At 44.2% G+C, this 144179-nt stretch overlaps 2 protein-coding genes across 2 annotated transcripts; both read left to right on the forward strand.

Moving 5' to 3' along the window:
- Positions 1–2489: 2489 nt before the first annotated feature.
- Positions 2490–74300, forward strand: WDR35 (WD repeat domain 35). Its single transcript, XM_063442126.1, has 28 exons — positions 2490–2614; positions 11018–11135; positions 12536–12607; positions 13752–13844; positions 14338–14466; positions 15306–15439; positions 21565–21730; positions 22775–22920; positions 23579–23704; positions 25683–25868; positions 26076–26108; positions 27706–27766; positions 32710–32854; positions 32996–33065; positions 35518–35571; positions 36912–37021; positions 37262–37472; positions 56739–56819; positions 56916–57052; positions 58323–58526; positions 59052–59198; positions 59512–59644; positions 61211–61321; positions 63406–63570; positions 68641–68781; positions 70361–70517; positions 71119–71359; positions 72982–74300. Exons 1-28 carry the CDS (start codon positions 2591–2593, stop codon positions 73130–73132), a joined length of 3546 nt encoding a protein of 1181 aa, XP_063298196.1. The 5' UTR covers positions 2490–2590; the 3' UTR covers positions 73133–74300.
- An 8119-nt stretch (positions 74301–82419) lies between these two features.
- Positions 82420–99074, forward strand: TTC32 (tetratricopeptide repeat domain 32). Its single transcript, XM_063440866.1, has 3 exons — positions 82420–82552; positions 97356–97522; positions 98520–99074. The coding sequence occupies exons 1-3, from the start codon at positions 82446–82448 to the stop codon at positions 98651–98653; spliced, it is 408 nt and encodes a 135-aa protein (XP_063296936.1). The 5' UTR covers positions 82420–82445; the 3' UTR covers positions 98654–99074.
- The last annotated feature ends 45105 nt before the right edge of the window (positions 99075–144179 follow it).

The following is a 144179-nucleotide window of genomic DNA, read 5'->3' on the forward strand; positions in this document are numbered from 1 at the left end:
CTGCCTCCGGTTAACGAGAATCGGCTGAAGGTTAGTTGAAACCCGGGAGCAACAGCGACATGCGTCTGCTCCCTTCAGCGGTCAGGCCCCGCCCCCCTTTTCTGTGTTTTTATTATATGGTATCAATACCTTAAAGGAACACTATAGTCACCTAAATTACTTTAGCTAAATAAAGCCGTTTTAGTGTATAGATCATTCCCCTGCAATTTCACTGCTCAATTCACTGTCATTTAGGAGTTAAATCACTTTGTTTCTGTTTATGCAGCCCTAACCACACCTCCCCCTGGCTATGATTGACAGAGCCTGCATGAAAAAAAAACTGGTTTCACTTTCAAACAGATGTAATTTACCTTAAATAATTGTATCTCAATCTCTAAATTGAACTTTAATCACATACAGTAGGCTCTTGCAGGGTCTAGCAAGCTATTAACATAGCAGGGTATAAGAAAATCTTAATTAAACAGAACTTGCAATAAAGAAAGCCTAAATAGGGCTCTCTTTACAGGAAGTGTTTATGGAAGGCTGTGCAAGTCACATGCAGGGAGGTGTGACTAGGGTTCATAAACAAAGGGATTCAACTCCTAAATTGCAGAGGATTGAGCAGTGAGGCTGCAGGGGCATGTTCTATACACCAAAACTGCTTCATTAAGCTAAAGTTGTTCAGGTGACTATAGTGTCCCTTTAAAGGATAAAATAAAATAATTTTGATTTATGATTATTTGTGTAGCTTTTCACACGTAGCTTCATTCCAGCCATTTGATGATATAACTTACAATATGTATAGCACAATTGAATAATATGTAAATGTCTATCAATTGATGCAAATAATTACTAATTCGTATTTAAATGATGCAATGTCTGTACAGTAGGCATAAAATACCACAATTTTGTTATTGACTATTCCAGACAGTAAATAAAACACTCATATCAACAGGTATTTGTAAATGTGCATGAATCTTTAATTAAAGGGATTTTATAGTGTTAGGAATATAATTCTGTATTCCCAACACTATAGTGCCCTCTGGTCCCCCCTCCCTAATGACGCCCCCCCCCTCACATAAAGGAATAAGAAATCCTTTAGTCACTTACCCGATTTGGTGCTCCACCTCCTCCAATATAATCTGAGGGGGGACCTAGTGCGCATGCACAGCGAGCGCCTTAGGTCCTCCCCATTGGAAAGCATTGCCTCAATTTTACTGGCACTGGATGCAGAGCGTAAGGACGCCCAGCATCGTTTTAGGGACTCAGAGTCCGTTAGAATCCCGGAAGAGCCTCTAGTGGCTGTATGATAAAAAAAAAAAAAAGCTGCAATGTTTTACATTGCAGGACTAAGTGGGATTGTAACATTGCACTTAGACCACTTATTATTTATTTATTTATAAAATATTTTACCAGGAAAGATTCATTGAGATTTCTCTCGTTTTCAAGTATGTCCTGGGTCCACAAATCATTGCATTGTTACAGTTAGTGTACAATAAAATACAAAAACAATATTAATACACAATATATACAAAATTGAACATAGAACAGGTAGGAAATATATAATCAACCATGACACGTGCATTCTGTTTTGAGGTATTTAGAGAGGGATCTCTTAAAGGACTTTAAGCTTGGGGAAGATTTTAAATTGTGCGGGAGGTCGTTCCATAATTGCGGTGCTCTGTAGGAGAAGGAGGATCGGGCTGCTTTCTTTTTATATTGAGGTAGACTAAATAAAGTGCTGAACAGGATCGGAGGTTATAGGGGGTGGGAACAGACAGGGAGAGCATTCTGCTCAGGTAGGGTGAGAGTTTCCCTGAAAAGCTCTTAAACACAAGGCTGGAAAGATGAAGGGTGCGTCTGGATTTCAGCGACAGCCAGTTTAGCTCTTTTAGCATGTCACAATGGTGGGTAAAGTAATTACAATGAGATGAAGTGGTCTTGGTGTCTTGGTGACCATTTACATAATATTAAGCACTTGGTCACTGAATATTATGGTATCTAATATTCCCATTCAGATGAATTAAATAAGTAGAGTTGAGCACAAATTTCAGCGGATACAAACAAATTAAATTAATTTTAATCTACGCTCGAATGTGTCAATCGTCCCGGATTTACCGGTGGAGTCATATTCATTGACAAATCGATTAGTTTGGGAATAGAATAAAAGGCATTCGAGTTGTTCGTACCAGCTAAAGAGAGTTGGTGCACAAGGCTAGAAATTAGCATTGAAAGGTTCCTGGACTTTCTAAACTTATATTGCACATAATTAATTTGTTGGCATCTACCAGTTACCATTACTGTTTTAATTTGCGTTAGGCTAGTGGTTGCATTACAAAAAAAAACAAAACAACAACATGGAGTTATTGTTATTATTTTTTAGCTTGTATTTAGCCATTTCTTTATTGGAGAGCTGGCGTTTGCCAGGAACAAAGATGGCCGCCGCAGACAGTTCGGCTACTTCCTGTAACTCCTGCCACGGGGAGTCACTTCCTGTGTGCTTGGTTACCTAGTGACAGGACAACTCCACATCTTGGAGTATCTCAGAGCGTTCACCTGCTCCCGGGGGTCTGCCAGTATCGGTAATTAGCGGAGCCCACCCGCCGCCGCCATGTTTATTTACCTGAGCAAGAAGGTAGGTGGCAGTGGGTACCCAGTGTGTGGGTAATGGGAGATCCTGGGCTGGGGAAGGTAGGTGGCAGTTGGCACCCAGTGTGTGGGTAATGGGAGATCCTGCGCTGGGGAAGGTAGGTGGCAGTGGGTACCCAGTGTGTGGGTAATGGGAGATCCTGCGCTGGGGAAGGTAGGTGGCAGTGGGTACCCAGTGTGTGGGTAATGGGAGATCCTGGGCTGGGGAAGGTAGGTGGCAGCGGGTACCCAGGGTGTGGGTAATGGGAGATCATGCGCTGGGGAAGGTAGGTGGCAGTGGGTGCCCAGTGTGTGGGTAATGGGAGATCCTGGGCTGGGGAAGGTAGGTGGCAGTGGGTACCCAGTGTGTGGGTAATGGGAGATCATGCGCTGGGGAAGGTAGGTGGCAGTGGGTACCCAGTGTGTGGGTAATGGGAGATCCTGGGCTGGGGAAGGTAGGTGGCAGTGGGTACCCAGTGTGTGGGTAATGGGAGATCCTGGGCTGGGGAAGGTAGGTGGCAGCGGGTACCCAGTGTGTGGGTAATGGGAGATCCTGGGCTGGGGAAGGTAGGTGGCAGCGGGTACCCAGTGTGTGGGTAATGGGAGATCATGCGCTGGGGAAGGTAGGTGGCAGTGGGTACCCAGTGTGTGGGTAATGGGAGATCCTGGGCTGGGGAAGATAGGTGGCAGTGGGTACCCTGTGTGTGGGTAATGTGAGATCATGCGCTGGGGAAGGTAGGTGGCAGTGGGTACCCAGGGTGTGGGTAGTGGGAGATCCTAGGCTGGGGAAGGTAGGTGGCAGCGGGTACCCAGTGTGCGGGTAATGGGAGATCCTGCACTGGGGAAGGTAGGTGGCAGTGGGTACCCAGTGTGTGGGTAATGGGAGATCCTGCGCTGGGGAAGGTAGGTGGCAGTGGGTGCCCAGTGTGTGGGTAATGGGAGATCCCGGGCTGGGGAAGGTAGGTGGCAGTGGGCACCCAGTGTGTGGGTAATGGGAGATCCTGCGCTGGGGAAGGTAGGTGGCAGTGAGCACCCAGTGTGTGGGTAATGGGCGATCCTGGGCTGGGGAAGGTAGGTGGCAGTCGGCACCCAGTGTGTGGGTAATGGGAGATCCTGGGTTGGGGAAGGTAGGTGGCAGTGGGTGCCCAGTGTGTGGGTAATGGGAGATCCTGCGCTGGGGAAGGTAGGTGGCAGTGGGTACCCAGTGTGTGGGTAATGGGAGATCCTGCGCTGGGGAAGGTAGGTGGCAGTGGGTACCCAGTGTGTGGGTAATGGGAGATCCTGGGCTGGGGAAGGTAGGTGGCAGTGGGTACCCAGTGTGTGGGTAATGGGAGATCCTGGGCTGGGGAAGGTAGGTGGCAGTGGGTACCCAGTGTGTGGGTAATGGGAGATCATGCGCTGGGGAAGGTAGGTGGCAGTGGGTACCCAGTGTGTGGGTAATGGGAGATCCTGCGCTGGGGAAGGTAGGTGGCAGTGGGTACCCAGGGTGTGGGTAATGGGAGATCCTGGGCTGGGGAAGGTAGGTGGCAGTGGGTACCCAGTGTGTGGGTAATGGGAGATCCTGGGCTGGGGAAGGTAGGTGGCAGTGGGTACCCAGTGTGTGGGTAATGGGAGATCATGCGCTGGGGAAGGTAGGTGGCAGTGGGTACCCAGTGTGTGGGTAATGGGAGATCCTGGGCTGGGGAAGGTAGGTGGCAGCGGGTACCCAGTGTGTGGGTAATGGGAGATCCTGGGCTGGGGAAGGTAGGTGGCAGCGGGTACCCAGTGTGTGGGTAATGGGAGATCCTGGGCTGGGGAAGGTAGGTGGCAGCGGGTACCCAGTGTGTGGGTAATGGGAGATCATGCGCTGGGGAAGGTAGGTGGCAGTGGGTACCCAGTGTGTGGGTAATGGGAGATCCTGGGCTGGGGAAGATAGGTGGCAGTGGGTACCCAGTGTGTGGGTAATGTGAGATCATGCGCTGGGGAAGGTAGGTGGCAGTGGGTACCCAGGGTGTGGGTAGTGGGAGATCCTAGGCTGGGGAAGGTAGGTGGCAGCGGGTACCCAGTGTGCGGGTAATGGGAGATCCTGCACTGGGGAAGGTAGGTGGCAGTGGGTACCCAGTGTGTGGGTAATGGGAGATCCTGCGCTGGGGAAGGTAGGTGGCAGTGGGTGCCCAGTGTGTGGGTAATGGGAGATCCCGGGCTGGGGAAGGTAGGTGGCAGTGGGCACCCAGTGTGTGGGTAATGGGAGATCCTGCGCTGGGGAAGGTAGGTGGCAGTGAGCACCCAGTGTGTGGGTAATGGGCGATCCTGGGCTGGGGAAGGTAGGTGGCAGTCGGCACCCAGTGTGTGGGTAATGGGAGATCCTGGGCTGGGGAAGGTAGGTGGCAGCGGGTACCCAGTGTGTGAGTAATGAGAGATCCTGCGCTGGGGAAGGTAGGTGGCAGTGAGTGTCCAGTGTGTGGGTAATGGGAGATCCCGGGCTGGGGAAGGTAGGTGGCAGTGGGTGTCCAGTGTGTGGGTAATGGGAGATCCCGGGCTGGGGAAGGTAGGTGGCGGTGGGTACCCAGTGTGTGGGTAATGGGAGATCCTGCGCTGGGGTAGGTAGGTGGCAGTGGGTACCCAGTGTGTGGGTAATGGGAGATCATGCGCTGGGGAAGGTAGGTGGCAGTGGGTACCCAGGGTGTGGGTAATGGGAGATCATGCGCTGGGGAAGGTAGGTGGCAGTGGGTACCCAGGGTGTGGGTAATGGGAGATCCTGCACTGGGGAAGGTAGGTGGCAGTGGGTACCCAGTGTGTGGGTAATGGGAGATCCTGGGCTGGGGAAGGTAGGTGGCAGCGGGTACCCAGTGTGTGGGTAATGGGAGATCCTGGGCTGGGGAAGGTAGGTGGCAGCGGGTACCCAGTGTGTGGGTAATGGGAGATCATGCGCTGGGGAAGGTAGGTGGCAGTGGGTACCCAGTGTGTGGGTAATGGGAGATCCTGGGCTGGGGAAGATAGGTGGCAGTGGGTACCCAGTGTGTGGGTAATGTGAGATCATGCGCTGGGGAAGGTAGGTGGCAGTGGGTACCCAGGGTGTGGGTAGTGGGAGATCCTAGGCTGGGGAAGGTAGGTGGCAGCGGGTACCCAGTGTGCGGGTAATGGGAGATCCTGCACTGGGGAAGGTAGGTGGCAGTGGGTACCTAGTGTGTGGGTAATGGGAGATCCTGCGCTGGGGAAGGTAGGTGGCAGTGGGTGCCCAGTGTGTGGGTAATGGGAGATCCCGGGCTGGGGAAGGTAGGTGGCAGTGGGCACCCAGTGTGTGGGTAATGGGAGATCCTGCGCTGGGGAAGGTAGGTGGCAGTGAGCACCCAGTGTGTGGGTAATGGGCGATCCTGGGCTGGGGAAGGTAGGTGGCAGTCGGCACCCAGTGTGTGGGTAATGGGAGATCCTGGGCTGGGGAAGGTAGGTGGCAGCGGGTACCCAGTGTGTGAGTAATGAGAGATCCTGCGCTGGGGAAGGTAGGTGGCAGTGAGTGTCCAGTGTGTGGGTAATGGGAGATCCCGGGCTGGGGAAGGTAGGTGGCAGTGGGTGTCCAGTGTGTGGGTAATGGGAGATCCCGGGCTGGGGAAGGTAGGTGGCGGTGGGTACCCAGTGTGTGGGTAATGGGAGATCCTGCGCTGGGGTAGGTAGGTGGCAGTGGGTACCCAGTGTGTGGGTAATGGGAGATCATGCGCTGGGGAAGGTAGGTGGCAGTGGGTACCCAGGGTGTGGGTAATGGGAGATCATGCGCTGGGGAAGGTAGGTGGCAGTGGGTACCCAGGGTGTGGGTAATGGGAGATCCTGGGCTGGGGAAGGTAGGTGGCAGCGGGTACCCAGTGTGTGGGTAATGGGAGATCCTGCACTGGGGAAGGTAGGTGGCAGTGGGTACCCAGTGTGTGGGTAATGGGAGATTCTGGGCTGGGGAAGGTAGGTGGCGGTGGGGAAGGTAGGTGGCAGTGGGTACCCACTGTGTGGGTAATGGGAGATCCTGTGCTGGGGATGGTAGGTGGCAGTGGGTGCCCAGTGTGTGGGTATTGGGAGATCCTGCGCTGGGGAAGGTAGGTGGCAGTGGGCACCCAGTGTGTGGGTAATGGGAGATACTGCGCTGGGGAAGGTAGGTGGTAGTGGGTAATGGGAGATCCTGCGCTGGGGAAGGTAGGTGGCAGTGGGTACCCAGGGTGTGGGTAATGGGAGATCCTGGGTTGGGGAAGGTAGGTGGCAGTGGGTGCCCAGTGTGTGGGTAATGGGAGATCCTGCGCTGGGGAAGGTAGGTGGCAGTGGGTGCCCAGTGTGTGGGTAATGGGAGATCCTGCGCTGGGGAAGGTAGGTGGCAGTGGGTACCCAGTGTGTGGGTAATGGGAGATCCTGCGCTGGGGAAGGTAGGTGGCAGTGGGTACCCAGGGTGTGGGTAATGGGAGATCCTGGGCTGGGGAAGGTAGGTGGCAGTGGGTGCCCAGTGTGTGGGTAATGAAAGATCCTGCACTGGGGAAGGTAGGTGGCAGTGGGCGCCCAGTGTGTGGGTAATGAGAGATCCTGCACTGGGGAAGGTAGGTGGCAGTGGCCGCCCAGTGTGTGGGTAATGAGAGATCCTGCACTGGGGAAGGTAGGTGGCAGTGGGCACCCAGTGTGTGGGTAATGGGAGATACTGCGCTGGGTGCCATTCACACTGGCATGTCTGGTGGGCATCATCAGTGAAAAGCCTCATTCTCCCCATACTCTGATTATTAATTATTATTATTACGTTATTTCTGGGCACCTCTGATGTTTCTGAACTCAAATGTTCATCAGCCTTAAGGAGAAAAAAAAACATCTATCTATCAATTAATTATCTATCTGTCATCTATCTATGTATCAATTATCAATCAATCTATATCTATCAATCAATCTATTAATTATCTATCAATCTATATCTATCAGCTATCATTCATCTATCATTCATCTATATATCAATTATCTATCTATCCATCCATCCATATATCAATTATCTATCAATCTATTAATTATCTATCATCTAATATCTATGAATTATCTATCAATCTATATCTATCTATCTAATCGCTATCATTCATCTATATATCAATTATCTATCGATCTATAGAAATATAGATTTTATGTTTGTTACAGCACTGGGACAAACTCCTCACTGCAGCCCAAAAGTCTCTTTTTCCAAATAGATGCTTCTCATAGAGGGGCATTGTAGACTCACGTTACATGTGTGACAATCTCCGAAATCCTCCAGTCCGATACTTTGCATGGTGATGCCGGAAGTAAAATCGATTCATTAACTAAATTTATTTGTGTTGGAAGAGTCCTAGTCTAGTGGTTGTGTGTCTGACTGTCACTGGAAGATGTGGAAAATATAAAATGTAGAAAAAGTGATGTTTCAGAAACAAACAAGTGATGTTAATGCAGCATACAGCTGTTGCAAACAGCAATAAATAAAATGGCATGGGAGATAGGGTGCAAATATCATTATTGTTTAATTTATGGATATTCAGAAAAATATAATTACATTCTGCAGGAAAGCAAGCTTCATTATTCTCAGTTGTCCAGTTTTCCTCGTGATAGACAGTTTTGCTAGTGGCATTGTTTTGCCCTTTCCAGAGAATGGCCACTGGTAACATGTCATACCTGTTCATCGAGCAAGACATTCTCCGATAATCCAAGGCGCTCTTTCCCAATCCAGCGATTCCCACACCAGACGATGACGTCTTAACTTGTTCCAACCTCATCAACGACGCTTGTGTGGGTGCACTGCCAGTACCACTTGTCCACACAATGTGGGTTCTGTTTATTTTGGTGTCACATGAGATGCAGGCCAATCAGAGGCAACAGCTCTTTTGTCCTCTATTCATTGCCCTATCCTTGTTCTCATGTACTATACTTTCTATATACGTTAAGCCTGGTCAAGTGCAAAAATACGTCTTTTCTGGGTATAGGGTTCTACATGCCTCACTGTTTGTGTTAGTGTTTGTCCTTGACAGAACATACTTGATGCATGGCTACCAGTGATAATGTTATTGTGCATGCATTCATTGGAGCAAGGCACTTGTTGCTTAAGGTTGGCAAGTTAACAATCCTTGTTTTACCCAAGAATGGCATCTTTCATTTTTGTCCTGTTTCTCCAATGCAATAATTGCCTCCATTAATTCCCTTAGCGGAATTTTAAAACGGTCTACCAGGAATGTGCTTGCACCTCAAACTCTGTTCCTGTAATTTGTAAAGTGGTAGGCAAACTTTGGCACTCCAAATGTTGTGGACTACATCTCCAATAATTCTCTTAGCCTGTTCTCCCATCATTCTCTTAAAGGGGCTCTCCAGTGCCAGGAAAGCAATCAGTTTTCCTGGCACTGCAGGTCCCCTCTCCCTCCCACCACCCATCCCCGGTTTCTGAAGGGGTGAAAACCCCTTCAGTGACTTACCTGAGACCCCTGCCGATGTCCCTCGGCGGTGGTTTCGGTTCACCACCGCTCCTCCCCTTCCTCATGTCAGCCGGCGGGGGAGACTGATCTCGCCCACCGGCTGAGGAGACCTAATGCGCATGCGCGGCAATTTTCTCTGAAACTGCTATGTTTACAGCAGAAAGGGTTAATCCTAGATGGACCTGGTACCCAGACCACTTCATTAAGCTGAAGTGGTCTGGGTGCCTATAGTGGTCCTTTAAACTGGGAGGAAAAGTAAAATAAACCTGCCCACTGGGCCATTTTCTGCCAATACAGTGCCAATTTGTATTTGTTAGCAGCTTAGTTGCACACTTTGTTTAGAAACACTTCTTCATCACATTAAGCATTTATGGTTTAACTTTGAATCCTCAGAATTGTGGCTAATGCAGCTAAGCTGCTACGTAATAGTTATAGAAAATGGCAGGGTAAACCCTTTCACTGGATGGCAGCTGACTGCAGAATATGGACAATGTAGGGGCAGAATAAAAAATATGTATGTTCAGCTAGGAGTAGACATTATGAATTTGAGATGATTAACCAGTGCCATGTCAGAAGGTGTGAAAAGTTCTTGCCCCAATGACACTAAACTGAGCTGCTCCGGGCGAGAATAGAACCTTCCATTTCCTGTTCACTCGCAGACAGAAGAGGAGCGGGAATGTCTGTACTCGCAAGGCACCTTCAAGTACACTCGCGGGAATGTCTGTACTCGCGAGTGTACTTAAAGTGAATGTATGTAAAGCGGGGCATGCCTGTACATCCTTCCTATTCTTCTGTTAGAATGCTTTGTCCTATCATGATGCTTGTTCGAGCAGCTGATGGTGGTACAGTAACCCTGGTTGCTAGACAATCGCTTAACCCTAAACACTAATTGCAATATCTTACCATAGTCTCCAGTGATCAATTACCCCCTATTTATGATATATTATAAAGATAAAGCATTAAAAAAAATAAACAAAAAAGATACACATCTGTTTAGCTTCCCTCTGTTCACTGCAGAAGTTTGTGAGTAGTAGTTTCCCCAGACGTAATTTCACTCGTCACTTTGGAACTGGAACTGCTCAGTAAACTGGAAAGACATACTGCAGTTGCTATTCACATAGCACACTTCACTGTTTAGTGAATCGGCCATGTTAAGCTCTTAGGAGAGCTGTTAGAGGAGTCAATGATCAGCAATCAGTGATCAAATAAGAATTCTTAAAATCGTAGTGTTCCTCTTTGTGCTTAGGTTGCTGGACACTCTGTTAACAATAATATTAACAGCGCCATCCCGATCTTGACCGTACAGCCTCAACTCCAATTCTGCGATCATCCTGATGGATGTTCTTGGGCCAATCCGATGCTTCTCTTAGAGAAGCATATAGTGGTAATAGTGCTTGGGAGTGTTCCTTTGCTTACTTTGTATTGCCTTGACCGGTTTTGTGCTTTCTGTAGCACTGGCTTGACTTTCATTAGCCATTGCAAGCTCATTAATAAACAGAAATGGACCCAAAACAGATCCCGGAGTGGACTCAATTTACCACATTTGTACAACTTGAAAAATTTCCATTAACAACTACTCTTTGCAAGCGGTCTTTAAATCATTGTGTGATCCAAATACATACATATCCAGTGCTTTACCAAAATCCAAAAATATCACATTCACTGACATACTTCTTCTGACATCTTCAAAGAATGAAAGGGACACCGTAGGCACCAACAGTTCCGGATCCTGCATCATACACTCAAGTTTAACCTTGGAAAAAGTCAGTGTTTATAATGATTCCCATGATATTTGAAACTCTCGGAAGTGCAATGTTCATTGGGTGCTTTCATCAAAAACTTTGGGCATCTTGGGTTTCGATGATGCAAATACAGCTGTGAGGGGTCCAAGGACAAGCTCAAATTTGTTTGAGGGAATTATATAATTGTTAATAGCATGTAAAATCAAGATTTGGAAATACAATTTATTTTTTGTTTTGTTTTTTTAGATTGCCATCCCTAATAATATCCGGCTAAAATGCATATCCTGGAACAAGGACCAAGGCTACATCGCTTGTGGAGGGGAATCAGGGCTGCTCAAAGTTCTAAAACTGGAAATGCAAACTGGTAAATAAAAATATATTGACATTTTAGTTGTATTTTTGGACCTCTCTGTATTTACTGATTTTAGGAAAACTGATAACTGCTTGTTTTGGGACATACTCAGTAATTTTGGAATACAAACAAGGCTAAGCAGTGAGTCCTAGATCCTGCACTTGATTATATATAGCTTTTTCCGTGAATGCTGATTATTATCCAGAAGTGAAAGGAAGAAAAGTCAAACCTGTATATTAGAACGTAGCTAGCATGCGAAAAGTCAATATTTTCTATTCATCATTTCCTGATTTAGGATTCTGTACATTCTGTGCTGCCAGTTAGCTCTGTTCAGGCTCCTCAGGAGCAGAAGGTGCTGACCACAATTCATTGAGCTCTGTATGTATATATTTTAATGTGTCCTGTCATGTATTGTTGAACTACAGTTCCCAGAATTCTCTACCAACCACTTCTTTGTTTGGAGATTATCTCCAGTTCCTTAATTTCCAATTTTTCAATGAGTGGCAGTGTTTATGACTATATAAAGATCATTCACAGTCCTGAATTTCTTTACATATTTCTCTGTCTAATCACTCTCTTCTGCCTTCTTCAGCACCTAATTACTATGAACACTGCACACTTTCAAGCATTAAAGGGACACTGTAGGCACTATTACCATTTAATCTCATTGACTTGGTTATAGTGCCCTGGAGTTCTGTCACTTTGCCTCCATTCAGTGTTAAACCGTTTTTGAGCAATAATTTAGCACTGAATGAGGATCCATGTCTTCCCATAGCCCCACCCGTGGAGGTATGGCTAAGGCCAGGATTAAACACTTCCTTTTACCCATACCAATTCATACCAGCAATAGCATTGTGATGAGCCCAATCCGCACAGCGGGGATGAATTGCTGGGTAATCATGTTTAGCATTAAAATATTAAAACCGGTTTAATGCTGAATGGAAGGTCAGCCTAAGCGTACACCTGTAGACACATATACATTAATCCACAGAACATCCCATTTGCAAATTATCATACTTCCGTCAGTAAAAAATAAACAAACGTTTTGCAAATATTTAGGTATAGGGCCTGACCTTTCCAGTTTTCTGTCTTTCTTAGTCTAGGACAGCTCATGCTCTAGTTTAATAATTAGCTTTATGGTACGGTTTTTATGTAGATTTTACTGTAAACCATTTCCCCATAGTACTCCCATGTTTAACCTAACAATGGAATTCCAGACATGTCTTGTTATAGAGGGGGTTTGCCTAAACACTGGTCCTTTAAGGAATTACTTAAAAACTCTGCTCAGCTACCATAGGTTGCACTATCCGAAAACCATAGCAAATACAATTATACATTAATGTTTTATAGATTCAAAAACCTTTACAATTGTTAATATGGCTTTATTTTCTGTTTTGTTCATTTTTTTTCAGATGATGCAAAGTTAAAAGGACTTGCAGCTCCAAGTAATCTTTCCATGAATCAGGCTCTAGAAGGACATACAAGTAAGTTATTTGTAAAAACAAAAACACCAAAAACTATGGAATGCTTAATTCAAATGAGAAGACCTTTATTGGAAGAGCAACTATCACCTTTTAGTTGACTTCACTCTCAATAAACTATGTTGACGAATGTGTTGGTTGATTTGTGCGACAGAAGTAAATATAGAACATACTTTCTTCCTCTGCTCTTCTGGGTGACTAGTGCTGCCATTAGAATGATCACATATTCTGGGGTGTGGGGGACACTGTCACTGAACCAACCATTTAGCTAAAGCGAGAGGCCTTGATTTAATCTGTTTAAATACGATTTATAAATGATTACAATCTGTTAGACTTCTGTAGATAAGTCATTTAAAAAAAAAATTCCAACAGCTTGTGAACATTTGAAAAGCTTATCCAAACGAATCTAATCAAAGCCAGAGTGGGTGTTTAATTTATCATTAGTCTCTTATAAACAACATGTGCTGCAATAAATTAAATCGTGGTAACTCCGCTGTCAAGCTCCCCCAACATAAGTGCTTGACAAGCCGCAAACACCATCTTTAGTTGTGTGGCACTCGGGATTGGCCTGTTTTTATTTTATAATTCTTTATTTTTGTAGTGCATTGTTATTCGATCTCATGGGAGTAAAAACATGTCATTGTATAACATTATAACATTAAAAATTGTAAGTAGATTGATTGGCCTGTTTTTAAAGGAACACACCAAGCACTATAAACACTACACTGTGTGATAATGATTATGGTACCCAGACTGCCCAGGTGCCTCCCCCATGTAAGTGGTCAAAGCATTTGCTAGCAGTTTGACAATTTATCTGGGGTCTCCCTGGCACAGCTCACTTTCTCCCTTGAGAGCCAGAAACTCCTTTATGCAGCTTACCTTGGCTCTGCTGTGCTGAGTTAACGCAATGCTTGAGAGTGTCACCTGATCGATCTCCGTCAATGAGTTGCGCTTCTGGCTCTCAATGGAGGAGATGCCAGGTGGATAAATTGTCAACCTGTTTGTAGACTGTTGGACTACTTACACTGGGGGACACTCCTTGCACGATACCCACTACAGTGGTATGGTGCTTGGGAGTTCTTTTAAATATTTGTTGACTAATTTTTATGTGATTAACACTTTCTGTGTTTATGATTTGGATCTGCAGGCTCTGTTCAGGTGGTGACATGGAATGAACATTTTCAAAAATTAACTACAAGTGATCAGAGTGGTTTAATCATTGTGTGGATGCTGTACAAAGGTAAATATAGATCAACACTATTCATATCCATGATATAAATTACTGTTGTGCATCATCTATATATAATAAAAATTTTCCTTTGCTCATCAGCTACATACCTCAAACTTCTTCTGTAATTGATCCAGAATTCCCGGTTTGCCATGCAAATGAGACAGGCTTTGATTTTTAGACTTCATATTGGAATTCTGCAGTAACCCTTAACAATGGGTTGTAAGCCACAAGGACCAATGATCAGAAAACAACCATGGACTGTACATTGCTTTTAAGCATTAATGTCTCTAAAACAGAAGCAGTGTCCTGTGCACCACTGCTAGAACGCATTAAAACTAATTATCCTCATCTTTAAAAGGCTTCTTATAAAATAATACATTAAAAAAAATAAATGCATATAGCAAGTCTTTTTATCTCAAACTTGAGAAGGACATAAGACATAGATCTTAAGACATCACCCATTCATTTCAGTTTGTGACTAAAGTCAGTGTCATTTCTCTAGGGTCCTGGTATGAAGAGATGATTAATAACAGAAATAAATCAGTTGTACGTGGAATGAGTTGGAATGCTGATGGACAGAAGATCTGTATTGTATATGAAGATGGAGCAGTCATTGTAGGCTCTGTGGAAGGTACGTATTCTGTGTTGGGATTTCTTTAGTTTTTTTTTTTTTAATTTCCATTTTTAAATCCTATTATTAGTGACATTTGCTCAAAAGTAAAATTTTTATGTAATATTGTCTACTACTGGTAAGTAAATAAAAAAAGAGGACATTTTTTAATATCAAGTAAATGTACACAGCAGCCACTCTAGAAGGTGCTAATTCTTATATAAAAGCTCAAAAACCTGGTAGCTACAATGACAAAGTTTATCGTAATGCACCTTTATCTTCTTATATTATGATTGCGTTTGTGATGAAGCTTGCCAACTGCTGAATAATCAGTTGTAGATTGGCTCTTCATCTTTGGAAACTTGGTTCAGAAATTGAATTTAGCGATCACTAGGCTGGCTTTATATGTGGCTATTGCAAACCACATTTGAAAAAGTTATGAAGATCCACCAATAGCTAAGAATCAGGGATCACCCAATTCTTTACCAATAACATTAACATTCATTCTCTATTCAAATATTACATACAATATTTCTAATCAATATTTACATTGGTCATGAGGGCTACTGATAGTTCAACATTCACGGATTAGACAATTCTTTCTATTTTTGGTCTGCTTTGAGAATTAAAAGCCTTGTATGACAGTAAATTGCTTTATAATCAGACTAATACATATACCGTAATATCTATATTTCTGCAGTAGCCCTTAAGATATAAATGCTAAACAGCGTCATTTTCCTTAGTAATATTGTGACATTTATATATATTTCTTCCAGGTTTTGGAAATACATTATTTTTTATACTGTAATATACGTTTTTCATTATATAAATCCTGTAACTATTTGTATCTGTGCCGACAGGCAATCGCATTTGGGGTAAAGAACTGAAAGGAATCCAGTTGTGCCATGTTGTATGGTCACCTGACAGCAAAATCCTCCTCTTTGGGATGGCGAATGGGGAAATCCACATATATGACAACCAGGGAAATTTTATTGTAAGTTGTGTAATGTCGGGTCGAATAAAAATAACTTTTGTACTCACAATTGTGTGTAACCATAAAATATAATAATCACAACAAAAGGTTGTCGAGTTTGAAGTGTCGGCATCACTGAGCTGTTTTCTGATTTCCTGCATGACGAGCAGTGCTGTGTCCGTATAGGTTAAATATGGTGACATTTTTAAAGGGACACTATAGTCACCTGAACAACTTTAGCCTAATGAAGCAGTTTTGGTGTATAGAACATGCTCACTGCTCAATCCTCTGCCATTTAGGAGTTAAATTCCTTTTTTATGAACCCTAGTCACACCTCCCTGCATGTGACTTGCACAGCCTTCTATAAACACTTCCTGTAAAGAGAGACCTATTTAGGCTTTCTTTATTGCAAGTTCTGTTTAATTAAGATGTTCTTATCCCCTGCTATGTTAATAGCTTGCTAGACCCTACAAGAGCCTCCTGTATGTGATTAAAGTTCAATTTAGAGATTGAGATACAATTATTTAAGGTAAATTACATCTGTTTGAAAGTGAAACCAGTTTTTTTTTTTTTCATGCAGGCTCTGTCAATCATAGCCAGGGGAGGTGTGGCTAGGGCTGCATAAACAGAAACAAAGTGATTTAACTCCTAAATGATAGTGAATTGAGCAGTGAAATTGCAGGGGAATGATCTATACACGAAAACTGCTTTATTTATCTAAAGTAATTCAGGTGACTATAGGTATATAGTGTTGCTGTTGCTGTTAGAGGTAGGTGACAATTATGCCGCGCATTTAATTAAAATCGCTGTGAGAAAGGTGTATAGTGTTATTACACACATCACACAGTTAATCCACTGATCACTAATCAGTGAGGACATACAGGTAGTGATTCATTAGGATGTCATGTTCTTTATTGGGTATCTGTATATTTAGAATAATCTTCAGGCTCTGTAATGTATTGTATTAACATTGATTTTTCTGTCATATGGTGGCAGTCACATATGGGTTTTGCTCCTCCCTGTGGACAAGACTTTTAACAAGCTTATTAAAAAGGATCCTCCCCCTTTGGGTATAAAGGCTCAGACCGCAAAACCTACCCCAGTCTTCTTTCTTGTCCCGATAGGGATGGACAGGACTTCGTCGTTGGTGAGACACACAGGTTGCTGTCTGGGGGATCCGGTCCGAGAGCTGCCCGGGTGGTAAGCTGAGTGGCCCATGCTCCGTTTTCTTAATCGTTACGGAGCATACTGAGGTCTGTAATTTATGCCGAGAAAGTTTCCGGCAAATACTTCCGGGAGGCGGAGCTCGCTCTGAGCAAGCGCACAGCGGTGGAACGCACGCCCGGGTGGTGTTTGCGTTCCACCTAAGCTTCCGGGTGCGCAAAGACGCATGCGCAAACGGAAGCTTAAAGAGATATTGCAAAAAAAAAAAAAAAAAAAAAACGCGAACATTTGAATTTAAAAGCTGTGCTAGTACCCACTGACAGCATGATGCAGATCAGAAGAGGTACGCCGTGTCACCTGCCCCCCCACACGGCTCAGAGGTATTTTGAGGTAAGATTTACAGAAAATAGATCTTTACTTTGAAATACTTTCTGAAGGAGATAATACTTTCTAAGGAGTATCCGTTTAAATTTTTCAGATATGTCTAGTCCACCTGAGATGGATAAAGAGAAACTAACTCCCACGCCTAGAAAGGCTACAGTGAAGTCCAAACATATTGTTTGCAGCGAATGTGCAACTCCCCTCCCAGACGGGTCTAGGAAGAAAATATGCAGTCTGTGTACTGCAAACTCGTTGGAAAGAGAGAAGCAAAAGGATATGCAATCTTTCCTATCCTGGTTCCAGGAGAGTTTGTCCCAGACCTTGGACACGATTAAGGATTCTAAGAGGGTAGAAGCCCCCAGTCAACGAAAGATCAATAAAAGAAAAAGAGATTCCTCATCTGGATCATCTTCAGGGGAATGTTCTTCTTCTGTCGAATCAGAAGATTCGGGTTCCTCATCCAGTGAACCAGTGGGTTTTCCATCAGAGGCAATCCGTAAATTTGTTAAAGAAGTGAATCTGACCATCCTACCTCAGGGAGCAGAAAATCCTAAGAGAGGTTTTTTTGTACAACAGAGCCTAGTTGATTCTATTTTTAGGGAATGGAAAAACCCGGAAAAACGTGCCTTTATTTCCAGACACTTCAAGGACATCTTTAAGCTGGCTAGCGACGTTATGTGGGAAGATCTCCCAAAAGTTGATGTTCAGGTGGCACAGATTGCCAAGAGAACCACGATCCCTATTGGAGAAACTGCAGCATTAAAAAATCCCATGGATAAGAGAGCCGAAACCTCGTGTAGGCGAGCTTATCAGACAGCCGGTTTCCAATGTAAAGCCCTGCTGGCAGGGGCAGCAGCAGCCAGAGCGAATTAAGTTTGGCTAAATCTAGTACAAGAAAATTTTTCATCTGGCCAGGTCGTTGATCTTAGTCACATGTTTCAGAACATGCATTTAGCGAATGAATTCCTTTTGGATATGTCAGTGGAAGTGATAAAATTGGCCTCCAGGATCATGGGTTTGACTTCGGTGGCAAGACGTGCCCTATGGTTGAGGTCTTGGTCGGCAGATACGGCGTCCAAGGCAGTCCTTTGTGAACTTCCTCTGGAAAAGGCTAAATTGTTCGGCGCTCCCTTAGAGGAAATCATACGTCAGATGTCTGAAACCAAGAAGGCACTTCCTCAGGATCGAAAAATTTCCTGGAGAGCAGGCTACAGGAATTATCAATCCAGGGGTAGACGACCCTTTCAGGAAAGACCACACTATTTTCAAAGAAAAGAGAAAAACCGAAAATTTGAACAGAGTAACGAAGTCAAGAGAAGCTTCAGAGTCAAAGGGAAGCGTTTTTGACGCCAGAGGTGTAGGAGGACGACTCCAATATTTTTTACCGACATGGGAACAGACCACAAAGGATCCTTGGGTTCTAAGGATTATCCGAAAGGGACACAAGATTGTTTTTCTGGAAAAGCCAAGATCAAGGTTTCTACTTTCATCCTACCAGTCCAGAAAGAAATCTCGAGCTCTAGATTGTCAGACCAGGATGCTTCTTCACAAAAGGGTAATAGAAAGAGTGCCACAGAAACGGGAATTTCGAGGAGTCTATTCAAGACTGTTTCTCGTTCCAAAACCAGACCACTCATTTCGGCCCATTCTGGATCTGAAGAGGATAAATCAGTTTATCCCTTATCACAGATTCCGTATGGAATCAATCGCATCAATTTTTTCCCCTATTGCAAAACGGAGACGTTATGGTAAAAATCGACTTAAAGGATGCCTATCTACATGTTCCGATAGCCACTACTTCAAGGAAATATCTAAGATTTGCAATAAGAAGAAGAAGTCACACCGTTCATTTCCAGTTCAGGGCTCTACCTTTTGGTCTGTCCTCCGCTCCAAGAATCTTTACCAAAATCCTGTCTCCTCTAACTGCTCATTTAAGGGAAAAGGGTGTTTCTATTGTCCCATATTTAGACGACTGGCTACTGGTGGCACATACCGAAGATCAACTGCACGAGGATCTGCGGATCACTATAAAGTTTCTTCAGGACCATGGTTGGATTTTGAATCTAAAAAAATCAGTTTGCATTCCAACAAGAGTAATAGAGTTTCTCGGGTTCAAGATCGATTCAACCACCATGTCTATTTTTCTGCCCAGACGGAAGAGAATAAAGATCCGAAGATCGATTTCCAACCTCCAGAGAATGAAAAGTTGTTCATTCAGAGAGGCCATGAGTGTGTTAGGGCTTCTTACGGCCACTTTTCCCGCAGTCAAATGGGCAAGATCAAAGGTCAGATCTTTACAGTGGAACATCCTGACGTCTTGGTCAAAGAAGGAGGAAGATCTAGACGAAAGATTCCTACTGTCCCCTCAGGTGAAAAAGCAGCTAGATTGGTGGATAACCTCAGAGTGCCTGTTAAAAGGCTTGTCCTTTCTACCAAAGGTCTGGCTGATAGTCACCACAGACGCTTCAAACTCAGGTTGGGGAGCCCACTTGGGTTCCACCATGTTCCAAGGAAAATGGTCTTCCAAAGAAGCAGAGGAATCCACAAATTTCAAAGAATTGTTGGCGGTTCTGTATGCTCTTCATCACCTCAGACCTTGGTTACTTCAAAGAGCGGTCAAGATACAGTCAGACAATCGTACGGTAGTCTCTTATATCAATCGACAGGGAGGAACCAGAGCGAGAAGGCTTTACAGTCTTTGTACAGCCGTTATGGAATGGGCGCAGAGAAATCTGGAAGACATTACGGCGGTCTACATAAGAGGCAGCGACAATGTTATAGCCGACGATTTGAGCAGGGGAAAGTGGGACCAAAAGGAATGGTCGCTAAACCCGGACGTATTCAGAATCCTAACTGTGAAATTCGACGTACCAGAAGTAGATTTGATGGCAAGAAGATCAAACAAGAAGGTTTACCACTTCGCCTCCCTATTCAGAACGGATCGACCCAGTTGGATAGACGCTCTATCAATAAGGTGGGATTTTCAGCTGGCTTACATCTTCCCACCTCTGCCCCTGATCCCAAAGGTTCTCCTCAAGATACGAACAGACAGGGCAAGGATATTGGCAATAATTCCTTATTGGCCAAACAGAGCCTGGTTTGCCGCCCTAAAAGAGATGACCATCAGCTATTGGGAACTTCCAGTGTCAGCTCATCTCATTGTGAACAGGAACCTACCCTTGAAGGTACTAGAGATGTTCAGATTGACGGCTTGGCTACTGCAAGGCTGATCCTTCGAAACAAGGGATTACAGGATGAGAGAATAGCTGTCTTACTCCGCGCCACTAGAGTATCGACTTCTAGGATATACTTTAGAATTTGGTCCAAGTTTCTGCACTGGTGTAGGGATCACCGGTTTCCGATCTTACAACCATCAATTGATAACATTCTTCAGTTTTTACAAGAAGGCTTTGACGCTGGCCTGGGAGTCTCAACTCTCAAGGTCCAAATATCTGCTTTGAATTTTTTTCTTCTAAAGGATCTGGCAGCAAATGTTTTTATCAGAAGGTTTTTTAGGTCTATCAGCCTCAGGAGGCCTCCTAAACGATCAGTGTTTCCATCATGGGACTTAGCCCTAGTCCTTCAAGCCCTTAGTGCTACCCCGTTTGAACCTTTGGAGGAAGTTCCTTTAAAAATTTTATCTCTTAAGGTTTTGTTTCTGGTGGCCATCACCTCAGCCAAAAGAGTGGGAGAACTTCACGCCCTATCCTCCTCAGACGAATTCACTATTTTCCATGAGGACAAGGTGGTTCTTTACCCGAGACCATCTTTTCTTCCTAAGGTTTTATCTTCAAAGAATGTGAATCAACCTATTATTTTACCTTCCTTTTTTAGTGCGCCCTCATCCCTTCAAGAACACAGATGGCAAAAGTTGGACGTAAGAAGAGCGTTACGTATATATTTAAACAGAACAAAGGAATTCAGAGTGTCGGATCACCTGTTTGTTAATTTTCAGGGTCACTTAAAGGGTAAGGTATCTTCCCGTGGTACTTTATCTCGTTGGCTTATTCAGGCTATCGATTTGGCATATTCTTCCTCAGGTCTTCAGTCGCCTGCTGCTATCAAGGCCCATTCTACTCGAGCTATGGCTACCTCATGGGCAGAAAGAGCACTTGCATCTCCAGAAATCATTTGCAAGGCAGCATGCTGGTCATCTTACAACACCTTTATCAAGCACTACCGGCTAGACATTTTCTCTGCCTCTGAAGCTGCCTTTGGGCGTAAGGTGTTACAAGCCGTCGTGGCATAGGTCCCGCCCAGAGGGATTCTTGCTATATCCCATATGTGACTGCCACCATATGACAGAAAAAACAGAAATTTTTACTTACCGTAAATTCTTTTTTTCTTAATATGGTGGCAGTATTATAACCCTCCCTCTTTATTAAAGTAATTTTGCATTGGATATTGGATTTGTCTGATTTCTTTACTTGTCACGTACTGGGCTAGGTTTTGCGGTCTGAGCCTTTATACCCAAAGGGGGAGGATCCTTTTTAATAAGCTTGTTAAAAGTCTTGTCCACAGGGAGGAGCAAAACCCATATGTGACTGCCACCATATTAAGAAAAAAAGAATTTACGGTAAGTAAAAATTTCTGTTTTCTAGGTGAAAATGGTCTTAAGCTGTTTAGTGAATGTGACTGGTGCTCTCAGCATTGCTGGCATGGATTGGTACCCAGGAACCAAGGGTTATGTGGAGCCAGATTGCCCCTGCCTTGCAATCTGTTTTGACAATGGGAGATGCCAAATAATGAGACATGAAAACGATGAAAGTAAGTAAAGTTTTTCTCCCTGCAATATGTTGGAATGAGACACATCTTTTAGGTTACACATGTTATAAGCAATTGGGAAAGTAAGAAATCAGAGACTCCTGGGAGTTGGACAAAGCCTCTAGAAGTCAAACCAAATGTATAGGAACAAAATATACACTTTGTAGCAAATGTGCAAACCAAAATAAAGCAAGAAAAAAAGTACATCATAAACTTTTATAAACTTCCTAGAAACTTGGTCAGATTACATTGTTGGGTAGACCTCTCAGCTAGGTCCCGACCAGTCTACTAATGACAGAAACAGGACGTGATTGTGTAGTAGCAATAAGCTCATCATTCGCCCTGACACAGCAGGGATATAGAAACCCCACAACCGGACACTGCTCTGCATGATTCACTCTTCTCCCACTATCAGGAGGTTGCAAGGTGAAGAGATCTTCCAATTGCATGTACGTAAATCTGTCATGCATGCCCAGTGCACTTTTTTTTTTTATCATTCCTAGTGATAGAACTCTGATTGGTTAGATCAGTGCCCCCTTCGGTGGTTGTGGAAAGCATAAGAAAGGATAAACATAAATCATATTTACCTGTTTTGTTTCAGCTTGCAGAGTGAGAGGCACATATTCAGCAGGGGTTTCAATATCTGTGGGAGAAATGTGCTTCTCAACTGAGTTACCACAAGCCATTGAACCAGGCCTTCTTGGTTCACATAGGCAGGGATCTGTAGGTGGTTTATCAATTTATACCCATTACACACACACGATAAAGGGCAGCTTTTCATTCTGGCAGGGCTAGGATGAACAGTTATCATTTGGACTTAAAAATGAGGAATGTTGCAATTATTTAAATGCAATTGTGAATATCCATTTCTTTGCACGTCCAATTCATTAATAGTGATGATTCCAATATCAGCCTTACCAGAGTGCTATTGCATTATTAGTGGGTTACACTAAGCAGCTTTATTATGCCACACTGTTAACTTATCAAATAATACAGCTTTTTTTTTTTTCCCCTAAAACCAATATTTTTTTTCTGTTAAACGTGTAGACCCAGTTCTGATTGACACTGGGATGTGTGTGGTCGGCATCCAGTGGAATCACTGCGGCAGTGTGCTGGCTGTGGCCGGGTCCCAGAAAGCTGCAAACCAGGATAAGGATGTGAATATTGTGCAGTTCTATACTCCATTTGGCGAGGTAATGTATTATAGTATGGGCTAATTCTACTTGTGTTTGGCTCATGGGAACTGTAGTTCATGACAGCTGGAATATCACTTGTCCTATTTCAGCATGAAATGCTCTATTCTTTCAGTACCAGCAGGTGTCTGCAGGGCTCTTTCTTTGTAAACAGTGAGAATTTTGTATACTGGTTATAAAATATTGTGGTGACTGCATGTAATCTTCTTTAGATTGTTAAAACGAAATTGTTAAAATAAATCCTTCTGTATGTAACATTAGGGAAACCATCCCTAACTGTTATTCACATCAGGTATACTGACAGCAGGCTCTCACTTCTCACTGGGTGGCAACCGGACATGTATGCAGTTATGTAACTGCAATCCCTCCCGAGGGTTAGAGCGTATTGCATGTCTATCAGATGGTATTATTATTTTATTATTTATATAGCGCCATGGGATTTTATAACCATTGTTACAATTTATGAACCTGATTGCAATGTATATATAATGCTGTATACCCTGTGTCTGTATGTTTCGTGTCTGAATTTGAAAAAAAATTAAAAATTTAACTATCTGCACATTACATTTTCAAGTTACACATTGTGGCATTTGCATTTATTATTTCTACATGTGCTTGTTCACTTATTCAGTTACTCTTTTTCCGTTTGCTTCCCCAGCACTTGCGTACTTTGAATGTCCCTGGAAAGCAGATTGCAGCAGTGTCATGGGAAGGTGGAGGACTAAGAATTGGGCTGGCTGTGGATTCATTCATTTACTTTGCCAACATTCGGCCAGATTATAAGGTCAGAAGATCCTTCAATGTGTTTAGGAAATGGATGCAGGAACCTAACAAAGACTGGTGGTCATTTTAATATTTTAATAAATTAGCTCTTTTGTCAAGTGTTTTGAAAGGAATAAAATAGTATAAGCTACACCGTATTACTGGACTCCTAGTCCTTACTTTCGTCTGATAGCTGTTGTACATATGTGTGTCCAGTCAGCTACTCAAAATATTATTTGATTAGTCAACAAAAATGTTAATTCTTTAAATGGACATCTGTGTTAAAAAACACAATAGCATCAGGAATACAAACCCCTTTTAACACTTCCCTTATTCCAGTGCTGAGGTCTGACGTCATCGCGAGGGGGAACCTAATGCACACGTGTGGCAAGCACCATGCGCACGTTAGGCCTCCCCTTAGGAAAGGGGATTTAGAAGACACTGGGCATCCTCATTCAAAGTGTGAGGACGTCCAGCGTCGTTCCATGTCGTTAAACTCGGTGAAACAGTATGAACTGCCTCTAGTGTCTGTCTGGTAGACGCCCACAAGAGGCAGTCTGAGGAAGGCTAGACGCCGAAACGTTAGGGTTGTATTATCTCCTGGTCTAGGTCAGTATGCCTGCATTGTTATGGGTTTCAACTTTGAGGACTTACTATTGTATCTATAGTGGTTCTGGGTTTGTTATCTACTGTTTACATGCCTGTACTGTTGTCCGCACTTTCTTTGTATAACTTATGTTTATCTCAAATTTACTCTGGTGTGCTTTGGGTTATTCTCTACTAGTTAAACCCTGTGAAAAGCATGCACTGCCTCTAGTGGCTGTCTGGTTAGACGCCCACAAGAGGCAGTCTTAATTCTGCAATGAAAACAGTGCAGTTTCTCTAAAATTGCAATTTAAGGGGGACAGGGACACTGCACCCAGACCACTTCAATCATATGATGTGGTCTGGGTGCCTATAGTGTTGCTATGGTCTATGGTGAAGGAGTTATGTTTTGCCTTTTTGTGGAATATTGGCTTAGTAAGTGTCATGATTCTGCGCAGGTCAGACAGGAGACTTATGCCAGGGTTTCCTTCAGGTCGTTTTTTTGCTTTTTCAGGCATGGTTCAGACAAAGGTAACAATATGAAATAATAAGTTAAACAGAGTAAAGGAATAATAAAGATAAAGGGGGAAAACAGAATTACAGGGGAGTAGGTAGAATGTTAAATAATAGAGGTTTAGGCAAAATGCCCCAAAACAGGCATACAGGAAATAGAAAAGCAATTAGTAAAAAACGAAACCGGAATATAAAGGGATAAAGTATAACAGGTTGAAGCAAAGTAATGGAGGTGATCAGCCTCTTTGGATTATAAACAAAACTGTAGATTTAAGGTGTTTGAGGATACTTGCAAATGATAATGCCCATAATATCCAGGCAGGTTGGGAGGAAAACAATATGAACCCAAAGTCCAGTTTAGAAATCGGATGAAGCAAGATGGGATGAATCAGACTGCTTGTAGATAAGTAGAGGTGGAGGAGGCTGTCAGGATTCAGGAACAGGTCTTTCTCAGCATCACGTTATAAATAAATCTCAGTATGAGCCAGGAGCAGAGCACAGCTTCTCTCTCTCAATGTAAAGGCCCTGCTGTGAGCAGGGTGGAACCTTATGAAGCCTCTTCATTAGTCCAGGCGGGTGAGGATGATAAGGTGGCTAGTGGCTAGGGAGGCCACAAACAAGTATTGCATGAAATAATAAGAATAATGACTTGGTTGTCAGGATAGGATCATGACAGTAAGCTCGTGTTCCTTTTTATGGGTTAGTGGGTTTACATTTTAATGAACAATTTGCCATCCTTTTGTTTTTATATTCCAGCCTCTGCCCACTATAAGGGAGACCTCAATATGCTTTGATATGATATTTAAAGTGAGATATGCCATGGAGGACTGTAGCATGTGCACCCAAAAAGTATTTGTTTTCCTTTATTTATGCATTAAATGTTTGGTATTTGTTTTATGCAGTGGGGGTATTGTTCCAATACTGTGATATACGCCTACACAAGACCTGATCGGCCAGAATACTGCGTTGTCTTCTGGGACACGAAAAACAATGAAAAGTATGTGAAATACGTCAAGAGTCTGATTTCTGTTTCTACGTGTGGAGATTTCTGCATTTTAGCTACCAAAGTGGATGAAAATCATCAACAGGTTTGTATTTTGTTTATCTAAACTTAATAAAACAATGCGTTATGACCATATACTAAGAATCTCTGCCTGTATCTCGTACTTGCGAGTTTTGTCTTTCCCTTGCATTATATAAAGCCATAGGTGGGTATACCACTAGTAATGTATGTGTGCAGAAATACATTAATTTATGTAAGAATACATTTTGTATTTGTTTGTTTCTTCTTACAGGAAGAAAATGAGACTGAGCCAAATGGAGCAACGGTAAATCCCTTTGTATTATTAATCTGGTATTCGTTTTAACATGCCCCATTTTGTAAACTACCCTTTGAGGATTGACAATTTTCTATCTGAAAAGAGATGCATACAATACATTTAATATTGGGTGCATGGTGGGTATGAGGTAAATGTTTTTTTGTGAAGAGATAGCAGAGCTTTAACAGCCACATTTTTGCTGCTACATTGTGTAGGTGAAAGCCAGTGTGAGTCATATTAATTTTTATCCTATTAGATGCAAATCTGCTTTAAAGGGACACTATAGCTACCCGGACCCACTTTAGCTCATTGAAGTAATCTGGGTGCAAAGTTCCAGGTCCCTTAACCCAGCAAAGGTAATTATTGCAGTTTTTAATAAACTGCAATAATTACCTTTCAGAGTTAACGCCACCTCTAACTAGAGGGATTTTTGGTCGCCTAACTGACGCTATGCATGTGGACGTCCAGCATCACCCAAAACCCCATAGGAAAGCATTGCATAATGTTTTCCTATGTGGAAATCCTAATGCAAAAATGGCCATTGTTTTTAACCCCTTCTGCACTACAGGGCGGTGGGGAGAGAGCAGGGAGGTGAGCTATAGTGCCAGGAAAACAAGTTTGTTTTCTTGGCACTATAGTTTCCCTTTAAGTTCCCAGCCAGGCAACTACCCATTCAGTAACTAGTTTGGAAAGTCTGCCAACAAGAGAATTTCAATAAGTTTTGCATTAAACTCCACAAAGGCTATTCAGTAATCTGAATTATTTCTCTATATTGGCTTGAGAAAACTCAAGAACTATGTTCAGGCTAACTTGGCAATTAAATGAACACTATAGCATTAGGAATAGAAACGTGTATTCCTAACTCTATGGTGTCCTAACTATTTAGACTGTTGGACCCCTCTTTAATGGTTAAAATATGCAATTTGCTTATCTTATATCCCCCAGCGCACTGTTCTCACCATGGCCACCTGCTCTCCTTTGCTGAGGTCATCAATCTTGATGATCTCAGCCAATCCAATGAGAGAAACATTTTGAGGCTACTGCGCATGAGCTGCAAATATCTGTGCTGCACCACTCCTAGAGCGGTATTTGATTGAGGTCCGATTTTGATCCAGTTCTCAACACAGAAACACCTGGTGACTGTCAGGAACTACAGAGAACTATTTAAGCCAAAAGCAGCAAAATGTATTAAAGTTGGGTTGGTGCCTGGAATGTCCCTTTAAATATTTGCCAAATCAAACTCGCCTTTGCTCTTACCATATTTAAAAATTGAGTTTAGAGAATTTTCAAAGAAGAGACACTGATATTTTCAAATGCATTATAGACTTAAATAAAATAATAGGTGGAAACATTTTGTATTGAAAGTTATGTACTAGAACCAGATGGCGTAATTATTTGCTCTAGTATAGCACAGAACATTTTTGAAGAAGTTGTATGATTTGAGTGTGACTACTGTCTGATGTTCTACAAACATAATTTACTGATCTACTTTCTAAATTAAGCCAAATGTGACAATAATTCTTTATTGTGACAGAGTAAGTAGAACCAGGCAGGATAATCTCTCGGGAAACGTTTGTCTTACTATCTTTTTATTTTTTTTATTTAGTATGTTTTGGTTTTGTGCAATTCTATCGGAACACCACTGGATTCAAAATACATTGACATAGGTAAGATAAAGCAAGGGAAATGATCACTGAATGTTGTTGATTAAGTGTAATTTGTTGTAAATAGATAAAAAATAATGCTAACTAAAAAAATAGCTAAAAAAAAGAATTATTGTATTGCTTATTATTGAATCATTACTGAAATGTTCCATAACAAACCGTATATTTTTTTTTGTATGTTTACAACCCCCTGATTAAAGGTGATACAGCTCATTGTATACAGACGGAATTTCATGCTAATTAAAGTTTACACTGCATATTGCATACTGAAGAATGACATGTTTAACCCCTTAAGGACGCATGACAGAAATTTTCCGTCATTGCAGCACTCCCCTTAACCCCTTAATGACACAACTTCTGGAATAAAAGGGAATCATGACGGAATATATCTGTCGTCTGTCCTTAATTAAGGACGCATGACGGAAAATTTCCGTCATAAATGAAAATTAACCCCTGATTGCCACAATCGCGGCAATCGTGGGGTTAATCTTCCTGTAGTGTGTCTCCCTATCGGAGGCACACTACCATGGGCAGTTTCACTTTCACAGCCCATGTGATCGCTCTGACCGGGAGTCAGAGTGATCACACATGCTGCAGTGAAACCCGATCTGTTTCCCTGCAGCTCCGTGTGAGCTGTGAACAGCAGAGAGACAGATCGGTGCTGATCTGTCTCTGGCTGTAAAAAAAAAAGTGTTTGTAGCAAAATCCCCCCCCCTCCCCCTCACCTCTTTCAAATAAAATTTAACCCCTTCCCTGCCCTTTGATCACTGCCTGCAGTGATCAAAATACAGATCACAGTATTTCACTGTGATCTGATTTTTTTCTTTTAACCCCTGAGGGTTAACTTTTATTTTTTTTAATCCTCAGGGGTTAAATGTATTTAATTCTTTTAAATATTTAAAAATATTTATTTATTTAGCTAAGGTGGGTAGAAGTTAGTGGGGAAATTTGGGGATTTACGGTTAGGCTAGTTAGGGGTTAAAAGTAAAAAAAAAAAACAATAAAAAGTTAAAAAAACTTTTGAAAAGTTTAAACAAAGTTTTAAAATAGTAAAATAAGTTGTTAAAGGCTAAATAAAACTTTTAAAAAGTTAAAAAAATGTTTAAAAAGGGGGAAAATGCGTATTACCGCTACATTTGGTACAGGCTAGCGAAAAAATGATACCACGGTAAGGTTTCAAATATGCCTTTTGAAACACCCTGGGGTGTCTTCTTTAGGAAATGGTATGCCTTTATGGGGTAGCTGGAATAATTAACCTACAAACAAACCTCCAAAGTGGACACAGCGTAAAAATGTAACGTTTGAAAAAACTTAAATGGTTGTGTCTCAAATGTGCCCCTTCAATGTCCGCATATACCTGGCAAAGGTACATATGGGGGTATTGCTGTGCTCAGATGACACACCTGAGCAAGATAGGAAGTATTATATAGCTGTAGCACACATAAGGTTTGCAAAATACACAGTACAAACTCACAGTGTGTGTCAAAAAAGCAGAAAAAATGCTTATTACCACTACACTTGGTACAAGCTAGCAGAAAAATGATCCCCCACTAAGGTTCAAATTATGCCTTTTGAAATACCCTGGGATGTCTTCTTTAAGAAATAGTATGCTTTTATGGGATAGTTGGAATATATAGCCTGCTAAAAAAACTTCAAAGTGGGGTAACAACACAGCGTAAAAATTCAAAGTTTGACAAAACCTGCAATGGCTGTGTCTGAAATGTGCCCCTTCAACGTCCCCATATAACTGGCAAAGGTACATACGGGGGTATTGCTGTACTCAGACAACATAGCTGAGCAACATATAAGGTATTATAAAGCCGTAGCACACAGGTTTGCAAAATATACAGTACAAACTCACTGTGTGTCAAAAAGGCAGAAAAAAATGCTTTTTACCACTGCACTTGATACAAGCGAACGGAAAAATTATCCCACGCTAAGGTTCAAAATTTGCCATTTGAAATACCCTTGGGCGTCTTCTTTAAGAAATAGTATGCCTTTTTGGGGTAATTGGAAAAAGCAGCCTGCTAACATATTTAAAAATAGAATACGGACCCATTAAAACTCTCCATGTAAATTCACTCTTAAAAACCTGAACTTATCACATCTCTTTCACAGCACTGTAACTTCACAAAATAGTGTCTGGGTCATACATTGGGCATATTGTTTTACTCAGAAGAGGTAACTGAGCATACTTAGGGGGAATTTATTACAGGCACCTATCAAATGTAAGAAATACCCAGCGAAAATGCAACATGTATGTAAAAAAATTAAAAAAAAATTTCTCACCACAAAATTTGAAATAAATTGGTGAAAACATGGTGGCAAGTTAAGGTATAATATATGCCTAATAACATACCCTTGGGTGTCTGCTTTCTCAAATGGAAGGCCTTTATGGGGTTATTTGAACAGTCAAATGGCTATAATGCCACAAATTCAGACATATGACCATCTATGAAAATTCCAACTATAGAAACTGAATGGTCTCCTATATGGCACTGTAGCTTCACAGAACAGGGGCAAAGGTATACAATGGGGGTATCGTTGTACTGAGCAGATGTAGCTGAACACAATATGGGGTTCTGTACAGGGATAGCACACACCAGATTTACGAAATACACATTTTTACTCCAAAACACAATTTTACTCCAATATTTAGCAGAGATTGGCGGTGAAATGGCTACGCAAAAAGTGTCAAACTAACCTTAGGTAAATAGCCTGTGATGTCTACTTTATATAAATATAAACTTTTGTGTGGCAATTTTGTTTCCTGTAATGGGTATTAAACTTCCAAGACAAACATACCAACTTCTAAAATTGTTTCACATTGAAATTTTATTTTAGACCTTGTAGTTTGTGACCTGTAACTTTCAAAATGAACTGAAATCCTACACATATTCTGTACTTTGTAAATCAAGACACATAAATTAATTGATTTTGAATTACTTTTCCTAAGCTGTACATTTTATGTACACATTATTATTGCCAAAACGTGGGGAAAAAAGCGTTTTTTTTTTCCACATTATTTTGCATTTTTTTTTTTTATAAATGAGAATTTATATATGTATATGTCACATCAAATTAAAGCCCTTTTTGTTGTATAAAAAATGGTATATAATATGTAATATGTATATAATATGTGTTGGTACAGTAAATGAGAGAGTTGCAAATTGCAGTTGAACACAAACAGCAAAGAATGCAAAAATTGCTTGTGTCCTTAAGGGTATGTCCAGCTTCTGAAGCTGTGTCCTTAAGGGGTTAATAGCTACCCAAAACTCTTTCAAAACCTCTGTCTCAAATGTACATTTATTTTCTCTGTCACTGAAAACGGTTGAGTTAAAGTTTTCGGTGTAACATATAGACGCTGATGAAATGAAGTTACTTTACATACTGCGATTATAAAGCAGGGAGGGATTTGTAATAAATCAGCCGAATATTTTGAACCGTTCCAGCATGTGATCTGTTATTACATAATAGCCTGAAAGAAGAAAAGTCTTTCAGTTGTTTGAAAGCAAATAGCAGCACTGTGTACATTCTCGGACACCCAAAAGGGGCTTCTAGTTCTCTGGCCACATTTAACAAATGGACCTTTCATCGCTCCGTGGTAAACCCAGCCAAATGTTAGCATTTGTCTACTTTATACTTCTCCTGCAAAATTCCTTTTTAACTTTGAGAAGCCAGCTCCAGAAGATCATTCCCAGGACAGAGAAAATAAGCTTTTTGTGCCATTGTGGAATGCAAATTTGGATGTGTTTGTTTTTCTCTCTCGTCTACTGCGCATCACTTCATTTGAAATAGTACTGAAAGTTTCGATTTAGTGTTACCTGCAGGGGAAGGTGTTTCTATGCTTTATTTACATTACCTTGTTCCATTCTAAAGCTCTGTCCTGTATATGCAGCACACCATCAATCCAATGGCTTCACGGACAAATAAATCACTTGTCCACAGCGGGTATTTTCAGTTTAACTCTTTGAGTATGAGAGTGCTTAGCATTGCTTTGGTATAGTATAGAAAATAATGCATCGCAACATTGAAAGTATGTCATCGGAGTATGTTGCTTGAATTTACCCGTTCTATCATACATAATAAAATAAAAAAATTGTAAAAGCCCAATAATGCTAATTTAAGAGATGACATTGGGTCATTGATTAGGATGTCTGATAGAAAGACACTTACATTTTTTGCTGGTAGAGATTAACTGATCCACAACAGCTTCTAGATCGCTGTTGCCCACACTGGATTTATACAATATAATGTTCTTCATTACGTAATGCTGTAACACATTATTAGAGAGCTATATGTATTGTTACCATCAGGATTAAGATACTGCGTAACCTCAGGTTCCACTTTTAGAGTTAATGGACCATGCATGTTGGTTTAGAGGGTACACATTTGGATTTTACCTGCCATCATTCCTACTCCTTAAAGAGGATCAAGAATTTATAGTTAAGCTCATTTGAGCAGGGTCCTCTTCAACCTATTGTTCCTGTAAGTTTTCTTGTAATTGTCCTATTTATAGCTGAATCTCCCCCTCTTATAATATTGTAATATGGTGTCGCTATATAAATACCAGTAATAATAATAAAAATAGTTCTCGGCATCTCTGTTGTCTCTCTGAAACTAGGGCCACATCAATGAATGTACCATTGTAATAACATGTACCATTATTTCTGGACACTAACACGTCTGAACTTTAATGAATGCAGCACCATTACGGACACTCAACATTTTAGCTAGTGAAATTGACTGACATGATTCATTTAAAAAAAATCATTTAGACACGTGGCAAGGGGCTTGGGATTTCTACTCAATCCAGCAAAAATCTCACATGGTGACAGAGGTTAAATATCTCTATATTATGTGTAGTATGAATTATCTTTAATTTCCAATTGAATAATCTTGGTCACAGTATCATATTCGGATATCCTTCAATTTTATCTTCACAGTCCCAATGTTTGTCACAGTAACCAAGACCCATGTTATAGCGGCCTCTAAGGAAGCATTTTATATCTGGCAATATCGAGTGGCAAAGAGGCTTACGGCAATGGAGATTAATCAGGTGTCCCGGACCAGAAAGGAAGGTCGAGAACGGTAAGTACTGTCAATGCATAAATTGCTGGGGTTTTTTTTTTTTTTACACCATTTTCTATCAGGAGGGTTTAGGAGGGTAGTTATGCTATCATAGTATGATATTTGTTGGCTGTTTTCTGGAATCCTGATGCTTTCTTGTAGGATATTTCACATTGATGATGCTCCATCGGGGACTGTAGAAGGGACATTGGATTACACCAAAGCCACAGCAGTAAGTAGAATCTTAATGAAATCTGAGAATATAAAAATGAATTTCAAATCTAAAAGGACACTGCATCTAAAAGACACATCTTCATGAAGGAACGTACATATAAATAAAGTTGTTATGGTGCCAGGAGACCCCTGGAGGCACTCTTACCTCAATGGGTAAACCATTAACGAACGGTGCACATAGTTTTTTATGGAGGCCGAGCTCACTGGTTATAAGGAGGAGTACTATGGACCTCATCTCAATGTGTTTTTTTTTTTTTAAAGAGTGAGCAAACACATTCTTTCTGCTAATAGAATATACTTTTACTTGTGTATAGTCTTGAGGGGCACCCGTTATTATTTTCCTTTGATGTTTGCCTGTTTTACTCTATTAGTGGTACTGCAGAACCTGTCAGAGGGAAATACTAATTTTTAGGCCCTCCGGACTCCAAAGTCTGGAAGAGTAAATCCAAAACCTGTGTTCTAAATTTCCAACTTTGCCAAGATCCAGGGGATAGTCACTTCTTTGTATGTGCTGGTCACTGTCCAGTCAACTGCGTCTCATAGAGAAGTATTGAGGACGAAGCCTGTGATAGATGGCTGGCTTCCTTAAGCTTTAAGATTCAATGTAATACAAATGAATATGTTAAAACTCTCTGTTTTAGTGCTGTTTTAATATTTATATGTCGATTAATATTGTGTTTTCCTGTATAAAGCTATTTTGGATGGGGCACAAAGTCGCAACAGAGGTGTTTTTTTTTTTTTTTTTTATTATTATTATTATTCTGACCGATACACCTAGGAAGGGCTGAGGTCAAAAAACGGCATCAGTATGTTTTTTTTTTATTTTTTTTTATTTGTTTGTAAAGTTAGATACACTTCAACACACACTATGTGCACCTCACCTAGCCATGGTCAAACTGTCTGGGATGACCATGCTGTGTGTGCTGACACCAGACACAGAGATACTGCCAGCTAGGACTGGAGTATTGCAGCTGGCTGATTGACATCTGGGGGAGGTGGCCCAACTCACAATAATAAAATTTATTTTGAATCCAGAAGGAAACATTTACAAAAATAAATCCTGTAGGTATGTGGTCTTGTCATGAGCCAACATAAACTACCTAGACAAACTGGGCTGAGAGTGGATATGGAAGTGTCATTATCATCATCATAATTCCAAAATGACCAAGTATGTGTCTTTAAACCATTTTATAGAAATGCGTAGGACAAAGTAACTATTTCTCATTATGCCAATTGATAATTTAGTCACATTAAGATTTTATTTTTCAATATATCATTTTTGAGTTTTGTCACAGATAAAGAAACATAAATGAATGGAAACATGAATGCATGACTAGTTTAACACGACTAAAAATTATGTTCATTATACAAGTGTGAGCAACCTGAAATCCATGAGTATTGACATAATATGCATAAGATTATTATCTTGCAGTGGCTTAAGCTACATCACTGGTGCATAACTGGTGCTTACAGAAGATAAACTGGTTCGTTAGACATATAAGGATACGGTATAGACACCTAGGTAGGTGCTTACATTAGTTTTCATATTGGTACAGTGTTGGCGAGATAGATAACTGCATTCGTTATTCTGCCCTGGGACTACCTATATCACTTAGTGTATACCGAGGTGATCATGACCTCATGGTCTTTGGGCCCTTTCTGTTGACGGAGTACTGCGATAGTTTCGTTCATGGAATATATCCTTTGTTGAACCCGTATAGTAACTTGGGGGACGGGGAAAGCTGGGAATGGTGAAGAACCAGTAAGGGGTGGGAAGTTGCCCTCAGTTGTGGTACCGACATTATAGAAGCTGGTGCTGATTTGTGTGGCCTCGATTGGACTTCTCATCACCGAAACTGCCAATTCTAAATTTGGTCGCACGCTTCGCCTAGCTACAGTTACAAGGTATTATGTGGCAGAGACACCCAACAACTCCAATTAGTGGCGTGGGCTCAAGTTTGTCCCCTTAATCTAGATGCTATTCCCTCAGTTAGGTAGGTCCCCTCCACCCGTTGCAGAACCTCCTGTAGTGAGGAGGCATAGTGTCTTTCCAATGGTTTATAATGCTTATCTTGGCAGCCAGTAAGAGGTGCGTGATTACCACTTTGTGGGGGGATGCATGAATTTCTGGTGCCATATGCAACAAGTATTTCTGGGCAGAAGGGGAGTTTAACCAAAGTCAGGTCCAGGATAATTCTTTCAACCCGTCTCCACAAACCTGTCAGCAAGGGACAGTCCCAAAATATGTGTTTAAGGGTTCCTGTGGCTTGGTTACATCTCCAAAGCATCTGGGAGGCATTGGGGTATTTTTGGGCAATTCTGGAAGGAACCAGATACTATCTCATTAATATTTCACAAAAAGCTTCCCAATGGGATAGGCTGCTGGAAGAAACCTTTATGAGTTGGATTGACTCACATTAGGATTTTAATGTTTCAGTTTTCTTTTTCAGGTAACAAGAGATCCAGTCTGTTGCATCACTGCATCTGATAAAGTCCTCATTGTGGTAAGTGGTCATTAGAACAGTGTAGTTACACACTGCTTCTTCAGTAGTATTGTGTGTGTGTATTGGTTAAAGTGTGGCTGGGGCACTTATTACTGTAATGGCTAACTGTGGCACTGCAGATGTGCGTGGAGTTTATTCCTTGGGGTGCAGTGACAGAGCATCATGGAATAAAATTAAATAAATTCTGCAAACCTCTGCATTGCCCTAGTTATTCTTCACTGTGGTAATAATGATATGTTTAACACTCTGCCTTTATTATGGATCAATGGAAAACAGGCATTTGGCACTTTAGCTAGTGGGGAGAAGGGTGCAGCAGTGCGGTCCCCTTTCTAGGTCCACAGTTTCGAATTGCTGCAGCGTTAGTATGTGACTTGTTTTCCACCATTAATGCTTAGATTAATTAAGGTTTTCGTCAAGCATAGGTCTGAATATTTCACTCCAATCATATATAGCTACAAAAAGTGATCATGTGGCAAAATGAACACACTGAGTTAATAATTTAATTAATGGCAATAAAAAAAGACAGAAAAATCTTGATTAATATTTTTGAAATATCAAAAATCATAAATACCTAAAAAAAAAATAAAACATTATGCATATAGATGCAATATAAAACTATAGTAATTTTAAATAAATGGTGTAGCAGATGTTACAGCAATACTTTTGATTTCTGTACATTCGCTGACTTTTGATCATTTTTTTTCGTTTTACACTTTAAAGGGACACTAAGCATTATACCATTTCAGCTCTGTTTTGTGCTTGGGTTTGCTGATTTCCTTCTTTTCTGTCTACCTCTGACAGCTTAGAAAGTCTACGAGCTAAGCTTTTGCAGCCTGTCATTGTCATCCAAGGTTGCAACAGCGGGGAAGGGGCTGGGCTAAATGCCTTAAGTCCCGGGTGAGACAGGTTTGCGTCAAACCATTTTAGGCAATTTGATGATAAATGGAGTTTTACTGGAGCCTGAAACCAAACACTTGCCTTCCCCTCGAATAATTAGGGGAAAAATGATCGAATTAAGGTGCACGGAGAGCCACATTTTCTATTATCAGCTTTGACAAAAAAATATGTAAATGTCACCCAAAGATGCTTAGCACCATAATCACTACAGCCAGCTCTATGATTTGGCCATTTATATGTACAATTCAACTCTTGTGTTAAATCCTTCAGAAATACTTGTAGCTTTGATTTATCACTAGTACATAATATATTTCTAATCAATAAAAATGATTACTTTACATAATGAACATGAGTGTCCCCATGTTTGTGATGTTTCTGTCTGCTCTAAATTCCTCTTCCAAGCATAATCAGTATTTTGGAATTATTTGCTTTTTTTCCTACAGTCGCGTGAATCAGGAATTGTGCACAGATACAGCTTGCCTAATGTAGCTTTGGTACAGAAATATAGCCTGAGCTACCGTGCATATCAAATGAGTCTGAACTGCAATTCCAAGTATGTATTCTGTGTAAATCTGTGTTGTTGCTTTTACTTGCTCAGCTTATATTGTTTTGCATAACATTTCCTAATAAATAAACTATTGATAATAAGCCAAGTGTAGATGTGCAATAAATTCCTGCATAAACCTACTCATTCATTTTAAATGTCTTATAATTTTAACACATGTGACGCATTGTTTTTACTTTGATGGCTGTGTTTTTATTTGACTATTTGTCTTTTTTCCCCAATGTTCAGTCGCCTGGCTATCATAGATATTTCTGGAGTGTTAACCCTTGTGGACTTGGAAGCCAGATACACAGATGATGCAGGGCAACAGTTGACTGGAGAGAAGCTTAATTTTGAACGCAAGGATGTGTGGGACATGCAATGGGCTAATGATAATCCTGATCTATTTGCAGTGATGGAGAAAACAAGGATGTATGTCTTCCGAAATTTGGATCCTGAGGTAAATACTCCTTCGCCCTGTTGCTCCCCCTCCTACCATCCTGTCCTCCTCAAACTTTGCAACTTACCTCACTGAGAAGATTTCTACAATCGGGGAAGAGATCTCTAACCTCTCTCCCTTCCCTTCCAATTCATCACCCAATCCCACTCCCTCTGCTGTTCTATGCTCATTCACACCTTCCACAGCGGAAGAGGTTTCTGCTCTGCTCCGGTCCTCCCGTCCCACCACATGTTCCCTCGATCCTATTCCCTCATATCTCATCTGCACTCTATCTTCCTCTCTTGCTCTTCCTCTCACTAAAATGTTTAATCTCTCCCTTTTCTCCGGCACATTTCCTTCACCCTTCAAGCATGAAACCATAATGCCGATTTTGAAAAAGCCCAACCTTGACCCCAACTCCCCATCCAACTACCGCCTTATTTCGCTACTGCCGTTTGCCTTCAAGATCCTTGAGAGAGTTGTGTATGTGAGATTGACAGACGTCCTCAAATCCAACGCTCTGCTTAAACCGCTTCAGTCTGGATTCCGCACTCGTCACTCGTTGAAACAGCTGTGACCAAAGTATCAAACTATTTAATTGCTGCTAAATCTTGCAACCTTTACTCTATCCTAATTCTCCTTGATCTTTCTGCTGCATTTGACACTGTTGATCATTAACACTTTCTTCACATTCTCTGTAATCTCTGTCTACGGGATACTGCTCTCTCCTGGTGCTCCTCCTACCTTTCCCAGCGCTCTTTCAGTGTTTCTTTCTCTGGCTCTGCCTCTTCTCCCCAACCCCTCTCTGTCGGCGTCCCCCAAGGTTCTGTCCTTGGTCCCCTACTGTTCTCTATCTATACTGCCTCCCTTGGTAAACACATCAGCTCCTTTGGCTGCCATTATAATTTATATGCATATGACATGCTAATCTACCTGTCCTCTCCTGATCTCTCTACGCCCATCTTGACTCGTGTCTCTAACTGCCTCTCTGCGATTTCCAACTGGATGGCTGCTCACTTTCTTAAACTCAGCCTGTCCAAAACAGAACATCTGGTCTTTCCTCCCAGTTGCTACTCCCGTGTCTGTCTCCCTCCAAGCCACCATCACCTCGCAGGCTCGCTGCCTAGGTGTTCTCTTTGAATCTGACCTCTTTTTCACCCCTCATGTCCAGTCGATCGCCAAATCCTGCTGCTTCCATCTCAAAAACATAGCTCGGATTCGCCCTTTTTTAACACCAGATGCGGCTATGGTGCTAGTCCATGCCTTTGTTCTTTCTTGCCTTGACTACTGCAATGCCTTTCTCAGTGGTCTTAGGTCTTAGTGGTCTTAGGTGTTCCCAGATTGCACCACTGTTCTCTATATTGAATGCGGCAGCAAGGCTCACTTTTCTGTCCGCCCGCACCTCCCACGCCTTCCCCCTCTGTCAGTCCCTACATTGGCGCAACTTACCAGGGGGCGCCGGATCCCTGTCCCCGCTGCGCCTCCTCATGCTGCGCCGCCTGAGCGCTTTAACAAGCCCCAGGCGGCGCAGCACTGCTGCATGGAGGGCGGCCGGATTTCAGTGACCGGCAGGAGGGAAGCGCAGAGCGCTCCCTCCTCCTGCCGGTCTCTCCATGTAGCGTGGCCGGGCGGCGCGGAACCCGGGACAGGAACCTTTGTTTCCTGTACCCGGCCGCCGGCGGACTGAAGGGAAGCGCTCACTGAGTGAGCACTTCCTGTCAGTCCGCCGGCGGCCGGGTACAGGAAACAGAGGTTCCTGTCCCGGGTTCCGCGCCGCCCGGCCACGCTACATGGGCAGGAGGGGAGGGTAAGGACCACTATGGGAGGGGAGGGGAGGGGGGTGGGGGATAACGGACCACTAGGGGAGGGGGGGAATAACGGACCACTAGGGGAGGGGGGGGAGGGGGGAGGAATAACGGACCACTAGGGGAGGGGGGGGAGGGGGGGGAATAACGGACCACTAGGGGAGGGGGGGGAATAACGGAGGGGAGAGTAAGGACCACTAGAGGAGGGGGAGGAAGGACCACTAGGGGAGGGTAAGGACTACTAGGGGAGGGGAGGAGCGAGGGAGGACCACTAGGGGAGGGGAAGGTAAGGACCAGTAGGGGAGGGGAGGGGGGGAAGCAAGGACCACTAGGGGAGGGGAGGGTAAGGACTACTAGGGGAGGGGAGGAGGGGGTAAGGACCAGTAGGGGAGGGGAGGGGGGGAAGCAAGGACCACTAGGGGAGGGGAGGGTAAGGACTACTAGGGGAGGGGAGGAGGGAGGGAGGAAGGACCAGTAGGGGAGGGGAAGGTAAGGACCAGTAGGGGAGGGGAGGGGAGGGTAAGGACTACTAGGGGAGGGGAGGAGGGAGGGAGGAAGGACCACTAGGGGAGGGGAAGGTAAGGACCAGTAGGGGAGGGGAGGGGAGGGGAGGGGGGGAGCAAGGACCACTAGGGGAGGGGAGGGGAGGGTAAGGACCAAGGACCACTAGGGGAGGGGTAAGGACCACTAGGGGAGGGGTGAGTCAGGACCACTGGGGGAGGGGGGTGAAGGACCACCGAGGGAGGAGGAGGGGAGGTCCACTAGGTATTTGGGAGAGGGAGGACCACTAAGGGGGGTAAGGAGGGAGGACTACTAAGGAGAGGGAAGGAGGGTAAGGACCACTAAGGGGGGGGGGGGAGATTACCACTAAGGGGGTGGTGGGAGTAGGGGAAGGTCTACTAAGGGGTTTGGGAGAGGGAGGACCACTAAGGGGGGGAGAGGGGAGTGAGAAGACCACCAAGGGGGGACTGCAGAGGGACAGGGGGCCAAGGGAGAGCACTAAGTGACACACACACACACAGAAACATACAATGCATTCCTTACACGCAAACACACACTACATCCCATATAAACACACTACATCCCTTACACAAATTGCACACATAAAAAATCCCCAACTCATGGATGGGCCATGTAGGTGGATTTATGGGTGGGCATTGTAGGCGTATGCCCCCTGGGGGCCCAGACCTTGAGCTGTGTAAGGGGCCCTAAAAAATGGAGCTGCTTCCTGTTCGTTAATTGTTGTGAGCACTGTTAAAAACAGTCTCCAGAGAGCCTCTTCTACACCAGACCTGTGGAGCCAGACTGAGCCCATCATCAGCCTCTTGTCCTCATCTGGTGGTAAGTAGGCAATCCAATATATTATTAGTGGCACTAATCTCTAATTTACCTCACATTAAATGGATACTATAGTCACCAGAAGCACTACAGCATAATGTAGTGGTTCTGGTGTCTATAGCCTGTGCCTGTAGGCTTTTTAATGTAAACACACTGTCTTTTCAGATAGAAGACTGGCGGTGGCCCATATGGCAGAGCATATCGGCGGGGCATATCGGCGGGGCATATCGGCGGGGCATTGTGATGTCACATGGTGGGCAGGACATATGGGGGGGCGGCAAAAAATTTTTTGCCTAGGGCGGCAAAAATCCTTGCACCGGCCCTGCCTATGCCTAGCCTCTGTCTGTACTCCCACATCTGACGCTCGCCTCCAAGACTTCTCCAGGGCTGCACCTTTTCTGTGGAACTCCCTTCCCTGCTCCGTTAGTCTCCACTCCTTCAAAAAAATCTTTGAAAACACACTTCTTCTGGAAAACATATCATTTAAACTGTTAGCAGGTTTTCATTCACCCCTCCCCCCATGACTCCTCTCCTGCAACTGTCAAAAATAACCTACTAGGTTCTCAGTGATTACTTTTCTAGCAAACTATTTCATTACCCCTACTCAGGGCCGGCGCTACCATAAGGCGGCACAGGTGGCCGCCTTAGGGCGCACCGGCCGTGGGGGCGCAAAATCAGGCTGACCGGAAGGAGGGAAGCGCACTGCGCTCCCCTCCAACCGACGACCTGTTGTAGCGTGGCCGAGCGCCCGGTTCTGCGGGCGCGCGAGGGAGCACTCTCCCATGTGTGCTTCCTCTTCAGCTCCCTCGCGCGCCGCATACTGATACCGGAGCCGGAAGATGACGTCATCTTCCGGCGCCAGCATCCCTACGCGGTGCGCGAGGGAGCTGAAGAGGAAGCACACATGGGAGAGTGCTCCCTCGCACCCGCCCGGGAGCCAGCCAGCCAGGGAGGGAGCCAGCCAGCCAGCCAGCAAGGGAAAAAGCCAGCCAGCCAGCCAGGGAGGGAGCCAGCCAGCCAAGGAGCCCAGCAGCACCACTGGACCCCAGGGAATCCCTTCAGCACTCCAAAAAGGTAAGGAGGCTGAGGGATTAAATAAAAAAAAAAAACATGTGTTAGTGTGAGTGTTAGTGTGTGTGTCTGCTAGTGAGTGTCAGTGAGTGACAGTGTGTGTGTCTGCTAGTGAGTGTCAGTGTGTGTGTCTGCTAGTGAGTGTCAGTGAGTGTGTCTGCTAGTGTCAGTGAGTGTGTCTGCTAGTGTCAGTGAGTGTGTCTGCTAGTGTCAGTGAGTGTGTCTGCTAGTGTCAGTGTGTGTGTTTGCTAGTGAGTGTCAGTGAGTGTGTCTGCTAGTGAGTGTCAGTGTGTTACTGTGTGTCTCTTACTGAGTGTGTTTGTGTGTGTATTAGTGAGTCTGTTTGATGTCTGTTAGTGAGTGTTTGTCAGTGAGAGTGTATGTTTTGTAAGTGAGTGTGTATGTATGTCTGTCGCTGAGTTTGTCTGTCAGTAAATGTGTGTGTCTGTTAGCTGGTGTGTATGCATCTGTTCGTGAGAGTGTGTGTGTGTCTTCAGCACTTACCTTTCTCTAGCGCCGGACTCCCTTGGCGCTGGGGATCCCTCCGCCTCTCAGCTCCGAATGCTCTTGCCGCGCATGCATTCAAACCGCCCATAGGAAAGCATTACTCAATGCTTTCCTATGGACGTTCAGTGTTTTCGAATAGCGGAAGCTCCTCTAGCGGCTGTCAGTGAGACATCCACTAGAGGCTGGATTAACCCTCGGTGAAACATAGCAGTTTCTCTGAAACTGCTATGTTTTCAGCTGCAGGGTTAAAACTAGAGGGACCTGACACCCAGACCACTTCATTGAGCTGATGTGATCTGGGTGTCTGTAGTGGTCCTTTAATTGTGTGTGCATCTGCATGCACTGGCGTAAATACCGCGGTCGCAGGGGTCACAGCCCTGCAACCCCTGCGACCAGGTGCCCGCCGCCATGTGTTGGAGGGGGCGAGGATATGAATGACATCATATCCCTGCTCCCTGTGTACCACACAGCGCGGCTGGCGCCCTGTGATGGGGCTGGGCTGCAGGACAGGACTCCAAGGAGCCAGACAGCATGCATCCAGGGGACAAGATTGAACTAGTATGTAATTGTGTATGTCTCTGTATGTGTGTATGTCTCTGTATGTATGTATGTAGGTCTCTGTATGCCTGTATGTCTTTGTATGTATGTTTCTGTATGCATGTATGTGTCTGTATGTTTCTGTATGCCTGTATGTCTCTGTATATACAAATGTATGTGTCCGTATGCCTGTATGTCTCTGTATGTACAAATGTATGTGTCTGTATGCCTGTATGTCTCTGTATACCTGTATATATGTATGTGTCTGTATGTCTCTGTATGCGTGTATGTCTTTGTATGCCTGTATGTATGTATGTGTCTGTATGCCTGGATGTCTCTGTATGTATGTTTCTGTATGTCTGTATGTGTCTGTATGACGGTATGCCTCTGTATGTATGTCTATATGCCTGCATGTATGTCTCTGTCTGTGTCTGTATGTCTCTGTATGATTATTTCTGTGTTTGTATGAACCTTATTTTAAACGAGGGTGGGGGGCACCAAAATGCATCTTCGCCTGTGTAACTAAAAATCCTAGCACCGGTCCTGCCCCTACTTATACCCTTTGTGTCATTTTACCCCACTCCCTCTAGCATGTAAGCTCATTGAGCAGGGTCCTCAACCCCTCTGTTCCTGTGTGTCCATTTGTCTGGTTACAATTACATGTCTGTTAGTCCACCCATTGTACAGCGCTACGGAATTTGCTGGCGCTATATAAATAATAATAATACGTGCGTATGTATTAGAATATTGTATTTCATTATCTATAATGACGTGTTCTACATTTCTACAGGTCTACGATGGCAGGAAGTTTACTATATACTACATTTACATTTATTTAGGGTGTATTCATATGGATTTTTGGCATTTGCCTATAAAACTATACACAGGGGCGGACTGAGAACCCTCAGGGCCCACGGGCAAAATAAATCAAGGGCCCCCTTACAGGCCCCACCCATGCTCCGTAGCAAGCCCCACCCTTGTCCCGCCTCCAGCCACACCCTACACAATCTTTAGACACAAGGAACAAAAGTGCAATAATCCCCTCAAGGCCCCAGTAGAGACTACAATTGAGGGCTAATGGGCCATGGAGGGGGGGTCTTTCTAGCAGAGGCTATCTCAGTGTTATTTAGAGAGTGTTAGAAAGAATCTACTCGAGCCCCATTAGAGACTACAATGGAGTCTAATGGGGGCCTGGAGGGGGGGTCTCTCCAACACTCTGGTTCCTATTTACAATATAGCAACACAACATAGCTTGCTGATACCTAGGCCAAGTTGGCTCCTCCTACCTTAATTACTGTTGCTGGAAGGCTGTGGGCTTGCTGGCTGCGGCTGGCAGGCTGTGGCTTCCCGGCAGGCTGTGGGCTTGCTGGCTACTGCCGGCAGGCTGTGGGCTTGCTGGCTACTGCCGGCAGGCTGTGGGCTTGCTGGCTACTGCCGGCAGGCTGTGGGCTTGCTGGCTGTAAGCCTGTGGCTTGTTGTAAGTCTGTGGGCTGGCTACTGGCCTGTGGCTGGCTGCTGGCCTGGCTGGCCTGTGGGCTGGCTAACTGGCGGCTTGGTTGGCTTGTGGGCTGGCTGGCTGGCCTGTGGGCTGGCTACGGGGGCACTTGTAGATTATTTAAAGAAATAATCCATGCACAATAACCACTGCTGCTCTGTGTAGTGGTTATGGTGCCAGGAGGGCCAGGACCCCCTCCCAGAGTAAGTAGTCAAACCGTTTAAGAACAGTTTGAAAACTTACCTGGGGTCTGCTGGGATATGGGGCTGTAGTAGGGTATAGGAGCAGTGGTGCAATGTGTGAGGGGTGCAGTGTGTGTGAAAGGTTCAGTGTGTGTGTGTGTGTGTGTGTGTGTGTGTGTGTGTGAACATATAGGGTGTGTGTGGCAATGTTAGTATGGGGGGCTGTGTATGGGGGTCTGTGTATGTGTGTGTGTGAGGCAATGTGTGTAAATGTGTAGGGTGTGTGTGGGGACAGTGTGTGTGTATGGGGGGGCAGTGAGTGAATGTGTATGGTGTGTGTGGGGGGGCAGTGTGTGTATGGGGCTAGAGTTCACTCTCACTACTGCGACCACCAGGAATCCCTGGTGGTCGCAGTGTTGAGAGTGAACTCTAGCCCGTAGCTCCAGGGCTAGAGTTCACTCTTGCGAGAGCCGGAGCGTTGCCGTGGTAACTGCGGCAACGCTCTGTGCTTGCGTGAGAAGGACCCAGAGAAGCTGCAGGCTAAGCTCCCGGGTCCTCTCTTCTTCCCTCCCTGCCAGCTGCCCGCACGGTGCCTGCAGACCGGGGAGAGAGATCGGCTGGGGCGATCCACCAATTATATATACAGCCCTACTGTGTGCCTTTTTGTCTCCCCCAGTCCCTCTGTATGTTTCTTTCTCCCCCTCACTGCTCCTCTGTGTCCATGTCTCCCCTCTCCTTCCCAGTCTCTCTTCCCCCTCTGCCTCTTTCTCCCCCTCCCCTTGTGGGTCTCTCTCCTTTCTTCCTGTGTCTCTCGTCCCCTCTGTCTCTTTCTCCCCCCTTTCCCTGCGTCTCTCTCTACCCCACATCTCTCATCCCCTGTCTCTTTCTCCCCCCTTTCCCTGTGTCTCTCTCTACCCCACATCTCTCGTCCCCTGTCTCTTTCTCCCCCTTTCCCTGTGTCTCTCTCTACCCCACATATCTCTTCCCCTCTGTCTCTTTCTCCCCCCTTTCCCTGTGTCTCTCTCTACCCCACATCTCTCATCCCCTGTCTTTTTCTCCCCCCTTTCCCTGTGTCTCTCTCTACCCCACATCTCTCGTCCCCTGTCTCTTTCTCCCCCTTTTCCCTGTGTCTCTCTCTCTACCCCACATATCTCTTCCCCTCTGTCTCTTTCTCCCCCCTTTCCCTGTGTCTCTCTCTACCCCACATCTCTCATCCCCTGTCTTTTTCTCCCCCCTTTCCCTGTGTCTCTCTCTACCCCACATCTCTCGTCCCCTTGATACCGGAGAAACTGACGGAAGCCAAGCACAGAGAGATGGACACAGGTTTCTTCAGGAAGGAAGAGATTCTTTATTGGATCACCGATCGGGACTCAGAGGGACTAATGTCACCAAAATACAGCAAATTCTGAGCCCCGGACAATAGTGCAGGCTCCTTATATAGGCATATAACTCCTCCCATATTAAGCTCCACCCGCACATTCTCTTGACCAATCAATACAATATAAGAATTAACTTCCTGTTTGACCGCATGGCTTGTCCAGCACAATGGAGGAGGGGGAATACTATATCCTGTATTCTTGCACATGCTCCGTACACTACTGATCGTATCTTGCCTCGTGCAACCAACTGATCGATACGTCAGCATATGCACGTACACATGCCACGTGGTAATCTCGGCCTACTAAATTTATTTTTACCGAGATTCCACCACATTCCCCCCTTTGATGCCTCTTGATATTTTACAATTACTTGAGGCATCACATAACCTTGGTTTTGCTTACACCGCAAATTACCTTGAACCAGACCAGACTTATCTTATGATGTGAATCTTCAACATTCATCTTCTTGCATTGGTTCTCCCTGATCTAGAGCCTTATATTTATATATCGCCATTATCTGTGCAGCAGCCTTCCTCTCTGCTATACTTCCTATCAGGCTTTGCACAGACCTAACTACTAAGGGTATAAGACACGGCAGGAGTAGACACAACAGTAAAATCAGTAGGACTCCACCTACCACTGCCTTAAGCCCTCCAAACCACTCATACCAGCTACCAAACCAACTACTTGGATTGTACCCTTTCCATACCTGAGTAGGCACATGCGCTAGTTTAACCATATGGCTAGTAAGCTCAGCTATTGCTTGCCCTTCGTCATCTATTTGAAGACAGCAATTGCTTAGGTTAAACTTCCCACATACACCTCCCTCTACTGCCAAAAGGTAATCCAAGGCTAATCTATTCTGGTATACTGCTGTCCTCATTCTGGTATTATGTTTCACTAGGAGATTGAGCGCTTGTGATGTTTCATTAGTGATAATCTCAACCACCGCCTGTAATCTTATAATACGGTTGAGCATATAAATAGGGGTTCTATAACCAAAGGTACCATCCTCAGCCCACGTGGCTGGCCCATAATAATCTATGATACGCTGGGGAGGCCATTCATTATCTTCCCAGGTACCTATCTCTAAGGGTCCCCTTTTCTTCCTATGATTCACATCATACACTTTAACACCTAAAGTCTCACCTGTTTCAATCGGTAACAAGAAGAAGGATGGTTTGAGCATACCCAACACACATGCCCCTTCCCAGTCCTGTGGCAGCTCCGAATAGGCTTTCTTACCACAGATCCAGTACAAATTTGCTGGGGCTCTCCAGGTAGATGTGATGGATAAATCAAACCACACATCCTTTAAATTGGCGTATCTAGCAAACGGGTTAGATGGTTCTGAGACATTTGAAGCCGACCACCAAGTTGTATTCTTTGTATCATCATCATAAGCTTTTTGCCCTAGACAAGTTAATTCTCCTACAGAAGTATTATACATTATTCCTTTCCTTGCTATGCAAACATAACCTATGATGGAGGTCTTTAATCTCCACTCAGATTTACCTCTAACACTCAAATGATAATCGGCTGGTGCAGATATTAGTTGGTCAACTGCCTCAGAACCGGACATTACCTCCTTTGCTTCCCAAGGCCATTGGTCTCCCATGTTAGTACCTCCACACACATAGCAGTTGGTAACATTAAGACTACCGGCAATACTTTCAGCTAAATCGATGAACAGGTTTTTAGCGCTATGGGGGATCTTATTATCTATACTCATCTCTTCATAAAAGGAGTGGTATACTTGATGAGTCTGGGAGGATACCGTATCAGTCTCTATCCCTATAAACAATAATGTCCCAGGATCTAAACCCGTCCCGTATATCTGAAACCCAAATAAATTGCCATACTTATCTAGGAACTTGTCGGGATTATTAATAAGTATATGGACTGGGTTGCATTCCATAGACTTACAATAAGGGCTAGTCGGCAACTTAGTCACTATCATGTCTTTATCTACTGTCTGTCCCCAAGTCGCCCACCCCACACAAGACCAATATGGGCAAAAGTTATAGTCTTTATTTGGGCATCTAGGACTCACATATTTATTTTTACTACTGGGACAAATATATTTATCGTTAGATCCATACGTCCTCTCCCATCTAAGATCCCCACATACATTCCACGGCTTTCTACCACTTGATATCGCCTTACATGCATCAAATAGCAGAACACCCGAAGAATATACGGATTCTAACACCGTCTTATTAATTAGGGTCCCCTGAGGATCTCCATTCCTGAGAGTCAACCAAATTGTACGAGGCTGATACTCCGGACTGAAGCACTTAGGTTCTCCTACTCCTAAATGGCATACACTATAGTCTATATTTAAGTATCTACATCTTGATACATCTCCTTTACATTCGTATTGTGAATGCCAAATTAGGGTTTGGGAAATATGGTTACCTGTTCTCGTAGTCTTAATGCATACCTCACAGCTAGGAGTGTCGGTACCTCTACCTTCCTGAATATAAAAACACATGTAAATAAACACAATCAAAAGCACATCTTTCGCCGTCATCCTCAGTCTTCGTCCGTGCGATGGAACCTCAGCTTCCAGGATGTGAGGGCTGCAGGGAATGGAGTTCTGCTCGTCTTCACAGGTGTCCCTTCGGGACTTTCCTGGCTTATACACTATGTGATGGTAAGAGGACAGGCTTTATTATGGCCTTCTCACTTACACCTGTAACAATAAAATTTGTAATCCACAATAATTCCTCGTTACTCCGACTGAGTAGTGCGTTTCAACCGGATCTTGCAGGGATTCTCTGGATCTGCTGTAACTTGCCAAGAATCGACTGCTGCTGGTTTAACCCTGGAGTGATGTATCCACGGAGTCACTTCTGCTACTTTTATCGCTGTAGGGGTAGACAAAAGAACAACATAAGGACCTCTCCACTTGGGCCCTAACGGTACATTATTCCACTCTTTAATCCACACTTGGTCTCCTGGATGATAATTATGAACAGGGGGATAAATATTCACAGGTAATCTATCTTGTACCCATTTCTGTACCTCCTCCATAGTCTTACCCAACTCTACAACCTGCTGCCGGGTAATTCCTTCTCCCAACTGACTCAAATCCCCCCTTAAGTTACCAAGTACGGGAGGTGGTCGCCCATACATAATTTCAAAAGGAGAGAGGCCCATCCTTCTGGTAGGGGTACTGCGGATTCGCAATAGAGCTATAGGTAAGAGAACGTTCCACTTAAGTTGGGTTTCCTGACACATTTTAGCCAACTGGTTCTTAATAGTTCTATTCATTCTCTCTACCTTACCAGAACTCTGGGGTCTATATGCAGTATGAAGCCTCCACTTTATACCAAGCATATGAGTCAGTTGTTGTAGGCACTGGTGAACAAAAGCTGGACCATTGTCCGATCCTATAGAACAGGGTAGTCCATATCGGGGTATTATTTCTCGTAGCAGGAATCTCACAACTTCTCCTGCTTTCTCTGTACGAGTAGGACATGCTTCTACCCAGCCTGAATAGGTGCACACAATTACCAGCAGGTAACGATGTCCACCCGATTTAGGCATCACTGTAAAGTCTATTTGTAGATCGGACATGGGGAGTCCCCCCATAAACTGGACTCCTGGTGGCTTTACTGGTCCTTGTCTTGCATTATTCTTAGCACACGTTACACATCTGCGTACAATGGCCTGAGTCAAGTTGGACAATCTTGGTATGTAGAAATGTTTCCGGAGAGATTCTTCAGTACTGTCTCTCCCAGAATGTGTCCCGTTATGATAATTTTGGACAATTTCTACCGCTAGCGATGCTGGTATAACTATTCTTCCATCTTCTAGCTGATACCACTTGTTCTCCAAATACTTTCCCGGTTCAGTCTTTAACCACTCCTCTTCTTGAGTTGTATAAACTGGAGTCCATTGAGACAGTGGGGTTGGTATTAGAGCAGCTATATGCCCCACATACTCCTGTCTTCCTGATTCAGCAGCACGCTTAGCTGCACTATCTGCCATCCGATTTCCCTTAGTTACATCACCATCTCCTCTCAGATGCGCTCGACAATGTATAATACCGACTTCTTTCGGCTCCCACACTGCTTCCAATAGTTGTAGGATTTCAGCTGCGTACTTGATTTCTTTGCCTTCTGAATTCAGTAGTCCTCTTTCTTTATACAGAGCTCCGTGGGCATGAGTGGTTAAAAACGCATACTTAGAGTCCGTATAGATATTTACTCTTAAACCTTCAGCCAATTGTAACGCTCGTGTTAGTGCTATTAATTCTGCCTTTTGTGCTGATGTTCCTTTCGCCAGTGGCCGGGCTTCTATCACCTTGTCTATTGTTGTTACTGCATATCCTGCATAGCGGATCCCTTCTTTCACATAACTACTGCCGTCGGTATAATATTGAACATCGGGGTTCTGGATGGGAAAATCACGAAGATCTGGTCTACTTGAGAATACTTCATCCATTACTTCCAAACAATCATGTTGACTTTCAGTAGGTTGTGGCAAAAGGGTAGCTGGATTTAAGGTGTTTACAGTCTCTAAATGCACTCTTGGGTTTTCACACAACATTGCTTGATACTTGGTCATACGGCTGTTACTAAACCAATGATTTCCTTTGTAATCCAACAACGTCTGTACTGCATGTGGAACTCGTACATAAAGTTCTTGACCCAGAGTGAGTTTATCGGCTTCAGCTACTAGCAGGGCGGCTGCAGCTACGGCTCTTAGACAAGGTGGAAGTCCGCTGGCCACTGCATCCAATTGCTTAGACATGTAGGCAACAGGTCTTTGCCATGATCCCAAGTACTGTGTCAATACTCCCACAGCCATTCTTCTTTGCTCGTGTACATATAAGTAGAATGGTCGTGTGTGATCAGGTAGACCTAATGCTGGGGCACTCATCAAAGCCTTCTTCACATCTTCAAATGCCGTTTGCTGTTCTTGGGTCCATAAGAAGGGGTCGTGCTCTGTACCTTTGATAGCTGCGTACAGAGGTTTTGCTAGTATCGCATAGCTGGGAATCCATATCCTACAGAAGCCTGCTGCCCCCAAGAATTCTCGCACTTGTCTTCTATTCTTGGGTATTGGTATTTGGCAGACAGCTTCTTTTCTCTCTGGCCCCATAATCCTTTGACCTTCAGAGATATGGAATCCCAGATACTTGACAGTTGGCAAACACAACTGAGCCTTCTTTCTAGACACCTTGTATCCTGCCTTCCAGAGAATATGTAGTAGATCGTGCGTTGCTTGCTGACATTTTTCTTTTGTAACTGCTGCTATCAACAAGTCATCTACATATTGTAACAATACACATTCTCCTGGGATAGACTCGAAATCCAATAAATCTTGACTTAGGGCTGAACCAAATAGGGTAGGTGAATTTTTAAACCCTTGGGGCAGTCTTGTCCAAGTCATTTGGCGTTTTGAGCCCGTTACAGCGTTCTCCCATTGGAAAGCGAAAATACATTGACTTTCTGCGGCAATTCGGAGGCAAAAGAAGGCATCTTTGAGATCTAAGACTGTGAAGTAAGTAGCCCCGCCCGGAATTAAAGCAAGCAGGTTATATGGATTGGGTACAACTGGATGTATACTAACAACCGCATCATTGACTGCTCTCAAGTCCTGCACAGGTCGATACTCATCTGTACCGGGCTTTTGAACAGGCAGCAATGGGGTGTTCCAGGGGGAAGTACAGAATTTTAGGATACCATACCGTATGAACTTATCCAGATAGGATTGGATGTTCTTCTTAGCCTTCTGTGGGATGTGGTATTGTCTTAGGCTCACTGGATAAACCCCAAGTTTCAGTTCAATTTTTATAGGTGGAATATTGCAGGCCAGTCCTGGTGGGTTGTTCTCTGCCCAAACTCCTGGTATGTTAAACAATGTCTCATCACTCCTAGGGTTTTGGCTAGTCAACACTGTATAAAGTCGCCACTCTTCTTCCTTTGGTACGGATAAAGTCATAATACCTGAAGGTCCATTAAACTTTAAAGATGTTGTTCCATTTGGTAGGAACGTAATCTGCGCTTGTAATTTTGATAGCATATCACGTCCCAGCAATTGGACTGGACATTCAGGCATATAAAGGAATTGGTGTTTTACTACGTGGCCTCCCAATGTACAGAGTCGACTTTTAAGAACCGGTCTTTCAGCACTTCTTCCAGTTGCTCCTATCACAGTAATAGTCCTTCCAGATGGAGGAGCAACTAGATTAGTCACCACTGAATGTTCGGCACCAGTGTCGATCATGAACGCACTCCTTTTCCCCCCTATTGATACATCGACCATAGGCTCCGCTCGACCAAGGGGGATGGAGCCCGGTCGGTATCAATAGTCCTCCATGACCGTGTCAGCCAATCCTACGAAGTCCCTACCTTCTCTATCGCGGGACCTTTGCGCTGCTGGAATATATCTATCTTCCCTAACACTTCCTCTGTTCCCATTACTCCCTCTATAACCATTACTCCCTCCGGGGCCTCCTCTACCTCTCGCTCTGCCTCTAAAATTTCCATAACCTGTCCTAGGTCTGTCTTTCTCAGACTGTTCTCTTCGCGGACACTCATTTCTCCAATGCCCTTCTTCCCTACAGTAAGCGCACTGATTTCTACTTAGAGGTTCCTCATTCCACTTACTATCGCCTCTATCTGGGCCCCGTCTATCTACGCCTGCGATCGCTACCGCTAGCATATCAGCCTTTTTACGCATCTTGCGCTCCTCCTCTTTCTTACTTTCTGTATCCCTGTTTATATAGACCTTATTTGCTACCTCCATTAGTTGGGTGATGGACATACCTGCAAACCCTTCTAACTTTTGTAGCTTGCGCTTAATATCTCCGTATGCTTGGCTGACAAAGGCGGAGTTAACCATTCGGGAATTGTCTGCGTCTTCCGGATTAAAGGGGGTATACAAGCGGTATGCCTCCAATAATCGGTCATAAAAGACACTGGGCGCTTCATCGCTTTTCTGAATCACCTCAACTGTCTTCGACATGTTAATGGCTTTCTTTCCTCCTGCTTTCATGCCAGCAATTATAGCGTCTCTATAGGCTCTGAGTTGAACCATATCAGCACCATTTACGTTCCAATCGGGATCAGTGTTGGGATAGTGTGTTGCGGCCCATGCTGCTGGATTAGCTTGGTTCAAAGCACGGGCTCTATCTTCTAATGCTTTAATGGCTGCTTGATTTATTCTTGTCCTTTCCTCATTGTTAAATAAAGTCATTAGTAACTGCTGGCAATCAGCCCATGTCGGATTATGCGTCTGTACTATTGAGGTGAACAGATCAGTCATAGCTTGTGGTTTCTCAGTATACGAGGAATTATGGGTCTTCCAGTTTAAAAGGTCGGTAGTGGTAAATGGGACATATACGAAGACTGGGTCAGCGTGTGCCATTTGACCTGCGGCATCGATATAAGCTGACCCGGGATTTAGGCGAAGAGGCATCTGATAATGCTTTAATTGTTGGGCACCAGTCAACTGTCGGGTTTGGATGGGGCTACGTAGGGAGGCGTCAGTCATGGGTTCCGGTCGGGGAGAGATAGGGTATGGGGATGTGGGAGGTTGGTTTTGGGAAAAGGTCGTAAATAGAACACTTCGAGCCGAGCTAGATGAAGCTTGACCGGAAGTCTGAAGTGGCGCCAAATCAGGATATTCGTTTCTAATGGGGGTGGGTTCTGGTTCCGGAAGGGGAGATTTAGTACGAGGGGGGGTGGATCCTGTACTGGAGGAGGAAGCGGAAGTGGATGGGGGTAATGAGGGGAGGGGTGCAGGACTTCCTGCGTTTGCGTCACTTCCTCTTAACGGAAAGTAAGGGGGCGGCAAAGGGATCTCGGACTCAGGGGGCGTGTCCAAAATGGGCCTAACACCAGTCCTAGTGGACGAACAAGTCCTAGCTACCATGAGGCGACACTGCTCCTCGTGGCATGTCTGGAGCCATTTTGGCGAGTCATTTACGGCCTGTCTCCAACGGTCAATATAAGGAAACTGGCCGTAAAGTTCAGGCCTACCTGATACAGCCACGTGTAAGCGCTGTACCAGAGTTAGATCCAAACTGCCACGTGGCGGCCATGCCGCAACCAAAGTAGGCCACTCCCTAGTGCACAAAGTAACTAAACGCACAGAAGACATCTTAACCCCAAAATCACAGGTTTTGAATCCCTTTTTAAAATTCTTAACCATACATCCTAAGGGATCCGGAATCGTTGACTGCGACGCACCCATTTTTAACAATGGAACGTCGTCGACAACGATTACTATACACGCGTACTATTCAACAGTCACACCCGTTTCCTTTGGCAACAGCACCACGTGGTACGGTTACCAAGTGAAACGTACACAATAACACAATAAACACTCAGGGAATTCCCGTACACACACAGCTGCTACACCAGTCACTATATAATCAATATTATGCCCTTTGGCGTAACTATACAGTCACCCACGCTATAATTCTCTATATATGAATTACCCGTCTATAACACACCCCAGTAACATCGTCTTTTACAAATAGCGGTTACAGTACGGTTAGCATAGGTCAAAGCACAAGTTAAGGTCACAATACAATTATTAGTGGTTATGGTGTTAAACATGCAATGGACGACAATGATTAGTACTTATTATGCAATGTCAGTAAATATACAGGGTTATGGTACCGTGCACTATGATACAGCAACACACTATTAACACTCTCGCTAGACGGCTGAGCTCGCGCTATCTAACAAGATATACACTTTACTAAAACAATCGTTAACACATTTACAATTCCCAACTAAACTATTGGCCAGTACCTTGAATGGACTACCTAAAAACAATCTACATACGTTTTGGTTAGCCACACTGCCCAATCACCACATATATAGCGAGCTAGAGGACCGAATTTACACAGACGCCTCTTAGTCGTACTATCAAAAGTCTAGTGGGTTCCAAATTTACACGCCTTCCCACTTAGCCCAGATAGGATGAGAACTAGCGAACCGAATTTACACAGACGCCGCTTAGTCTCCCGGTCCCTCCGACCTAGCGAACAAAATGTACACCCTAGAACGCTAGTCTAGACAAGACACCGGTGTCCGGCTAGGGCTTATTTTACACCAGAGCGCCCTGCCTGACTAACAGAATCAAACGGTCTGACTAAAGAGCGTTCGATCGAGCGGTGCGCCTTCGCTCCTTCCCTCCGACAGAGGGGGCAGATACAGATTCAAAAACCCCTTTGGGCCTACCGCACAATCGGTATACCCCTAGCGGGTCCTGCCGTCTAAAACAGCAGTTGTCTTACCTCCTCGTTCCTGAACCTGAGTTCACACTCATCGACGGGGACACCCCAGCACTTCTCACGTAGAGGCCGATGATCTCCTGGACAACAGACCAGTGGCGCCGAGACGAAGGGAGGTCCACGCAGAAGTTCAGGGGTGCAGCCGTAGAGAACGTGGGCAAAGATAGACCGTCTCACGCCTCTGCCTCTCAGCTACCGTTGAACGATGAGCTTCCCGGCCAATGCACCAAATGATACCGGAGAAACTGACGGAAGCCAAGCACAGAGAGATGGACACAGGTTTCTTCAGGAAGGAAGAGATTCTTTATTGGATCACCGATCGGGACTCAGAGGGACTAATGTCACCAAAATACAGCAAATTCTGAGCCCCGGACAATAGTGCAGGCTCCTTATATAGGCATATAACTCCTCCCATATTAAGCTCCACCCGCACATTCTCTTGACCAATCAATACAATATAAGAATTAACTTCCTGTTTGACCGCATGGCTTGTCCAGCACAATGGAGGAGGGGGAATACTATATCCTGTATTCTTGCACATGCTCCGTACACTACTGATCGTATCTTGCCTCGTGCAACCAACTGATCGATACGTCAGCATATGCACGTACACATGCCACGTGGTAATCTCGGCCTACTAAATTTATTTTTACCGAGATTCCACCACACCCTGTCTCTTTCTCCCCCCTTTCCCTGTGTCTCTCTCTCTACCCCACATCTCTCGTCCCCTCTGTCTCTTTCTCCCCCCTTTCCCTGTGTCTCTCCCTACCCCACATCTCTCTTCCCCTCTGTCTCTTTCTCCCCCCTCCACTATCTCTCTATTGCCCTTCTTTCTCCCCCTGTGTCTCACTCTCCCCCCTGTCTATTTCTCCCTCCTTTCCCTGTGTCACTCTCCCCCCCCTTCTCTTTCCTTCCCCCTCCCCCTGTCTCTCTATTTTCCCACTGTCTGTTTCTTCCCCTGCCTCTATCTTTCCCCCCTCTCTGTTTTATTTCCCCCCCTCCCATTTACCAAGAGAAGACTGATGGGGCCGGGTACATGCTGGAGCCGCCGGGCCGGGTGGCAGCCTCGCCGGTCCGGCGGCACTCCTGTCAGGCTGTCAGTAACGCTGAGGACGGAAGGAGGGGAGGAGCATGTCTCTCTCACATGTTCCTTTGCGGTTCCCACATCCTGTGCTGGGAATTGTGGGAACCGCAAAGGAGCATGTGAGAGAGACATGCTCCTCCCCTCCTTCCGTCCTCAGCGTTACTGACAGCCTGACAGGAGTGCCGCCGGACCGGCGAGGCTGCCACCCGGACCGGCGAGGCTGCCACCCGGCCCGGCGGCTCCAGCATGTACCGCGGCCGGCCCCTTCAGTGTGCCACCGGACCGGCCACCCGGTGGCACTTACATGCACAGATGCCGAGGCCGCGGTGGGGCAATCCGGCCCTGCCGCCGGGCCCCCTGATGGCGGCTCTGGCGGCGGGCCCCCCTCCCAGCCGGGCCCTCGGACCATGTCCGAAGTGCCCGACTGGTCAGTCCGCCCCTGACTATACATGTCATGTGATTAGTATTTGTCGGTGATCTAAGCTTCTGTAAAAGTTCTATTTAATAATTGAGGAGGGGTACCTAAATATAATTTATTTTATGCTGTATTTGTTTGTGTATTATACGTTTTTTTTATGTCAATAATATATGTTCATAATATTTAATGTTTTTTTTTTAAATCCCCAGGAGCCAATCCAAACATCAGGATATATTTGCAATTTTGAAGACCTGGAAATAAAGTCTGTTCTCTTAGATGAATTGTTAAAGGTATGTTCATTCAATGCCCTGTATTCAAAATCTGATGCAAATCTATCAACGTGAACATAAAAAAAAAAGACCTTGCCTGTGTTTCCTTCCTTGCAGGATCCTGAACACCCAAACAAAGATTACATCATAAACTTCGAAATCCGCTCCCTCCGAGACAGCCGGGCTCTGATCGAGAAGGTCGGGATTGAAGATGCTTCTCAGTTTATTGAGGACAATCCTCATCCTCGTCTTTGGTAAATCATTTCTTTCTAGGAAGAATATGGGGTGACTCCCTGGAGATTGTTGTTAAATGGCACGCCAAGTAACTATAATCTTTACTGCTTATTGTAATGTTTGTGGTACTAGAAAGCTGTCTCTACAAACTTGGCTTTTACTTTCCTCACATTTTCTTTATTTTTGGCTTGATAGCTGGCATCGAAGTTCCACTTCCCATCATACATAAGTCAAAAGGTGAAGTCTGTCTTCCCAATTTAGCCATCTAAATACTGCAACAGTGCAATACAAACGGACAGTGTTCAATTAAATAACCTTGCCAAGGTCAGGAAACACACTAAGCAAAGGGTTTTGTTGCATCTTTGTAAGGGTTAGCTATAGATCATCACATTATCCTACAGCTCGGTAGGAGATTGCATTTTTGCGTTTGACTATGAAATAGGTTTATGTTCTTTGTGCAGCCTCAGTAAGAATGTGAAATGCGTACAACATTCTTTTGATCAATGTTATTTCAAAACTCGTAAAAAGTACGCTGAAGAAGTTGCAGTTGCCTTGTTGGTGCAAATACTGTAATATCGTAAGAATTACTATATCGAAAATCCTCATGCCTGCTTTTTGCTACCAAAGCTAAATTGGCCTGATTGTTTTGATGATGCCTTAGCCATTCAACAATGGTTTTCCCCATGTTTTGCTTTTCTCTTTAAGCTCTGCCTGTGCGTGTTACACATTTTATTGGAGGAGGGATAATAGAATATTTACAGAGTAATATATAGTGGAGTCTTTTTAGGATTATTGGAGTGATTGACTTTAGACTATCCAGGGCTTACACAGAGAGAGGATCTGTTCCTTTTTTTGTGTTACTTCCAGCAGTTCCATGTGGAATGTGAAGGACATTCAGCTTTTTTACAGAACGGTCTAGACTACAGGAAGGATGGCATGTCAAGCATTGCTTATGGAAATAGTACAGAGCTTTACATACATACAGAAAATAAACAATACAACAAAGTCCTCATTGTAGGAAAAACTGCTTAAACCCATGTGCAGCACAGGCCATAATGTTATTGCCGAGAAATATGGCTTAATCATGACATGTGACAGGTGTGTAAAACAGATAAGTTTTATTTTGAAATTAACATAATGTTAAAATTTTCATTTCATGGTATAAAGCTCACCTCTTTTGACATTTTACTGACTTTTTTTTCATTAATGTAACTGGAATTGGTGAGTAAGCTAATTTCTCAATTTTGGTAAATCTCAATATTTGTTGCCGTTTTGAATATTCACAAATAGGCGTTTACTAGCCGAGGCGGCTCTGCAGAAGCTAGACCTTCCAACTGCTGAACAGGCGTTTGTACGCTGTAAAGATTACCAGGGCATCGAGTTTGTTAAACGACTGGGTAACCTGCAGAGTGAGTCCATGAAACGAGCTGAGGTTTCTGCCTATTTCGGCAAGTTTGAAGAGGCGGAACGAATGTACTTGGACATGGACAGGAGGTATGAATATGTTAAGGAGGGGAATGTCTGCCAGTGAGATGTTGGTTCTCTGGGGCTGCTGATGTTGTAATTATTTGTACGTATGGAAATTGGAAACCGTGGTAAATGTGGTCAGCAATGTGTATATTTAATGGGGAGGTTATTAAGGTACCACCCAGATCCCCTGTCTTTATGATGAGGAAGCAAAGCAAAAGTTTGGGCTCTTATAATTATAATGGAACTGATGGTATGTTCAAGCAGAAATCCATCATCTCTGCCCCTGTCCGCTTTGCTCTTTGAATGATTAATGCAAAAATATATATTTTTCCTTATCATATGACCTATATGCACATCTATAGTGTGAAAAATGCAGGAGGGCTATTGACCATTAATCATTTCACCATCAAGGGGCGTTAGTGGTTAAAGGAACCTGCCTTGAAGAAGCCTCACAGAGACTTTGCGTAAAAGGAAATTTCTTTCTCCGAATGTAGATTTCAGGAACTCTGGAAATGACTTTCTCTAATAAGAACATTTATATATTTTCAGAGATCTGGCCATCGGCCTTCGAATAAAATTGGGAGACTGGTTCAGGGTATTACAGCTGCTGCGCACTGGTTCTGGTGATTCAGATGACGCGCTGCTGGAACAGGCGTATAACGCCATCGGTGACTATTTTGCAGACCGGCAGAAATGGTAAGAAAAATAATACAGTTTAATTGCTGGGAAGTTAAAACATTTAGATATATTTGCTGCTGAATGTCTTAGCACAATTTCTAGAATAAATTGTATGCTTACCTGACTTGTGGTTCGATTAGAGGTTACATAAAATAATTCTAAATGCAGGTATTCCTTACCAAAATAGATCAAATAAAATTTTTAAACACCTACATGATTTACCATAAATGGAGATTAGAGCTTTCTGAACAGTACGTTGTTTATTTGTAATGAAATTTGAATTGTTAAACTCTGGATAGTCTAAATTCCACTGCTTGCTTTTGGATTGCAGGTTAAATGCCGTACAATACTATGTACAGGGCAGGAATCAGGAACGCCTGGCAGAGTGTTACTATATGCTGGAAGATTACGATGGCTTGGAAACGTTAACCAACTCACTTCCAGAGAACAACAAACTTCTTCCTGTAAGTCACAAAGTTCTACCAGAGAATAGCCACTGCTAGTTGGGTTAATGACTGACCCTAGCGATCACTACATCAGGGAAATTCTAGAGTTTATACAGTGTTTATTTCAGAGAGATTATATCGATGGCTGGGAAGAATGGTAAATTAGTGACAATCTTTATTGGGCTGACTATTTTATCATGATCTGTACATATGTTTCATGCCAGGGAAAAGGCCCAGTAGACTCTGTTTAATAAGAGATCATCACCTACGCAGTGAAAATTTTAATGCATTTTAGGATTAGGATCTAGTGACAAGGCGGTGCTTTAGTATGTTCCTCTAGTTGACCTACTTTAGACCTAGCCAAGGTGGGTGCTTAATATTAGGTATGTGCTTGTCCCGGAGGGATTAAGTGCAAACTGGGGCCTAGTTAGAGATTAGCGGTAGTTCACTTAGAGCAGCGCTTTGACAGTTTATCTAATGCATCATTGCCCAGTATCAGTGCACTGCTAATGGCTATTACTCAGAGAGTTCTATGACTTCCTGTTATATTGTGATTTCTGTATGGAAAGGAGGCTGCAGAGCTGGATTGCTTTTTTAATGGATTGATTATATTTTATGGTGCAAGAGAGAATGGTATTGGCCTCACCAATATCACACTATTATTATCCACATCTAAAACATATTTAAAATCAACTAAAATAGTTACTCTCTAAAGTTTTATTTATCAGAAATTTAAAATTAATTTAAAGGAGCACTATAGGGTTGAAACCACCATCTGGCCACCCTATCCCCCTCATGCCTGTCTAAATATAGTAAAATCTTACTTGTATTCAAGTCTGCAGCTGCTTACTTTGTCCCTGTTTCCTTTAGACCTACCCACTGCCTGCTGACATCATCAGAAGTGGTGGTCTGAGACAATTACAATGCTTCCCCATAGGATTGGCTGAGACTGACAAGGAGGCAGATCAGGGGCAGAGCCAACATGATTTAAACACAGCCCTGGCCAATCAGCATCTCCTCATAGAGATTAATTGAATCAATGAATCTCTATGAGGAATGTTCAGTGTCTGCATGCAGAGGGTGGAGATACTGAATGTTTGGATGCATTTTAGGCAGCCATGACCCAGGAAGGATCTCTAACAGCCATCTGAGGAGTGGCCAGTGAAGTTATCACTAGGCTGTAATGTAAACACTGCATTTTCTCTGAAAAGACAGTGTTTACAGCAAAAAGCCTGAAGGTAATGATTCTACTCACCAGAATAAATTCAATAAGCTGTAGTTGTTCTGGTGACTATAGTGTCCCTTTAACGTTTTAGGCCAAAGTTGCCAAGCTGAAAACATTGCTAATTTGGAAATGGTTTCCAATACAGCTATTTTAGACTAAATTGTGAAATTCATTTTGAATTCAGAACAATTCTTACTTTAAGACAAAAACCCTTCTGTGTAATCATATCTCGATTTCATAAAGACACTGTATCAGCAGTCGCTTGCATGGGTAGAGAATGCTCACAGACAACACAATGGATTCCGTAATCATATACTGCATGCAACAGTTTGTGGTTTTGTTTTTCATGTGCTCAACAGGATATCGCCCGCATGTTTGTGACCGTGGGCATGTGTGAGCAAGCAGTGGCAGCATTTCTTAAATGCAACTTACCCAAAGCTGCAGTGGATGCCTGTGTACATTTAAACCAGGTAGGCAGGTTTATCAATATACAGAAATACTGATCGACTTAAAGTAGCTCTGTATCTTCAGTTTGTTGTGATAGTCAAAGAACTAGAGATCAAAATGCATCTTCTTATAAAGTATACTTGTTTAACTGTATGTTATCGGTTTGTAGACACCAGTGTGTCTTCAATCTAATTATTATCTGTAAAAGCTTCAGGTGTGTGGATAAAATAATAAGTACTACAACCTCATACTTTGGTGACCTAAGATGCCAATTCCGTGAACAGTAAAATGGCAAGTTCACAACACTTGCAACACTTGCAATGGCTGGCCAACAGCTTTTCTTAAAATTGTGGCAAACTCTGAGGGCTTCAAGATTGTGGTGATGTTCCAACATGGCCGCCTACACTTTTCTATCTTCAGATATGTTAGCTTTAGCTTGTTTAGGGCACAAACATATTAATTTGTTGGAAATATGGTCTTAAGTTTGAAATAAAGACAACGTCAAAAGGCAGACTTTCTTTTAAAGGGAGCCTGCAGCCTAAATTTGATCACCACATCTCACCATGATGAAAATATTAAAGTAACCGTATCAACTGTAAAAAAGATATTCATCTGTGTTTGTTGCAGTGGAGATGTACAGCATTTATTATTTAGGCCTCACCATTAGCTTCATTCATAAAAAGAGTTTGACATGGATCAGGGCCGGCCCAAGACATTGTGCTGCCTGGATCCAAGTATGAAATGCGTGCACATGTCCATCGGGTGGCCCTAAGGGCATGGGTCACCCGATGGACCCGCACACAGGTTCCCAACCCGTGCAGTGCTGCTGCACTGCCGCCAAGGGTTGGGAAATCCTGTTTTAGATTATGACCGTGGTGGCAAAATGCCACCTCTGTCAGAGTGCCGTCTGGAGCCGTGGCTCCAGCGTGGTCTATGGACGGGCCGGCCCTGACATGGATGCACACGCTAGGAGACTGGGAATTATGTGATAAGAATAGACCACAATGATATGCTCCTGATTAGAAGTTTATTTATTATGACCTACAGTCCAGAGCCAGCTCATTTGCTGAGAGCGTCAGTTAAGCTCTCTCAGACAATGAGCTCTGTGCTGCATCACTGGACTAGCTTGATGCAGAGAGCTTCCGGCTTCCATTCCTAACTTTAACTATTCTGACTACTTATCCTGGGAGAGCACTTATTATTATTATTATTATTATTATTATTATTATTATTTATTACTGGTATTTATAAAGCGCCAACAGATTCCGCAGCGCTGTACAATTAGTGGAGAACATACAATATACACAGATTCTGCAGCTCTGTACAATTAGTGGGGAACATACAATATACACAGATTCTGCAGCGCTGTACAATTAGTGGAGAACATACAATATACACAGATTCCGCAGCGCTGTACAATTAGTGGAGAACATACAATATACACAGATTCCGCAGCGCTGTACAATTAGTGGAGAACATACAATATACACAGATTCCGCAGCGCTGTACAATTAGTGGAGAACATACAATATACACAGATTCCGCAGCTCTGTACAATTAGTGGAGAACATACAATATACACAGACAAATACAAGGTAGAGAGGGCCTGTATACAAAGTGCATAGGGTAAGTAGCCCGTGAGCGTACAATCTAAAGGCATTCACTCCAGCATAGTTTATTCCCCCTACCCCCCATTGTTTCCTTTTAACAAACTATCTTATTTATTGTTTCCATAGCATAGTAACAGCTCTCAGTGGACTGTGGGCATTTTGTTTTGCTCCCTGACATTTTCTGGCCTTACATATTCAATAAATGGCAATTTGTGTTTTTAAACTGCTATTTACTAATTTTTTTTTCATCTTTGTTTCCACTGGTTTAAACTTTGACATATAGTTCCTATTTGAAAATATTGAATAAATCACTCCTGGTTGTGTGTGTATATATATATATATATTTTATTAACAATGTAGTTTTGATCATGACCTAAAAGCCACCTGTATGGATAGAATTTGCATAAGTGGACTGTAGTTTATGACAACACGATACTTTTATATATTCCCAAGTATTTGTGACTTCATAACGGTCAATCAATTTTGTTTTACTTTAGTGGAATAAAGCTGTAGAACTGGCTAAAAATCACAATATGAAAGAAATTGGGTCGCTGCTTGCCAAATATGCCTCTCATCTGTTAGAAAAGAATAAAACGCTGGACGCCATTGAACTTTACCGAAAAGCCAACCACTTCCTTGATGCTGCAAAGCTCATGTTTAAGGTACAGATATCTGTAAGATTATACTTCATGCTATGGTTGTTCTAATAGCAACCTGTATATAATAAACTAAATGGAAAAAAGATTTTAAATAACTTGAGATAGTGAGCTTTTTATTTTATTTCACTTGAATTTGTACACAGGCCTGGCATGAAGGACTCTGTCAGACAATGTATACAGTGCCTGGCGTGAAGGACTCTGTCAGACAATGTATACAGTGCCTGGCATGAAGGACTGTCAGACGATGTATACAGTGCCTGGCATGAAGGACTGTCAGACGATGTATACAGTGCCTGGCATGAAGGACTGTCAGAAGATGTATACAGTGCCTGGCATGAAGGACTGTCAGACGATGTATACAGTGCCTGGCATGAAGGACTGTCAGACAATGTATACAGTGCCTGGCATGAAGGACTGTCAGACAATGTATACAGTGCCTGGCATGAAGGACTGTCAGACAATGTATACAGTGCCTGGCATGAAGGACTGTCAGACAATGTATACAGTGCCTGGCATGAAGGACTGTCAGATGATGTATACAGTGCCTGGCATTAAGGACTCTGTCAGACAATGTATACAGTGCCTGGTGTGAAGGACTGTCAGAAGATGTATACAGTGCCTGGCATGAAGGACTCTGTCAGAGGATGTATACAGTACCTGGCATGAAGGACTGTCAGACGATGTATACAGTGCCTGGCATGAAGGACTGTCAGGGGATGTATACAGTGCCTGGCATGAAGGACTCTGTCAGATGATGTATACAGTGCCTGGCATGAAGGACTCTGTCAGATGATGTATACAGTGCCTGGCATGAAGGACTGTCAGACGATGTATACAGTGCCTGGCATGAAGGACTGTCAGATGATGTATACAGTGCCTGGCATGAAGGACTGTCAGATGATGTATACAGTGCCTGGCATGAAGGACTCTGTCAGATGATGTATACAGTGCCTGGCATGAAGGACTGTCAGACGATGTATACAGTGCCTGGCATGAAGGACTGTCAGATGATGTATACAGTGCCTGGCATGAAGGACTGTCAGACGATGTATACAGTGCCTGGCGTGAATGACTCTGTCAGAAGATGTATACAGTGCCTGGTGTGATGGCCTCTGTCAGACGATATATACTGTGCCTGGTGTGAATGACTCTGTCAGAAGATGTATATAGTGCCTGGCGTGAAGCACTCTGTCAGAGGATGTATACAGTGCCTGGTGTGAAGCACTCTGTCAGACGATGTATACAGTGCCTGGTGTGAAACACTCTGTCACAGGAAGGTTACAGTGCCTGGCGTGAAGGACTCTGTCAGAGGATGTATACAGTGCCTGGTGTGATGGCCTCTGTCAGACGATGTATACAGCGCCTGGTGTGTTGGCCTCTGTCAGACGTTATATACTGTGCCTGGTGTGAAGGAATCTGTCACAGGAAGTTTACAGTGCCTGGCGTGAAGGACTCTGTCAGATGATGTATACAGTGCCTGGCATGAAGGACTCTGTCGACATTGTTCATCAGGGGAGCCCAGTCTGTAGTGGGTTCTTTTTTTGTTAGCCAGGATAACATGATCTACCACCAAATCAGAAGTGGTGCTGGGGAAGAGGCTGTGTCATTTATGCTGTTAGTAGCAGCCTGTATTGCAGCACACATATATAGAACAGCCCCTAGTATGAATTACATATTAATATTGTAAGTGGTATTTATAAAGTACCAGCATATTTCACAGTGCATATATGCCCTTACTCCACAGTCCCTTAATATATAACACACAAGTCTCATTCTCAGTCAGACCTGCACTCTCCCATACATACAGTCATATCTACTTTCCCATATATACACACATGCACACAGTCATACCCACAGTCTTCCATACATACACATGCACACAGTCATAACCACACTCTACCTTACATACATTCATGCACACAGTCATAGCCACAGTCTCCCATACATACATTCATGCACACAGTCATAACCACACTCTACCTTACATACATTCATGCACACAGTCATAACCACACTCTACCTTACATACATTCATGCACACAGTCATAACCACACTCTACCTTACATACATTCATGCACACAGTCATAACCACACTCTACCTTACATACATTCATGCACACAGTCATAACCACACTCTACCTTACATACATTCATGCACACAGTCATAACCACACTCTACCTTACATACATTCATGCACACAGTCATAACCACACTCTACCTTACATACATTCATGCACACAGTCATAGCCACACTCTACCTTACATACATTCATGCACACAGTCATAGCCACACTCTACCTTACATACATTCATGCACACAGTCATAACCACACTCTACCTTGCATACATTCATGCACACAGTCATAACCACACTCTACCTTACATACATTCATGCACACAGTCATAACCACACTCTACCTTACATACATTCATGCACACAGTCATAACCACACTCTACCTTACATACATTCATGCACACAGTCATAACCACACTCTACCTTACATACATTCATGCACACAGTCATAACCACACTCTACCTTGCATACATTCATGCACACAGTCATAACCACACTCTACCTTGCATACATTCATGCACACAGTCCTAGCCACACTCTACCTTACATACATTCATGCACACAGTCATAGCCACACTCTACCTTACATACATGTATACCTCTTTTTACCATCATCCATTGTCTCCTATCACTGTCTCACCCTACTTTGTCAATTATCTTACTACTTATGTCTCCTCTACCCCCACTCCACTCTCTCTGCTACACATCAAGCTTTAAAATAGATCAATGTAAAATTAAAAATATAATAAAAAAGTAAGAAACTAGTTTTTTGGTCTTTTTAAACACATAAATTGATAAGCAGCTAAAAGCATTAAAATTAGGTGACTAAATATTATAAATATAAAGAAAACAAAATGATAAATCCGGTTAGTGCTTAATAAGAGTACAGAGGACAAATATCAAGAATTTATCAGCCATAACTGTTAAAATAAATTCCTAAATCCATGCATTTTTTTTAAAACATACATAGATAATTTGAGTTAAAAAAAAATCAACATGAATATGGCTAAATAAATGTGTGATAACGGTTTACTAGTTTAACGTCTGTGAAGTAGTGCTGCCCTCTAGTGAAACTCTTACACACTGCAAAGAACTATACTGGAATTTAGCAACTGATGCACAGAACTAGTGAATGCATGTCCATATCTTCAGGTGTGGGGAAGTGTGGATCTTTTTGGATTGAAAAATGTAAACAATGGTGTAATGCGTGCACCCGCAGGAACAGTTGATATGTGTTTTGATTTGTTGATGGCAAATAAGTAGGAACATTTTTAACACTGTGTTTTAAAGGTGATAGCATGGGAAGTTCCTGGTCCTGAGTAGATGGTATTGTTATTGTATGTACAAACAGTAAATATTATATGACATAAAACTGCTGAAGAAACCGGTTCATCCCCCAAATATCCGATATCCCACAACCGGCGTTTTCCCAAGACCTCACGGGATGACCAACACGTATATACATACCCTCCTTCAGGTCAACAAATTGAAACCAATTTCTGACCTCATAGCAAGCACCATGCCACACAAATTACAAATGTTTCACTACGCACGCTTGCAACATTTCCTACAAACGCTACCAATCCCAGACCTAGGTCTAAGAGAGGAAACAAAATTTGAACACGTGTTCTCGATAGGCAACCCCATCCCCAAAAAACTATCCAAATGCTACGAACTACTAACGCCACTACTCTACCCAAGACCTCCATCCTATACCCAAAGCTGGAATGACCACATCTCCCCCTCAGCTGTCAGAGGAAGACTGGTACCGCATTTTCCAAAGGTGCGCCTCTGCCCATACTAGCATTCCATTAGTGGAGGCAAACTATAAATTGCTCGCGAGGTGTTATATTACACACTTAGACACCCTAAACTTCGCTCCAGAAAGCACAGGCCTTTGCCGGCGCTGCGAGAAGGACACCGGCACACTCAAACACCTTTGGTGGCAATGCGACCTCATAACTCGGTACTGGAGGGAAGTGGGAGCCATGCTCAAAAGGGTTACAGGTCTCCAGCTATCACTAGACATACCTACAATGCTCTTCCATGACATAAAGATACCACACCACAAATACAAGGCATCATTACCATACTTTATACTGACAGCAGCCAAAATGGTAGTTACAGGCTTATGGAGGTCAACCAGATCTCCCACCATTCAGGCATTAATACCCAGAATAGAAGGCCTACGTATAATGGAGGAACTGAGATGGTCCAAATTGGGACGCCCAAACAAGTATGGATCCATATGGCAGCCATGGACCATATACAGGACAATCAACCCTGAGGATTAAACAAGTCAAAGCCATGTGTCCTAGCCAAAGCACGACATGGTGAGGGCTGGCATAACATACAATAACCACTCAGACCTACTGACAGACCAACTACCAATGCCTACTTTCTAAATGGAAAATATGCGGGACAAGGGCAAGATTGGATTAAATAATATATATACTAGTGGCATGTTCTCCTTGTTATGTTACCTCCCCCCACTATCCACAGTTATTCACCCTGTTATCTTCACTCCCCACCCTCACGGAGGGGCTGGTTCATTATCAGAATTGTTAAACATCCAATACAAGGGAGCAGGACTACAAACCCCCCTTAGATAACACTGAGTATTTCCCCTAAATAGCAACAAGATGTAAACATTAAATCGAACTCTCTCCAAATCTTTACCATGTCATGCTTAGGGACACAAATTCGATGTGTAGAAACAGTGGAAATAAAGTCCATAAATTAACAGGCGTCTCATATATAGATGTATACCCATATCATATTATTTTTCACCATGTATTGCATGTTCTACAAATATGGGAGATATTGGATGTACAAATGTCATGAATGTCATATACCAACCCTCTGTTTGTGATAAAAATGTATAATTAAAATAATAAACTGCTGGAGAATTTACAGTGGAAAAAGATGTGTGATAGCCCCATTACAGCAGCTACAATGATTTCGATCTGATATTCACATTAATGCCTTTTTCTAGATAGCAGAAGACGAGGCAAAAAAGAGGACAAAACCCCTACGTGTTAAAAAGCTTTATGTCCTGGCAGCTCTCCTAGTGGAACAATACCAGGATCAGATGAAGAACACGCAAAAAACGAAACTTAAAGGGAAGCAAACAGAGGTATGAAAATCCTTGTGTTTTCATGAGTGGGAGGTGTTTTTTCCTAGCTGAATATGTGTACTATTGCTGGCAATGCTCTGTGTGCATCAGTCACCTTTTCACATCAGTAGCTGCCCATATAGGTAGATCATATATAAATACATTTATATATTTCACCCTAGTGGCTATGAGCTACCTAAGGCCTTGATTTAATACACTTTTAAAATTAATCAAACTTTCAGAATTAATCAATAATGTTAGATTCCAAATATTTCAAATTCTTTAACTACAAAAATATCCAAAAACTTTAATGGTAGATGCAAAAAAGAGAAAAATATGCGGGCTTTCCAAAGCTCAATAAGGAAATTTTATTGGAACCAATAAAACTGCAAAATGTCAACTTCAGAATGGGTCTTTGTCAAGCCGAAACGTTGCTGTTTTCTCTTCCTTGGATTTAATATTGTATAGCGATTTTTCTAGCCCCTGGTCTGGTTGCACCCAATTATTCTACTCTCTTGAATAAGTGCAGTTCCTTCATATTTGTTGGTCTATCTATAAACCTTAATAGAGACTTTTGTAGTTAAATAATTTGGGTAGTTTTTCTAACAGTATTGAAACATTTGGATAGCTTGTTAAATTAAAGCCTAAATTGGACATCTAAAAGTGGCACACTGGTTTATAATGGCCCTGGTACCGAGTCTGCTAGCACATGTATTGGTCAAACAATATTTGGATGCACTTTTCTTTTCCTTAGCATTGTGTTGATGTCCCATACATCTACAGAAACACATTGCCTGCAGCCACACACAATACATCATTAATATTTATTTTTATTGCGCTGATAAAAAGACGAATAGAGTGAGCTCTTCCTGATGGTCTCAACCAAGGAAGTGAGACGGGCGGCAGAGCCAATCAGCATCTCCTCATAGAGATGCATTGAATCAATGCATCTCAATGGGGGAAGTTCAGTATCTCCATGCAGTACATTGTGCAGCACTGCCACAGGAAGCATCTCTAGTAGCCATCTGAGAAGCTGTAATTGTCCCTTTTAGATGTAATTCTGCCAGTCTGCGCAGGTCTGCTGGCACTGGCTCCACCCCTGATCTGCCTCCTTGGCTGACATCATTAGAATTGATGATCTCAGCCAATCACAATGCTTTCCTATAGGAATTTTGCTTCCACTTTAACATGGGTAACCCCCTCTCCTCCCCCCTCCCCCCATGTTCTTCCTAGAAATATTGAAATTAGTTCACTGTTTCTTTTTTGTACTAGTGAAATATCTTCAACTTTGTACAATTGTAGCTTTATCACTGGGATTGGGACAAAATGACAGAGGGATTGCACATTTTTGGCTGAAAAAGCAGAGCTGCACAATTGGATAACTTTTCAGTTTGGCTGTTTCATACTTACATATATATCTCCCTTTTTAATTCTCTACGTTTTCTGGTTTAAAGAAAAATTGTATGAATTTAGAATCATTGATTTGGTAGGCGGAAATTGTAAATCTGAATATAGCACCCAAAAATCTGTGTGGGAGAACCACCGATGCAAAACAGGTGCTTCCCACGATATAAATCACCATTGATATTCTGTTTTTCAGGCTACATCTTCCTTGGCTGGGTTGTTGGAAGGCGACAGCATGTTATCAGACAGTCGAATTATTGACAACCCTTGGCGTGGAGCCGAAGCTTATCATTTCTTTTTGCTCACTCAGAGGATGCTGTATAAAGGCTATGTGTCTGTCGCTATGAGGACAGGTGAGATCAAGGGACTGCGTATTTTAAAACAAATACAAGTGAAAATCTTTGTGTTGCTCACGCTGTACTGAAAATAAGTCGTTTATGTTTAGCACAAGCTTGTTTTTTGGTTGAAATATATATATATATATATATTTTTTTATATTTTTTTTTATGTGATCTTATGATTAGCTAAATCTATACATACGTTTTTACTTTGTTTTCCTTCCCAAATGCAGCAAAGTGCAGTTTTTTTCCTTCAACCGAACAATTTCAGCTACTGTGGCCCAATATTTGGAATTCAATTTGACACTTTAGTGAATAACCTTCCAGGTGTTACATACAACAACTGAAAATACATTATTGAAATATAAACTGCATATAATAGATTGTGAAGTAATATAAAGAAATAAAAGCAGTTATATCAGCATGCCTAGATCATTGTGAAACGGTGACAGTGAAATGACAATGCTCTTTATTTGGTTGTGTTACATAATGTAACACATAGGCTGAACGCTGTGAAACCGATTTTGAGGTTGCAAGTTGGATAGACTAATAGAGGAAGCTCTTCCTAATGGGATAGCCTTCTCTTTGCATTAATTCTTTGCTTTTTCATTTGTAGCTCTTTATCTGAGAGATTACGAAGACATCATTCCGGCAGTAGAAATCTATTCCCTTTTGGCCCTGTGTGCCTGTGCTAACAGAGCGTTTGGTACATGTTCCAAGGCCTTTATCAAACTTGAGTCATTGGAGAGTTTAAACGCTGAACAGAGGCAGCAATACGAAGATCTTGCTCTGGAAATTTTCACCAAACACAGTCCTAAAGACGACTCGAAATCCGAACCTGACAATTTCCCTGAAGGGTATGTTAACGTATTGTTGTGTAACATGAGGCAATATTGAAACCAGAGGTGGCCAGAAGTAGATGGCCAAGCTATCTCATGGGAGGTGCATTTCTACAAAGGTTGGGGATCTACCTAGTGGCCACTCCTGGTTTAAACTTTAGGTTTAAAATGTATACATATGGTTTATATTATATTCTACTAGAATCAAGTCGCAGTCCCAGTGGGCTTTAGAGCTCTGCAGGTTAACATTTATGTGCAAACAAAGCAAAATGATTTGGTGTATCACTCTTTAAACGTCCAAAATGGACGATGTTGCTAGAATATATTGCCACTCGCCATATCTGTCTTGCATCTGTGCAAGATTGCACATTTATTTTGATAGATCAATGCTTACCTAGTGATAAGAAATCTCTTTGGTGATGTCTGTTGTTTGACTCTGTTGCACAGAGTGTTTTGCACTCTATCCTGGAGACCCAACTGTTTATTAAGGCAGAGTGAGTAGAAAAGGGAGAACAATGAATGGAGGTGAGCAATCATTGTTCCTGCAAAATTAGATCATAGACCTAATGATCCCCCATTAGATCATTAGGGTCTACTAAATTAAGACATACCCTTAAAGGTAAGTCACAGTCAGGCGACGATGTATTTTTCATGCACATGGCCTACTTCATTGCAGTTAACTTTTTGAGTCAAGGTGTTTCCCACAGCAAAAATGGCTGCCCGAGTCCTCTTGTACATTGTTTGACGTTTTTTCTCTTTTAGAGAGGAATGTTAAAGGATCACTATAGGGTCAGCAACACAAACATGTATTCCTGACCCTATAGTGTTAAAACCACCATCTAGCCCCCCTGAGCCCCTCTTGCCTCCATAAATATAGTAAAATCTTACTGTATTCAAGCCAGAAGCTGTAACTCTGCATGCTGTTTGCCTCAAAAAAAAAAACAAGCAGTTTGCTGACATCAGCAGAAGTGGTAGCCTGATCCAATCACAGTGCTTCCCCATAGGATTGGCTGAGACTGACAAAGAGGCAGATCAGGGGCAGAGCCACCATGATTCAAACACAGCCCTGGCCAATCAGCATCTCCTCATAGAGATGAATTGAATCAATGAATCTCTATGAGGAAAGTTCAGTGTTTGCATGCAGAGGGAGGAAATACTTTATACTGACAGCAGCCAAAATGGTAGTTACTTGGCTTATGGAGGTCAACCACATCTCCCACCATTCAGGCATTAATACCCAGAATATTACCCATTACCCAATAATATTAGAGTATATTTATTAAACCAGGAATTATTGACATTTTACATGGATGCATTTTAGGCAGCCATGACCCAGGAAGGATCTCTAACAGCCATCTGAGGAGTGGCCAGTGAAGTTATCACTAGGCTGTAATGTAAACACTGCATTTTCTCTGAAAAGACAGTGTTTACAGCAAAAAGCCTGAAGGTAATGATTCTACTCACCAGAACAAATTCAATAAGCTGTAGTTGTTCTGGTGACTATAGTGTCCCTTTAAAGGGAGGTTCCAGACTGTGTAACCGTCTTATATAGTATCTTTTATTTTCTCAAATGTAATAAAAAAAAACCTGTTTAGCTATACATCAGAGTGTGTAATAAAAATGCTTTTTGTTTCCTGCAGTGGTGATGGAAAACTCCCAATATGCATTGCATCAGGAAAGCCCATTACGGAGTACCAGTTCTGGATGTGCAGCGTGTGCAAGCATTGTGCGCAGGAGCGAGAGATCACTTCCTACAGCTTCTGTCCTCTATGCCATACCCTGATATCATAACTCTGGATTATGCTACATGTTGTGCTTTAAACATTCAAACATCAGATTCCCCCTTGAACAGGGGATGTATAAAATACTTCATGCAGAGCTGCATTGATTTTATTGCACGGAGATAAACATGCACTGTGAAAGGTGCAATTTAATCCCCCTTGCTTAAAATTTTTTCAGAAATTACACTTTTTTAATAGAAGAGCGCCATATTAATTTATATATTGTTTATACTGATTGTACAAGCTAGACAAAAATACTTTCTTATATGTCCATTAGTATTAAAGGACACTGTGAGCACTCCAAAGATTAAAGCTCATTTTATTGGTTAGATGCTATGAATCTCTAGGCACTGCCCCCTGGTTCTCTGTAACATTAGTAGTTTGACAGAAACCTAAAGGCAAGTTGCAGTCATTGAGCAGCCAGCAAAGGGACATTATGATTAGTGTAGACTGAGGACAGTGCCCATAAGATTATAAAATCGGAATCATTACAATGAGCTGTAGTGGTTATGGTGCTTGAAGTGCCCCTTTAAGTTGTTCAGACTATAGATTAGTAAGGGACTAGAGATGTAGTTGAACAGGCAGGGCTTTCCAACACTGTACTATGCACTTGTTACCATCATATATGTATATATAATTTTTGAGCATTTGTGCATTCAAATGAACACAAACATTTGGGGCTAAAAAGCTCTTTCTCTAGTGTTTATTTGTTCATTTAAAGGAACATTATAGTCACCAGAACAACTACAGCTTATTGTATTTGTTATGGTGGGTGTAATCATTTCCTTCAGGCTTTTTGCAGTAAATACCGTCTTTCCATTACAGCCTATAGATACCACCACTGGCCACTCCTCAGATGGCTACCAGAGGTGTTTCCTGGGGCAGTGCTGCACACTGTGCAGCACTGACATTCAGTGTCTCCACCCTCTGCACGGAGACACTGAACTTTCCTCATAGAGATGCTTTGATTGAATGCATCTCTATAGGGAGATGCTGATTGTCCAGGACTGTGTTTGGTTTGTGCTGGCTCTGCCCCAGATAAGCCTCCTTGATAAGCTCAGCTAATCCAATGCTTTTCTATGTGAAAGCAGTGTCATTGGCTTTTGATTAATTATTCATGCCATCTAAGCAGGCAGTTCAAGTGCAGAGGCAGCAGCAGCACACTGGAATAAATTAAAATGTTGCTACATTAAGGGGGGGGGGCAAGATGGTGATTTTAACACTATTGGGTCAGGAGTACATGTTTGTGTTCCCCACCCTATATGTGTTCCTTTAAAATAGGTTTGGCTTATTTACTAAACAGTGAATTAAAAAATGAATTTCTAACATTAAAGCCAAAATAACTTTATTAGAAAAAGTAATTCTTCAATTCCGGAATATTACCAGCCTGACTATCTTGACCTAAATATGATTTTAAATTTGCAGCATTAAACTGTTTATTAAATAAACCCCAGTAATGTTCTAATAAGCAATATATTAATGTAACAACTGTCACACTACTGTGTTAGTGTGGGATTATAGATCAAAATCCTATGTAACATAGTCCACTTCATCATGTATTAGGAAACCTGGGTCATAGTTATACAGGATACAGGACTAAGAGAAACAACCTGGCTATTCTCAACAAAGGCTGAAAACTAACAGATTTGTTTGACTTGTCATGTAGAAGGTCATCTGGAATATGTACTAAGTCACTTCTGGGAGAATAAAACCTATGCATCATTATGATCAATAAGATATTCCTCGGGGTAACATTGTGATTATTTTCTGTTGCGTGGATTTTAAAGGCCTGTTCGGGGATTATGTAGAATAAGAGTGACCACACTTTGCCCTTCAACAATTGTTGTAACACATTTCCCATAATTCTCAGCATGTTAAAGAATACCAGAATTAGGGAAAACATGCCCTAACAATAGCTGGGGAATGTAGAATGCAAACCATATGCAACATTAGAGTATATTTATTAAACCAGGAATTATTGACATTTTACATGGTAATTATAAATCTTAGGACACAATAGCTGAAATATATAAATTCTTTAACTCTATTTTACCAGAGCAGCTATTTACGCCTAAAGCTTGCTATTCCCTGTCAGTACTAGATAATTCCTGGTGTAGTGAATTGAACTCTTTATGTGTCTGTGACTAAACCCGCTTTCCTAAACTAAAAACATTTACTGAAGGGGTGAATGGCACTGGTCATGTTAAACTTCGACAGGGTCACAGTATGTTTTGTTTTTTTGCCATAAATTTGAAATTCATCTTGAACTGAGTTAGAATTCTCACCGTAGTGAATAACTGTGCAAACCCTAATTGAAATGATTAGGTAACAGGCTCAATATTGTCATATAATTGGAGTTTATAGCCATGGATGAAGAACTATATACCATTTAAACGTGTAGCGGTGGCTCTGAGTGGAGGTTTGGATACACAAAATGCTGTGTGTATGACACAATACCGAGCCCCCTGCATCATGCTCCTCTCTTCCCATTACAATAAGCAGTTCCAAGAGCAGTGTTCAGGATGGCTGAAAATGATTTTGTTGGGTTGTTTATGGCCTCATTCTGGTTATTATTAGGGCAGTTCTGGATGGCTGCTGGAAACCTCGATTACACTACTTTATGCTTTACAACTTTCTCCCTTGTGAACATTCTCAAGAATTTCAAATTGTTATAAAATGGAATGTAAAATATATGTGAATATTTATAATAAAATGATGTGTTGTTTTACCAACTGTAGGTTGTATTCTGTTTGCACACACCATGCTTGAGATCACTCTTTAGTTCTCTGTTTGCTCCTGAAACCAGCACTGCCCTCTTGTGAATGGCACAGAATGGTTAACACTCCCTTCAGACCGTTTTAATTTCAATTTGTGGGAAGTCAAAAGATATATATATATTTTGACGATCTCTTTTTATTGAATTTGGCATTTCAGAGAAAGAAAATACAAAGGAATATAAGTACGATAGTAATACAAAAGCTTGTATAAACACCAATGAAAGCGAGCTTACGTAATGCATAACCTGAGAATCGGTATATAAAGTTGTTAAATAAAACTATCATATCGGAGTGTTAAGAGATCACACCATTGTAGAGATTCGCAGTCATAAGTAGTAGACCATATGGGTGAAAGCACTGTCAGAAGTCAGGACATATTTTAGCCTTTCATATCTGCTGGAAGTACAGTTTTAAGGATCTGAAACTCAAACGGTTGAACTGGAGGGACCCGATAAATGGTCCTGCTTCTTATTCCCTCATACCTGTATCCTGCCTTCCACTGCATTACCTCCGTGCTACCATTTTGTCAGAGACACCAGAATTGACCTCCTATTGCAGGGCCATCATCAGGAGACTACATTCAGTACTCAATGTAATGACATCTAGTCAATTTTAAAGCAATCTGCCAATACACAAGCACTTTAGCAGTATGCTGCCTATGGGCATTCTTGAACCACAGCCTAGTAGGCCTGAATGTCAATCTGGTTAGTGTTTATACTGAAATTACATAGTACCTTGACAGATCATAGACATCACCCATAATGCAAACTAATGATGCCCTGGCTCCTCCCATCCCAATTTCATACCTCCCAGTATTGTGTTATGCCATTTAGCTTCATCCTCTTAGTACAGACACTCCTCACCGACCGGGTTCCGTTCCTACGACCCTGTCGTAGAACAAATTGGTTGGTAAGTGAGGAGTTAAGGGATTCCTTGCTCTGGTGCGTTCGTCTATGTTCTTTGAAGTTGCCCAGAACATAGACATGCTCACCAGAGCAAGGAATACCCAATACGGTTTGCACTTACGTCTGGTCGTAAGTGCGAGCCGTCGTAAAACAGGTAGGTCGATAAATGAGGACCACCTGTACATAAATATAATTCAAACCAGGACTGTCAGACTTTTACAAAACAAATGGATTCAGTTTTTTAATTTCTGAACTCTTTGAGACTGGTTTAATAGGCCTTTGTTTCATTTTGAGCGATTTTGAAAGTAACTTATTCATATTACCCCAAAGAAAGCAAACAGTTCAGGGTATTTTATGTGCTGCGATTTGGCCTTTTCAACATGTTCATTTTATCCTTAGCAGCATCTTGCGTAAGAAAGTGGCAGGCAATGTTTTTAAGGTGGAGTTGAACGAATTTGGTAGCAGATTGGACGTAAGGCTCAAAGGTGAGGTCAGAGTCAAAGATAACACAAAGACTGAGAGCTTGCAAAGACAGGCTGATACAAATACCATCAACTGGGAGGGAGAGCGAAAGAGGAGGATCAGTATTATGAGGATATACATGTTGCATTGTTATTATATATGTTGCAGTGTATTAATATACATTTTGCTGATTATTATTCTATAAGTTGCAGTGTATTATACATGTTGCAGACTTGTAGTATATTACAATATATTGCAGTATGTTATTACTATATATGTTGCAGTGTATTATTATTATACATGTTACAGTGTATTATTATTATTATTATACATGTTACAGTGTATTATTATTATTATACATGTTACAGTGTATTATTATTATTATACATGTTACAGTGTATTATTATTATTATACATGTTACAGTGTATTATTATTATTATTATTATTCATGTTGCAGTGTATTATTATTATTATACATGTTGCAGTGTATTATTATTATTACTTGTTACAGTGTATTATTATTATTATATGTTGCAGTGTATTATTATTATCAGGGCCGGATTAAGAGCCCAGTGGGCCTGGTGCTGATAATTATGATGGGCCTAATTACAAAATCTTATTGACCAAAAACACTAAAACAGTCCTACCTCCTAAGCGTCATGTATCTGATGGAGATGATGCTGTAGGGAAACTCATAGGATGCAACTATGAGAAAACACATACCCTTTGCTAATCTCATGCTTTCATCTTTCAAGTAAACCCATACCCCCTAACAGCAGTGTCCAGTAAAGCAGGAAGTCTATGGATGCGGTAAAAGGGTGGGCTACTGACACAAATCACATAACCAGAACGTCCTGAAGGGCGAACATACACAAAAAGGGGGAATGTCTGTGTCCCTATGTCTCCCAGTCCCTTAGTGTTTGTGTCCTCATGTCTCCCAGTGTCCCCATGTCACTAGGGGACATTGAGAGACATTGGGACACTGGGAGACATGGGGACACAGATACTAGGGAACACTGGGAGACCTGGGAAATCTGAGACTCTTGGGGACACTGGGTGACAGACACGAGGGGACACAGGGAGACATGGGGCACTGAGATACTGTGATATATAGGGGACACTGGAGACTTGATAAAAACCTGGGTACAGGTCAAAATGTTGTGGTGTCCAATAAACCTGCTTAAAGCTATCACAGTGAGTGCCTGAGATTTTTTTCTTTTATACTAGGGGACACTGAGACACTACGGGCACAGAGACACTACGGGCACAGAGACACTATGGGCACTTAGAGACATGGGGCACTGAGACACTGATACATAGGGGACACTGATACATAGGGGACATTGGAGACTTGATAAAGACCTGGGTACAGGTCGAAACGTTGCGGTGTCCAATAAACCTGCCTAAATCTATCACATTGAGTGCCTGAGATTTTTTCTTTTATACTAGGGGACACTGAGACACTAGGAGACATGGGGACACAGAGACATTGGGAGACTAGGGGACTTTGGGAGTCTAGGGAACACTGAGACACTAGGGACACTGGCACACTACAGACACTGAGAGACACCAGGGACACATGGCGATACTGAGATACTAGGGACACTGGCTGGGAGACATGGGAACACTGCCATGTCTCCTATGTCTCAGTCGCCCAGTGTCCCCATGTCTCCCTGTGTCTCCATGCCTCTCAGTGTCCCCATGTCGCCCAGTGTCCCCTAGTGTTTGTATCCCCATGTCTCCCAGTGTCCCTTAAAGTCTGTGTCCTCATGTCTCCATGTGTCCTGATATCACTAGGACACTAGGGGACACTTAGAGACATGGGGACACTGGGAGACATGGGGACACAGACTAGGGGCCACTGGGAGACATGGGGCCACTGTGTCCCTAGTGTCTCAGGGTCATGGGCATCCGAATGGGGGGTAAAGGGGGTACTTGGCCCCCCCGGATTTTTCAGCTTGTGCTGCTATTTTTCGTTTTAGTGTGAGAATACAGTGCAATACCAGCGCTGGCCAGTAGGTGGCGCTGTGAATGGAGAAAGGCAGGAAGCTACAGCTTATCCCTGCCTCTCTCTCATGACTGAAACCGCAGGGGAGCAGCACAGAGGCACCCTACAGAGCAGATAAGTGAGGGATGGGGGGTGGGGGAGACCGCATAGAGGAAGGTAAAGTAGAAGGAGCAGAAAGGTTCTGCAAGGGGCAGGAGGGGCCAGCAAGGAATAGAAAGGGGCAGCAAGAAGCAGGAAGGGGTCGAAAGGTTTTCAAGGAGCAGGAGGGTAAAGTAGAAGGAGCAGCGAGGAGCAGGAGGGGTCAGCAAGGAGCAGAAAGGGTCTGCAAGAGGCAGGAGGGGTCAGCAAGGAATAGGAAGGGGCAGCAGGAAGGGGTAGGGACGGTCTGCAAGGAGTAGGAAGGGTCTGCAAGGAGCAAGAGGGGTCAGCAAGGAGTAGGAAGAGGCAGCAAGGAGTAGGAAGAGGCAGCAAGGAGCAGGAAGGGGCAGCAAGGAGCAGGAAGGGGCAGCAAGGAGCAGGAAGGGACAGCAAGGAGCAGGATGGGACAGCAAGGAGCAGGAAGGGGCAGCAAGGAGCAGGAAGGGGCAGCAAGGAGTAGGAAGAGGCAGCAAGGAGTAGGAAGAGGGAGCAGGAAGGGGCAGCAAGGAGCAGGAAGGGGCAGGAAGAATCAGAAGGAACAGAAAGGATCAGCAAGGGGCTGCAAGAAGCTGGAAGGGGCAGAAAGAAGCAGGAAGGGCAGTAAGAAGCAGGAAGGGTATGCAAGAAGCAGGAAGGGCCATCAAGAAGCAGGAAGGGCCATCAAGGAGCAGAAAGGGATCAGAAAGAGAGCAGAAGGGCGCAAAATAAGCAGAAAGTAGCAGAAAGGTAAAGGAGCAGAAGGAGCCTCAGAAGGCAAAGAAGACTGTGTCAAATGAAGGAGAAGAAAATGAGATTGGAGCACTTCATTCTGGACACCACATCATTAGGCGTTGGTACCTGGGCCTGGCAGGGAAACTTTGGACCTTCTCATCTCCCCAGGTAAAAACAAACAATATCAGTGTTAATGTGTTCACTTTTATTTACTGAGTGTCAGGAAACACAGAGGGCCGCTGGGTAGGGGTGCCGCTGATTGGCTAGATGGGTCAGCTAGCACTCTAAGCCAATCAGTAGCTCCCCATTCATAAAAACGTAAAACATTTTTATGAATCGGGAACTAGCGATTGGCTTAGAGGGTCAGCTGACCACTCTAGCCAATCTGCAGCACCCATGCCTGACGTCAATCTGCACTTCCTGACACTCTGTTTCAGAAGTTGAATACCACTGAGCGACCTGGAGATCTGGAGCTGAAGGAAGCCTTTGGGGGTAAACCATTTGAGAGCGGTTTAACCCCTTCAAAGAAAGAGCACCCAGGGGCCTCCTTGCATCACATCATTTTCATTTAGATAAAGTTGTTATGGTGACCAGAATGTTCCTGTAATTTGATGAAAGGAACACTATAGTGTAAGGAATACAAACATATATTCCTGACACCATAGTTGTGAAAACGCTATTCACCCTGGCTTTATGTGAAAATGACTATGCTCCTTCCCTTTCATGACACTGTCAAAAAGGGGCCAAGCATGGATGTCATTACAATTATGTCCCCCCTCCCCCCCGGAAAAATTTCTGCGGACGTCCATGCTCAGGGTCCCCATGTTACCCAGTGTCCCAATGTCTCAGCGTCCCCATGTCTCGGAGCTGCTGTCTGGACTCTCTGTGCAGAACTGGTCCCCGCGGATCAGTGAGTAGAGAGAGGCAGGGAGGGAGATGCCGTAACTTCTTATCACTGCCTCTCTCCACACAAACAGCGACCCCTACTGGCCGGCGCTGGTATTGCAGAATAAACTATGTTTATACTGAGACAGACATTTGTATTGCCGGTATTACTGCAATACCGGCACCGGCTAGGCAGCCTCAAATACCTGAGAAATACTTCTGAGAAATACCTGACAACCCTAAGAAATACATGAGAAATACCTGGCAACCCTAAGAGTAGTGTGTAAAAAAAAAAAAAAAAAATGTAAAAAAAAAATTATTATTTTTTTTTTTTTTTTTAAACCAATGGGCCTATTCCATGGGCCTGGGCCTGGAGCTGCAGCTCCATCAGCCCCTATGTTAATCCGGCCCTGATTATTATTATTACATGTTGCAGTGTATTATTATTATTACTTGTTACAGTGTATTATTATTATTATACTTGTTACAGTGTATTATTATTATTACTTGTTACAGTGTATTATTATTATTATTATACATGTTGCAGTGTATTATTATTATTATTATTATTACATGTTGCAGTGTATTATTATTATTACTTGTTACAGTGTATTATTATTATTATACATGTTGCAGTGTATTATTATTATTATTCATGTTGCAGTGTATTATTATTATTATACATGTTGCAGTGTATTATTATTATTATACATGCTAAGGTGTATTATTATTATTCATGTTGCAGTGTATTATTATTATTACTTGTTGCAGTGTATTATTATTATTATTCATGTTGCAGTGTATTATTATTATTATTCATGTTGCAGTGTATTATTATTATTATTTATATTATATATTCTACATAGAGGATGTCTATGTAATAAAGCACTCAGGCTGGCTCCGCCCCCCTTGGTTCTGTAAACACGCCTCAGTCACGTGATCTGAGCTCTCCTTCCCGTACGAACTATCTATGACGTATGCAATGCCTGGTCATGTGATGCCCGGTCGCTCAGTGAAGGTAGGTGCTCAGTGAAGGTAGGTAGTTGGTAGTTCTGTCACTGTGTTAGGAACTCTCTACTTACTCTGCGAGGCTGAGCTGCCCGTCCAGCCGCAATGTGTTAGGAACTCTCTACTTACTCTGCGAGGCTGAGCTGCCCGTCCAGCCGCAATGCATTAAGGGAAATGTAGTGCATACAAGGCTGATATAAAGTAATACACCCAGTCCCTTATAATTAATACTATATATAGATATTATTTATTTTACATTTCTTCCATCACATTCCATTGATGGATAACTTCTGTCTGGCTTGGCATCCTGGGAAATGTAGTCAGTGGACAGAGCTAGGTTTACTGAAGCTGCTATAATAGGCTTGCTAGTCAATAATAATAATAATAATAATAATAATAATTGATTTCCTTGTCTGTGTTAGCTCGGGATGGAGAAGGACCTGCTAAGGGCTGCGAACGCAGAGTTGGAGAAGCGTCAGCTTGTGGAGGCAGAGCTGCTTTATGGCGAGGTGATTGAGAAGTGTTCCCAGGACAGGTGAGATATTTACCGCCTTGCGTCAGCTGTCAAGGAGAGCAGGGGGCAAATGTACCTGCGCCACTAGAATGTGAGCTTTGGCGAGTGGGTTGTGGGCTATAGCCTAAACAATCTGCGCAATGAATTAGAAGAAAGCACAATGGCAGCTTACAGATATTGTATTTAATGCTTATTAACATGATCCGTGTACTGTCAGAAGTGTAATTAATGCCGCTCTGTCATAGGAATATTTTTATAATTTATTGTATATTTTCCCACTGACTCTTTTTCTCCTCCTACCCCGCTCCCCCAAGCATTCTTTTAATCTCTGTGCCCTGTTTTACTTCTAACGTCTCTTTGTTTATTTACTTTCTGCCTGTCGTCATCTTTAGTAACCTGGCATTGACGTTTGCTCACTGCTTTTTTCTTCCCCCTCCTGTCTCCTTCCTCTTGGTCATTGGTCATATGGCACCACCATTGGACGGCAATTACCATATTTGGATGTTCATCAGTGCACTAGGATGGATGCTACTGGTATCAAGAGAGGAATTGTTGTTGTCAATGTCAATAGAATTACGCTACTGCTAGTGGCTCAAGATCAAGACTCAGGGAAATTGTACTGAGACTGCATGCGCGCAACAGACGAGCCTTGCTTAAAAGATGGAAGATTTTATTTGACAAAGGAAGTGGAGATTTCCTTAAACTCCATCCTTTGTTAAATTGTGTCAAGCTGAGGAAAAGTCCATAAGGCACACTTTTCCCTTAGCTTTCTGTACTTTAAGAAAGGAAGAAAATAACAATAGATTGGGAGACAGGAAGAATTGATTAAAGGAACGCTATAGTGTCAGGAACACAAACATTATTCCTGACGCTATAGTGTTACCCCGCTATTAAATCCCCCTCCCCCCAGAGCAGTGAAAAGGTCACCCAAATTCACTATGCCGCGCCGGTCTCGCTGGCCTTGCCTCCATGGCTGAGATCATCGAACTTAATGATCTCAACCAATCCAATGCTTTCCCATAGAAAAGTGTGTGCAAATCAGCATCTCTCAATAGAGATGCAATGAATGTGTGCAAATCAGCATCTCTCAATAGAGATGCAATGAATCAGTGCAACTCTATGGGGAGCATTAATGGTCTCCATGCAGAGCGTGGAGACGCTGAATGCAAGTGCTGCATACTGTGCAGCACTGACACAGGAAGCACCTCTAGTAGCCGTCTAACTGACTGCAACTAGAGGGGTACTAGGCAGTAATGTAAACACTGCATCTTCTCTGAAAAGGCAGTGTTTCCATGTAAAAGCCTGCAGAAAACAGCTACAGACACCAGAACAACTACATTAGACTGCAGTTCTGGTGACTTTAGTGTTCTTTTAAGAAAAGGGAACTACTTTAACAATAACCGGTTTTCTTAAACAGCTCTGTCACCTTGGAGCTTTATATATATATATGTGTGTGTGTGTGTGTAATCTTTATGAAAATCACTTTCTTGGATGTGTTAGAATACCTTTATTTTGAAATTCCATTGCAATTAACAGACATACCAAGTAGGGACTACTTTTTCTACTGTAATTGCCAATTTTTGTCAAAGAGTGTCTGTTGCCAATTCCCATGAATCATTGCTCGCGATCGCTATTAGGAACACTCATAATCTTGTGCTGTGTGCAATAGGTGGCACCTTACTGTCCATGTGCAAGGTTATCTTTGGAGGTGAGGCGGCAGGAGTGTGATCTATGCATCAAAACCACATAATTGAGCTAAAGCCGTTTTGGTTGTTGGGTTGAAACTACAAAGGCCTACGCTGTATACCAACACAACTTAAATGCATTTGATTTGTTTTGGCTTCATATTCATGCCTTATTTTTTCCACAATCAAATTAAAACAGAAACAAAAGTTTGCCATTTCAAAACAAAAATACCTAAATAATTATAATAATAATAATAATAATAATATATATCCATTAAAAGTACGCATTGTACATACTCTGTTCAGGCAAGATCAATGTGAGCTTAGCTGTCTACATCACTTGGAGAAAAATACATCATGCATATGGCGTCAAAAACCACATGATGTCACATCACACAATCGGCACTAATTTTGTACTAATGCCAGGAGTGTCCCTTTAAGATTAAAAGTAGGGGAGTAACCTCTTTGACTGTCCGCCTCCAGAATGCTACTCTCCGTGCACAGCCCCACGGTGAGAGAGGCAAATGTTAGCATAAGACTTTAGCAATGTTATATTTTTTATAAATATTAAACATGACTCCAACTGAAGGAGTATAACAGAGCAGATGTTTTTTTTTTTGGTTTTACAATGAGAGTTTGTAACAATGATGGCTAACTGTTGTGTTGCAATGGTTTGCTGGGCGTCTTGGGAAATGTTCACATACAACTCCGTGGCAACGTTAGTCATCATGGGATTATAATGTACGGTACTCCTCGTCTGTCCTCTAACAGGCAGCAGGAAAAATGCATACACAGCAACATTATGTTTCAACAGTGCAGAGTCCATAGTACACTTTAACCCCTTAAGGACCAAACTTCTGGAATAAAAGGGAATCATGACGTGTCACACACGTCATGTGTCCTTAAGGGGTTAAAGATTGTTTGCACTATGAATTAATTTACTATGCAAAGCTGTACATTTAAACTAATGTTTTGACAGAACTCACTCGCAATTCATCTTCCTGATCATTTTTCATGGCAGCAATTACTTATGGGGTTAGCTCCTCCGATCACAGCAGAAAAGACAGGAAATGGAACTCTGAAGTTGGTTTAAATAGATCCCCCCCTTCCCATCAGGCAGTCTTTTTCCCTGTCCTTCACAGCAGTTTAGAAGATATCTGCTTAAGCAGGCCTAGAACCAGGCCAATATTTTTCTGGCCCTGCCAGGGTTCAGCCTCTAAGCCCCGAAGTCCCAGCAACAGCACATCTCTTTTGTTGTGTTTTCTGTGGTTCTTGCAGAATAATCAATGCTGACACTCACTGCATATGAACAGCTTTACTTCCATAAGTCACAAAACATAACATGCAGAGTCACTGCTAAACCCACAACATGAAGTGCTCTCATAAGCCCTCCTACTGCGGGAATCCCCCAGCCTCCTAAAGCAACACAGTCCTTTAACCCCTTAAGGACGGAGGACGGTTCAGGACCGTCATCGGCATTTTTGCGTTGCCGACCGGTGACTGTCCTGAACCGTCCTAACCGTCCAATGTACTTACCCGATCGCCGTCGCTCCCCCGGCGGCAATCGGCGGTGCTCCCGTTGTGGGGAGACTGCCTGCAGCCCAGACAGTCTCCCCATGGCGAATTAGGACCCCTGTGGCCATGTGATCGCCCAACAGGGCGACCACATGGTCACAATAGGTGTCCATGTGTCTCCCTGCCAGTGTAAAATCAGAAAAAATTTAAGTGAAAGTTAATAAAAAAAATTATTATTATATATGTGTATATATATATGATATATAGACATATATTATATCTATATAATATATGTCTATATATCATATATATAATGTCATGCTAAGTGTATTTTTATATTAATATGTACATATATTAATATAAAAATACACTTATAATGAAATTACACACGTATATATATAATATATATAATAACTATATATATTGTATATATATATTATTATAAAATACAAATAATAAGTAAATTAAATTAAATTACAAAAATTTAAAATAATAATAAAAATAAAAAAAAAATTACATATCTATATGCAATTTTATTCTAACTGTATTTTGATATTAATATATATATATATTTATATCAAAATACACTTAGAATTAAATTGTATATATATCTATGTATATATAAATAAATAAAAAGAATGCAAACTATTCATATGTCCATATACAAAATTACATAAATAATTATATAAATATACACGTAGACTTCAAATATATGAATATGCATATATATTTAAATTCTACGTGCGTATTTATGTAATATTTTTACATAATTAAGTTATTTTATTGATTGCAATTTAAGGGACCTGCCTGCCAACCCAGGCCGAAAGTCCAAAGAATTTAATTTGCTATCACTGTATTTTACCCTGTAACGTTCTACGACACCCTAAAACCTGTTTTAAATATTTTTATTGTTTTCACAATATAAATGCGGGTTTCAAGTATAATACGGTTGAAGCGGGTAGTCGCCTACGCAGAGGCGTGCATGTTAAGGTTTCAGTTAACATGGGGCAAGCATATTGCGGATTTGTCTGAATATCACGTAATCGCCTACGCAGAGGCGTATGAGTCATTGTAGGCAAGTATTCACAAATATTGAGTTTACATAAGCTTTGCGGAGTTGGACATCAAAAACAAGAACATGCTGTAATGAGCTAGTATAATAAAGGGAGCGCGTTACAAAACTATTGAACTATTAACTGTGTACACATTATAGGTACATGTATCGAACAGATTTGTGAAATAATAGAGCTAGAGATTGCCCACGCAGGGGTTTAATCCTTGGTTGAGAACAGTATAAACATTCGGTTGCCTGCGTAGAGGTCCTTTTAACGTAACATTTCAATATACATTGTATTGAACATTACATTGCAAACGTGGTGTGTGTAGGGCGGGCCGGTGTCCGCATAACGGTCCGGTAAAATTCGCTTGAGCGGATTTGTCGGTTGTGGCCTGCGCAGAGACCTTTCAAATCCATTTTATAGTGTGCATCAGTTAGCATTATAGCATGTACAAACGTATATCTGTGGAGTGCTGGTGGGCCGTTAAAGTGTAAGCTGATATCTTAGGGCAGATCTATCATGTATCGGCACTTAGAAGCAGAACTATTTATTGGTTTCTACATCAACTTTTGTTTTGCGTCTTAACCGTCATAGGAGTAGCCTATGTCAGGTATCCAGTTCGTGTCATACGGTCGTCGCGCGTTCCAGGTGTGTGTTGTGTATCAGCTCCTAAATAGGCTTTGCGTTAGGGTATACTTCCTGAGGAGAGGTATATCGGTTAAGTGTTGCTGGCAAGGGGCATAATGGTGTGTGGTCTGGTCTGTAGCGACCCTCAGGGTGTTTCCCTGTGTACGTCCGTACCTATAGTAGTGTCGGGTGCAGTCCCTCTGTATGTTGCGTGTGGGAACATATCTGTCGGGGTAAGTTAGCCCCCATTGTCGCCGTACTTCGTGGTATCCCTATGGTGGAGTACGTGTGTGTTTGATCATTTGTGTTGTATTCTCCGTTGCGTGTGCGTCTCATGTGTGGTGTACGTTGTATGGTTTTCATTCATTTCTGTGTCGGCTATGTCTCCCTGCTCTCTCTGGGTGGGATGTCTATCCTCATAGTTCTGTGTCGCGTATATCTGTTGTCTTATCCGCTATGGTCTAGTGCCGGAATATAGTGTTTCCTCTGTCGTGTGTGGCGTCGCAGATGCGGCCCCTGTTGGTGTCTGGTGATGTGGGTTGATCTGTTGGTGTAGTCTGAGCGTGTGTGGTTAGTGGTCTTTCGTGTCTGCGTGGATGTATCTTGCTTGTCTGGTCGTGTGGTCTCCTGAGTGGTTTGTCTGGCCCTTTTGGTGTCTTAAGCCCTTGTGTTTTCCTTACCCCGTCGTGTCCCTTTTGTCGTGGTCGACTTGTGTCCTGTGTGTCCCAATGTTGGGCTTGGTGCGGCGGTGGACTAAGTATGTGGTCCTGTGTGGTGTGACATCTGTTTCCCACCTGCGTGGGGGTTATACGTCTGGTCAGCCCTATATGCAGATGTGGTCTGGCAAGATGTTCTGAGTGTGGTGTGAGGGCGTCGTCGTGACTGTGGGTGTCGTGGCTGCCTCGGTCTGCTGTGGCGAGGTGGCGCCTGTGCGTGGGGCTGGGTATGGCGTGTCTGGTGTTCCATGGCCCTCCCCCTGTCCCCCGCCCGGCCTGCTGCGTCGCGCCGTCGTCCGTCCGCCTCTTGTGCTTCTCCAGTTCTCTTCCTTCTGCCACCCGTTATGATGTGGTTAAATGGCGTCTGAGGGAGTCTGACGTGGTTAGTCTTGTCCAATGGAACCAGCGTGTGGTGTGGCGGTCCCTGAGGTTCGGTGTTTCAGCTTTCATGTCCTCAAATGACCTTGTGGCCTCCACCTCCTCAATCCATCTCGATAGTGGGGGCGTGGTGGTCTGTTTCCAGAAGATGGGGATGGTCATCTTAGCGGCATTCAGGAGTCGGGGGATAATTGATCTCTTGTATGTGTGCGCTGCCATGGTGGTGTGGTGCAGGAGGAAGGCAGCTGGGGACTGTGGCAGGAGTTCTTCCGTGACCTCGTGTATTATTGTCCGAATTCTTTCCCAGAACGGTCTGATACGGGTGCACGACCACCAGATGTGGATAAACGTACCTGCTTCTTCCCCGCATCGCCAGCATATGTCTTGGAGTTCTGGGTTCCTGGCGTGGAGTGCCGTCGGTGTCAGGTACCATCTGGTAAAGATCTTGTACGAGTTTTCTTGGCATCGTGCCGAGCTCGGCGTCTTCTGTATCAGGGTGATGCTCTTGTTCCAGTCCGCATCCGTCATAATTTCTTCGAGGTCCTCCTCCCATTTTCTGATGCATGGTGGTGCGAGCAAGTATCTGCTCGTGGTTAAGAAAGTGTAGATTTGTGAGATGGCTCGTGGTGGGTCCTTGTCCTGCGTGCAGAGAAGTTCAAATTGTGTTAAGTCTCTCAAAAGGGGGGGCTTTTGCGGAATGGATCTGGCATATTGAGCAATTTGCGTTTTCGCTAGGGCGTGGGCGAATGTGTGCGGCCTGTCCGGGTATAGTTCTCCCAGTGTCCGGATGCCGAATGGTCGGTGGAGAACATCCTTTATGCGCGGTATCGCGTTGTTTCCTACTGGGCCTGGTGCTGGGCCGTAGTCTCCGGCCGGGAAATCCGGGTTGCCTTTCAGGGGTAGGAGTGGGCCCGGGTCTGTAGTCAGATATTGTTTTGTGCCCTGCCCGTGCCATACTTGCATGGTTGCTGCCACGAATGGGTTGGTGATGTGTTTGTTCCTATATGCCGTCTTGGTGATCCATGGTAGGGTTCTGAGGTCACATCTGGTGATATCCGCTTCTAGTCGCGTCCACTGTTTGGTGCCGCTGGCCACCGACCAGCTGATGACCCTGGTGATGTGCGCCGCGTGGTAGTACTTTTCGAAGTCTGGGAGAGCCAGGCCCCCTTTAAGCTTGGGCAAGATCAGTTGGGTGTGTGCTATGCGTGGGGATTTACCCTTCCAGATAAAGGAGCGGATCTCCGTCTTGAGCGCAGAGAAAAACGTTTGTGGAACCTTGATCGGCACTGTTTGGAATATGAAGAGTAGTTTCGGTAGTAGCGTCATTTTCACCGCGTTCACTCTGCCCAGCCAGGATATGTAGTATGAACCCCATCTCTGCAGTTCCTCCGTCGCCTTTCTCAGTATCGGGAGATAATTATGGGTGTACAGATCCGTTGGGTTGGGTGTAAGCCATATCCCCAGGTATTTCATGCGTTGGTCACACCAGCGATATGAGTGTTGTCCCTGAATCATGCGCTTAAGCGTTTGGCTGGCGGTCAAATTTAATATCTCCGATTTCGTGTAATTGATTCTGAGGTTCGAGATGCTGCTATATAGGTCGAATTCTGCCTGTATTGCTCGTAGGGATAGTTCCGGGTCTGTGACCACGAATAGCATGTCATCCGCGTAGGCCAGAGTTTTGTGGTGTACGGTACCGACTGTCAGTCCCCGGATGTCTGCGTTGTGTCTAATCCTGCTTAGGAAGGGCTCCAGAGTCAGTGCAAAGAGTATGGGCGAGAGCGGGCAACCCTGCCTGGTTCCGTTGTGGATCTGAAACGGGTCCGTCAGTGCGCCATTGATTCGAATACGCGCCGTTGGGTCGGTGTATAGCGTCTGTACCCAGGTCATATAATTTGGCCCAATGCCGAGGAAGCGGAGTGTTTCAAACATCAGGTCCCAGTCCACCCTGTCGAACGCTTTCTCAGCGTCAGTGGACAGGAGTAGGGTTGGGGTCCTCTGCGTTTTCGCGTGCGCTATGAGGTTCAGGGCTCTGATGGTGTTGTCCCTCACCTCCCTGCCTGGTATGAAACCCGTTTGATCCGGGTGAATTACGGCTGGTAGTAGCGGTGCCAGGCGCATTGCCAGTATACTCGCCAGAAGTTTGAGGTCCGTATTCAGCACAGAAATCGGGCGGTAGCTCGGGCATAGTGTCCGGTCCTTGTCCTCCTTTGGGAGAAGGGTGATGTTCGCCGAGGTGAATTGGGTCGTTGGCGTGGCCCCAGCTTGGATCGAGTTCAGTGCTGCCAAGAGCTTTGGCGTTAGGTCCCCTGCAAAGGTTTTGTAATATTGGAGGGGTAGGCCGTCTGGTCCCGGTGCTTTGCCAGTTTTTGCTTTTTTTATGGCGTGCGCTAATTCCTCTTGGGTTATGGGGGTCTCCAGTGCTTCCTGGTCCACCTCATTTACTCCCGGTATATCCGCCGTGTCCAAGTATCTGCGGATGGCCTCTAGTTTCTGGGGCCTCGGTAGCTCCGGGGGGGTGGGGCGGAGACAGTATAAATCTTGATAGTACGCATGGAATGCAGCTGAAATCCGTTCCGGTAGGTGGTGGAGTTGTTGTTGTGCGTCTTTGATCTTCGGGATGTATAGGTGGTTCCTGCGTTGCTTCAGGAGGTTTGCTAACAGTCTCCCGCATTTGTCACCGTGTTCGTGTATCATATGTTTGTAGTGTTGGTATGAGCGTTGGATTGCGCGGTTCAGGTGTGCGGTGAGTTGGTTTCGTTTGGATAACAGTTCCCCGTAGATTGTCGCGTCCAGGGTGCGTTTGTGTCTGGCCTCCAGTGTCCCGATTTCTGTGCTGAGTTCTTGTATCGCCTGTATCGCCCTTTTCTTGCGTGTCGCACATATCCCGATGAGTCTGCCTCGAATGACTGTTTTGTGTGCTTCCCAACATGTCAGTGGGGTAACGTCATCGGTTTCGTTGTCTTCGAAGTACTCCTGGACGTGTTGTCGGATCTGGTCTACGATCGCGATGTCTGACAGTATTGATTCATTCAATCGCCACGACATTTGTCTGGGTTTGTGGAGTGGTGATTTTAGTTGTATGCGGATTGGACTGTGGTCCGACCAAGTCATCGGTAAGATTTCCGCGGTGTTGAGCAGGATTAGGTTGCGGTGAGGTACCAGGAAATAGTCCAGTCTTGTGTAGGTCGAGTGGGTTGTGGAGTAAAACGTATAGTTCCGGGCGGACGGGTGCAATGCTCGCCAGCAATCCGCCAGCTGGTGGTGATGTAAGAGGCGGAGTGTGTTGGCATGTCTGTTGTGTGGTATGTTTCCCTGCAAGGATGAGGAGTCTTGGTCTTGATGTAGTGCTAAGTTGAGATCCCCACCTATGATCAGGGTGCCTTCCGCGAATTTCATCAACGTATTCAATGTATTGCGTAGGAAGTGATATTGTTTCGTATTCGGGGCGTATACATTAGCGAACGTATACGTTTGGTCTAAAATTGTGCCTTTCGTGAAGATGTATCTACCCTGCTTGCATCTCACAGTGGTGTGTTCCTCGTATGGGATTCGTCGGGAGAAGAGGATGCAGACTCCCTGTGAGCGTCTGTTCGGGTTGTGGCTGAAATAACCTGTTGGGAAGTTGCGGTCTCTTAAGGCTGGTGCTCTTCCTTCTTGGAAGTGTGTTTCCTGGAGGAATGCTATCGATGCTCTGTAGTGTTTCAGGTCCCGTAGTAGTCTTGAGCGTTTCTCTCTGACATTCAGGCCGCGGACATTATAAGAGACTATGTATAGGTCCTCTTTGACGAAGCCGCCGGATCTCGGCGTCGGCATCATCCGGGCGGGATCTAGGGGGCAGGGTGGGTTGACCGTGTGCGTGTGTGTGCGTGTGTGTGTTACTCGGTGTCTTCGGTTGTGCGCCTGGGCTCGGGGTGTGGTTGTATAGGTATTTGCTGTCTAATGAGTCTCTAGTGCGTGTGTATAGGTTATTGGACAAGCGTCCCGGTTGTGCGGCTTCTAGGCCACACCCAGTGGTGTGTCTGTGCCGGTGTCGGGAGTGGTCCGTCCCCTGCGAAGTGGGGACTTCTATGTCCTATGCCTGTGGGGGAGTCGGGCTATACGTCTGAGTGGGTTCGGACCGCCACTCAGCGTCTGCCGGTTCCGTGTAGGCGTGAATGTGGTAACGTGTACGGTATGTGGTACGTAGTCACCTGTCTCCTTAGTGGCTGTGTGGTTGGTGCAGCCGTTCCGTCCTCTCTTTGGGGCGTATGTGGGTCAGTGTGCATGGATCATGCTAATTATAGCGTGTCATGATTCTTTGTCGGTCTAGTGCCATGGGCTGTGGTGGTGTCGCTAGGCTCCCGTGTCTAGTCTCGGGCGGGGCCTCTGCTCGTGAGTTCCTGGTATGGTGCATGTGGGAGGGTTGTGACTGCGTGGCCAGTGGGGCGGGGTGTATTCCCGTCAGCGTGATCCGCATGTAGCGTCGTGTAGGCGGGTTTTCAGGGTGATGTGCCTGTATTGTGTGGGCCAGTGTTGGCATCAGTCCTCTCGTCGGTCATGTGGGCATGGGGGGAGCGGATGTCCTGTGTGTCTAGGAGTGGGTCCCTGTGTGTCCTACTCTCCCGGTTATGCCATATTGGTGCCCTCTCTATGTTACCGTGTCTCTGCCGCCATAGTGACGTCGACGCTGCTGGTCGCGGCAAGGGCCGTTATATGGTTAAGCGAGTGTGTCGTGTATTGCATCGTGTGGCCCAAGTAGCGGGTTGGGTCTCTCAGTCCCCCCGTGGTCTTGTCGCTGGTATGTCACCATGGGGGCTGCCCCCCGGGTCCCCTCCTTTTCCTGGTGCCTGTGGTGGTGCCCCACGTTGTCCGTTGTAGGTCTCGTCTCGTCTCCACCCGCTGTCCACTTCTACCCTTGCCCTTTTCGTCTGTCATCTAGTCGCCCGACCCCAGCCTTCCCCCCTCTTGTTTCATTTCCGCGTATCCTTTCCTCCCCCCTCCCTACCCCCCCCCCCCCATTGCCTGACCCTCTCCCCCTCCCCCCATACCTCGCTCCCCCCTGCTTCCTCATTAGGAGATGCGAAGTAGTGATAGGGGGTGGGAGAGGGGTGCGAGCTTCAGAATACAGGTGGCAATCAGGGTGTACATATGATACAGCTTCCGGTCTTCTGCGGGGTACATTGCTTAGTAACATTAACATATTTAGTGTGGAGCCTACGACAGACCGGGAGTTGCTAAGGGTACAAAACAGTGTAGATGGTCCGAAGTATGGTGGGCAGTAGTGGTAGGCCTAGGAGTCTAAACAGTGGCTCGAGAGTATAGGCTGGCTTGGTGTTGCCTGAGGGTCACGTGTTATCCCGCCGTCTCGGGTATAGGACGATGACCCTCAGGGCCCCATCTAATGGCATATCTTAGTGGGGCTGGGTAATTGAGCACCTGGCTCAGAACTGGGTGTGGTGGGAGCCTCTTTTTGCCCGTGGCTCAGACCTCTATTGGGTGACTGTCTGACCCTTGCCTCTGTCGGCATGCCCAGGTGTGTCTCTGCGTGTGGTTCCCTGTATGATTTCCCGTATCACCATTCCAGCAGTTCGCAGTTTCAGTGCGTCCGTCTGGCCTGAGCACTGCCGGTGTTGTCGCCGGGCCCCGTACCCCACCCCATATGTCCTGAGATAAACCCCCCCCCCAGATCTGCTAGTGCGGGGTGGCTTACCGCCTCGTGAGTCACTTGCGTGAGGTAGTCCCCATGTGGCTTGGTGTGATGCATTCCAGTGTCCCCGTGCCCCCTTCCCCCACCCAAACTTGCGCCCATATGGCTGGTGACTGTGCATGTGTCTCCCCATGTATTACTCACGGTTTACCAGTTCCTCTTTGCTGTCAGCTAGTGCTAGAGGTCCCGTCGCTCCAAGTGACACTCAGTGTTCCTGCTCGCGCCGCGCCGGGCCTGGGTTCCAGTCCCTGCGGTGTTGTTGCTGGGGCCTTTGGGGACCTTGGTCAGGTCTGCGTTGTAGTTGTGGTCCCTGCGGAGGCTGAAGAAAAGATCGTGCCAGCCAATTGGGCACCTGGAGCGGCGGGAGGCCCAGGGTGCGGAGGAAATTTGGGAGGTCTTCTGGTCTCCTCACCACTAGTTGGTCCGGGCCTTGCCTGGCTGAGATGGAGAATGGGTAGCCCCATCTGTATGGGATTCCAGCCTGTTGCAGGGCAGACGTTACTGGGCGTAGGGCTCTCCTGGCCTGTAGGGTGTACCGGGATAAATCTTGGTAAATTGATATGTTTTGGTTTTCAAAGCGGATGGTCCCCATGCGGCGGGCTGTGCGCAGTACGTCTTCCTTCAATTGGTAATTTTCCAGGCAGCATACTATGTCCCGGGGTTGTTCTTCCGGTGGTGGCATGGGCCGCAGTGCCCTGTGTGCCCTGACTATGCCCAGCCTGGGTAGTTGTTGGCCCCCCAGTACCTGGGTGAACAGTCTAGTCAGTACTTCTGGTATGCGTTCAGCCGGTCCCCCTTCTCTCATCCCCCGGATCCGCAGGTTCATCCTGCGGCCCCGGTTGTCCAGGTCATCAATCCACGTGGTGAGATTGGCAGTGTCTGCTTCTTGGTTGGCAACGGCAGAATTAGTCTGCTCCAGGTCCGTGCGGAGTGATCTGGACTCGGACTCAGCCACCGCCATGCGGGCTTCTACATGTGTCAGGTCGGCACGGAGCTGAGCAACCTCTTCCCTCACCACGCGGCCCAGGCGGTCGGAGAGGGCTTCAAAATCTGCTTTAGTGAGCAGGTTTGGGAGTATAGCCTTCCACTCACTCTCTTGTGGGGGCTGGGGTTCCGACTGGATTGACGGCACCGGTGACAGCCTGGCCGGCGTAGAGGGGAAGGAATCTAGGTCCTGGCTTGCGGCCTCCCCCTCCCGCTGCGGTGATCGGGTGCGACTTGCGGCCTGGAGGTAAGAGCGTATGGATTGCTCCCCCTCGCGTCCCGAGGGCCTCGGGGTGCCGTTGGGGTCTGTCTGCTTCTTTGTGCGACCCATTTCGATTGTGTGGACGGGCTGGGTGCGTGTGTGTATGCGGATTGAATGCGGGCGCCACGAGGAGCTCTTGTGTTAGGCGTCCATCTTCTTCGGCCGCTGGACACGCCCCTCCCCTAAAACCTGTACATGGGGGGTACTGTTTTACTCGGGAGACTTCGCTGAACACAAATATTAGTGATTCAAAACAGTAAAACATATCACAGCGATGATATTGTCAGTGAAAGTGACTTTTTTTGCATTGTTCACACACAAACAGCACTTTTACTGATGATATAATTGTTGTGATACATTTTCCAGTTTTGAAACACTAATATTTGTGTTCAGCAAAGTCTCCTGAGTAGAACAGGACCCCCCATGTACAGGTTTTATAGCGTTTTTGAAAGTTACAGGGTCAAATATATGGGTCAAATATTTTTACATTGAAAATGGCCAGGTTGGTTACGTTGCCTTTGAGAGCGTATGGTAGCCCAGGAATGAGAATTACCCCCATGATGGCATACCATTTGCAAAATAAGACAACCCAAGGTATTGCAAATGGGGTATGTCCAGTCTTTTTTAGTAACCACTTAGTCACAAACACTGGCCAAAATTAGCGTTCAATTTAGTTTTTTACTTTTTTCACACACAAACAAATATGAACGCTAACTTTGGCCAGTGTTTGCGACTAAGTGGCTACTAAAAAAGTCTGGACATACCCCGTATTGAATACCCTGGGTTGTCTACTTTTAAAAAAAATATGTACATGTGGGGTGTTATTTAGCGATTTATGACAGATAATAGTGTTACAATGTCACTATTGATACATTTTAAAAATGTATGTTTTGAAACCGCAATATCCTACTTGTACTTATAGCCCTATAACATGCAACAAAAATAGCAAAAAGCATGTAAACACTGCGTATTTTTGAACTCAGGACAACATTTTGAATCTATTTAGCAGTTTTTTTCAGTCGCTTTTGTAGATGAGTAAAAGATTTTTCACATAAAAGTCAAAAAACGTGTATTTTTTTCAATTTTTCATCATATTTTTTCATTTTTTTAAAATTAAATTACACGAGATTATATAAATAATGGTATGTAAAGAAAGCCCCTTTTGTCCTGAAAAAAACAATATATAATTTGTATGGGAACAGTAAATGAGAGAGCGGAAAATTACAGCTAAACACAAACACCACAAAAGTGTAAAAAGATGCCTGGTCGCAAATGTACAACATCGCAAAAACAGTCCGGTCCTTAAGGGGTTAATATACACCTATCACTACATCTATGAGTTTGCCAGCCTGCGTACCCCCTTTAGTGAACAGGGGTTGAACCCAATCTCTCACTCAGGGGATGAAAGCGGTTCACTACATGAGGCCCAGCTGGGTCTATGCCTCTTTTCCCTTAAGACCTAGTAATTAGCACTTCGTTTTTTTTTGTTTTTTTTAAAACCTTCCCCCACTGGTGATGACGAATGGCATATGGGGTACAGATAGAAGCCTTCAGTTTAAACAGTTTAGGCTGTCAGTTGTTGAAATCCCCATTTGCCGCTCAAATTCGGGCCTGCAGCTGTTCATCTGTCTCTATGGCTGTTTAGTATGTTTTCCCTCCTCAGGTGAGTGCATTAGTCATTTACATTAAAAACTAGCATAGGCACCTTTCGTTCTGACCAAATATCTCGCGGCTTTGTCAGAATATCAGCGCTAAATGCTTTAGTATGGTGATTAATATTACATTTTTAATGGAATTTTTTTTTATTTTCAATACTAGATGTAGCATTATGAAGATGATTAAGTTTATTGTGTGTTTGTGTATATATATGTATACGTTTTGTTTTATGTTTCACTTTCATTCCCCTGAAGGAACTGCAGTATTGCCGATCTTGCCACAGCCTTCAATAATAGAGGACAAATCAAATATTTCCGGGTGGATTTCTATGAGGCAATGGATGACTACACAGAAGCAATCAAAGTTAATCCTAATTTTGAAGTCCCGTATTATAACAGAGGTTTAGTTTTGTATCGTCTTGGTAAGTGATCCCAGATAAAGCAGAGCAGTTACCGCTATTCTGTGTATTTCTGCAGCCCCCATTGCTTCTATCTCCTCATGTAATCCCAGACAGACTAAATGATGTTGAACTCAGAGCTCTGTGGAGGCCATGCCATCCCTTACTAGACTATTAACATTTCTAGATTTTAAAGCATTTTTACTTTACAACATGTTTAACACGTGCCTAAAACGTTTGCACAGTACTGTCGGTGTATATATGTGTGCTTGTGTCTCATGCGTTTGTCTTACTGCTTCTAAAGAGTTCTCTCCGTGTTTGTACGTAATGTTTTATGATAATACAATATAATGTGCAAAAACAATGCATTGGAAAAAATAAAAATACTCTCATCCCTAAATTTGCAGCATCATTTGTTTTCATTACATACATCTCGTATTGCAAAAACGTATATATGATCAGGAATCTGATTCCTTGGTGAGGATGAGGGTTACGTATTAAGAGTAATTTTGAAGTTTAAAAATGAAACCATAACCACTGCAGTTTGCTGTAGCAGCTACAGTGCTAGTAGTACCCTGGCTCCATCGCATGGTTAGATAATAGTATGGTTTGGCAACTTACCTGGTCTGTCCTTCAGAGCACCGCGAGCTGATGTAAGATGATGCTCATTGGCTGAGTGTGCTCCGCTTAGCCAATGATTGTTTTCCTGCAATGCGAAGCATCACATTTCGTCCTGTAACCATGCTTTATAAATATTGTTCACTGTCTGACTTGCTGTGTACATTCAGGGAACACAGCAACTCTAACTGGAGGGAGGATAATTAACCCGCTGCAGATATCCACATATTGTTAATTAAAGAGCTATGGTCATTGAACAGCGCTACGGAATCTGATGGCGCTATATAAATAATAATTACAGCTTTGCTGTGTAGCTTACCTTAAATAATATATGCTTCAATAAAATATTTAGCATTTTTGTTTGGCTTGACTTTCCAAATGATTTGATACTGTTTGTTTGCAGGTTTTTTTGATGAAGCGATCAAGGATTTCCAACAAGTTTTGCATTTAAATCCTCAGTTTGAAGACGCAAAGATAAGTTTAAAACAGAGTCTTCTGGACAAAGAGGAGAAGAGGAGACGCATTGCTTGCAACTAACAACAATATCGGTTAATACAATACGCCAATTCAAATAGACATGCTGAAATTAAATCTGGTTAGAAGATGTGATTGATTTGTTGGACACTTACCAATCTTTGAAACCGTACTACCTAGCAGATCCGAGTCAGATTTCTTATCTTGTTGATATGTGCCAAGATGCAATATTGGCAACTGAAATGACAATGACGTGACTTGCAGCCAGGCAGATTGTGGTTGTAGGACACAGTGATGACTAAACTCGGTGCCTCGGGTGATTTCCCATAATCTTGTGGAATCATTTTCTAATCGTAAATTCTTTTGGAGGCTTTGTACGATTGTAGAAATCAGTCTATCACACCATAATAATCTGCAACAATGCCTCCATAGACTATGCAAAAAAAATAAATGAGAAAACAATAAAAACTACCAGGTAAAATAATGCCATTTATGGTAAATACGTTTTTAAAATAGAGACTACAGATAAGCTAAAATGCTATGTACATAAGATACATAGTCTCTTTTAATGCAATATTTAACTGTATATTTCTGTAGGACGTGGAAAGCCGTTTCTCTGTACACTTCGCGTTCAGCCTTATTTCATTCTTCTTTGTTTCTCTCTGTTACTGACCAGGAACATGCAACTTTGAGACCTCCAAATATTCTGAATCCCCACTCTGATATTTTGTCAGCTAGGTTGGCACAAAAGTGTTTTTATTTTTGCATTAGTAGTTTAAACATGGATTTCTTTTAAGGGTCAGTTTAAGCACCATTAACACTACAGCCTATTGTAGTGGTTATAGGACTAGTGGGCTACTAGCACCACCATTGCCTTTCCTTGATAGCAATATCAATTTCAGGTATATTTGGATGGCAATGATTGGCTGAGAGAATCATATGACAGACTCAGACTATCAATCCACTAGTAATACACAAATGAGGAGCTGGTTTCTCAACCTGTGGAATGCCAGGAGCAGATGTAGCTCCACTCAAATTAGTCCCAGACTGGCCCTGGCATCACTCAAGCTGCGTGCCGAGGCTTATGTCTAATTAGGTGCTAGGCATTCTCCAGCAGCCACCAAACTCACCAAATTAGATAACTTACCTCTGCGGTGACAGGTGCATGCATTGCCCCATTCCAAACTCTCCCTGGCAGTATCTGGTGCAGTGATGTCATCTTATAAAGCCGCCCATGTGTTGTGTCCTGGAAGGTTGAGAAGGATGAGATTGTGGGTGAGCCCAGCCTCACATTGATGTTGGCTGGTTTTAAATGCAGCAGAAGGCCTCAGCTTCCTGTCAGACAATATTTCCATATACAGGGACAAACTGAGTTCATGGTGTCTAAAATACAGTAAGTAAACACCAAACCAAACAATTTAAGTCAAATTAAGTCAATACATTTATTTACACTAGATTGTACTTGAGTCCCTACACAATTCCAAATTGTAACAGATTGTTTACTGCAGATGGTATCCACAGCACCACAGTGGTGCTTGGTGACATTTCCCTAATGGAGGGATAATAGGGTAGCTTGAGCAGTGCTGATACAATGTAGGTCTTATACAAGGTATCCATTAACTGTGCAGGAATACTAAGTACCCAATAAATTGAGGATTTGTTTTATTTTTATAATAGATAATAAAAAATGAGGTTCTGTTTTCTGATTTAGTCTTCTATATTAAGCCCCAAAGCTATGTGTTTGTGTGTCAGTGTCCTCTGTGTGTAAATGTGTGTGTATTTTTCGGTTTCCTCTGTGTGTAACTATTATGTGTGTATTATATTTTCTGCAGTTTTTTTTTTTTAATGTGTAAATCAATTTATTTAACCTCCCTGCCTCTTACATGTGGCCAGAGATGGGGCACACACGTTTTCCTGTTGGTCCAGTGGTACACCAGCTGATCCAGTGAAGAGGTCCTCATCTTCCACCTCCAGCATTATGTCCTCTCCTTCTCTCACAAATCCAGCATGCTTTGTGTGCAATGTGGAGCATTGATATGGCAACGCTCTGACTGCCGCAGGCTCGCAAGTGGGCACTGATGGAGGGGGAGCTTGGTATCTCCTGGGAACTTCTTCATTATATTACAGCGCAAGGATCACAAATAAATATATATATATGTGTGTGTATATGTAAATGTGTGTATATATATATATATATATATATATATAAGTATATATGTGTGTATATAAACAAGGGGCTGCACTTACCTGAACTTGCATAGAAGGGTGCTGCTGAGGCCAATTCATACAAAACATATGATCTAGCGCACTCACTTATCGCCTAAACAGTTTATAAAAAAAAAAAAAAAAAAAACCTAATCTAGGCAAAAGTAACATGAGTTTAGTTACATTATATGATCATACATTGCATAAGCCTGCTACAAAGTCAATGTACCCCATCTCTTATGAGATCACTTACTGGGGCTCTCTGCAGTACAAGGCTAAATAGGACCCTGGAGTGAGACACCTGTGACAGGGAGGATTGAGGATTTCTAAACCAGGGAGCCTTGGACTCCCACATTTTGCAAAGTCCCTATATGATGACACAGTATTTAACTTTCAGGGTTGAACAAATTCTACTGATGATGCATTAACCCTATGAGCTAAATTATTTACTGCTGGCAGATTATGCTTGGGTGCATATGTGCCTCCTGCACTGCTGGAGTAAATGAATGCTTATCGTATTTCTCTGATAGATGCCTAAACAGCCGTCACATCCATGCAATCATGGTTTTGCTTTCCGCTTCACTTCCATATAGTTTGTGAAAGTATAAGTTCTTTATTTTAAAGATTTTATTATAAAGATGTAAGCATCTTTGTCAAGCACTTAGTGGATTTAATGTTTACACAGCACTCTATCAGTGTTTGTAAGGTGCATATTTAAAGGGACACTATAGTCATCAGAACAGTTACAGCTTATTGTAGTTCTTCTGGTGAGTATAGTCAGTCACTGCGGCCTTTCAGGGAAAATGCAGTGTTTACATTAAAGCCTAGGGACACCTCCAGTGGCCACACTTCAGATGGATACTAAAGGGGCTTCATATGAGACCCTGGACTTTCCTCATAGAGATGCATTGATTCATTGCATTTATTCTTAGAGATGCATTGATTTCCTCATAGAGATGCTGATTGGCCAGTCCAGCGTTTGCCCTGCTGCCCCCAACCCGCCTCCTTGGTGATCTCAGCCAATCCAGTGCTTTCCCTATGGATTCCCCCATTGGAGAGTATCAATTCTGATGTTGTCAGCCAAAGTTTTAGGGGAGGCAAGCCACCTAAATGGCGATTTTAACACGATATGGTCAGGAATACGATTATGTTCCTGACCCTATAGTGTTCCTTTAACTTGTTAGTACGCAGAGAAATGTATCTAATCATTCTTCACATTGCACACAGAACTGTATGTTAGAATACTAAATTAAATACTTTGTTTGTAGGTCACGGGAGTATAATTTACAAGTGCACAATGATTTGTAATATACACATTTGCTTGAGACTTAGTTAGCCCAAAGTATGAATTAAAATTTAAGACTTACCTAAAACAGACCTGGATATCTATAGGTGAAAACTCCACTCTGCAGCAAGCAGTAATATACTGTTTGGATTTTTATTTGGCCTTTTTTGGGGCTGAAAAAATAAGATTTTAGAACAAAGAAAACATCGAATGGTAAGTGTATTTTTATTTTTAAAGGTACTTAGTTAAATGGTCCCCCCTCATTATTTTTAGGGTGAGGGGGGTAGGTAGGAGTTTATTTTTTGGGGGGAGGGGGTGACTAGGGGTTTGGGGACCCCTAGTCACCTAGGGGGAGGGGGGTCAATTTTCATTTACGGCCCCCACCCACCGCTCAGGGGTGGGGGCCAGGGGGGAGGACGTTAGGTCCCCCCCCTTATTCTTGTTTAGGGCCCCCACCCACCGCTCAGGGGTGGGGCCGGGGGGGAGGACAATAGGTCCGCCCATTTGTATTTAGGGCCCCCACCCACTGCTCAGGGGTGGGGGCCAGGGGGAGGACATTAGGTCCTCCCCCCCTTACTTTTGTTTAGGGCCCCCACCCACCGCTTAGGGGTGAGGGCCAGGGGGGAGGACATTAGGTCCCCCCCAATTTGTGTTTAGGGCCCCCACCCACCGCTCAGGGGTGGGGGCCAGGGGGGAGGACATTAGGCCCTCCCCCCTTACTTTTGTTTAGGGCCCCCACCCACCGCTCAGGAATGGGGGCCAGGGGGTAGGACATTAGGTCCCCCCCCAATTTGTATTTAGGGCCCCCACACGCCACTCAGGGGTGGGGGCCAGGGGGAGGACATTAGGTCCCCCCCCTTATTTTTGTTTAGGGCCCCCACCCACCGCTCAGGGGTGGGGGCCAGGGTGGAGGACATTAGGTCCCCCCCAATTTGTGTTTAGGGCCCCCACCCACCGCTCAGGAGTGGGGGCCAGGGGGGAGGACATTAGGTCCCCCCCTAATTTGTGTTTAGGGCCCCCACCCACCGCTCAGGAGTGGGGGCCAGGGGGGAGGACATTAGTTCCCCCCAATTTGTATTTAGGGCCCCCACACACCGCTCAGGGGTGGGGGCCAGGGGGGAGGACATTAGGTCCCCCCCAATTTGTATTTAGGGCCCCCACACACCGCTCAGGGGTGGGGGCCAGGGGGGAGGACATTAGGTCCCCCCCAATTTGTGTTTAGGGCCCCCACCCACCGCTCAGGAGTGGGGGCCAGGGGGTAGGACATTAGGTCCCCCCCCAATTTGTATTTAGGGCCCCGAGCCACCGCTCAGGGATGGGGGCCAGGGGGAGGACATTAGGTCCCCCCCTTATTCTTGTTTAGGGCCCCCACCCACCGCTTAGGGGTGGGGGCCAGGGGGAGGACATTAGGTCCCCCCCCAATTTGTGTTTAGGGTCCCCACCCACCACTCAGGAGTGGGGGCCAGGGGGTAGGACATTAGGTCCCCCCCCAATTTGTATTTAGGGCCCCGAGCCACCGCTCAGGGATGGGGGCCAGGGGGAGGACATTAGGTCCCCCCCCTTATTCTTGTTTAGGGCCCCCACCCACTGCTTAGGGGTGGGGGCCAGGGGGAGGACATTAGGTCCCCCCCAATTTGTGTTTAGGGTCCCCACCCACCACTCAGGGGTGGGGGCCAGGGGGGAGGACATTAGGTCCTCCCCCCCTTACTTTTGTTTAGGGCCCCCACCCACTGCTCAGGGGTGGGGGCCAGGGGGGAGGACATTAGGTCCCCCCCAATTTGTGTTTAGGGCTCCCACCCACCGCTCAGGAGTGGGGGCCAGGGAGGAGGACATTAGTTCCCCCCCCAATTTGTATTTAGGGCCCCCACACACCGCTCAGGGGGGAGGACATTAGGTCCCCCCCCAATTTGTATTTAGGGCCCCCACCCACCGCTCAGGGGTGGGGGCCAGGGGGGAGGACATTAGGTCCCCCCTTATTCTTGTTTAGGGCCCCCACCCACCACTCAGGGGTGGGGGCCAGGGGGGACCTAATGTTTTAAAGCACATTATTCCAAACGATTTAGGAATGTTAGGTGATTTAATCCCTTTATGGATTAAAACCAGACTCTGCATCAACTATGTAATTTTCCATGGGAGTTTTGCCATGGATCCCCCTCCGGCATGCCACAGTCCAGGTGTTAGTCCCCTTGAAACAACTTTTCCATCATTATTGTGGCCAGAAAGAGTCCCCTTGGGTTTTAAAATTCGCCTGCCTATTGAAGTCTATGGTGGTTTGACGGGTTTGCCCGTTCGCGAACATTTGCGGAAGTTCGCGTTCGTCGTTCGCGAACGGAAAATTTCATGTTCGCGACATCACTATCTACCACTATCACAATTGAGAGGAGCATTCAGTTGGTGATAGATTTGCATTTTTAATCTTTTTGATTCACATTTTGAATCCCAGGATTGAGCTCCATACTAACTGTAGAGTGTCCATATTGTGTTGTAATTCTATAAATGATTGAGGACTGGAGTTTGGCACCCTACACTAAATTTAGTAGAATATGACGTTTGCAGCATTAAACTATTTGCTCATGCCTCATATTTTAATTTTATCTTTTATGTTGACATCTCCTGCTTGTCATTGTCTCCTGGCCCATCGACCTTGGCCAGAACAATATGAACATTTCGGGTGAACAGTGTAAGCTTCGGGCTTAGGAAGAATTTGGTGTGTCCCTCAACATAATCTTATATGCCTCAATCAGATAATACCAGGGTTTGGTCTATGTTGTTTTTGTACAATTTCAGCAATGTTGTACATCCCTTTGGCACTGCAAAGTGTTGTATCACGGCGTTCTTCAGAAATTCCGTGGGAAAACAATTTCTTGAGCCTTAGTATTTTTTTTCCGATTTTTATTTGTCTGCATATTTGCTTTTATTTGTACTGTCAAAATACATGCGTCACAATAACCAAGGTTGTGTTGTGAAACTGATGAACACTAGCAACCCGTACTTTGCTCAAGTTGTATAGAGCGAAGTGGTACAGGAGGTCTTCTATAACCTATCTCAAAAAAACACTCAGAATGTTTTGCCACATCTATCCAATGCTGTCACAGTTATCTTGTTTTGTGAGAGTTCTTTTTTATTGCCAGTTAATCACAATGCGTCATTGAGCAAGCTTTGCTGCCATTTTACTTGCCAAGTGATGTATTCAATGATGTGCCAATTACATGTATGTGATGTAATTGGGAAAGCCTTACAATAGAGCAGGGCCGGTGCAAGGATTTTTGCCGCCCTAGGCAAAAAAAAAATTGGCGCGCCCCCCCCCCATATGTCCTGCCTACCATGTGACATCACAATACCCCGCCCATATGCTCTGCAATATGGGCCAACGCCAGTCTTCACAAAGGGTATTTTATCTGAAAAGACAGTGTGTTTACATTAAAAGGCCTACAGGCACAGGCTATAGACACCAGAACCACTACATTATGCTGTAGTGCTTCTGGTGACTATAGTATCCATTTAATGTGAGGTAAATTAGAGATTAGTGCCACTAATAATATATTGGATTGCCTACTTACCACCAGATGAGGACAAGAGGCTGATGATGGGCTCAGTCTGGCTCCACAGGTCTGGTGTAGAAGAGGCTCTCTGGAGACTGTTTTTAACAGTGCTCACAACAATTAACGAACATGGAAGCAGCTCCATTTTTTAGGGCCCCTTACACAGCTCAAGGTCTGGGCCCCCAGGGGGCATACGACTACAATGCCCACCCATAAATCCACCTACATGGCCCATCCATGAGTTGGGGATGTTTTATGTGTGCAATTTGTGTAAGGGATGTAGTGTGTTTATAGGGGATGTAGTGTGTGTTTGCGTGTAAGGAATGCATTGTATGTTTCTGTGTGTGTGTGTGTGTGTGTGTGTGTAAGGGGTGCACGGTTTGTTTCTGTGTATGTAATTGAATGCAGTGTGTGTCTGTAAGGGGGGAATTAATTATGTAAGAGAACGTAAGGGATGCATTGTGTGTTTCGGGTGTGTCTGTGTGTGAGTAGGAATGCATTGTATGTTTCTGTGTGTGTGTGTGTGTGGGGGTGGGGGGATGCATTGTGTATGTGTGTAGTGTAAAAGAGAAGGTTTGTGGGGTAGGATAGGAACATAGAGGGGAACAGCTCTTTATTTTTTTTTCTAAATTCATAGTGCTCTCCCCTCCGGTCAATTATTGATTTCCCCCTCCCTTCTGTCCCTCCGTGTTCTCCCCTTCTGTCACTTAGTGCTCTCTCCCTTGGCCCCCTGTCCCTCTGCAGTCCCCCCTTGGTGGTCTTCTCACTCCCCCCTCCCCCCCTTAGTGGTCCTCCCTCTCCCAAACCCCTTAGTGGTCCTCCCTCTCCCAAACCCCTTAGTAGACCTTCCCCTACTCCCCCCACCCCCTTAGTGGTAATCTCCCCCCCCTTAGTGGTCCTTACCCTCCTCCCCTCTCCTTAGTAGTCCTCCCTCCTTACCCCCCTTTGTTGGTCCTTCCCCCCCTTAGTGGTCCTCCCTCTCCCAAACCCCTAGTGGACCTCCCCTCCTCCTCCCTCAGTGGTCCTTACCTCCCCACCCCCGTTCCCCCTGTGTTCCTTCACCCCCCTCCCCCAGTGGTCTTGACTCACCCCTCCCCAAGTGGTCCTTACCCTCCCCTCCCCTAGTGGTCCTTACTTCCCCCTCCCCTCCCCAAGTGATCCTTACCCTCCCCTCCCCTAGTGGTCCTTGCTCCCCCCTCCCCTCCCCTACTGGTCCTTACCTTCCCCTCCCCTAGTGGTCCTTACTCCCCCCTCCCCTCCCCTAGTGGTCCTTACTCCCCCCTCCCCTCCCCTAGTGGTCCTTACCCTCCCCTCCCATAGTGGTCCTCCCTCCCCCCTCCCCTAGTGGTCCTTACCCTCCCCTCCCCTAGTGGTCCTCACCCCCCTCGTGGTCCTTACCTCCCCCCAGTGGTCCTTACCCCCCTGGTCCTTACCCACCCCCAGTGGTCCTTATCCCCCCCTAATGGTCCTTATCCCCCCTTTCCCTCCTAGTGGTCCTTATCCCCCCTCCCTCCCCTAGTGATCCTTATCCCCCCCTCTCCCTCCCCTAGTGGTCCTTATCCCCCCCTCCCTCCCTCCCCTAGTGGTCCTTACCCCCCTCTCCCTCCCTCCCCTAGTGGTCCTTATCCCCCCTCCCTCCCCTAGTGGTCCTTATCCCCCCGTCTCCCTCCCTCCCTCCCCTAGTGGTCCTTATCCCCCCCTCTCCCTCCCTCCCTCCCCTAGTGGTCCTTATCCCCCCCTCTCCCTCCCTCCCCTAGTGGTCCTTATCCCCCTCCCTCCCCTAGTGGTCCTTATCTCCCTCCCTCCATCCCCTAGTGGTCCTTAACCCCCCCCTCCCCTAGTGGTCCTTATCTCGCTCCCTCCCTCCCTCCCCTAGTGGTCCTTAACCCCCCCCCCCCCCCCTCCCTCCCCTAGTGGTCCTTACCCTCCCCTCTTGCCCATGTAGCGTGGCAGGGTGGCACGGAATGCGGGACAGGAACCTCTGTTTCCTGTACCCGGCCGCCGGCGGAATGACAGGAAGTGCTCACTAGTCATTCCGCCGGCGGCCGGGTACAGGAAACAGAGGTTCCTGTCCCGCGTTACGCGTCGCCCGGCCACGCTACATGGAGGGACCGGCAGGTCACTCAAACCCGGCCGCCCTCCATACAGCAGTGCTGCGCCACCTGAGGCTTGTAAAAGCGCTCAGGCGGCGCAGCATGAGGAGCGACACCGGGCACAGGGATCCGGCGCCCCCTGCTAAGTTGCGCCCTAGGCGGCTGCCTAGGTCGCCTTACAGGTGGCGCCGGCCCTGCAATAGAGATGCTTGCTTGATGGTACATTGTGATTGGCTGGTGATAGAACCAATCAGTCACATGCACAAGAAAGCAGCCAGCACGGACATCATTTGATGTCTCTTCATGATTAGTAGTAAAAAAAAAATGGGCAGAAATGTCATCTCCGGCACCCGTTCTCCACCCCACAACCTTCTTATTACAGCTTAGCTTCCCACTGACGTGTCCAAGTACTTGGGTTTTGTAGGTATGCTCTCAGAATTTTATTTATTCTACTTCACATGCAGGGGTGGGTGAATAAAGCGGTTGGGGAATTTTACCAATTTAGCGATTTTGGCTTCAAAGGAGAAAATTACGTTGAATTCCTGATGGTTCTCACTTTAGTGAATAATTCTGACTGTGCTATAAAAATTTACTTTCCCCCCTCACCCCCAATTAGGATGTGAGTAACTTCTACAGGAGGTGTGGCTATGGCTACAAAAACAGAAACAGAAGTGATTTAACTCCTAAATGGCAGAGCAGAGAGACTGCAGGGGGCATCATCTATACACCGAACCTGATTAAAGAAGCTTGGTCACTTCTCAGTATTTCAAAAAGATACAATCTTTCTAAAATACTAATGTCGACTGATTTGGAATTTCATTGAAATTTCAATGCAATCCAAAAATTCCAACAGACAATATTTGCCCAAACCCTGCAGCTGCATTACTCATCAGGCATAGTTTTGCTCACTGCGAGACGTGATCTATGTTGGGTCCCCGGTCTTGCAGGATCCTCCATAGACCTTGATGTTTTACGGTCACGCATACGTGAGAGTAGAGCACTGACATGGCTCCTGGCAGATTAAGCTCCAGGAGCTGAAGAGGGTCCCTGGGATGGAGATAGCAGCAAAAGAGAGGGACAGCTTCAGGTAAAATCACACTAGAGGTACATGTAGGTGTCATAGGGCTTTGATATAGCTACAAAATACAGCGACTGCATACTTTGATCTCCAGTAAATCCAGCTGAACTACTCCTGTGATACTGAGCCTAAAACCTCAGTTACAGAATATCTCTTAATTTGCCAAATCCTCTGACTCATATCAAAATTATCTATGCAGCACAACTACACCTGCCAACATCTGAAAGGGTGTATATGATTACCACTTAGCATCCTGGCACAACCTACCTTCCTGAGTGAGATATTCTGGAGGCCATACCTGTATCAACCATCAATAGCCTAGGACGGCCTTGTCAAAACGTGGCAAGATATGTATTAATTGTTACCAGAAAAACATAAGGACATGTTTTGCGCAGAATTCCTGAAAAGATTACGTGGACAACAGTTTAGCCACAATACAATTAGTGGTATTCAATGATTAATGGCCTTGCCTGGCGTCTTTTAAACGTTGATCATGACAAATACATCAAACTTCGTAACGGAAAGGAAACCTTTAAAAAAAAAATGTGCAAATGAAAAACATTTATTTTGATCCAAAAAAAATTAAAAGCCATTTATTTAATATATTTTATTAATGTAAGTGTTCTGCTCTGACACATAGGGATGATTTCAGCACAGAGTTGCAATGCTGGCATTTTTAGCTGGTTATTAAACATAATCTAAAAGCTGTTCTTGATATGAAAAAGCATTGCTTCATACACCAGATATCCCCTCTTCGAGCCACTTTGGCTTAACCTGATAACAATCCATTTCGAGCATAAAACATAACACGAGGGAGCCTCCAAGGATACAAATTAATGACAGAAATGATAAAACCTGATTTTGATTATTCATTCAAAATATCCCAACGCAGCGAATGGACTATCACAGCCTGTAACAATACTCTCATTGGTACAGAAGACTTAAAATAGATGTTGAAGTGAACCCAACACCTGATATTTTCTTTACATAAATCATTTCAGTAGAATAAGGCATATTTTCATCAAACCGAGCTATAGTTAGTGTAACTGCAACTAAGACTTGAAGATCGGACATTTTCGTCCATGGCACCACTCGCGTTGGGGAACCTGCCTGTCCCCAAGGGGGTGTCATTATGGCTCCAATGTGACAGTCGGGATGTCTATATAAGGACTCATATATCTGCTTAAATTTTTTCATTACAAGTTCAGTGTGAGTAAGTTGAATCATGTACACGTTGGCCTTTCTTTCAGTGCTCTTGACATCGGGTGGAAGAGGCGTTCTATGGAGAGAAAGAGGTGATTGAGGGCTTAAGATTAATATGTGTAGATCGGGCACATGAAAATAATGCATGCAGATAACAAATGCACTACTCTTTCTTCCACAGAATAAACTGTTAACTGTAATAAATCTGAATTCAGGAGACATTACAGAATGGGATGGGCCGGGCTGCCACATGTTCAGTCTACTTACTAGAAGAGAGGCAACAAAATAATGTTTCATCGTGTATTAATATGCCGTACTGTTTAATAATGAATGGTAGGGTGACGGTTATAGATAGGGTTAGATGTGAGTGTTAGGGTGAGGATTAGGGATAGGGGCTAAGGTTTAGAGTTAGGGGTAGGGTTAGGATAAGGGATAGAGTTAGGGGTAGGTGAGGGATATGGGTAGAGTTAAAATTAGGGGTAGGGTGAGGTTAAGGGATAGTGTTAAACAGGGCCGCCACCAGAAATTTTGGGGCCCCTAACTCAGCTCGGGGTCTGGGCCCCGCCTCCAAATACCGCCCACAGGAATACACACACAGACACAAACACACACACTGATACAAAAGGACACAGATACATACCAACAGACACACATACTGAATCAGACACACATGCATACAGGCATACATACTGAGACATACACACAGGCATACATAGTGACAGACAGACACATACTAACATACATACAGACACACATGCATGAGGACATAAAGAAAACATACATACATACAGACACCGACATACATACACACACACATACATTCATACATACTTACTGATAGACATACAGACACTGACATCCATACACACATACATTCATAATGGCATACAGACATACATTCATAATGGCATACAGACATACATACAGACTGACATACATGCATATATACAGACATACATGCATACAGACATCCATACACACATACACACATTCATAATGATATGCAGACATACATTCATACTGACATACAGACATACATATACATATATAATGACATACAGACATACATATATACATACATAGACATACATACAGACAGAAATACATGCATGCAGACATACACAGACATACATACAGGCAGACATGCATACAGATAGACATACATACATATACATGCATGCAGACAGACATACATACATAGACATACACACACATATATACATACAGACATACATACACACATACATACATAGACATACATGCATACAGACATTCATACATACAGACATATACACACAGACATGCATGCATGCATACAGACAGACGTACATAGACATACAGACAGACACACAGACATACATAGACACACAGACATACATACACACACAGACAGACATACATACAGACATACATACACACATAGACATACATACACATACATACACACACAGACAGACATACATGAAAGGATTACTTATATCTCAGACCTGTTCTTCACCCACCCTTTCCTCTTTTCTATTACCCACTTTACATCTACCTCTATCACTGCCCCTTTATTCCTTATAGCAATATTTTAGTACTTATAGGTACAGCACTTATTTTTTACTTATTTCACATTTTGTTTACTAATTTTCTTCTTATTTTTATCTTCATTCCTATTTTATTCCTTATTTTTATGTATTTATTATTCTCGACATTTTTAGGCATAGGCATAGTAATCACTCACTGCTTTTCCACTATATTTTATACCAATTAGGTTTATTCACCAGATTTGTAGCTATTAGCCACTAACCAGCTCCTGGAGTTCACATACTTTACTTTTACGGTGATTTTTTATTTATACAGACATACATACACATACATGCATACAGACACACACAGAGACATACATACACATACATGCATACAGACACACACAGAGACATACATACACATACATGCATACAGGCAGACACACAGACATACATACACATACATGCATACAGACACACACACACAGAGACATACATACACATACATGCATACAGGCAGACAGACACACAGACATACATAAATACACAGACAGACAGACACACAGACATACAAACATACACAGATATGCATGCATATAGACAGACAGACATAGACAGACAGACATACATACAGACAGACATACATACATACATACACATACATGCATACAGACACACACAGCTCATTTCCCAGCCACCCTCCTGTCTCTTACCTTTTCTTTGCAGGAGGGTGGCTGGGGATGATGAGAGTCGGCGCGGCTCCCTCTTCACTGCCTGGCTCTCCCTCTTCACGGCTGGGCGCGCGCTCCTCCCGCGCGGAGTGAGCTGGGAGGAAGTGACCACTCCCAGCACCACTTGCTGCGGCTACTTTTTTTTTTTTTAAAGGGGCCCGGTCGCGCTATACCACGGCCACAGCGCTGACCGGGCCCCTGAAGGAGGGGGCCCATCGGGTGACCCTAAGTGTGTGGGCCACCCGATGGGCCCCACACGTGGGGCCCGGGCGGCCGGGCCCCCCAGGGCCGCCGGGCCCCTCAGGGCCGCCGGGCCCCCCAGGGCCGCCGGGCCCCTCAGGGCCGCCGGGCCCGTGACAACCGTCATGGTTGTCACCCCCTGATGGCGGCCCTGGTGTTAAAATTAGGGATAGGACAAGGGATAAAGATAGTGTTAGGGGTAGGGTGAGAATAAGGGACAGAGTTAGGGGTTGGGTGAGGGATACGGATAGAGTTAGGGTAAGGGTGGGGGTTAGGGATAGAGTTAGTGATACGGTTAAGGTTTTGAGTTAGGGATCGAATGAGGGTTAGTGATAGAGTTAGAGAGAGGTTGGGGGTTAGGATGAAGGTTAGTGTTAGGGGTAGGGTGAGGGTTAGAGTTAGGGGTAGGGTGAGGGATAGAGTTAGAATTAGAATTAGGGACAAGGATAGGGTTAGAATTTTGGATAAGGATAGGGTTAAGGTTTAGGAATACCACCCTGATTAACATCATCATCCTCCAGCAGTCACATGACATGATAAGCAGAATATGTTGCTAACAGTCTACCATCCAGTATCAGTAGCACTCAGACTGTCACTCTGTTTCCAGCAGTCTAGTGATCAACATCTACATGTCACAAGTGAGAACCATCAGGAATTCAATGTAGGCCTGCAATCAGCAGATACTGACATTATTTGTTCTTTCTTCTCTTTTTGTCATAAACCTAGTCTTAGTTTGCCCTCACTGAGAATTGCATTAAACTACAACTCCCAGCATCCTCATGTGAACTACAACTCCCAGCATCCTCTGAGAGCTACAGTACCCAGAGTGCATCAGCAGATACATTTTGGCATGGGGTTAGGCTTATACAGGATGCAGGATATGATGCTGGACTGACATAGCATGTAACATGATTGCAACATTTTTGATGGGATCTGCATTTTCTCTGGTTTTTATTTTTTGCATTTTTAATTCACAGTGTTAAAGCATATAATTTCCCCTGTATTATTTTAACAATAAGCTGGTAATAGCCCACACTCCACACTGGCTGTGCCTCAGACATCAAATTACCGTGACACCATGCCGATGTTGGGTGATGCCCTTAGTTATAGACTGCTTTTGGTGGTAAGTGGAATTCAGAGCACAAGAGCATGTCGCTCTGTGTTGCTGTGTTTATCAGACACAGACACAGACATGAAATATCCAGTTACAACATTACAGAGGCTGACCGTGCTGTGACACAGTGTTGCGGCGTTCCAACCTCTCCAACCTCTCAGCCCATGTTGCAGGATTGGAGGCTGTTGCTGTACCCAGAACACACTGATATCAGCATGTACTGCCTGGTCTACTGCTGCCTCACAAGGAGACGACCAAGCAATGCACTCAGCTGACTTCCAAGCTGTGTGATCTTCCTGGGAGCCAGCCATAGAGATTTGAGGCCTCAGTTGACCACTGTGATTGGCTCTCATGTAGTATGCACACAATTTAAGCAGTCAAACCATTTAGATTTTTTTATTTGCTGTCTGCTGGGGTCCACTCCCCGTCCCCTATCAGCCTCCTCGTAGCAGCTTTTATTGGCTCTCCTGAGCTAAGCCCTGCAGTGCATGGCCAGTTTACTGGATGCGCGCATTAGCTGATTGTTCTCAGCCAATGAGCTAAGTCTCCACTGCTAGGCTTCAATGGCGAGACCGTCTGGCTGAGAGAAGACTGCAGCAGAGGGAGGGTGCGACTCCAGATGAGTAGTAAAACTGTTATTAAATGATTTTAACTACTAACATGGGTGAGGGGGAGAAAGGGGTGGGGGGCACCATAACCATTGTCCTCCGTACACTGTGTGTAGCATTCATTTTTGGTGGAGGATAAAGAAGTAATAGAGATACTCCTCTGTAAACTGTGTGCAGAGGTGGTTCTAATATAATTCCTGTTTTAGAAACTTGATGACACAAATAAAAAATCAATCAGTCTGTCTGTCTGTCTATCAGTCTGTCTCATTCTGTCTGTCTGTCTAATTCTGTCTGTCTTACACAGATGTAGAATATTGGGAGTATTGCAGTGTCTCATACTCATAAACTCTTGGCACTGCTTTACATATTTCAATGTTTGAATGTACTTTTTATCCAATTATTATTATCTTATCCTATTATTTTGTAATAATTTTATCTCTTAGCTTGGCACAGATAGAGGATTACATTTCCAGTGATGTACAGTCATCTTCTAATCATTATGCAATACCTTAAATTAACTTGGGATGGCAGCAAAAATCAACTTATAGAGAAGCAAGCATAGAGTGAAAAATAAACTTTAGAGAGCCTTCTCTGTGTTTCCTTCACAAACCAGAGACAATTCGTCCGCACAGACAGTGTAATGCGGGTGAAGACTGGGCCAAGAGTTTCCACCTGCATTGTGCATTTAGAGCCCCTACTGCATAGAGGTACAATGTGCCAATATAATTTCAGTTGATGCTGATTGAGAATACAGCAATTAAAGGGTTACTGCAAAAACAAACAAAAGCAGTGTTTCTTGGTTAGATTAACCCTGATTGGCATGGTTCCCCCCACAACCCCCTCCCCACCCTCCCAGCAAAAAAAATAAATAAAAAAAAATAAAGGCAAAATATACCCCACATAGGGGCCAAGTTCTCCCTGCAACCTGATCACTGGATAGGGAGGGGGGTCCTGGAAGAAAAGTCTGAATGAAGGACTGGGGCATCATGAAGGGGGTGGATGTGCCACCTATTTCCAGCATGCTCACAACAGCATGTGAAGTAGCCCTGTAGTGACCCCAGACAGGCAGCCTTTTACAAACATTCTGGTGATTGGAAATAGAGTGGGTAATTTACAAAAACAAACAGGCCTGTACAGGTCTCTATGGCACTATACCGGACCTCTCCTGCAATGCATTCAACTAGAATAATCAAATGAATATTTCTAGTGAAATCAGTCAACAAAAGTAATACAGGTGATAAAAATTAGAATATCGTGCAAAAGTTCATTTATTTCAGTAATGCAACGTAAAAGGGGAAACTAATATATGAGATAGACACATTACATGCAAAGCAAGATAGTTCAAGCCGTGATTTGTCATAAGTGCGATGATTATGGCTTACAGCCCATGAAAACCCCAAATCCAGGTAAATTAGAATATTACATGCAATCAATAAAACAAGGAGTGTACATAGAACAATATCGGAACTCTGAAAAGTATAAGCATGCATATGGACTCAGTACTTGGTTTTGGCCCCTTTTGCAGCAATTACTGCCTCAATGCGGCGTGGCATGGAAGCTATCAGCCTGTGGCACTGCTGAGGTGTTATGGAAGACCAGGATGCTTCAATAGCGGCCTTCAGCTCTTCTGCATTGTTCGGTCTCATGTCTCTCATCTTTCTCTTGGCAATGCCCCATAGATTCTATATGGGGTTCAGGTCAGGCAAGTTTGCTGGCCAATCAAGCACAGTAATCCCACGGTCATTGAACCAGGCTTTGGTGCTTTTGGCAGTGTGGGCAGGTGCCTGCTGGAAAATGAAGTCAGCATCCCCATAAAGCTTGTTTGCGGAAGGAAGCAGGAAGTGCTCCAAAATCTCCTGGTAGACGGCTGCATTGACCCTGGACCTAATGAACCAACACCAGCAGATGACATGGCTCCCCAAATCAACTTAGACTGTGGAAACTTTACACTGGACTTCAAGCATCTTGCAGTGTGTGCCTCTCCATTCTTCCTCCAGACTCTGGGTCCTTGGTTCCCAAATTAGATGCAAAAGTTGCTCTCATCAGAAAAGAGGACTTTGGACCGCTGAGCAACATACCTGGTCTGTTTTTCTTTAGCCCAGGTAAGACGCTTCTGATGTTGTTTGTTGTTCAGGAGCGGCTTGACAAGAGGAATACGACATCTGAAGCCCATGTCCAGGATCCGTCTGTGTGTGGTGGCTCTTGATGCACTGACTCCAGCCTCAGTCCACTCCTTGTGAAAGTCCCCAACACTTTTGAATGGCCTTTTCCTGACAATCCTCTCCAGGCTGCGGTCATCCCTGCTGCTTGTGCACCTTTTTCTTCCACACTTTTCCCTTCCACATAACTTTATATTAATGTGCTTTGATACAGCACTATGGGAACATCTAACTTCCTTTGCAATTACCTTTTGAGGCTTTCCCGCCTTATGGAGGGTGTTAATGATGGTTTTCTGCACAACTGTCAGGTCAGCAGTCTTCCCCATGATTGTGATTCTTACTGAACCAGACTGAGAGACCATTTAAAGGCTCAGAAACCCTTTGCAGGTGTTATGGCTTACTTAGCTGATTAGAGTGGGACACTGTGAGCCTAGAATATTGCACCTTTTCACAATATTCTAATTTACTGAGATTGTGGATTTGGGGTTTTCATGAGCGGTAAGCCATAATCATCGCACTTATGACAAATCACGGCTTGAACTAACTTTCTTTGCATGTAATGCGTCTATCTGATATATTAGTTTCCCCTTTTACGTTGCATTACTGAAATAAATGAACTTTTGCACGATATTCTAATTTTTCGAGTATCACCTGTATATTCAACAAATTTATATTAAGTTGATCCGTTTGTAATACAATATCTATAATAGTTCTTTGGATTGTGAATCACAAAGATTCACACAATTAAATTAAAAAAGAAAAAACAACTGTCTGGGTCTGAATTCTCTTTACGTATATAAATGGTCTGAGGATGAAGATTTTCATGCGTGCCACAAATCTCTGTATCCAGTGCTGTGATAGGTTGAATACAACTCTGAAAATTAGATTTTGTTTAAGAAGTGCCAGCATTAATATTGGGATTCCCATCTGGTGAATCTAACTAGTAAGTCAGTTTGACTGGAAGAATGTGCTTCTCTCTAGTAGGGTTTATGTTAATTCGGCATTTCTAATAACCTATGATGAAGATAAAAAAGTAGATGCAATTAATCCATACAAGAGAATCCAGAAAGCAAGGCATATACAAATGTACAAAGTATTAAAGCAAAAGCTCTAAACGTAATCCCACCCAATTGTAGAAAACTAGAGACTAGAAATACCAGCAGATCTCCCTAAAAGTATGGGTTGGTGCTAGAACAGATGGTAAAAGGTAAAGGTAAAAATTTATTATCAAGCCCTAGAATAGTTGGACTAGACTCATGGATACTTCGAAGAGATAGGAGAAACGTAGTGATGACAAGTCTAGATCTAAGGAAATCACAAAATCACATTGAATAAGCTAGCTGGGGCAGGATACCAGAGAAATGGCCAAGGTCAAAACCATAGAATCTCCAGAGTAATAATGAACACACTGTTGGACTGGAACTCAACCATAAAACAAATTAGGGTTGTAAATATGGAAACTGTGTCAGTCCTGCTTCTCCACAACGCTCATGCCCGTCTAAAACATGTGTACACCAGCATTAAAAGAGTAAAACGAATACAGGTTTAGTGTCACAGTGTCACATTCTTTGTCTAAATAAATGCAAGTAGAATTTAGGTAGCAGGAATAATGCATGGATGATTATGGAGTCCAGGATCCCTGATAGACATGGAAAGACAGAGACGGCCCACAGTCAGAAATGTCCTTAAGGTAGAAAGCAGAGTACAGAATGTTCGTGACGCAGTAAATAACAGCAATAAATAGAGCAGACCTACATATGGGACTATAGAATGTGGGAATGGGGTGAAGGAAACAATGTAAAAAAAAATGGAGGAAAAAAAATAAATGGGAAAAATTGGAGGGGAAAAAATATAGAATAATGTGACCATGTATTGATTTGATTTTGGAGCAGTGGCGTACATACCAGGGTCGCAGGGGTCGCGGCTGCGACCGGGCCCGGCCCACCAGGGGGCCCGGCCGCCCCTGCGACCCGGTATGTAGCCACTGGGCCAGCCTCTTCTCCTGGGGGGCCCTAGAGCCGGCCACCTCCGGGCCCCCCGAGGCTGGCCCTGCTGCCACCCGGCTGGCCGGTCCTGCGGGCGCGCGAGGGAGCACTCTCCCCTGAGTGCTTCCTCTTCAGCTCCCTCGCGCACCGCATAGGGATGCCGGCGCCGGAAGATGACGTCATCTTCCGGCGCCGGTATCAGTACGCGGCGCGCGAGGGAGCTGAAGAGGAAGCACTCAGGGGAGAGTGCTCCCTCGCGCGCCCGCCAGCCTGACTGCCCGCCGGGTGACCGGACCCCCAGGAGCCCAGCAGCACCACTGGACCCCAGGGAATCCCCTCAGCACTCCAAAAGGTAAGGAGGCTGGGGGGATTAAATACAAAAAAACGTTAGTGTGAGTGTGTGTGTGTGTGTGTGTTAGTGTTTGTGTTTGTGTCTGCTAGTGAGTGTCAGTGAGTGTGTTACTGTGTGTGTCTGTTACTGTGTGTGTTTGTGTGTGTGTTAGAGTGTGTGTGTCTGCTAGTGTCAGTGAGTGAGTGTGTGTCTGCTAGTGAGTGTCAGTGATTGTGTTACTGTGTGTGTCTGTTACTGAGTATGTTTGTGTGTGTGTTAGTGAGTCTGTTTGATGTCTGTTAGTGAGTGTGTGTTTGTCAGTGAGAGTGTATGTTTTGTAAGTGAGTGTGTATGTATGTCTGTCGCTGAGTGTGTCTCTGTCAGTAAATGTGTGTGTCTGTTAGCTAGTGTGTATGCGTCTGTTCGTGAGAGTGTGTGTGTGTCTTCAGCACTTACCTTTCTCCAGCGCCGGACTCCCTTGGCGCAGGGGAACCCTCCGCCTCTCAGCTCCGAATGCGCATGCGCGGCAAGAGCCGCGCACGCATTCAAACCGCCCATAGGAAAGCATTACTCAATGCTTTTCTATGGACGTTCAGTGTCTTAGAATCGCGGAAGCGCCTCTAGCGGCTGTCAGTGAGACAGCCACTAGAGGCTGGATTAACCCTCAGTGAAACATAGCAGTTTCTCTGAAACTGCTATGTTTTCAGCTGCAGGGTTAAAACCAGAGGGACCTGACACCCAGACCACTTCATTGAGCTGATGTGATCTGGGTGTCTGTAGTGGTCCTTTAAGTGTGTGCATCTGTATGCACTGGCGTACATACCGCGGTCGCAGGGTTCGCAGCCCTGCAACCCCTGCAACCCCTGCGACCAGGTGCCCGCCGCAATGTGTTGCGGCCCCGGTCCGCCAGAGTAAGCGCGGGGGGTTGGGGGGGGCCCACGGATCAATTTTCGCACCGGGGCCCCATGGGTCATGTGTACGCCACTGTTTTGGAGACACACATTATACATTGCCTTCATATGGCTTTGGGAACTGACACCTGAAGAGACTTTTGCACATATATTTTTCCAGTCATTTTCTTATTTGTGTTATTTTTGTCTTCTTAAGGTATATTTCTTTCTCCTTTTTTGGTGCTTTTTTCCCCTCTTTTAAATATCTTTTTCTTTCGTTTGGCACCTTCTTCTGTGGGATTAACAAATTGTTTTCCACATATTTTGGAGGAGGTTTCATGGCAGATATTTCGGTTACAAGGACTAATTTCTGTGAACTCCGTGATGCACCCTACTGTTATAGACACCGCATTCCAAGCTGACAAACGGAATCTCTGTCTCTCTCTTTATTCTCCACAACACTAAATTAGTATCGGGCACTTATGGGTCTTGTTCAAATGAAAAACAAGTGTTTATTCCAAACATATAGGCATGTCAACGTTTCGGACCTCACCTGATCCTGCCTCAAATAGTGTCATAGATAAAATATCAATAATTAAACAGCTAATTGAAAAATCACTTTATTTACTCTACATCACTCTACATCTCCGTGCTCAGCAGAAACCATAACAGTGAAAAGCTTAGATTCACTAGTGACAAAAAGTAAACCAGAGTGCGGTGTTCACTTCAATAGTGCTCCTACAGGAAATGCTGAAAAGTAAAAATGTTCCCAGTGAGAAACAATAGTGTTAACAAAGTTAACAAAACCAGAATTAATTGTTGTAATCGTGCATGGTTCTATTTGTGAGGGAAAAAATATAAACAGATTTGTTTTAGCATATAGACTTCATTAGCCAAAACACCTTAATTTGGAACTTAATTTCATACCTTCCATGATCAAGATCATTGATATAAATACAGTAGTTGTAAGAATTGTGAATGGACTAATTCCATGTTTGAATTGTGACTTCACTACACTTTGCTATTTATGAACCTCTTTTTAAATCGCAAATAAAGAACCACTAAGCATAATCAGGAAGCAATAATATTACCCTAACTGTGTTTTGCTGTAACAAGGAGCTTTTTGGAGGAAACTGATGCCCTTGATAAGATATGAACAGTGTTCAACATTCTATATCTGGACTTCTCACTAAAACTCTTTGACATTATCTTATATTTGGGATGGATTCCCTAGAGAACAAAACAATGCGTAGATACAATAGATACGGTAGATATGGGGGAGAGGGGGAACCGAAAATCAACATGGACAGCTGCATGGTGCTGGAGCTCCTCAGGGGAATCCCCTTATTGAGTCTGAAATTGGGCATAATTGCTCTCCTTTTGATAAAAATTATGCATGTACCCCTGATGGTGAATGCCCTGCCGACATTTCTAAACCTGGAGCTATTGGTTACAGGTTGGTTCAATTTTCCTGTGGCCTGCAATCACACTCGAGGAGGGGGAGGCGGCCATTCCTCAGCCATGACTTTGAGCATGCTCACTTAGGGTCTTGTCCTCACTCCTCTGGACCAGCAGTGGTCCCCACTGGAGTATTGGTAGGGTCATTTTGATGAGATACACAGCTTACTGCTTAATTGGAGGGTTGAAGCCTGACTATCAAGATGGCCATCCTGCTGGAGCCTACACCCAGTGGCACCTGTCTGCAGTGTGGATCCACTTATCTTGGTATTCTATCATATCTGTGTGACCTTCTGGGTAAAGCTTTGTGAGCATGGACTTACCTCCACTCCTGTTAGCCGAGTCGCAGCCCCTAGGATCCGTCCTGCTGGCCGACATTGCCTGAATGGGTACCCTCCCACCTGTTCCCAGAGAGGCATTATGGAAGAGAAGGCACAAGAGGCTGTGCCCCATCACTCTGGACCTTGTGCTCGCTACAACTATCTCCGATTTTGGGCAAATAAGTACAAATACTTTCAGCGCAGCCCAACTGAAAAGGAGGCTTTTCACTTATGTTGCCGGTTTTCCAAGAGCCAGGGTTCGCAGATACGGGCTCCTATTGAGCTTTTGGGATGTCATCCTAAGGAAGCTAATGCTGGACTGTGTCAGTACTTGGGCTAGGTGGGGGGGCTCCAGCGGAGTGGCTGACTGTGGCAATGGCTGGCGGCGGTGGCTGGGGCTCTCCATCATTAGGCATCAGTTGACTGGTCCACAGACCTTACCTGCAGCATTGTTGTTTCATCATGCTCTGAATGTGCACAATGCATGCAATGTTTAAGCTGGTTTACTCTGTTATTGTACCCTGTTGAGCTTCTGCCATAGTTAAATCCAATCATCTCTCTATGTTCTATGTTACAGCATTTCTAATTCTCTCTTAGTTTAACCTAATACAATTTTGCTCCTGATGTCTATTTCTTATTTCTTTATAGAGGTGCATTTATATTCATGAGAAATGTCTACATACTCTTGTTTATAATGCTGTGCACTACTGCATGTCTGAATTTGATTCTTACAAGATAGATGAACCAGCAGTTCACTTATTTTAGGTGAGGTTCTGGTCTAAACAAGGCTTTGTCTAGTAGGTATGAAACATAGAAACATAGAATGTGACAGCAGATAAGAACCATTCGGCTCATCTAGTCTGCCCAATTTTCTAAATACTTTCATTAGTCCCTGGCCTTATCTTATAGTTAGGATAGCCTTATGCCTATCCCACAAATGCTTAAACTCCTTTACTGTGTTAACCTCTACCACTTCAGCTGAAAGGCTATTCCATGCATCCACTACCGTCTCAGTAAAGTAATACTTCCTGATATTGTTTTTAAACCTTTGCCCCTCTAATTTAAGACGATGTCCTCTTGTTGTGGTAGTTTTTCTTCTTTTAAATATGGTCTCCTCCTTTACTGTGTTGATTCCCTTTATGTATATATCCCCCTGGTCTCGTCTTTCCTCCAAGCTATACATGTTAAGATCCTTTAACCTTTCCTGGTAAGTTTTATCCTGCAATCCATGAACCAGTTTAGTAGCCCTTCTCTGAACTCTCTCTAAAGTATCAATATCCTTCTGAAGATACGGTCTCCGGTACTGGTACAATACTCCAAGTGTGGTCCCACCAGTGTTCTGTACAATGGCATGAGCACTTCCCTCTTTCTACTGCTAATACCACTCCCTATACAACCAAGCGTTCTGCTAGCATTTCCTGCTGCTCCATTACATTGTCTGCCTACCTTTACATCATCAGAAATAATCACCCCTAAATCCCTTTCCTCAGATGTTGAGGTTAGGACTCTATTCAATATTCTGTACTCTGCCCTTGAGTTTTTACATCCAAGATGCATTATCTTCCACTTATCCACACTAAATGTCAGCTGCCACAACCATTTTTCTAGTTTACCTAAATCATTAGCCATTTGGCTTATCCCTTCTGGAACATCAACCCTGTTAAATATCAAAGTTTCATCTGCAAAAAGACATACCTTACCATCAAGACATTCTGCAATATCACAAATAAAAATATTAAAGAGAATGGGTCCAAGTACAGATCCCTGAGGTACCCCACTGGTGACAAGCCCAAGCTTCGAATATACTCCATTGACTACAACCCTCTGTTGCCTGTTACTCAGCCACTGCCTTAACCATTCAACAATATTGGAATCCAAACTTAAAGATTGCAGTTTATTGATCAGCCTTCTATGTGCAACAGTGTCAAAAGCCTTACTGAAATCTAGGTAAGCAATGTCTACTGCACCACCCTGATCTATGATTTAGTTACCCAATCAAAAAAATCAATAAGATTAGTTTGACTTGATCTCCCTGATGTTATGATGTTTGGCCTAAATGGTTGTTGGTTGTAATTATTTTGAATTATTTCACTGTGGATTGTGTTTTTGTTTAGTTGTCCGTATCTTGTTTTTACATGTTGTCATTTAATGTTTTGTATTTTGCTTTGTATTGTGATTACAATAGGTTTGACTTCCAAATGTTCTCATTCACATCAGGTTTGCTTGTTTGCCAGAAACCTTGACATCCCCCCCTTCCCAAAAGTCTTCCTGAAGAGTCATTGGCTTCTTTGCGTTCAGATTATCTGGAATAGATTTTGATGATATTGCCTTCAGTTAGTCTTGATTTGAATTCTTTGACTTTAACTCTGTTGGAAACTGGAGGTAAAAGTTACATTTTGTGTTTTAATCCCATTTTAATTGATGGATTTCCTTGTCTCTCGACTCTTTCCTGTTTTTTTGTAAAACTAATAACAAAAAACATATTTTCTCAGACATAAAGGGGGCATTTGCATTCTGTACAATATCATACCCTAAGATTTTTTGGGGTTACTACACTCTTATTGAGGTGCTGCATTTAAGTTTTTTTTAACAACAAACTTCTTATATTTTGACTTTCTTCTTGATGCCTGTCCAATAATGATGTTTTTTGGGTTTAAGCAGTGAGTTATTGTATGGCACTGTACCCAAGGCCATCTGTGAGAATCAGCCCGAGGCATGAGTCACCTGAGAAGACAGGAACAAGGGAAAACAACTCAAATATACAAGGCAAACATGATGACAGGAAGATCTGGCAATGGGTCAGGGACTTGGTATTTTTATTTAAAACTCTACAGATAACTAAAGGTATCTGTTGGGAAACAATGATTGCTACTGGCTATGGGCCAAAATGTCTTAATACAAAACACACAGGCATTGCAAAAAAAAAAAAAATGTGTTTTCCTATATTAGCAAAATATAAATTCATGTCTATATGGCTGTTACAGTTCACAGCATCTTGTGGGCATGTTGCCCCTTACCCTAAGTATCCATACCATGCGTGTCCCTAAGCCTTCTCTATTCCTCTGTAATAAGATATTATATACATTTTGAATATTATAATTAATTTTAATATAGGAGTGTTAACTTGCAATAATTCCCTATTTACTTTTTAAAATAAAAACAATGAATTAATCAATTTTACTCACCTTATATCCAGCACTGGGCAGTCTTCACCAGGTAGTTCTTCCTCTATCCTCTATCGAGGTCATCCAGACAGATTATCTCTGTTCCAGTCCAATGCTTTTCCTAATCAAGCACTGAGGGCCTACTGGGCATGTATGGCAACTGTTTAGGTCAGCCAGTCGATTCTTCCCCCAAAGAAGAATTGAATCCAGTACTTTGCTACAAGAAGCATTCAAGACATTTGGCAATGCCAGACATAAAGAATATCAATTATTACTAAATTGGGGAGCGCCTCTACAGGTTGTCTGATTGACTGATTGTCTGACTGACCGCCTCTAAAAGCATACTGACTGACAAATGTGAACCTTGTTTTTTTTCTCCCAAATGACAATACCTACTTTTGTCAGACTGCAGGCACAGGGTCAATGCACCGAAACCACTACATTAATGATACAATGATACATTTCATTATACACTGTGCTGTCATTGCAATGTACTCATTCAATGAGTCACCATTCCAACATAATAGTTACATAGTTACATAGTTGAAAAGAGACTTGCATCCATCAAGTTCAGCCTTCCTCATATATGTTTTTGCTGTTGATCCAAAAGAAGGCAAAAAACCCAGTCTGAAGCGCTTCCAGTTTTGCAAAAAACTAGGAAAAAATTCCTTCTTGACCCCAAAATAGCAGTCAGATGTCTCCTTGGATCAAGCAGCTATTACCCCACTAATTACAAATTATATCCCTGTATGTTATGCTTTTGCAAGTATTTATTCAATTGCTGTTTATTTATCTGTATGGACTCTGATAAAACCACCTCCTCAGGCAGATAATTCCATATCCTTATTGCTCTTACTGTAAAATAACCTTTGCCTTAGATGAAATCTCCTTTCTTCCAGCCTAAATGCGTGATCTTGTGTCCTATGTATAGCCCTGTTTATGAATAGATTTCCAGATAATGGTTTGTAATGGCCCCAAATATATTTGTATAATGTTATCATATCCCTTCGGAGGTGCCGTTTTTCCAAACGACATTTACATTTTTTAACCTTTCTTTGTGATTAAAATGCTCCATTCCTTTTATCAATTTTGTAGCTCGTCTCTGCACTTTCTGTAATGCCATGATATCCTTCTTTAGAACAGGTGCCCAAAATTGCACAGCATATTCAAGGTGTGGTCTTGCCAGCGATTTATTAAGAGGCAAAATTATATTTTCATCCCGAGAATTTATGCCCCTATTTATACATGACAAAAGCTTACTGGCCTTAGCAACTGCAGATTTACATTGCATATTGCTGACTCATTTTTTTTGTCTATAACAATTCCCCAATCCTCCTCGTGTGTGGTTATCCCTAATTCACTACCATTTAGAGTGTAAGTTGATTGTGCATTCTTGACCCCGAAGTGCATAACTTTGCATATCTCTACATCAAATCTCATCTCAAATTTTAGTGCCCAGTCCCCCAATCTATCGAAATCCCTCTTCAGCAAAGTAATATTCTGCTCACATTTTATTACTTTACAAACATTTGTGTTCTCTGCAAACACCAAAGCATGGCTTTCAATGCCTATTTCAAGATCATTTATAAATATGTTAAATAGAAGCGGTCCCAAAACAGAACCCTGAGGGGCACAACTTACCACTTTTGTCCAGCCTGAAAATCTACCATTAATGACAACTCTTTGTACTCTATCCTTAAGTCAATGTTCTTTTAGTTTGAAGACTAACCTATTGTGAGGAACTGTATCAAATGCCTTGGCAAAATCCAAGTAGATCACATCCACTGCAACACCCTGATCTATAATTAGGTTAGTTTGACATGACCGATGTTTCATAAAACCATGCTGATTATTGCTAATAACAAAGTTCTTCCCAATGAATTCCTGAATATTATCCCTAATAGCCCTTCAAATATTTTCCCAGTCACAGAAGTTAAGCTGACAGGTCTATCATTTCCAGGCAAGGAATTTAAACCCCTTTTAAATATAGGTACGACATCTGCCTTCCTCCAATCCTCCTGTACAATACCTGAAACAAAAGAATCTTGAAGATTAAATATAGAGGTTCACTTATTTCCCCACTTAGCTCCTTAAGTACTCTTGAGTGAAAACCGTCAGGCCTCAGAGCTTTATTTACATTTATTTTCTTTAACTGCTGTAGCACCTTGTCTCCCAATCATCCAATCACACGTTATCTGCAAGTTTTTTGCAGCAATCATTTGCATATAATTTAGGATCCTTAATATATCCATAGGTTCCTCATTAATATATACTGAAGAAAAATAGTTAATTCAAATTTCTGCCTTTTCCTGGTCTTCATTAACTAACAGACCCATCTCTGTTTCCAGTGTACCTACACTTTCATGTTTTGTTATTTTAGCATTGATGTACTTGACAAATTTTTGGGGGGGTTGGTATTGCATTCTTTGGCTATCAATTTCTCATTTTCTAGTTAAGCCATTTTAATTGACTTTTTGCAAGTATTATTGGCTTCCTTATATCTTATATAGGATGCCTCTAATTTGTCCAATTTAAATGCTTTAAATGCCCTTTTCTTATTTTTAATCTCTTGTTTTACTTCTCTACTCAGCCACATTGGTTTCAATTTGCTTGTTTTCTAATTATTACCCAACGGTACATACCGTTGGGCCGGCGCCACCTGTAAGGCGACCTAGGCGCCGGATCCCTGTCCCCGCTGCGCCTCCTCATGCTGCGCCGCCTGAGCACTTTAACAAGCCCCAGGCGGCGCAGCACTGCTGCATGGAGGGCGGCCGGGTTTGTGACCGACAGGAGGGAAGCGCAGAGCGCTCCCTCCTGCCGGTCTCTCCATGTAGCATGGCCGGGCGGCGCGCACTGAGTGAGCACTTCCTGTCAGTCCGCCGGCGGCCGGGTACAGGAAACAGAGGTTCCTGTCCTGGGTTCTGCGCCGCCCGGCCACGCTACACGGGGAGGGTAAGGACCACTATGGGAGGGGGGATAACGGACCACTAGGAGGGGGGGAATAACGGACCACTGGGGGGGGAATAACGGACCACTAGGGGAGGGAGGGGGGGGATAACGGACCACTAGGGGGGGATATCGGACCACTAGGGGGGGATAACGGACCACTAGGGGGGGGATAACGGACCACTAGGGGAGGGAGCGAGGGGATAACGGACCACTGGGGGTGGGGAAGGACCACTAGGGGAGGGGAGGGAAGATAAGGACCACTGGGGGTGGGTAAGGACCAGGGGGTAAGGACCACTGGGGGGGTAAGGACCATGAGGGGGGGAAAGGACCACTAGGGGAGGGGAGGGAGCGATAGGGGGGGATAAGGACCACTGGGGGTGGGTAAGGACCACTGGGGGGGTAAGGATCATGAGGGGGGGTAAGGACCACTAGGGGAGGGGAGGGAGGATAAGGACCACTAGGAGGGAGAGGGGGGATAAGGGCCACTAGGGGAGGGAGGGGGTGGATAAGGACCACTGGGGTGGGTAAGGGCCACTGGGGTGGGTAAGGACCACTAGGGGAGGGGAGGGAAGATAAGGACCACTGGGGGTGGGTAAGGACCAGGGGGGGTAAGGACAACTGGGGGGGGGTAAGGACCATGAGGGGGGAAAGGACCACTAGGGGAGGGGAGGGAGGGATAGGGGGGGATAAGGATCACTGGGGGTGGGTAAGGACCACGGGGGGGGGGGGTGGTAAGGATCATGAGGGGGGTAAGGACCACTAGGGGAGGGGAGGGAGGATAAGGACCACTAGGGGAGGGAGGGAGAGGGGGGGGATAAGGACCACTAGGGGAGGGAGGGGGTGGGTAAGGACCAGGGGGGTAAGAACCACTGGGGGGGTAAGGCCCACTAGGGGAGGGGAGAGTAAGGACCACTAGAGGAGGGGGAGGAAGGACCCCTAGGGGAGGGGAGGGAGGGTAAGGACTACTAGGGGAGGGTAGGAGGGAGGAAGGACCACTAGGGGAGGGGATGGTAAGGACCACTAGGGGAGGGGTGAGTCAGGACCACTGGGGGTGAAGGAACACAGGGGGAACGGGGGTGGGAAGGTAAGGACCACTGAGGGAGGAGGAGGGGAGGTCCACTAGGTGTTTGGGAGAGGGAGGACCACTAAGGGGGGGAAGGACCACCAAAGGGGGGTAAGGAGGGAGGACTACTAAGGAGAGGGGAGGAGGGTAAGGACCACTAAGGGGGGGGGGAGATTACCACTAAGGGGGTGGTGGGAGTAGGGGAAGGTCTACTAAGGGGTTTGGGAGAGGGAGGACCACTAAGGGGTTTGGGAGAGGGAGGACCACTAAGGGGGGGAGAGGGGAGTGAGAAGACCACCAAGGGGGGACTGCAGAGGGACAGGGGGCCAAGGGAGAGCACTAAGTGACACACACACACACACACACACAGAAACATACAATGCATTCCTACTCACACACAATACATCCCTTACGTTCTCTTACATAATTAATGCACCCCTTACAGACACACACTGCATTCAATTACATACACAGAAACAAACCTTGCACCCCTTACACACACACACACACACACAGAAACATACAATGCATTCCTTACACGCAAACACACACTACATCCCATATAAACACACTACATCCCTTAAACAAATTGCACACATAAAAAATCCCCAACTCATGGATGGGCCATGTAGGTGGATTTATGGGTGGGCATTGTAGGCGTATGCCCCCTGGGGGCCCAGACCTTGAGCTGTGTAAGGGGCCCTAAAAAATGGAGCTGCTTCCTGTTCGTTAATTGTTGTGAGCACTGTTAAAAACAGTCTCCAGAGAGCCTCTTCTACACCAGACCTGTGGAGCCAGACTGAGCCCATCATCAGCCTCTTGTCCTCATCTGGTGGTAAGTAGGCAATCCAATATATTATTAGTGGCACTAATCTCTAATTTACCTCACATTAAATGGATACTATAGTCACCAGAAGCACTACAGCATAATGTGCCTGTGCCTGTAGGCTTTTTAATGTAAACAGATAAAAGACACTTAGTGAAGACTGGCATTGGCCCATATGACAGAGCATATGGGCGGGGCATTGTGATGTCACATGGTGGGCAGGACATATGGGGGAGGGCGGCAAAAATTTTTTTGCCTAGGGCGGCAAAAATCCTTGCACCGGCCCTGCTGAGAAATGTATCTTTCTAATATTTGTTTGAAGAGCTTCCATTTATCCTCAGTGTTTTTTTCACTATGGAGTTTATACCAGTCGATATGTTGTAGAGCTGCCCTAATATTATTGAATTTGGCTTTTTAAAAATTATACGTTTTAGTATACCCCATGTGCTTTTGCTTTTTTTGAGTTTGTTTAAAAAATTACCATATTATGATCACTATTTCCCAAATGCTCCCCTTCTTGAATGTTGGTCAAAACATTTTTGTTATAACAAGATCCAGACAAGCATCCTTTCTAGTTGGTGCTTCTACCAGTTGTGATATAAAGGTGTCATTTAACACATTCAAAAACCTGATTCCCCTTGCTGAAGTACTAGTCACTCTATCCCAATTTATGTCCGGTTAATTAAAATCTCCAATAATTAACGTGTTACCCCAATTTGCTGCTTTCCCAATTTGCTCTAACAGCTGTTCTTCCTCATTAATGTTTACATTAGTAATGACTCAGACTTTAAAAGACAATATTTTAAGTCAGCATCTTTAAGGTGAGCCTGTTAGAAAGTGACAAACAGTCTGCAGGACACAAGTGACCCTGTTATTGGAGAACAAATCCCTGTCACAATCTGAGTTGTGCTGTTTGTAGTATTCACCCAAAGTAGCAATCCCTGTTTCTTACCAATGTATCAGTTTTTCCCCCACTGTATACATTAAACTCAAGATTCTCATTTTTTTCCAGGGTGGGCCCACATAGCTACACTGACATCAGAAACTTCCCACAATATCTAAATTCAAAGTGTGGCCGGTGGCCAGCATTCAGATTCTAGCGAAAACGCATCCATAGTTCTTTCTAGTCAAGCACAGCTGTGATTTTTATGTTAGCAGTATTATTTATTATATAGACCCAAAATCAGAGAGCATAAGAAAGAAATCCTTAGCAGACAAATAGAAGTGAAGGCCATAAACTACATTTCTGGGGCTCTCAACACGCCAAGAGGTCCCTGCAGATAATTTTTCTCCAAAACTCCTACCTTATTTTGACTCTACGTGTCTGAGAAAAGCAGCAAAGCTTTCTTCACATCTAAAAAACGTGATCTTTGTGGTCTCAGACACTCGTGTCGAACAACATCTATTACCTTTGTGGTCACTAAAGCCAAGGGATAAAAACAGCTGTGTTTTGTGGTCTTTTATGCTCATTTTTAGAAACTTGTATAAGTCCATTCAAAGGCGTCCCAGCTTGTGGTCAATTTACAGTGACATCTACCATGGACCCGAGCCAGGAGTTGGAGAGAACTAAAGGGATGATAAGAAGATCGTAGGAGTAATATAAATTCTTCTCGGAAGTGCCAGTATTCTATTTCTTTTTTGTTTCACTAAGTAATATTTGAAGAAATCTAAAAACCACAGAAGTATAGTTTGCCATAACAATATATCAGAACTTTGGGAAGAGACAAATGATTATAGCCTAACTCAATGGCCAAAGTAAGTAAAGAAGTGAATCTTCAGAAAATATTTTTTTTTTTTTTCTAGATAATGTTACCATCTGACATTTAGAAGAAGGTAACACATTGAGCTCAGCTGGTTATGTTACATCAATCGTACAATCTTTCAGAAATACATTTGTACGGACTAATATTTTTTTTTACAAAGGAGAATCTCATCATGAATTGTTTGGTAATTTGTTTTCATTTTACATTAAAGAGTTTTTACAAGTACCATGACCACTTCATTTATTTGACGGTTTATGCAGAGCTTTTGTAAGAAACGCGGCACATTCAGAAAAAATGCTCTTTGTTGCAGGAGGTGTAAAACCTTACCTCCAGCAGTGCCATTGGATCAGCACTAGCTGCTCCAATAAAAGAGGATGGCTAATGTTAATTCTGTGCATATTTGGCATATGTTGCCAGTACACAAAGCATGCTAGCCAGACAGCCAATGGCAGCAGGGTGTCCCTTTCTGTGCCACCTAAGTCCTCCTCTCAGCCCATCCGGCCTGACATTCTTTTCCATCCAGGGAGGAGGAGTGACATCACCAGGGGAGGATCAGAGTGCAGGGGGAACTTGGCCTTGTTGCTGGATTGAGGTGAGTTTTATCTATTTTTCTTTCTTTCTTTCTCTTGCCAGTAAGGGTTGCTCCATACAAAAGCAGAGTTTTATTAAAACACTGTGTTTTAGTTGAAATAACCCTAAGAAATAAGGGAGTCACAAAATCCTCAGTAAGGCGGTGGTAGAAGTTCAGTGTTATTTGTATAAAGTGTATTTGGCATTACTGCAGATATATATTCAATTTCCGGTAAGCTATTATTCATAAAAGATCAGATTTTTTTTATCAGACTTTGTGAAAGTTTCACCATAAAATAGGTTATCATTTCTCAGCCATGGTGAAACATTTTGTCTGTAGATGTGATGCATCTCCAAAGTTCTACGATGTGGGATAGTGTTGGGCTGGAAGAGTGCTGGATGGATTGTTCAAGATTATGGATGTACTCAATGCTGGGGGAAGTAATATAATTACTTTGAAAACAATTGTGTTTGTCAGGAACAGAATTACCAGCAGTGTGACTGCACCAGGGCCCAAGCAGGTCCAAGCAGATCCCTATTGCTCTTAGGGGGGGGGGGGGGGGGCAGAGAGGCCCTTCCTGGTTGCATTAGCACAGCCAAGGTCTCGGAAACAAAATAGTGGAAGGCAGGGCTAAAGGGAAGCTAACCAGGCACACAGGGAATACATTTAAAGTGTGCACAGCAGGAGGTAATGGACTCGGAGAGAGTGTGAGTGTGTCTATGTGTGTGTTGTGTGCATGAGTGTCAGTGTCTGTGGATCTGTATGTGTATATGTGTATGTATTCTTCAAACTAAAAGAAATTGGTCTAGATGAATATTCTTGTTCTTGGGTAGAACATTGGCTTAAGGATAGAGTACAGCGAGTTGTCATAAATGGTAAATTTTCAAGCTGGACAAAAGTGGTAAGTGGTGTCCCTCAGGGTTCTGTTTTGGGACCGCTTCTATTTAACATATTTATAAATGATCTTGAAATGGGCATTGAAAGCCATGTATCAGTGTTTGCAGATGACACAAAACTTTGTAAAGAAATAAAATGTGAGCAGGATATTGCCTTGCTTCAGAGAATTTGGATAGATTGGGGGACTGGGCACTAAAATGGCAGATGAAATTTAACGTAGAAAAATGCAAAGTTATGCACTTCGGGGTTAAGAATGCACAAGCAATTTACACCCTAAATGGTAGTGAACTAGGGATAACCACACACGAGAAGGATTTGGGAATTGTTATAGACAACAAATTACCGTATATACTCGAGTATAAGCCGACCCGAATATAAGCCGAGGCCCCTAATTTTATCCCAAAAAACTGGGAAAACTTATTGACTCGAGTATAAGACTAGGGTGGGAAATGCAGCAGCTACTGGTAAATTTCTAAATAAAATTAGATCCTAAAAAAAATATATTAATTGAATATTTATTTACAGTGTGTGTATAATGAATGCAGTGTGTGCGTATGTGTGTGTGTATGAGTGCAGCGTGTGTGTATGAGTGCAGTGTGTGTGTGCATGAATGCAGTGTGTGTGTGCATGAATGCAGTGTGTGAATGCAGTGTGTGCAGGGCCGGTGCAAGGATATTTGCCGCCGTAGGCAAAAAAGATTTTGCCGCCCCCTCCCCCCCCATATGTCCTGACTTCCCCTCCTCCTCCCTCAGTGGTCCTTACCTCCCCACCCCCGTGTTCCTTCACTCCCCCCCCAGTGGTCCTGACTCACCCCTCCCCTAGTGGTCCTTACCCTCCCCTCCCCTAGTGGTCCTTACTTCCCCCTCCCCTCCCATAGTGGTCCTTATCCCACCCCCTCCCTCTCATAGTGGTCCTTATCCCCCTTCTCCCTCTCATAGTGTTCCTTATCCCCCCCCATCCCTCCCATAGTGGTCCATATACCCCCCCCCCTCCCTCCCATAATGGTCCTTATACCCCCCTCCCTCCCATAGTGGTCCTTATCCCACCCCCTCCCATAGTGGTCCTTATACCCCCCCTCCCTCCCATAGTGGTCCTTATACCCCCCTCCCTCCAATAGTGGTCCTTATCCCCCCTCCCTCCCTCCCATAGTGGTCCTTATCCCCCCCTCCCTCCCATAGTGGTCCTTATACCCCCCTCCCTCCCATAGTGGTCCTTATACCCCCCCTCCCTCCCATAGTGGTCCTTATACCCCCCCTCCCTCCCATAGTGGTCCTTATACCCCTCCTCCCTCCCATAGTGGTCCTTATCCCCCCCTCCCTCCCATAGTGGTCCTTACCCCCCCCTCCCTCCCATAGTGGTCCTTATACCCCCCTCCCTCCCATAGCGGTCCTTATACCCCCCTCCCTCCCATAGTGGTCCTTAACCCACCCCCTCCCTCCCATAGTGGTCCTTATACCCCCCCCCTCCCATAGTGGTCCTTATACCCCTTTTTTTATTTAATTATTATTTTTTTTAATTTTATTTCTTATTTTATTATTTTTATTTTTTTCGTCCCCCCTCCCTGCTTGATATATGGCAGGGAGGGGGGCTCTCCTTCCCTGGTGGTCCAGTGGCAGTTCAGTGGGGGGGAGAGGGGGCTGGCAGAGCTGTACTTACCTGTCCTGCAGCTCCTGTCAGCTCTCTCCTCCTCTGCGCCGTCCGTTCTGCTCTTCTGTCAGCTCCCAGTGTAAATCTCGCGAGAGCCGCGGCTCTCGCGAGACTTACACTGGAGCTGACCGAGGTGCTGAACGGACGGCGCGGAGGAGGAGAAAGCTGACAGGAGCTGCAGGAAAGGTAAGTACAGCTCTGCCAGCCCCCCTCTCCCCCAGTCTGTATTATGGCAATGCAAATTGCCATAATACAGACTCTGACTCGAGTATAAGCCGAGTTGGGGTTTTTCAGCCCAAAAAATGGGCTGAAAAACTCGGCTTATACTCGAGTATATACGGTAGGTAGCAATATGCAATGTCAACCTGCCGTTGCTAAGGCCAGTAAGGTATTGTCATGTATAAATAGGGGCATAAATTCTCGAGATGAAAATATAATTTTGCCTCTTTATAAATCGCTGGTAAGACCACACCTTGAATATGCTGTGCAATTTTGGGCACCTGTTCTAAAGAAGGATATCATGGCACTAGAAAAAGTGCAGAGACGAGCTACAAAATTGATAAAAGGAATGGAGCATTTTAGTTATGAAGAAAGGTTAAAAAATGTAAATCTCTTCAGTTTGGAAAAACGGCGCCTTAGAGGGGATATGATAACATTATACAAATATATTCGGGGCCAGTACAAACCATTACAATCTATTCATAAACAGGGCTATACATAGGACACGAGGTCACACATTTAGGCTTGAAGAAAGGAGATTTCATCTAAGGCAAAGAAAAGGTTTTTTTACAGTAAGAGCAATAAGGATATGGAATTCATTGCCTGAAGAGGTGGTTTTGTCAGAGTCTATACAGATGTTTAAGTTGCAATTGGATAAATACTTGCAAAAACATAACATACAGGGATACAATTTCTAATTAGTGGGGTAATAGCTGCTTGATCCAAGGAGACATCTGACTGCTATTTTGGGGTCAAGAAGGAATTTTTTCCTAGCTTGTTGCAAAATTGGAAGCGCTTCAGACTGGGTTTTTTGCCTTCTTTTGGATCAACAGCAAAAGCATATGTGAGGAAGGCTGAACTTGATGGACGCAAGTCTCTTTTCAGCTATGTAACTATGTAACTATTCCCATATTTGTATCTGTGCATGTTTGTATATCTGTGCATGTATGCCAATATGTGTGTTTCAGTAATCGTGTGTATATCTGTGTTTGCATGTGTCTGTATGCATCTGTGTGTGGCAGTATGTGTGTGGCAATGTATGTGCATATGTAAACATGTGCCTAAATGCAAACACCAACATTACACACAAACACACTTCTGCATTCAAACACCAACACTACATACAAACAAACCTCTGCATTCAAATACTAATACCTCAAAAGACACACTATTGTATTCAAACTCCAACACAAAACAAGCACCCCAAACACACAAATGCACCCCTGCAGTCAAACACTGACACTACAAGAAAACACATACCTGCAGTTAAACACTGCAGTCAAGCACAAACATTAAACAGAAACACATCGCTGTGCCCAGGCGCATCACTGCATTCATATGCCAACACTACACACAAATACACCCCTGCATTCAAACACCAGCTTTATACAGATATACACAGACATTCACATACATACTCCATACAAAAAAAAAACTACATTCACACACACACACAGGTACTGCACACAAATACACCCCTGCATTCAAACACCAGCTTTATACAGATATTAACAGACATTCACATACATACTCCATACAAAAACATACCTACATTCACACACACACACACACACACACACACACACACACGCACACACACACACACACACACGTACTGCACACAAATACAATCCTGCAATGATGGGTAAATGGTAGGTCAACATCTGAGAATTGATCTACATTTTGGCCAACCCTGCACTATAGAAGAACCCAAACCTTTTTTGCCCTTTCTACATTAGTTCCACCACTTCAAATCACAATTTTGTAGTTAAGAAAACCAAGAGGGCTTTGTTCTTTTTTAATTTTGCCAATTTGGAGACTCATTTGGACCTTATAAAATAATGTAAACTTAAATATAAAAAAATAGGACTATACCTTTTTAAGACTGTATTCCCGCGTTAAACTTAAATGTTGAAAACATATTAATCTACAGTGTCGACCTTCATAATGAAGATCTAGAATGTGGCTTCATGCTTACATTTCCCCTGGTAGGGCATAGTGTTGTTTTTTTGGACTTTTATGTTGTTGAAACGCTGTGATATTTATCAGTTTTCTTTGGCCCTCGAACAAACTGGGTGGACAGCAGAAGGCAGCTGTGGTTTTGTGCATACAGAGGTCAGGAATAATGATGTGCGTCTCAGCGGTTGATATGTACAGAAATGGTAAAACATCTCACAGACTTACAAGCCAGGAAAAACCGGTCTGGCCACCCAATGAGATGTATGTATCATTATTATTAATATTTAATTATGAAGAGCCCACACTTTCAGTATACTAAGGCGGTACAGTAGCAAAGTGCATGAATATTTATAGACACTGGCACAAATTTAGAAGAGAAACGTGGCCATAAGCTTATGATTTAAGCTTTATAATTTAGCATTTCTAATTTAACTGAAATGAGAGGCAATGTGTTGTAATTCCTCTGCATGTTTAAAGGGACACTCTAGGCACCATAACTACTACAGAATACTACAGTGATTATGGTGTCACCTGCCAGTAACTTATTACATTGTTTATGAATAGTGTTGTCGCGAACCCGGAATTTTCGGTTCGCGAACGGCGAACGCGAACTTCCGCAAATGTTCGCGAACCGGCGAACCGCGCGAACCGCCATTGACTTCAATGGGCAGGCGAATTTTAAAAACAACAGGGACTCTTTCTGGCCACAATAGTGATGGAAAAGTTGTTTCAAGGGGACTAACACCTGGACTGTGGCATGCCAGAGGGGGATCCATGGCAAAACTCCCATGGAGTTAACATTGACACCTGTCCTCAAAGCCCAGCCCTGATACACACTGACACAGATCAGAATAGAGACTGTTCCCCCTACATAGGGTCACTTGGCAGATATGGATTGACACCTATCCTAATGATCCCTGATACACACTGACACAGAGCAGAATAGGGACTACATAGGGTCACTTGGCAGATATGGATTGACACCTGTCCTAATGATCCCTGATACACACTGACACAGAGCAGAATAGGGACTGTTCCTCCTACATAGGGTCACTTGGCAGATATGGATTGACACCTATCCTAATGATCCCTGATACACACTGACACAGAGCAGAATAGAGACTGTTCCTCCTACATAGGGTCACTTGGCAGATATGGATTGACACCTGTCCTAATGATCCCTGATACACACTGACACAGAGCAGAATAGAGACTGTTCCCCCTACATAGGGTCACTTGGCAGATATGGATTGACACCTATCCTAATGATCCCTGATACACACTGACACAGAGCAGAATAGGGACTGTTCCTCCTACATAGTGTCACTTGGCAGATATGGATTGACACCTGTCCTAATGATCCCTGATACACACTGACACAGAGCAGAATAGGGACTGTTCCTCCTACATAGGGTCACTTGGCAGATATGGATTGACACCTGTCCTAATGATCCCTGATACACACTGACACAGAGCAGAATAGAGACTGTTCCTCCTACATAGGGTCACTTGGCAGATATGGATTGACACCTGTCCTAATGATCCCTGATACACACTGACACAGAGCAGAATAGAGACTGTTCCTCCTACATAGGGTCACTTGGCAGATATGGATTGACACCTGTCCTAATGATCCCTGATACACACTGACACAGAGCAGAATAGAGACTGTTCCTCCTACATAGGGTCACTTGGCAGATATGGATTGACACCTGTCCTAATGATCCCTGATACACACTGACACAGAGCAGAATAGAGACTGTTCCCCCTACATAGGGTCACTTGGCAGATATGGATTGACACCTGTCCTCAAAACCCCTGATACACACTGACACAGAGCAGAATAGAGACTGTTCCTTGTCCACAGAGACCATGATACACACTGACACAGAGCAGAATAGGGACTGTTCCCCTACATAGGGTCACTTGGCAGATATGGATTGACAAATCCCTGACAAACAGCTACCACATGCAAGGAAGGCAGCAGGGGCGCAAATGACCCACTCCCGACACGGGAAGGTAGTGACGACAAATAACAATACAGGACTCTTTAGAGGCCCTGTGATTGTAATCAGTCCACTTGAAATCCTTTAACTTTGATCAATTGGAGGGAAGTCTGGTGCAGAGCCACTGACCCATGCACAGGGCCAGCCTTAGGCCTTTGGGCGCCCTGTGCAAGAAATCTTCCCGACGCGGGAAGGTAGTGACGACAAATAACAATACAGTACTCTTTAGAGGCCCTGTGATTGTAATCAGTCCACTTGAAATCCTTTAACTTTGATCAATTGGAGGGAAGTCTGGTGCAGAGCCACTGACCCATGCGCAGGGCCAGCCTTAGGCCTTTGGGCGCCCTGTGCAAGAAATCTTCCCGACGCGGGAAGGTAGTGACGACAAATAACAATACAGGACTCTTTAGAGGCCCTGTGATTGTAATCAGTCCACTTGAAATCCTTTAACTTTGATCAATTGGAGGGAAGTCTGGTGCAGAGCCACTGACCCATGCGCAGGGCCAGCCTTAGGCCTTTGGGCGCCCTGTGCAAGAAATCTTCCCGACGCGGGAAGGTAGTGACGACAAATAACAATACAGGACTCTTTAGAGGCCCTGTGATTGTAATCAGTCCACTTGAAATCCTTTAACTTTGATCAATTGGAGGGAAGTCTGGTGCAGAGCCACTGACCCATGCGCAGGGCCAGCCTTAGGCCTTTGGGCGCCCTGTGCAAGAAATCTTCCCGACGCGGGAAGGTAGTGACGACAAATAACAATACAGGACTCTTTAGAGGCCCTGTGATTGTAATCAGTCCACTTGAAATCCTTTAACTTTGATCAATTGGAGGGAAGTCTGGTGCAGAGCCACTGACCCATGCACAGGGCCAGCCTTAGGCCTTTGGGCGCCCTGTGCAAGAAATCTTCCCGACGCGGGAAGGTAGTGACGACAAATAACAATACAGGACTCTTTAGATTTTCCAGACCCTGGGGTTGACATTAGTCCAGATTTACATCTTGTGACCCATGAGGATGTTCCAGGCACTACTTGTGAAATAAAGACAGATAATAAAGTGAATGATCCTTCTCCTTGGGACTTGCACCCTGTCGTTGAAGGTGGAGTAGGCAATGGCAAGAGCATGCTGTGGGTAGTCAGTGCAAACACTCTCTTCCCGGTGAATAATGAGGAGACTAACTATGATGACGTTATTTGCGTTGAAAGTAATGATGCCAGAGATCTTTTGAAACCATATGGAAGGAACGAATTGGTTAAAAGAAAGGCAAGAGACCACCTGCATATAGACAAGAATACGCATAAGAGAAAGAAGAGAACAGGTGAAAAAGAGAAGCTGCAGACTGCCTATCTGCAAATAGTTGAGTTATGTCCTGAAGATGTCCGTGTTACCACAGTGCAGACTCTGTTTGATACACTACTGAGGAGAGTCAGAGAAACCCCAGATCTTCACGTATTGGATGAGTCGGTGCGTGGAGTTGCAGAGAACGTAGAACACGAAATATTTAAACTTTTCCTGTGTACTGACAGCAGATATACATAGGGTCACTTGGCAGATATGGATTGACACCTGTCCTCAAAACCCCTGATACACACTGACACAGAGCAGAATAGAGACTGTTCCTTGTCCACAGAGACCATGATACACACTGACACAGAGCAGAATAGGGACTGTTACCCCTACATAGGGTCACTTGGCAGATATGGATTGACAAATCCCTGACAAACAGCTACCACATGCAAGGAAGGCAGCAGGGGCGCAAATTACCCACTCCCGACGCGGGAAGGTAGTGACGACAAATAACAATACAGGACTCTTTAGAGGCCCTGTAATTGTAATCAGTCCACTTGCACCAGTGGGCCTAAAAATTAGGCATGTACACATGCCTGAAAAATTTGGTATTGTTGCAGCCGCTGCTGTAGCAGCATCCAGAAAAATTGAAGTTTGTTTCACAGGCAGAAAGTGCCCTAAAACATGGCGGCTTGAACCCTAGTTGGTGGCGGATAAGTCACGCAAGTCAAACGTCATTCAGAGCTAAAATACAGCAGCGTGTGGACAATTTTTAGCCCAAGGCAGCTGATCTCATCAGGCCTTTTTTAATCGAATGTATCGCCCAGTGTCAGTCCCTTCGGGATCCATCCCTCATTCATCTTAATAAAGGTGAGGTAATCTAGACTTTTTTGACCTAGGCGACTTCTCTTCTCAGTGACAATACCTCCTGCTGCACTGAAGGTCCTTTCTGACAGGACACTTGAAGCGGGGCAGGCCAGAAGTTCTATCGCAAATTGGGATAGCTCAGGCCACAGGTCAAGCCTGCACACCCAGTAGTCAAGTGGTTCATCGCTCCTCAGAGTGTCGATATCTGCAGTTAAGGCGAGGTAGTCTGCTACCTGTCGGTCGAGTCGCTCTCTGAGGGTGGATCCCGAAGGGCTGTGGCGATGCATAGGACTTAAAAAGGTCCGCATGTCCTCCATCAACAACACGTCTTTAAAGCGTCCTGTCCTTGCCGGCGTGGTCGTGGGAGGAGGAGGATGACTTCCACCTCTCCCCCTGTTAGATTCCCGTTGTGCTGTGACATCACCCTTATACGCTGTGTAAAGCATACTTTTTAATTTATTTTGCAAATGCTGCATCCTTTCCGACTTGTTGTAATTGGGTAACATTTCCGCCACTTTCTGCTTATACCGGGGGTCTAGTAGCGTGGACACCCAGTACAGGTCGTTCTCCTTCAGCCTTTTTATACGAGGGTCCCTCAACAGGCAGGACAGCATGAAAGACCCCATTTGCACAAGGTTGGATGCCGAGCTACTCATTTCCCGTTCCTCCTCCTCACTGATGTAATTGAAGGTATGTTCTTCCCCCCAGCCACGTACAACACCACGGGTACCAGATAGGTGACAACGAGCACCCTGGGATGCCTGTTGTGTTTGGTCTTGCTCCTCCTCCTCCTCCTCAAAGCTACAATCCTCCTCTGACTCCTCTTCCTCACAATCCTCTTCCAGCGTTGCCGCAGGTCCAGCAAGCGATGCTGATAAGGCTGTTTCTGGTGGTGATGGTGACCACAACTCTTCCTCTTCACGCTCATCTACAGCCTGATCCAGCACTCTTCGCAGGGCACGCTCCATGAAGAAAACAAATGGTATGATGTCGCTGATGGTGCCTTCGGTGCGACTGACTAGGTTTGTCACCTCCTCAAAAGGACGCATGAGCCTACAGGCATTGCGCATGAGCGTCCAGTAACGTGGCAAAAAAAAATTCCCAGCTCCCCAGAGGCTGTCCTAGCACCCCGGTCATACAAATATTCATTAACAGCTTTTTCTTGTTGGAGCAGGCGGTCGAACATTAGGAGTGTTGAATTCCAACGTGTAGGGCTGTCGCAAATCAAGCGCCTCACTGGCATGTTGTTTCGCCGCTGGATATCGTCAAAGTGAGCCATGGCCGTGTAGGAACGCCTGAAATGGCCACACACCTTCCTGGCCTGCTTCAGGACGTCCTGTAAGCCTGTGTACTTATGCACAAAGCGTTGTACGATCAGATTACACACATGTGCCATGCACGGCACATGTGTCAACTTGCCCAACTTCAATGCCGCTATCAAATTTTTTCCGTTGTCACACACCACTTTGCCGATATCCAGTTGCTGCGGAGTCAGCCACTTTTCCACCTGTGCGTTCAGGGTGGACAGAAGTGCTTGTCCGGTGTGACTCTCTGCTTTCAAGCAAGTCAAACCCAAGACGGCGTGACACTGCCGTATCCGGGATGTGGAATAGTACCTGGGGAGCTGGGGGGGGTGCCGTTGATGTGGAGCAAGAAGCAGCGGCACAAGAGGACTCAGCCGAGGAGGTTATGGAAGAGGATGGAGTAGGAGGAGTAGAGGAGGTGGCAGCAGGACTGCCTGCAATTCGTGGCGGTGTCACCAACTCCTCTGCAATGCCACGCATTCCTTGCTTGTCAGCCGTCAGCAGGTTTACCCAATGCGCAGTGTAGGTGATATACCTGCCCTGACCATGCTTTGCAGACCAGGTATCAGTGGTCAGATGGACCCTTGCCCCAACACTGTGTGCCAGACATGCCATGACTTCCTTTTGCACAATCGAGTACAAGTTGGGGATTGCCTTTTGTGAAAAGAAATTCCGGCCGGGTACCTTCCACTGCAGTGTCCCAATAGCTACAAATTTTTTGAACGCCTCAGACTCAACCAGATTGTATGGTAAAAGCTGGCGGGCTAATAGTTCGGACAAGCCAGCTGTCAGACGCTGGGCAAGGGGGTGACTTGGTGACATTGGCTTCTTACGCTCAAACATGTCCTTGACAGACACATGACTGTGGGCAGATGAGCGGGAACTGCTCAAGGCGGGAGACGGAGTGGCGGATGGTTGAGAGGGGGCAAGAAGGACAGCAGTGGTTGACGTGGCTGAAGATGCTGGACCAGGAGGAGGATGGCGGCTTAGAGTAGGCGTGCTGCTTGTACTCATGTGTTGATCCCATAGGCGTTTGTGATGTGAGATCATGTGCCTACGCAAAGCAGTTGTACCTAGGTGGGTGTTGGACCTCCCACGACTCAGTTTCCTTTGGCACAGGTTGCAAATGGCATCACTGTTGTCAGAGGCAGACACAAAAAAAAATGCCACACTGCTGAGCTCTGCAATGACGGCATTCTGGTGGTGGACACAGCATGCGTTGATTGGCGTGCTGTCGGGCTGACCCCGGGTGCCGATGCATGCTGTCTGACTGTGCCACTAGCTCCTTGCGACGACCCCCCCCTGCTTCCAACTGGTCTCCTCCTCCTCCTCTCTGTCTCCCCATCTGAACTTTTGCCCTGTTCTTCTTCTCTTCTAGCGGGCACCCACGTGACATCCATGGACGCATCGTCATCATCAACCGTTTCGCTTGTATCTGACAATTCAGAAAAGGAAGCAGCAGCGGGTACAACATCATCATCATCACACCGTACCTCCATGTGTTTAATGCTGCCTGCCTGAGACATATCCCTGTTATCTACATCCTCTAGCAATAATGGTTGCGCATCACTCATTTCTTCAAACGGGTGTGTGAATAACTCCTCTGACATACCAAGTAAAGCGGCTGTGGTGCTAGTTTTGGTGGTGGCGGCAGGCGGGTGAGTGCTATCTTGAGAGGTGCCTGAAGCTAAGCTGGAGGAGGATGGTGCGTCAAGGTTCCGAGCGGAGGCTGTACAAGATTGGGTGTCCTGTGTTAGCCAGTCAACTATGTCCTCAGAACTTTTCAAGTTCAGGGTACGTGGCTTCTGAAAACTGGGCATTATTCTAGGGCAAAAGGGAATCACAGCACCACGACCACGACGGCCCGTGCGGGGTGGCCTGCCTCTGCCTGTCATTTTTTGGGGGATTAGTGGTACTATGCGTGCAAGCTACTGTGAGACCAGATATGATTGGCAATGTGAACTGTAACAGTTCTGCAGAGCACACACTGTAGGCCTGAGACACCCGCTTGAAGACAAGTAACTGCTATTCAATCTATAACAGTGAAAAACAAATTTTGGTTGTAAAAGCACGCTATAGAGACACAAGATATGAGTGGCAACTGTCAAAGCACACTGGCACAGGTCTGCAGAGCACACGCTGAAGTAGGCCTGACACCCAGACGCTTGCAGACAACTAACTGCTCTTCTATTACAGTGAAAAAAATTATTTCTTTTAAATCTAAAGCTTAAGCTATTGTAAAAACAGATATGAGTGGTGGCACTGGGCAAGAGGGCACAGTATCCACTGTGAAACTCACACAGAAGCTGGCAGGCAGGC

The sequence above is a fragment of the Pelobates fuscus genome, chromosome 2 (assembly GCF_036172605.1).
Source record: "Pelobates fuscus isolate aPelFus1 chromosome 2, aPelFus1.pri, whole genome shotgun sequence".
NCBI lineage: Eukaryota > Metazoa > Chordata > Amphibia > Anura > Pelobatidae > Pelobates > Pelobates fuscus.

Excerpts from the sequence above, each read along its gene's own strand:
- WDR35 (XM_063442126.1), top strand. The coding sequence starts at position 2,591 with ATGTTTATTTACCTGAGCAAGAAG. Across the intron at positions 15,440-21,564 it reads ACAACCAGGGAAATTTTATT|GTGAAAATGGTCTTAAGCTG; the intron begins GTAAGTTGTGTA and ends TCTGTTTTCTAG. Across the intron at positions 59,645-61,210 it reads AGAACAACAAACTTCTTCCT|GATATCGCCCGCATGTTTGT; the intron begins GTAAGTCACAAA and ends TGTGCTCAACAG.
- TTC32 (XM_063440866.1), top strand. The coding sequence starts at position 82,446 with ATGGAGAAGGACCTGCTAAGGGCTGCGAACGCAGAGTTGGAGAAGCGT. Across the intron at positions 82,553-97,355 it reads GAGAAGTGTTCCCAGGACAG|GAACTGCAGTATTGCCGATC; the intron begins GTGAGATATTTA and ends ATTCCCCTGAAG. Across the intron at positions 97,523-98,519 it reads TTTAGTTTTGTATCGTCTTG|GTTTTTTTGATGAAGCGATC; the intron begins GTAAGTGATCCC and ends GTTTGTTTGCAG.